Raw genomic sequence first — 117,037 nt, 5'->3', positions numbered from 1 at the left:
AGGCATATGATTATCTCACCAGCAATACAATAAACCCAAGTGCCCAACTAACTAAAAAAATTAATTAAAAACAGAATCATTATGTCTCCACATGCAGAGACTGAAGGAAGTCTGTAGCGAGGTGAGTTTTCTTCCATCATGCCTCTAGAGGACATACATTTGAATATTCCCAAAATAGAGAAGGCAAATCAGACTGCAAATGCTTTAAATAGATGCAGCTCTTGTATATGAAGGAAAACAGCATTTCAGCAGTGTCGCAGTTACTTCTCCACTCCTTTCAGCACGTCGAGACGCCATCCTTGTGAGCTCTGCAGTTCCTGAGTCTTTTCTGTCTTCTTTCTTCATCTGGTATTCCACAAAAATACATTCTTTTAAAAATGGAAAAAAAGGCCCAGCTGGGTGTGGCTCAGCGGTTGATTGTCGGCCTAGGATCCAGGAGATCACGGTTCGATTCCTGATCAGGGCACATGCCAGGTTGATGGGCTCGATCCCCAGTGCAGGAGGCAGCCAATCAATGACTCTCATCATTGATGTTTCTATCTCTCTCTCTCCCTCTTCCTTCCTCTCTCTGAAATCAATATATATATATTTTTAAAGTATGTATTATAAGTGAAAGGACTCAGTCTTGAATGGGTACAGACTGTAATATACCATTTGTGTGACATTTTGGAAAAGGCAAGAATATAGGAGCAGAGGACAGATAAATGGTTGCCAGGGGTTGGGGTAGAGGGAGGGCCTGAATACAAAGGGTAGCTTGAAGGTATCTCTCAGGACATTAAAACCATTCTGCCTCTTGTCTAAGGTGGTTATGAGAACCACACATGCTAAAAATGTATAAAACTGTACACCAAAAAAGAAAAATTTTTTAAAAATGCATCTTTATTTTTGAAAGTATTATAGATGTCCCCCTTTTCCCCCCACTCAACTCCCGCCTCCCCCACACACACACACCCTCAGGCCTTCACCAAATTTTGCTGTATAGAAATGTTTCAGTGCGTTTGGAAATCGAGCGCCTATTTTGTAGCAATATGACAATGAGATTCTCCTTGCCATCATGATGCTGGATTCTCAGCCTCTCACCTACAGTCTTTTTTTTTTTTTTTTTTTTTAATATATCTTTGTTGATTTCAGAGAGAGGAAGGGAGAGGGAGAGAGAGAAACATCAATGATGAAAGACTGTCATTGATCGGCTGCCTCCTGCACGCCCCCGACTGGGGATCGATCTCACAGCCCAGGCATGTACCCCGACCGGGAATAGAACCACGATATCCTAGATCCTAGGTTAATGCTCAACCGCTGAGCCACGCCTAGCCGGGCTCCCACAGCCTTAATCAGCATCACTACAGCATTATTACTCCAGCATCTTTAGAACCTGTTACAGCATTATTGGTTCCAGCATCATTACAACACTGTTACTTCAGTGTCATCTAAGCCTCCTAAGCCTCTTAAGTATTTAACACAAACTAAAGTAATTAATGGTTGGTGTGAATCACCCACTTTTCCCATTTCCCTGACTCTCCATTTGTTTCTCTAGCTTTGGGGCCATTATTTTAAAATACACAGCTAGTAAGATACATAACTAGCAAAACACATAAATAACAGGATTTTTTGTTATCATATACCAAAAAGGTATGTCTCACCACAAATTCCCTTCATCGTTCCTCCACTCTTCCTTCTTTAAAACAACAACCAGTAAGTTCATATATTATCAAACTTTTAAATCTTAACTTAAATCCATATTCTCTGATAGGTTAAAAAAAAGTATCTCATTATTGTTTTAACTTGTTTAATTTAATTATTGGTGAGGTTTGTATCTTTGTCTATGATATATGATTTTGGCCAATTTATATGTTTTTTGCCCATTCTGGGATTAAGATCTTTTCTCACGGCACTCGGAGTGCTCAGAAAACTCGTCAGGCAGTAGGGCGTGGGCCCTCTGCTCCTCTCTCAAACCCAGACGAGCCCATCACCATTTCTACTCTTGCAGGTGGCCTCCAGGACAGCAGCAAAGGGTAACTTCTGACCTAGACTGAACACCTCTCTGGAACTTCCACTATCAGATTCTCCAGACTTAAAGGGGTGAGGAGTCCTAGCATCACCCCAACCAGAGCAAGACAGAGGAGGCAGGGAGGACACAGTCCTGCCCACACCCCTCCTCAGTACCCAACTCTCTTTCTTCCCCTCCCCATGCCAGGGTTTGAGGCTCTTATCTGGCCTGGGCAAGGCAATGGGAGCCTAATTCAGTCAGTCACGATGCTTCGACCAATTTGTTGGACAAACAGGACTGGTGACATTACCCAAATACAGCTCTGTTTTTGTTTGCCCACCTCTGTAAACACTGTTCCGTGGGGGCAATCTTCTCCTTCACCAGAATAATTTAAGAGACTCTCATGAGGACCTCTAGGCACCTTCCATAATTGACGCTTAGTGTTCAATTTTTACATCTCTGCCCTTGAGAAGAGTGTATTCCTACCTCTCCCCAGTTTGGCCTCCATGCCCTGCTGTCTTGTCCATCACAGTGACTCCAGTCATCCCCTATGTCAGATTCTGAACTATTCCTGTATAAATCCTTCACAACCTATAATTAGTGTGATGTACTCATTTTCCTCTATTTATTGCATTCCTCTGTACTTTCATGTGTCATTTAACTCAGGGAGCTACCTCTATTCAGGTTTCAGTTGGGCCTTAAAGGAACCGCTCTTTCCCATTTCTATAGCTGAAATCTTTCTACATGCCTCTTAGGGAAAATTAGTATTGTGTGTCTATTAAGACATTTCTGTTTCTAGTGTATCTCTAATATTTCTTATATTAAAATATAAAATCCCTATGTCTGTTTATTATAAACTTTTCCCTTAAGCACATGATATAAAATATTTAACTTATCTTTTTATGAAATGAATAGCCCTGTTATTATATTACCTAATAATCATATGTTAATATGTCATGTTGTTTTTTAATTTGGAGGTGATCTTTTTTTTTTTTTTAGTCTCTAAGTCTGCCTTAAGAATTCTATAAACAGAGGGGGAGAAACAAGGTGGCAGAGTAGGTAATAGCTGCACCCGCTGCCTCCCGCAGCCACATCAAAATTACAACTAAACTACAGAACCACCATCACTCAGAACCACCTGAGACCTGGCTGAACAGAAGCCCTACAGCCAGGGAGCTGAAGCAGCACCGAGACCGGGAGGAGGGGCGGAGACGCGGGTGGATAGGGGCTGAATCCCGCAGACACGGCCGAGGGCCCACACCTGTTGCAGCGGGTTAAACCCGGGAGGGAATCTCGGCAGTGGGGGTTTCCTGGAGGAGGGAGGGGCCCCAGCCTCACAGCAGGCCCCAGCCCAGGGCTACAGGGCCGGGAAGAAACGTCCCCACAGCTTCAGGCTGTGAAACCAGCGGGGACTGTAGCTAAGGGTCACGTAGGTTGCAGGAGCCCCAGGCTTTCCTCTTACAGGGCCCGAGCACGGACTCACCCGGACACACTCCGTCTGAGCCCAGCGCCGGGCAGCAGCCGGAAAGGACCCGGGACACTCGGGGAGGAACTAACCTGCCTGAGATCCGGGCGAGAGGCGGAGGGGCGGCTTCCTCCAGGCAGAAGGGCTGGCGGAGGCCATGGCTCCTTTGGCGAGTCCTCGCTGCACACAGCCGGCAGGCAGGCGCCATGTTTGAGTCGCCAGCACCTGACTCACCTTTGGCCCCGCCCCGTGATTCCCGGAGGCCCCGCCCTCCCCACCCACAGCTCATCCAGGCCATTTCCAGGGGCTTTTCTGTGCAAGGGGCCTCTCGAGCCTCATGCTTAGGGCTTTCCTAAAATCCCTCAAACAAGCAGCAGCGGGCCCCATAGGGCTTGATAAGGGGCCCCAGGCCTGGCACTAGCGGCAGCTGCATTGGCTCATAGCTTGGCCTCTCCCGGGCACCTCCAAGCCCAGCACAAGCAGCAGCCAACTACGGTTTGCTGAGTAGCTCATGCTGGGTGGCCCTGGGCAAGGCATTGGCACAGGCTGACTTTGCACCTCCCAGGAGGCCCCAGAGACAGTGTGCCCAGTGGTGAGACTAGACCACGCTGGATTACAACCCTACCACATCCACGAGTGACACACTCAAGGGGCGCACTTGGTGAACACCAAAGCTCCACTGAAGTAAATCCTGCTCCATAGGGGTGTCTCCAGCACAGCAGCTCTTTGGCTGTAGTTGCAGCTGGTCCTCACAGCCGATTTTCCTGGGGATCAATTCCTCCCAGTGACACCAACAGCAACCAAGTCTCGACTACAACAGGACAGTGCATGCAGCCCACACAGGGAGGCACCTAGAAGGCCCAGCTCAGGTGACTGGGGAGGCTGAGCCACTGGGCCCTACAGGACACCTACCACACAAAGCCACTCTACAAATCCCAGGAGACACAGCAGCTCTACCTAATACATAGAAACAAACACCTGGAAGCAGCCAAAATGTGGAAGCAAAGAAACATGTCACAAAGGAAAGAACAAAAGAAATCTCTAGAAAAGGAACTAAATGAAATAGAACCAAGCAAGCTAACAGATATACAGTTCAGAATTATGGTTATAGGGATGCTCAAGGATATTATTAAGAGTATTACGAAAACAAGTGAGACCATCAATGACATAATAAAGTACCAATCAGAAATGAAGGCTACATGAACTGAAATGAAAAATTATTTACAGGGAATCAACAGTAGAGTAGAGGATGCTGAGAATTAAATCAGCAATTTGGAACATGAGGAAACAAAGAACACCCAACCAGAAGAGCAAAAAGAAAAAAGAATCCAGAAATATGAAGATAGTATAAGGAGCCTCTGGGACAACTTCAAGAGGCCCAACATTTGTACTATTGAGGTCCAGAAGGAGAAGAAAGAGACCAAGAAATTGAAAACCTATTTGAAAAAATAATTACAGAAAACTTCCCCTACCTGGGGAAAGAAATAGATTTACAAGTCCAGGAGGCACAGAGGGTCCCAAACAAGAGGAAACCAAAGAGGCCCACAGCAAGGCACATCATAAATAAAATGCCAAAGGTTAAAGACAGAGAATCTTAAAAGCAGCAAGAGGAAAGCAGTTCCCTACAAGGGAGCACCCATAAGACTGTCAGCTGATTTCTCAACAGAAACCTTGCAGGCCAGAAGGGAGTGGCAAGAATTATTCAAAGTGATGAAAAACATGGAACTACAACCAAGATTGCTCTACCCAGCAAAGCTATCATTTAGAACTGAAGGTCAGATAAAGAGCTTCACAGATACGAAAAAGCTAAAGGAGTTCATTGCCACCAGACCAATACTACATGAAATATTGAAAGATCTTTAAGAAGAAGCTAATGAACAAAAGAATCTGACGAACTAAATAGATCCAGAGACATTGACACATGCAACAGACAATTATACTTCAGAGGAAAGAGGGAAGGGGGGTGGAGGATGGGAAGAGATTAACCAATGAAGTTACATGCATATATGCATAACCCATGGACACAGACAATAATGGGGTGAGGGGGTGGGAGCAAGGTCGGGGGGGTCAATTGGGGGGGGGGAAATGGGACACCTGTAATACTTTCAACAATAAAGATAAATTTAAAAAAGAATCCTATAAATAACATTTTTCAACGATGACATCACTACCAACACAATGGACCCTTTCAGCCATTTTCCACATGCACTAACTAGGTGTTTGACCCACACACATACGTATGCAGGTGCTTCCATTTTCCTGTTTCTATCAGGGCACCTGAGAGAGTGTGTCCAGAGCCCCAGTGAGCATGTCCTCTTTAAGACCTCAATTATTTCTTCATACAATGGGCATGAGAAGGAGCATTTTTAACTCTCCTATGTGCTAGGAGAGCCCTATTTAATAATGCGCTCCCCACCTGGGGTTATGTTGCCCCCATCTGGAAAGTGGGGGGGCATATTTAGTTGTCATAGTAACTGGAGTTTAGTGCCTGGGGATCAGGGATGGTAACATCCCACATTTCACAGAACCATCCCACACTACAGAGAAGTGTCCAATTCAAAATGCCAACCATGCCCTTTGTTAAAACTGATTTAGTAGAGCGTAGCCTCTATTAGTCAGGGTTTTTAGTTGCAAACAACAGAACCAACTTTAGCTAGTTTAAATGAAAAGGGAATTTTAGAGTAAAGAATAGTCAGTAGCTGACAGAATCCCCAGAAGGTCCAGAGAATCAGTCTGGGTGGCCAGGCAGCAAGAAGAATGCCCCATTACACTGCCAGCTGCTCCAGGGAAACCTTGTTGGCTCTACCCTCTGCCAGTGTGAACCACCTACAGAGGATAGGGGATCCCCAGAGAGCACCTTCCCCAGAATGGATTGATTCCATGCAGGGTCTCCCTCTTGCTTGGTGAAGCCCAGATCACATGTCTGAATCCAGTGACACAGAGGTTGAGAATGTGAGTTCCTGGCCTCTACCTCAGGACCTCTACCCTGGGGAAGCAGGGCTCCCAAGGTAGGAAGGGTGTTCAAAAGATGCTGGGCTGTCCCTAAGTGTGACAAATGTCCAGGAAACCATTAAAAGCCCTCATCACATTTTCCTCCATAAAGATACTTTCCAAGTGTGGACCCAATAAAATAGCTTCCAAATTTGTCTTCCAGGATCTTAAAAACAAATACTTAATCTCTCCCCACTTTGCATATCCATTCTATTTTCTCTACCTCAATTACCATATCAGATATTTTGAGGATTGGTGCATATGTGTCACTTGTTTCTTTCCTTCGCATTGTAGTGTCTGTCCAGCTACGAGACTCATTTCTTTGTCATCTCAGCTCCTACAACTTTATTTATCCCACAGGAGCATTTACAAAACAACAAAAAAAGTTTTAAAATTATGGGTAAGATACATGTTATCTTATGGGTAACATATATCTTCCCTATAATTTTTAAAAGATAAGCAAAGAAACTACAGTGCCCTTTGGTTCAAAGACATAATCCTGACAATAGTGTGCCATGTGGTTTTGGCAGGAAGCGTGGGGAGTAATCTGAAGTGTTGTACCAATTTGCTCTACAGTTACTTAGGAACAAGAGCTCCATAGACCATATAGCTGCTTAAGCTCACAGGGCTCCAAGCAGATGGGTCAAACAATATAACAGAAATGTACAGGATAGTGTCACAGGATAGTCTTTTCAAACATAACCTGAACCACTAAAGGAAGAGAAACAGGGTACTGGGAACGATGAATTGGTTCCTGTGTTACTGTTCCTGTCTTTGGTGCTGTAACACAACTTTGTGGCCTTCCAACAGCCACGAACCATGGGATATGCAGGGGAATAAATATTGCAGTTTACATCTTAAAATGATCCTAAATTTCCTGAACTTATCAGTTCCATTTAATGATGCAAATAAATTTTGAGCATATTACTCTAGAGATGATATTAGCATCTTCCTTCAGCTCTCAAATACCCTATTATCCCCAAAACAGTGATCCAGGCAATAAGTGCTGTAGTGTCAGAATATTAAATTCACTGACTCAGAGTGAATTGCTCTAATACTCATTTTTACTATGAATGAAATAATCCATGTGCACTGCTATCAAATCCATATAGGGACTTAGAAACTATTATTTTTTAAGTACACTGGGTTTATTTCTTTTTTTATATGAACTCTCTCTACCTGAAAAACAGGAATTCAGGAATGCATCTACAATTTGTTCAAGATAAAATCATTAAGAGATGAGATTTGAAAGGGATGAAAACCATGGATGATGATAGATTGATTATCCATTCATCAATTTATGTTTGAAGAGACTGTAAGTTTGTTGTCTTTAATTATAAAATGAGATAAATTCTTAATTGTACATAATGTAGTAGCTGGTTTATGCATCTGGAATGGAGTGCAGAGGTGCAAACGTACCTTATCTGTCCTATGTCTGAAATGACATCTAGAACATGAAGTCAATCTGCTTTGGTTGCCTCCTAGTGGAACATCTTGCTGCTGGAGTGACTGGCACACTGGGAGCTTTGGACTGAATAGTTTGAATCTTAAGTATGCTCTAGATATAAATCTAATATACCTCAAAGGCCTATATTTATTTTAGACCAAAGAGTATAAATACATTAATACTCTAAGACTCCATAAAGTAGGACCAAGTTCAACACTGACACAATCTTATTCTGTTGAAAATACTTTTTGATATCCCTTTAAATATTCATATAGGACCTACTATTTTTCCAGTGACTAAAAATGTTGGAATCTGGCTATAAATGTGAATGAATATGTGCCACTGGCATTGCCCTACATGAAGGTGACAACCAACACAAGTGAAACAATGTAAAGTCTTCTAGAATTCCCACCCTGTCATTGACAACAGATGCCCTTAGAGTGGCCCAATCAAGAAGGCCTCACACCTGAGTAGCTAGCTGAGATGGTGGCATCAGCACAAGGAGCACCCTGGCACAGTCACAAAGAGTCTAGAATCCTTGGAAATCACCTGGCCAAACTGTTTCAAATAATAGATTGGGAACTGAGGCTCAACAAAGTAAATTGGTTTGCTCAAGATCATTGTCAGAGGTAAGACTCAGGCCTAGAAGCCACAGTCTGCCTTCTGGGCCAAACCAATGCTCTTTCCCCAAACATGCATTATCCCTGTCACAAGACTAGGCTGCATAGCATGCAGTGCCAATTCAGGAAAACATATTCTATGTGACTCAATAAGCAATTATTCTATGACTCTGATTAATGGGGAAAGGTAATTTTGGTTATTTCAGATCCCAAACTTAGATTTTGGGAAGTTAATGTTTTCTTAGTGTGTTGTTGTTTTTAATGGAACCATGAACAAAATTTGTTTCATTGTGTATTTTCCATTGTCCATGTAAGGCTGCTTAAATTAAGATTTCATTGATAAGGATTAGAATCTTTAAAGCCTAAATTAGGTATCTGGGGGGTTTTTTGTGGGTGTTATTTTCCAGTTCTATCATATCAACTGACTGCTCTCAAATATGTTCATAGAACTTCAGGTTTACCGGGGAGCTGGCTTAGTCAAAAGAAAGTGACTTTCCCTTTGTTACACATCCTAAAGTTGTGGGATGTATTGTACCTGGTACAGAAAGGAAGTGCATTGTGGAAAGGTTGTGACTTTGAAGTAGAACAGATCCCAGTTTAAATTTAGACCTACCTTTATAAATAGCCATTTAGCTTTACAGCCATTTAACCATTTAGAGGCCCAATTTCTTAGTTTCCTATCTGTAAAGCAGTACAGTAACTTGTTAACATGGTCACTAAAAGGAAGGAATGTAGTAATATGCCTAACTCACCTGGCACACCTGGAAAAGTAACAGTAAGACATGTAACCCTGGATTGCAAAAAAACAAAACAAAAAATAACCCTTAGCCTTTCAAATTGCTTTGGGATAGCTCCTTGAGGATAAAGATATTTATAGATATATGCTGAGATGTGCTCTCTGTGAAATATTGTTAACTTAGATTATGGAACTCTGAGATGGAGTCCAGGGTTGAAGTTCAGGTCCAGTTCCCTCATAGCAGTGTGGCTTGGATAAGGTACTCAACCTCCCTGAGCCTGTTTCCTCACCTGAAAGACCAGCCAAGGCCCCAAATCTCTCTCCTTACAAACAGTAAAGCCCTATACCACTGAAGGGGTGTCATGGTAAGCGGCTCCCAGTCTCTGCATTGGGATGGACCTGCTCCTTTCATCTTTGCTAATATCACTTCAGTGACATGTTATTAGCAGTTTATCAGAAGCTATTTAGATTATCTTTGCACTTAACGTTGTATTGTTAATTCTCTGTGAGCTGACTGACTTGAAGTGACCGACAGTCTAAAGTGGACGGTGCTCGCTGAGCCTGAAGGCCAAGAACATGAAGCAGAGGCACACGGAGACTATCGGAGCTCCTGTTTGTGACTTCATGATACCGACACACACCCAACACCTTCTGAGAGCGAGAGAAAACAAGGAAAGGCAGCAAGGGAAAACAATACGTTTATTAGGAAGCATGAAAATGCAAAAACTCATTTATAATTTACCCAGTGAAAAAATAGCTAAAATCCAGGAGTCAACTGGATTTTATATTTGAAATGATTACATATTTGATCTCCAATAATTCCCCCCTCCGTCATGATCTCTTAGTAGCAGCAATTTTACAATGGCCATAGAAAAGCTGTTACCAATGATTATTATCATAAAAGGAAAATTTTTTCAAGAATTTTCTGTAAAAATAAACCAGTGCAAACAAATTCAGATTCTAAGGGATACAGTAAGACCTGGGCTTATCTTCAAAAAAGAAGTAAATAAAAATCCCAAACATATATTCATTAAGAAATGAAAAGGCAAACTACATTTTGATCATTGAAAAATAATACATATGGATATTATAACACATTCTTAACCAGTGATTATAATAATTACATTTATAAATGTTAATTCAAGTACTAGTGTCAATAAACATTCAAATTCCTATTAAAAGTAACACTGGATATAGTCACGTATGGACAATACTTTTGATTTACTACTACAACAAAAATCATGTCAACAGGAAGCAAGTGACCCTTAAAATACTGTATCTTTTTGTCTATAAATGAAGTTTCACATCTGCATATTTTATCTGTGAGGGCCTCAGGAACATTTTACAACAGCTAATTAAGAAGTCCTTTTTTTTTTTTTTTTTTTTTTTTTATAAAATAACTCTCAATATTATAGAAACAAACATTCCCAAACACAAGTTTAACTTTAAAAATAAAAATAAAAACAGGGCAGAATCAGTTTTCTTTGGCAAGAAGTTGTTAATTCCTTACCATATGTTGGTGTGTGCTATAGTGAAAACACTATCAGAACACTTCTTTGGTATTGACCAAAGAGCCATTTAATCAGCTGAAAAGGTTTCATGAACTATGGTACCATGATAGTAATGTAGAGCTATGTGAAAGTTGCACTGAAATCAACACCATTTTCTTGATTACTGTTGTTAATGGATCTTCCTTCAAAAAGCTCCCTTCTAATTTTGGCCTGAGTCTCAGGCTGGTATAAAAGTTCTTTTATCTCTTTCACTTTGGACTTCAGAACCATCCTTTCTTGCTGCAAAGCTTCATTAATTAAGTCTTGGATTCCAATAGGTCTCTTGCCTACAGAAAGAAAATTTATAATACATTTTACATACAAATGCAAATGAAAAACATTAAATATGGCACACTGACTTATCAAAAGAGGGCTAAAAAGAATCCTTTAAAATGTTGCCCACATTTTATAGAAAAGGTTGCATTTTGCCAAAAAATATATTATTTACCTGAAACAAATGTAGTGTAAATAAAGATCACTGCATAGCAACAGCATATGTAGGACAAACATAAAACATTATGGACTAACTATATGGGTAATTTCAACAGTGATTATTTTAAACTTAGCACTCGTTAGCTGTGTGTGTGTTTTGGCCTCAGATAAAGTAGTCAAATGCCCTGCTAAGCAATATAAATGGCAGTATTCCAATTATGGTAAGGCCCCTTCCACGGCCTTTGAGTCCATGAGGCATAACCCAAAGTCCCCTCTCCCTTGGCCATGGCTGAGGGCAAGTGAAACTTGGGCCATTCTTCTTTCATAAATTAATGTCCTCTGCGAGTCCCAGCTTTCGGTTTTTCTTCTGTTGTGTTTCAGAAATGCACACACACTGATCATGAAAGTATTAGGCAACCTCCACAGACTGGACAAGAGACACTTAAACAGCACATTGCAAATCAGTCCATTGACTCAGCAGAGGGAAGCAGGGATGCTTCTCACAGAGCAACGGGGCCTGCCTGCATTGGGTCTCATTTCCTGTTGTCATTGTCAGTGCCATTCCTATCAGCCTCTTCAGTTTTCACAGAGCTCCCATCCCCTGGCTTGTTTTTGTTCTGTGTTTCTTCCAGATACTGCTGGACAGCCTTGAGCACTGCGTTCTCCACCAGCCTCTTACTGAGCTTTACCAGTTCAGCATCATCAGGCTCACTTCCATTCTTATCACCTACATTCCACAATAGAGAAGAGAGATCACTGAGATCACATTGCCATAGAAACTCAGCATGCAGGGGCCAGCTAGTTCAGTTAGTTAAAAAGAGCAAGTGTCCTTCAATCTGCTAAACTAAATCTATATATCCAAGAATATTGGCTTGGCTTTTCATTTGGTGTTTGCAGAAGCAGAAGATTGCCTTCAGGTTGAAAAGTAGTTCATAAGCCCCAATCTAAATATTACTCTACTATAATGCTAGAATTTTCCCATTTTTGCATGGAATTTTTGTTTTTCTCTTATCCAAGGCCAGTTCATGTGCTCACCTGGAGCCTCAGATATGAATTCATCAACTAGATCTGTGTCTGCTACCAAATGCCAGGCAATCAAGATTTGCCTATCGACTAACTACTTAAGAGCACTAATTTTAAAATGTTTGTCCTATAGGTTGGTTGTTAATAAACTCTTAGCACTCCCATGAAGACAAAGGCAGTTACTACTGCTAGAAGCTGGTATAAAATAAGCTTGTAAAAATAATATTCTTTTTAATTTCAGTGCTATCACTGGAATTTAAAAACTGGAAAACTCTTCAAGGAAGAATTAGGCTTATGACAGTAAACTACAAGATGTTAATATTTTACGGCCATTTTGCTTTGCTGCTAGTGGTGATCGAGGTTTAATTATTCTTTCATTTTATTGTAAAAGGGCTGGTTCTCATCTATTCTCATGCTACATATTTCCCAGTCTCTGCCTGTCTCTCTTAACTGGGAAAAGCACAAAGGAGTTCAATCACTCATGTCCATTCAGTCCCTCATCTCCTTCCAATGAGCTGTGAACTCAGGAAGGTAGATGATTGGAAGCAAAGATATTTGAGCACATAAATATATTAAGCGAATACTAACAGATCTCAAGGGAGTATAGAAAGCAATACAATAATAGTAGGGGACTTTAATACTCCACTTTCAACAACGGATAGATCAACCAAACAGAAAACCAATAAGGAAACATTGGACTTGAACTATACTTTAGACCAAATGGACCTAGCACACATACACAGAACATTCCATCCAATGGCACCAGAATACACATTCTTTTCAAGTGCATATGGAATATTCTCCAGGAAAGATCATATGTTAGGTCACAAAACAAGTCTCAGCAAATTTAAAATATTGAAATCCATCCCAAGTATCTATTCTGACCACAATGGTATGAAACTAGACATCACTAAGATGAAAACTGGAAAATTAACAAACATGTAAAAATTAAACAACACACTCCGAAACAACTAATGAGTCAAAAATGAAATCAAAAGGGAAATCAAAAATATCTTGAAACAAACAAAAATGGAAACACAACATACTAAAACTTATGGAATACAGCAAAAGCAGTGCTAAAAGGGTAGTTAAAGCAATAAATACCTACATTAAGAAAAAAGAGGAATACAGTCAATAATATTATAATAACTTTGCATTACAGATAGTTACTAGACTTACTGTGATGATCACATCATAAGGTATATAAATGTCAAATCACTATGTTGTACAAATGAAACTAATATAATATTATATATTAACTATACTTGAATAAAAAAAAAAATTAAAGAAAAAGATCTCAAGTTAACAACCTAACTTTATATCTCAATGAACCAGAAAAACAAGAGCCAAGCCCAAAGTTAGCAGAAGGAAAAAGGTAACAAAGAGAGCAAAGATCAGAGCAGAAACAAATGAAACAGAGAGAAAAGAGACAAACCTTTAGCTAGACTTACCAAGAAAAAAAGAGCAAAGACTAAAATAATAAAATTATAAATGAAAGAGGAGACATTACAACTGATATCATGGAAATACAAAGGATCATAAGAGACTACTATGAGCAATTATATGCCAATAAATTAGACAACCTAGAAGAAATGGATAAATTCCTAGAACATACAACCTTCTAAATCTGAATCATGAAGAAATAAAAAATCTGAACAGACCAATAACAAGTAAGATTGAATCAGTAATCAAAAACCTTCCAACAAAGAAAAGCCAAGGACAAGGTGGCTTCATAGGTGAATTTTACCAAACATCTAAAGAATTCTTTTCAAACTCTGCCAAATTCTTTTCAAACTCTGCCAAAAAAATGAAAAGAAGAGAACACTCCCAAATTCATTTTATGAAGTCAACATTATCTTGATACCAAAGCCAGATAGAGATACTACAAGAAAGCTCCAGACCAATGCCCTCCTGAATTTAGATGTAAAAATTTTCAACAAAATATTAGCAAAACAAATTCAACAGCACATTAAAGGGGTCATACACCAAGATCAGATCAAAACTATCCCTGGTATGTGAGGATGGTTTACATGTACAGATCAATCAATGTGATACACCACATGAACTCTAGTAAGATAACAGGATTATATTTGAGTCTAATCCTACTCAGTCTCCAAAATGCTTCTCCAGTCAAATAATCAGTGCTTCTGTGATTTCTCTTGGTCCACAATGTGGCGTCCCTGTTACTTCAAACATTAAAAAATTGAAAATACAAAAATCTTCCCACAAAAAGTTAATATTCCCTCCGACTTTCCTATTTCAGTTTATGCTTTTACTTATAATCCAAGTCAACCAAGCTCAAAACAAGACTGTAACCATCTTTGACACCTTCCTTTCCCTCATCAACCCACTTAATCATCAAGTCTTATCTGTGTGCCCTTCATAATTTCTCCTTTCTTCAATGCATCTGGTATAACCCCTAAAAATAAATAGTTCTAAAACATCCCTTTTAAGTCTTCATTGTCTCCACAGGAAAATTTAAACTTGTCTTCCAAGGCTTTCCAAAATTTACCTCTGGTTATCACCCACCACTGCCACACTTCCACTGTCAGCTTCCAACATCTCCTCAGGAGCCTCCACACCATTCCTTATTTCAAGATGGCCCTCCCTCTCTCTCACCAATTAAAATCCCACCTAGCCCAGGAAACTTTCCCTGACTAACCAGCTAAAAGTGATGAGCTTCCCCTTGATTCCAATAGTCTGACTGCATGTATAGTACATGCTCATTTGGTCATTCACTCAGGTATGCACTGAGGACCTACTATCTAGGTGGTTATTCTAGCCTATAGGGATACTGCAGAGGGAGAAAAAAAAGCCCCACTAGTTTTCCTTTCTTAATTTCTTTACAAATTATAAGCATTATTTATTAATGCATTTATTCAACAACTACTAATTCAGTATCTGCTCTTACAAAGACACATATCCAAGGCTTCTCAATTATCTCCCACTCTGCTACTGCATGGCAGTTTACTGAACACAGTAAGGGCTCAACAAATATTAGTCAAGTGAATTGTTGATTAAAGTCACTTTTTTTTAAAATATATCTTTATTGATTTCAGAGAGAGGAAAGGAGAGAGAGAAAGAAACATCAATGATGAGAGAGTCATTGATCGACCGCCTCCTGCATGCCCCCTACTGGGGATTGAGCCTGCAACCTGGGCATGTGCCCTGATGGGATTGGAACCGTGATCCCCTGGATCACAGGTCAGTGTTCAACTGCTGAGCCACATTGGCTGGGCAAGGACAACATTTTTTAAATGTCCTTATCTTCCTATAAGGATAGCACACCATGGCCAGAAATTTAGATTTAATATTAAATCAAGAGCAAAGGATTCTAGAATAATACAAATATCCATGTGAAAAATCTCCATCTACTTTGCCTAATAAATCCAGTCAGTATGCCAAAATATCCAGCCTGTGGGATAAAAATTAACCATCTACGGTAACAAACTAATTAACTAATCAACAAAATAATAAAGAAATTTATATATGAATCTTCCAGATTTGTACTAATTTCTCACCTCGCCTTATGATTTCCACAAAACGTCCTCAGATTATCAATGCTAGAGAGCCTAGGGAAGAGCCTATGAGAAGGCTCACCACAGAGCCCTGCAAGAAGATAGCAGTTCAAGAAATGTGCGTCTTCATTCCAGTGTGTTCCCACTTTTAGCAAACTTAATTCAATTTAATTAAAAGGAGGCATCTTAAACACCTTGCTGACCGGTCACGAGATAACTTGTGTCTGCACTTACATTTATTTAAGTAATTTTAAACACCTTGCTGACCAAAGTAGCTAGTCGCTTGGGCCAGTCCTGGCTCGAAATAACTGGCCAGTAAGGTGTTTAAGTTAAAGTTGTACTGTTTTTTTCTCCTGCTCACTATTTGAATAATGGTATCTGTCTCCCACAGTGACCTCTAAGATAAATGACTACATTCATTTTTCCTGAAGTCTAGTTAACAAGGGGAGTTCAATATGCCATTGCAAGGTACACAAACTACCTTTTAATATTCCAACAAAAGTACACATGAAAATATTCCCAAGGTATGCAGCAAACTCTTGATAAAAAACATTCTTTTGGGGGGCATGGGACCAGGAGGCCATCTTGCAACTCAGAGTACTCTTCCTTGGAGGGAAGTCGAACTCGATTACTAGGACATTTCAGATGCTAGAGCGAAAGAATTATCTCCATGTATTTACTTAGCCTGTTGGGATTGGGCTTCTCATAACTTGCAACCCAGAGAGTCATGGGTAAGTGACAGGGTGATGACCCTCAACCTTTGACCTGCAGGCCCACATAGGCCCTTGTCTATAAGGTAAGTAAATGTACACCTGGGGGTGCCAGGTGGAGTCATTGGCTCCATTCCCTGGAATCTCAGCTTCCCCCAGCAACACTCCTCAAGGCAAGGCAAAAAAACACACACACACAAAAAGCATGATAGCTATACCAACATTAAAAAAGAACAAAGCTGGAAGACTGGCACAAGCTGAATTCAAGATTAATTATAATGCTATTGCAATTAAGACAGTGTGATACTGGCCAAAGAATAGGAAAATAGAAGGCCCAAAAATAGGCCTACACAAATATAGTCAACCTATATTTGGAAAAGAAGTAAAATCAATTCAATGGAGTAAAGACAGTCTCTTCAACAAATGGTGTTGGAACAAATGGACATCCTCATGCAAAAAAAATACAATGTCTTTCGTCCTAGGATATTTAAAATATTTGTGATGCTCTTGATTACACTGTAGTCATGCTAATATTTTAGTGTCTCTCACTAAGCTTTATGACTGGTTATTTGCATTGAACCTAAAAGGAAGCAAAATCACTGGTTAGTGGCATAGCTGATGTTTTCCTAAAAAATATAGCAATGTTCTGAAACCCAAGCTTACATTTTAAAATATTCACTGTCAGTGGGCACTACTTGGCCAACAGCATGGATGGACTTAGAGGGTATTATGCTAACTGAAAGGAACCAATCTGAAAAGCCTACATACTGTATGATTCCCACTTTATGGAATTCTAGAAAAAGCAAAATTATGGAGACAATAAAAAGATCAGTGGTTGCCAGGGGTTGAAGGGAGGACACATATGAACTTGAAATCCAATTCTATTTTCTATCTGCACAACCTTGTTCACAGTCTCTCCAAACCTAAATATCCCTTCAATGGGCCACTAATGAGAATAATATATCCTGCATTGCTATTGTACGCATTAGAGATGTTATAAAAAGTGTCTAAAAAGTGTCTAACATTGTGCTTGGAACACGGTAGGCTTTCAAAATATGGTAGTTATCTTATTAGTAGATTTTATACATGTGTTATGATTAAGAAGTATGTGCTCAATACCTACTAAATGCCAATCATTAATTTACTCACTTTATTAGGTGTCACTCTGTTGTTGAAATCTATTTCCAAGGGAAACTGTACTCACTGTGGTTGCTTTGTTCACTTGTTTTGCCTTGTGTTGTTTATAGATTCTTATCTGCTATTCCACACCGAAAACTATCTATATAAACAATGATTGTTTCCTCCATGAATTTTGATTCCTATATTTGTTCAGGTTGGAATGTAAGGAGTTCTCAATATCCCTGACTATTTGCTCAGGACCACTAGTGTCATTTTGTGCAAAACTGATTGAGAGGTGCAATTTGAACAGTGATAAAAGAAGCAGACATTCCAAATGCAAGTCCTGGTACAAAAGAGTAGCAAAAGAAGTACAGCTATCATTGGAAAAGTATTCTTATGACAAAGAAGAAATATAGTTTCAAACATGTGGAAAGTATAAATTTTCAAACAATCAGGCTGGAAAAGGAGCATTGCTTTGAATCTTAAAATTATTTGTTCATGTAATTTATTATCATCTATTAAGAGAATGTTACATAAAACTTAAAAGCGTTACTAGCTGGAATTAGTTTTCACTTGTTTGGCCAACACTCCACTTCATGATAATATATACTTTTCTTTCTAGGCTGATATTCCAGGGTAGGAGCTGATTCAAGCAGAAATAAAGGTCACTTTTCTGTTCTGAAGGCAATGTTTACCAAGACAGAATAGCAGCATAAAGGTTGCCAGCAATCTAATCTGGTTAAATAAATCATAACTGTAGATATCACTCTACCTCTTTCATAAGCATAAGGACACATCACCCAGATCAGAAGGTTCCGTGGGCTCAGAAAATCCCCATGGTTCTAGGTCACTAATAGCAGTAGAAATACTTCCTTCCACTCACATAACACTTCACACTTTTCAAAGGGCTTTCAGAAACATTATCTCATTTGATCCTCAAAGAAACTTTATGAGGTAAAATGTTATTCTTCCCATACTACAAGTGAAAATACTGAAACACAAGAGGTTACATAAATTGTCTAAGATCCTACAGTAAAGTGATGGGAATTGGTAGCTCTCACTCAAAATCAGGAAAATTAGTTCATCCAGGACACCCATCCCCAAGCAGATACTCCACAGCTCTCTGGTGCACTCCCATCCTAAGGAAATGAGGTATACACGTGAGAAATACCACACATTTTAATGCTTCATTAATCAGAAAGCAGAAAAATTTGGGTTTCATTCTCAGATAGAAATTTTTATATTAGAAGGATATTGATTAATGCAGTACAGTCCTTTTCTTCCATCTTCCTTCCTTCTGTCCATCTCTCCTCCCATGCGCATTCACCGAGTACCCTCCACTTGTGATAAGCATTGTGCAATAAATACAGAAATGAACCCCACATGGGCCCAGCCTTCAGGACACCTGCAATTTAGTAGTGGCTTATTTGGGTAACTGCAGAATTCAGTCTAGTATAAAGTGACTGATGAGGTGAGAGGGAAGGAAAGTGATGAGGTTGGAAATGTACACAGGGAGGAGACTGTAACGGTTCCTGTGGGCCGGACACACTGAGGAGTCTGCACATCATTTATGTATCTAGAGCACCTATTATGATCAAAGCACATGTCTAGATTCTGAGGGATACACAAATTATTAAGGCTTGTCTTCAAGGAACTACTTATTTGAACCCATTACGTATAATGTTAAAGAAAATTAGATTTTCAGAACAGAGCGACTATTTCAAAATGTAAGCTTGAGTCTCAGAACATTTCTATTATTTTTTAGGAAAACATCAGATATGCCACTAACCAGTGATTTTGCTTCATTTTATGTTTGATGCAAATAACCAGTCATTAAGCTTGGTGAGAGACACTAAAATACAAGCATAATTACAGTGTAATCAAGAGGATCATAAATACTTTAAATACCATAGGATGGAAGAAATAGTATTTTCAAAAATTATTCAAAACGTAGTTCTCTTTAACTCAACTGCCTAATCCTAAATGAAACCCTTTTTGGATAAGCATGTAGAATGTACTTTATACCACATAAATTTCAGTCTATTTATTCAACTAGCTAACATATAAAATGTGTTAAACTGCCACTGTTCGTTTTCTCTGATGGCTTCCAAAACCTAGTTTTTAAAGTCTGACCATGAAAATCCAGGGGCACGGAACTATTCGGTCAGTGTATTTTCCTCGTGAATACTAAGCAAGCTGTGGGCCAATCTATTGGCTTTTATAAAGAGCCATAATAAAGGGTCAATCAAATAAAGAATGTGGAATGCTAAACAAAACTTGAAGATAATTATTAAAATGAAATAAAGAGAAAACTGAAAACTTAAGGTCATCCATAGCCATGAATGTAAACTGTGACTGAAAAATAAAATGTAAAAAAATAGTAGCCCAGATGGTGCGGCTCAGCAGTTGAGCACTGACCCAGGCTCCAGGAGATCGCGTTCGATCCCCGGTCGGGCACGTGCGGGGCTTCGCCTGGATCCCCAGCAGGGGGCGCGCAGGAGGCGGCCCCGCAGTGGCTCATGGCTGTTTCTCTCCCTCTCCCTTCCTCTCTCTGAAATCAATAATAACAATAATAATAATAATAAAGTAATCCACGCCCATTCTTCCACACACCTAATAAAAATGAATAAAGAAACTCAGCACACTTTTAAAAAACTGAAGCATGGTGAATTCCTAAGTGCGTTGCTTTAACTTCGGGGGGATGACTGAAGAACATAATTCGGTCAATACTTCTCTTTCTTAATGACCTGTTACTGGCGGGGGAAAAGGTTCTTTTGCATTGCCGAGGGAAAAGAATTTCTAACAGGACACTCGTGGAGAAGTTTAAACATGATGACGAGATTTCATCTGGGGCGAAGGGCACGCACACGCCCTCGGGGAGGCGGCGGGCGGGCGGGCGGACTCCAGAAGCGCCGCCCCTGCTGACAGCCCAGCTATGGAGGCTCCCGTCACTGCGCCCTGCAGTTTCTGGGTCCCCGCCGCCCAACCCCGCTCTCCGAACGCCGGGGCCTAGCGAGGCCCGCCCCCAGCCAGGCCTCTCGGGACCTACCCGCGGCCCCGCGCCCCGTCCAATCCGGGCCCTCCAGCTTCTCCCGGCTGGGCTCCGCCCTCCGCGCCGGCCCGACTCACTGCGCATGTGCACAGCGCTGTTACGTCATCGGTTCCCACTGCGCACGTGCCGGCGCAGGCCTTTCCCTCCCTCCGCCCGCGGGGGTCCGCGCTGGGCGCAGCCCCAGGGAGGCTTTCCCGGGCACGCGGGGACCAGGCGTCGTCGCTCCGTCTCCGAGCGCGTGTGAACGCGTCGGGGAGGCTGGGGGGTCCCAGCAAACTCAGGGGAACGCCATCCTGATACCGCTTCAGCCGCCCGGTGTTTTAAGCTTAGTAGTAACTTTGGCTCCCTTCCTTATATTAATAACTAGCTCCCTGTGCTAACGTCTCCCCCTTAGCGCGCATGAGCCCTGTAATCTTACGAGAGTAAAGGGGGCAGAGCGCGGCGTCTGTAACTGCCCTCGGAGCCGTGACTTGGGACTTGCCCCTGTTCCCGCCGCTGGCACGTGCCCCAGCCCCGGGGCTCAGGGGGCGGCTCGGACCTCCCGGGACTTGGGCGCCGTTTGTGCCCTTCACCGAGCACCCTTCGCCCCAAAGCCCGCCTCCCTGCAGACCAGCCTGGGGCTGCGCGCTGCAGAGGGAGGGTGCTGGCTGGGTGCGTCGGGCCGCGCTGCGGGGACCCCTGGCACACTCCTGGGAACCGCGTTGCTGCGGGGCAGGGCCTGCCGCCTCGGACCACAGTCCCAGCTCCGGCCCCCCGCGGGTTTCCCTGGCGACTGGGCGCCTTCTAAGCAGGTGGGAGCCCCGCCCCTGACCAAGATGCCCACGTGGTGCTGGCAGCGGCCGCTGTAATTTCGGCTCATGCAGACGCTGCTGCGCGCTGCTAACTTCCACAGGCACACCAACGAAGTATAAAAAGCCTCAGATGTGCGAAGACTCCCGGAAATGGAAAGTTTGTATTAACTGGCCTATAGACTGACTAAATATTTGTTAATCCTAGAAAAGCCTGTTAACTCTGTCCAGTCAAGTTAACAGGAAATATTCTCTCACCTCCTAGGGGAGCTGACTGACTTTGCCAAGCCTCTTAAAGGATCAAAACTGCTTATTATATACGAAGCAAAGCAACAAATTACTAGCCCAGCTATTAGAGGCCATCAGGATCACTTGCCTGGGGAGGGTAAAATCACTAGCAGGGCTGGTAAAAACTCCACACCTGAAAAAAATTATATCACCACTACTTCAGGAAGAGTCTCTGTCCGCAGTGTGAGAAGGGACTTCAGGCTGGGTGAACCCCGGAGAGGCACAGACAGGACGGGCTATGGGGTGAACCCCCAGCCAGCCATGTCCTTCACCGAAAGAGAATGTGTTAAAACGAACACCCACTATCCTAATTCTGCCCTTTCTGGCCACACAAAATACCTCTTCTTTCCCTTCCACGTTAAAGAACCCTCCAAATATTCTAAGACAACTAATCCACCTGTCTTCTCCTCTCCTAGCCTAGCAGCCAGAGTCCTTCAGCCTTCCTCTTTTACTGTGGTTTCCAAGCTCCTCACCATCCTGCCCTCCCTCTGCAGGCCACACTCACTCTTGTCAGAACTTTAAATAGGACTGACTGCTATAGATCTAGACAGAAAGTCTTAGATTAACAGATCATCTGCTTGCCAGTTTATTAGCTATCGTTACATCAATCAAAACTCTGAAAAAGCTGAGCTTCACAGCTAACTTTAGCCGAATATACATGCTTAGAAAGTGTGAATTTTATTTTTGCTCTAACAGTCAGATGTAAGACATCAAATTGAAATTTGATATAATTTACAGGGCAAATACCAACACCAACCATCTAACCACAAAGTCAGAAGACAGGTGGGGGGAGGGGCTGCTGAGACATGCAGGGAAAAAATGAACCACCCTTTTCTATCAGATTCCTTCTTCTTTCTCCCTTCAGCATTAAACTGGTGGGCTCTTCTCTCTTGGGAACATGAAATTCCCTCTCCATCTATTCTAAGCATCCAGTTTTTATATCACTTTTCCCCTGGCACTATAATTCTTCAGTGTAAATATCTGAGGCTTACAAATGGCCTTGACTATATAAGTTTTGGGGGCAGTTTGTAGAAACAGAAAATTGTATTTTCTCAAATATCTTTGGCTCAGCCTTTAGCAAAATTAACATCATTTATATCCTAGTTAGGGTAGACTTTAAGTTACAGCTATACTTATTCTTGCCCTGGCTGGTGTGGCTCAGTTGATTAGAGCGCCATCCTGTGCACTGAAGGGTCATGGGTTCAATTCCTGGTCAAGGCACATACCAAACAGGTTGCAGGTTTGATGCCCAGTCGGGGCACGTATGGGAGACAACAGATCGATGTTTCTCTCTTCCTCCTTTCCTCTCTCTCTAAAAATCAATGGAAACATATCCTTAGGCGAGGATTTTAAAAAACACACACCTATACTTATTCTTTATATTTTCATCCCATATTTCCATTCCTGCCTATAACTATTCGCTAAGGGCAAAGAACCAAAGAACATTACTATACAACGGAAAGGTGGATTTTAATAGTTCCAAAGTCTGTTAACTTGTACTTTGGCATTATAAATGTTTGTTATAGGAAACTTTATTTGCTACAACGTTTGTTGTAGAAACTGTATTTGCCCACATCAAGCCGTAACTGCTGCCTGTGATAGGAGCTTGAGGTAAGTGGCAATTAACTCCCTTGCACTGGACTTGGCTGGCTCAGCTAAGTCACTTGCCTCATATGGAAGAGGTGTGGCTTTGCTGATTAGATTGAGAGTATCCAGATCTTTTATCTTGGATTTTCCCATTTGGGGCAGAATAAACACTGGGGCGCAATACATCTCTTTTTTAAAAGTCATGTAAACTGAAAAGGATTCTTGCTGACCATGTATCATCGTTGTAGCTTCCATAGCACCTGGCTCAGAATTTTCAACAATATACAGCTCTCACTTAGGGCTAAATTTCATTGCCACTAAAATGGCACATGAAGGTTCAGGAGAAATCAGAGTTTTCACTTCTTCCCTAGGTTTGGAACTATTTGCTCCAGAGTGGATCTACTCTTACATACACTGAATGTCCTCTGAAAGAGTATCTGAGGTCTTTTGGTTGCGGTGACCAAAAAAAAAAAAAAAAAGTATCTCAACCAAGTTTAAGCACAAAAAAATGCTTCATGTAATGGAGAAGGTCTTAGTCGTATCTGAAATCAGAGGCTCAAAAATATCATAAGGACTGTCTTCTCCCCCCCCCCCCCCCCCCCAGCCTCTTCTGTGCTGGCTTCACTCGCTGCCTACAAGCTAGCAATCGTAGGCTGCATCCTTTCCATGCACAACCCAAAAGGAAGACAGACCCTCTATCAAAGCTTAGGGAAGACTCCAGCTGACTCTGCCTGGACCACGTGTCTCTCCTAGGCCAGGGCAGCAAGGCGTCATGATGGACAGAACCCCAAGGAGAAGGGGAAGATGTTGTACAAATAAATGTTGGAAGTCTACTCACCAGCTCAAGGTCTGAAATTCTCAGGCCCCCTTTCCCTTCCTGGGCATGCTAGAAATCAAACTATGGTTTAGCTGACTTCTAAGGTGACTACAGTTATACAATACACTCTCATTTGCTACAGAGAGATTATATTTACTGGATCTATCATATGCCAACCACAATGTCAGGCATTTTATACACATTAGCTTATTTCCTTCTCCCAATAAATAGATATTTAAGATGAGGGTACAGAGGCTTCGAGAAGTTACATAGTAAATATTAGAACCAAAAATGCAAGCTGAGTCCAAGCCCCTTATATCCAAAACCCCTGCTTTCAGCACTGAGAATTTGGGGCTCTTTTTAGTTTCTTTACCAAAAGCATCAGAAGCTTATGGATAAAAGCTATTAGACAGGGCTAACTTCATTACACAGAAGGCAATTATCTATAGGAAGGGATTTATCAGATGCCCTGAAAAAGTTTTACTTGTCTGAAATTCCTCCCTCAGAGACTATTTTGGGATAAGTCATTACCATGGTTTAATTTATTCTGTTATTTTACTACAAATACTTCCTAAGAGCACATGGGATAATTCAGTCTTGTTAAAATGCAAATGCCTCAGAAAGGGGTAGCATACAAAAAATTTTAAATATTAACTAAAACCTTTACACACATGATTTCCAATCCTTTTATTACATGGTCCCCAGAAATAAGGCACAAGGACAGGTCACATCACCTGGCTTGGCAGGGCATCAAAGTAAAGTTCACAGCAACCAGTGACTACACTAGGGGCTGGGAAAAAGCCTTTGACCTGCGTACTCCAATGAAATTTATGCAGCATTTGATCACAGAACCCGGGCAAACTCTAAGAAGGTCTGAGAACAGCAACAAAGGAAAGAGAGTTACCATAAAGCCTACAAATAAATAAAAGGAATCAGGGAGGTAAGATAGAATAGTAACTATGAGCATTTGCTCTAATAGCTCCTATACTTAATTTTAGAAACATAAACCTCTTGGGTGTACATTATTTAATAAAGGGAAAGCCTAATCTTTAGTGACTATGGTTAAATGTTTTATATCGCACATTATTGCTGCTACCGCAATATTACCCACAGAAATCTGATGCGCAGTGCAGTTCTCGGCTTAAATGGCACCACGGCTTCCAAAAGGGGGCAGCACGTAGTGAGCGGCCTGGTCCCAGCCTCCTGCCGGCTCTGAGCCCCGCAACATGCCTGGAGGACTGTAACTGAGAACTGCCCCAAACTACTAGCTTTCAGCCACTTCCTCTCTTAAATGGGGCATTGGGAAGCTATAGTTTTCCAAATGATCCTGGCATTGTACCTGGCACACAGTAAGCAGCCAGTAAATGAAAAAGAAGAGGAGGAGGTCCTCAGAGCATCCTGGAGGAGTAGAGAGGAGAGGAGGGGGAACCACAAAAAGAAGAAAAACCGCATCATATCTGTAATATTTATTTCCTCGACCTTTAACGCTAAGGGAAAAATGGGGGGAAATGTATAAACTTTCAAGATCAGGGTAATTTAACCCCTTCTTAAATATGAGGAACTGAGGCCCAGAGTTGTTAGCAACTTGCACAGTGCCAGACAGCATATTACAGCAGACTTTTTTGTCACCCAGGTCTCTGCACTCCCAGTCCTGTGTCTTCCTACAGTAAAGACTGCATGCCGAGGGACAGACCATATGCTTTCAACAGGCGGCAGCAGAGCTCGGGTCCTGCTGCATCCCCTGTGTACAAACACATTTCTACATACAAGGGAGGCAAATGAATGGCGGTGTCCACTGATGGGAGGTTCCCCATCACACATTTCTTGGGGCCCAAGCTGTGGCGTCTAAGTGAGAACCTGTTAAAATGTTTCTCTGGTACATTCAGTAACCAAAGTTCTTTATAGGTTACAACATTAAACAGAGACATTCCAAATTCTGTCCTCTCCTACGCTGATTTATACTGGAAGTTCTCTCATACTTATAACAGGAAATGGGTATCATTCTCTTCATTAACAAACATTTAGAACATGCCTCCTCTGTGTAAGACACTATGTTAGGGTCTGGTGCTATGAAAGAGATTATACGCCATGGGTCCTGCATATTAGGCGCTTGAAACCTATGTCATAAGACAGAGCACACATATGAAAGATAACTTCAAATTTTTTGTTTGTTGATTTGAGAGAGAGATTTGTTGTTCTACTCATTTATGCATTCACTAGTTGCTTCTTGTGTCCTGACAGTGACTGAACCAACAACCTTGGTGTATCAGGAGGATGCTCTAACCAACCGAGGTACCTAGCCAGGGCCACAAAGTCAGTGTTTTTAAGCACAAAAGAGAAGAGCAAAGTGTAAGGCTATAGGATTTCTAGGACACCTTCTGGAGAACTGGAAAATCTAAATACAGAGTTCCTTGAGTCTAGTAACAACCACCATGGTAATTAAGGTTCAAAAATTTAAGTATTCACCAGACATGAAATTAACACTCCTTACCTCAATTTATATGTTACCGTTAAACTACCAAATTCCAAATCATGAGAAACAAACTGTGTTGAGATTTGACTCATATTATTAAATGAATGCTATAAATAGTCCTGGTGACATCCCAAGCAAAAAGACTATATTGGAACATATTTCATACATTAAAGTAAAATATGTATGTGTTGTTAAAACACAAATGTATAAAATTAGAATGTGTCATTAAAATGTATACTAATACCATTTTTTTCCTTAGCATCACAGATATTAGGGCTAGGAAGTAACTGAGTTGTCAGTGTAGCCATTCATTAGCTGTCCCGTTCTTCCTGCACACATCCCTAGCAGTGACTTCTCACCCTGCGCTTGGATCCGCCCAGTGACTGGAAACTGACTGCCTCACAGGCGGGGTGGGGCACCTTTGGACCCACCTACTTCACCTACTTCATCCTCATAAAAGCAAGGTACTTCAAAACGGGAAAGTTTGCAGCAGGAAGAACAAGTGAAATGTTTTCTAATTAGTTATAGAGGTGTCTCTTTAGTTATTAAGTTTTCTTTGGAGGTGTATTTAATAAGATTGATAAGATCAGAAAGCCTGTGCAACATGCAACAACATTCCTGTTCAGGGACAGTCCCTTCAGGAAGTACACTGTGAGAAATTAGGCAATTTAAAGGAACAGTGCTATATAAGAATTCAGCAAAAACTACACTGGGGATGATCTACAACATTTGTGAATCCTAGGATATACACAGCAATATTTAATGCTAAATATGTTCCTTTGTAGCAGTAAAGAGCTTAATCTTCCAAGAAACATGCATTTATTGTCAGTACATTCAAATTATTGTGGCAAAAAGCATATAGTTTGAGAAAAATGTTCAACTGCTGGATTTAAACAAAAAGGGTCTAGCTGCTTTGTGCTGCATGAATTGAAAAATAAACCATGTATTTGACTATCCACCCCATTATCAAGATTTCTGGCTATGCATACAATTAACTTTCCACATAAATTTAGGCCCCTGCACAACTAGTTGATTAAAAAATCACTTTGTTTGCTATCAATAGATTAAAACAGTAGCAATAAAATGAAAATACTAATGAAGCAATAAAATGAAAATACTTGATATCTACCACCACCACCAAGGGCGACAACCGAATCAAACGGCAGAGGGAAGGGAGCGGGGTCACTTGATCCTTACCACCTGGCCAGCTGGGCACCTCCCTTCTGTAGCTCTGCAGGACTGTAGACGACTCACCTGTGTTTTGAGAATGACATCCACAAATTTAAACTTTCACCACAAACTCATTTAATCCTCTATAATTTGAGGGCCCATCACCCTTTCCGGCGGAATCAGCAGGGCGTAGGCACTGGCACTTGCGTGCTCTGTCCCTAGTAGGTCCTCACTGAGCGTGTGGCTCAGAGCAGGCTAATGAGGCTAGTGGGTGGGGACCCAAAGATGAGTAAGGCCCAGGAGGTTACTGTACATCCAGTAGCAAGATCAGAAAAATGCTGGGCCCTCCCAGATGTTTACTATGGATTCTTATACACGTTATGAACACAACTTACAGGATGGATATCTACCACTGGTGCTAATTAACATGTTTCTTGAGGCATGCTAGCTAATGAATCCTCTGCCACTTTTTTTTCAAATCCCCTTTGTAAGTTCTTTTAGACATATATGATCAGCAATGTAGCAGTGCCTGGCAGAGAAGCCTTTCTTTAGGCCATCCTATTGCACAGAAATTAAACACAGTATCAGAAAACAGCTGATGGTGTGTGTGAATGGAGTGCGGAGTAGATCAGGAGCAAAAAAAAACGGTGAAGCAATGACAAAAATAAAAAACAGATGATGGGGAGAGAGTGAGGAGGAACAGGGGACCAGTGGGGTGAGTGAGAGGAAAGGGCGTGCAAACGCATTGACTGCTAACTGTAATTTGCGCTGCTGGACTGGGACTTCACTTCAGACAGTATCCTGTCTTCATTTTCTTTTTAAATTTTTGGAACTTGAGAAAACAAACCCAAAAAGTAATATATACCACTTCCTGCCCACCAATATTAAGAAGCACTGTGTATAAAATGCAAAACTGCACTGCAAGGATCCCAAAGAAGCCAGAAGAGAGCAAATGCCTCATTGAAGTGACACTTGACTTCCCTGAGAGCCAAGGAGACTGCTTACAGACAGCGAAGAGGAACAATGAAGGAAAGCAGAAGTCCCAGCGAAAACCTGGAGCAGGGGAACAGGAAGTGGAGAAGGGTGGGAAAGAATGCCCTGTCCTGTCTGTCCATGCCAAGGGTTTTCAGATAGGCACAGTCCTTCAGGAAGGAATCAGTCAACCAAAACCCTCTGAACCGTAAATAAATCATTCTGACAAACCTCTGAAAAGTTTCAGGCTGCCAAACGAATGCCAATGCTCGTTGCTAGAAAATGAATGGTTTTCTTGTAAAGTCTTTTCGGGTTTTAAGATCAGCATCATCACATACTGCACAGTATCATTTTCATAAGTAAAATTTAGAGCACAGCCATTGGCTCTTGTTAATAATCAGATGCTCCAAAGACTCCCAAAATTTATTCCAGCACTCACAGAAGATTTCTTGCAAAAACTGGTTTATTTCCCCAGTGAATAGGTATGGGATATGCATTAATTTTTTTAAAACCTATCCCTGGTTAGTTTCCTGAGGAGCAAGCAGCAGGAAATATAAGTCAGATATGGACCTTTGAGCACCTGAACCAGATATCACAAGTTTCTATAGACAGATTTAAGTGTATTTAAATAAAGCACTGACATGATAGAAATGTGGCTGCAGATTTAGTAACTGCAACTATGAATATTTTATTGAAAAAGAAGTAAAAATTCAATATTTTGGGGCAACTAGCATAAGGCTAATTCTATTCAGCACACTAATTAAAATATTAGTACTGTATTTAGCAAAGCTAATATGTAAGGGAATACATATAAGCCAGTAAGGAAAAAAATTTCAATGCAAATGTTATCACTTTAAGTTCTCTTTTCTGGGCCATAAGCAAATGTGGAATCTGCCTGACATTCATTTAAAAATATTTGGTGAGGTTTCTGCTGGAAGCAAAGTGCATCACTTGTTTGGAGCAGCCTTACAGTTACCCATGAACAAAGCAGAAGATACAGGAAAATATCTGCAAATGCATGTCATTTTAGAGCCAGCTTTACTTCTCTATATGCTATCATTGAGCATTGCTCTGAAAACATCCCAATTTCAGACAAGCAAAATGAAGCCTGGCTTATACAATACATCAAATGATAGACAGTGATTTCAAGAAACTCAAAACTAAACTCTGACTCTAGACAGTGTGATAAAAATGAGCTGTAAGGCTACTAACAGACGAATATCAAAGATGAGTTTTCAGTATTTTACATTTAACCCAGCCTATTTATTGAGTTAGTGCACTTTTACAGTTAATTATTCACTACACACCCTCCAAATCTTTTAAGAAAAACACAGGGAAAATCACAGCTGATTATTCTATCTTTTGCACAAGAAAAAAAACCCAAAACCACCTCTAGAAGACGGCCACGCAGAACAGGCAGGCACTCAGGATTCTGCACAGCGCAAGTCACTTACTGATCTTTTCCTCGTCTCTGGAGAAAGGGAAGCAGCAGAGCTGGCCCATGGCACTGGTGCCGTCTTTCCTTCCCGGTGCTCTCCCCGGGCCCCCCGAATGGGAAATGCAGCTGACACCCAGCTCTGTGAGCAGCCCTGCCCGCTGCGCTCCCGGAGCCGTGCAGGAGCCTGCGAGCCAGCGCTCAGCCCACAGCCCACAGCCGGGAGAAGGGGCCGCAGGGAGCAGGAAGGCTCCACCCCGTCCTCCCGCTCCGGGACTGGCATTCACTGCAAGAAGTGGTCACATGCGCGACGAAGCCCACAGAACAGAGCTCTGGCCCCCGGCAAGTGCCACGTGTGCCCTGCGGGTCTCTGTGAGTGCCCACAGGAAAGGTGATGAAGCACAGCCCGCCCCAGCCCTTCTCCTGCAGACGAGCACGGTAAAGACACGGGGAACGCCAAAGGGAAAAACATTTTCTGTCTGCTGCTTGAAGAGGAAGAGCTAGCTTTCTTCCCCAGATTTTAGTTTCTTTGTTTTACGAATGGGGAACCTGACACCGCAGAACGCTGACAACACAACTTGAACGAAGTTCCATAAACTACATAACAAACGGCAGAAATGACAGGGAAAATGGGGGGAAATGGGAATAGGGATTGTTATCTGCACTTGACGGCATACCTTTTAAGTTAAATATCTGCTTTCTGAACCACTGCTTTGTTCCCCTATTACGGCATTAATCAATACTATAAATTTTGAAATAGTAGCATCAACTATGTCAATAGCCCAGAAAATTGAGACCCATTACTGAGAAAAGATCAGGAATAAGAGCATCTTTCTCATTTAAATCACAAGGTGGTTAAGGAAGTCAAGGGCAGCAAAACAACTTCAAGGCATGACATATTTTGAGCTTCATGACACGAGATCAGTGATTTCATGCACTTGTTCAAAATCTGTTATCTTGCAGAGGGAACAGCCTTACTTGATGACACTGTAAGAATGAAAGGCTGTTCTTAGTGCCAGAAGTACCATCCGAATTCTTCCTTTACTCCTCTGATCCTAGGTAGGCACACACACCTACCTACCAGGAGCTGGCAGGAGAGGGCAATGAACAATAATGAAAACTTCCAAAGTTCTGCATGCAGCACGGACTTTCATACTCGGCATGCAGCATGGACTTCATACTCTGAATGCAGTATGTGCAATCATACTCTGCATGCAGCATGTACAATCGTACTCTGCATGCTGCATGTACTTTCATACTCTGCATGCAGCATGTACAATCATACTCTGCGTGCTGCATGTACAATCATACTCTGCGTGCTGCATGTACAATCATACTCTGCGTGCTGCATGTACAATCATACTCTGCGTGCTGCATGTACAATCGTACTCTGAGTGCTGCATGTACAATCGTACTCTGAATGCAGCATGTACAATCGTACTCTGCGTGCTGCATGTACAATCATACTCTGCGTGCTGCATGTACAATCGTACTCTGAGTGCTGCATGTACAATCGTACTCTGAGTGCTGCATGTACAATCATACTCTGAATGCAGCATGTACAATCGTACTCTGCATGCTGCATGTACTTTTCATTCTTTTCAGACACCTAGCCCAGGATTTCCAAGAATGGTCTTCACATTGCATAGTTTGGATTTTTTTTTAAAGATAATTCATTAAATATACAATTAAATGTGATTTCATTTCTATATATTTCATGTAAGTTTTCATATAAATAAATTTCCAACTCAAAAAAAATGAGAAAATTATGTGTCTGTAGCTTTCACTTTAGAAACAAACCATATATATATATTAGGAATACTGGTGAAAAAATTTGATTTTTTTTACTGTCCATCTATGCGCCCCCTCAAATATAAATAGAGACATTCAGGACTTAGAAAGTAGCCATCATTTACCCAATTATTTGGGAATACAACAGTATGTAACTTACTTAAATAGTAAAATAGATAAGCCCCTCCTCACATTTCCCTGTCTCACAAAAACAATCAAGAAGTGAGTCGAATAAGAATAAGTGCTAACGTCTTCCAGGCACATACTGTATGATATGTCAGGCACTTGCTAAGTGCTTTTACATGTACTCATTCATTTAATCACCACTTAGCTTTATGAGCGAGGTACTATTACCATCCCCATTTTACAGATGAATAAATTTGAGCTCAGAAAAGTAACTGCGCTAAAATCTCTCAGAGTATATGACAATAATGGGATTTGAACTCAATTTGGCCACATAAACCCTAAGCATATGATCCCAGAGTTCTGTATTATTAAACACAACTTATGTGTGTCATCAGGTATATACTTTATAAAACAGCATACTACAATTTCAGAAAAATGTGCAGAAAAGTAGTTATTTAACCAAGCTCTACTGTAGTATGTTTTAAATATCTTGGTTTCTCAAATTTGATACCAAATCCCTTTATGAGTGCTCCTAGAGTAATATGTTCCTATTTTAAAACAAAGGACACAAACACAGATCCCTCTTGGAGCTGGGCCAACACTGCTGTCTGATGCATGGAGAGACACTATGTATGGAGCACAGAGATACCAGAATGGCCCCCAGAAAGCATTCACCTTCCAGGGAAACAGCAATGTATACCATTCACAAGTCATCCCCAAGGATGTTGACGGGGTTTTATTAGAGAATTAACAAATGCCTTTCAGTGATACACAGAGATCTACCATAACTTAAAGAAGATTTTTAAAAAAAGGTTAGCCCCAATGAGTAAAAATAGCTGGTATGATATCATGATGTTCATAAATTTAAAAGCCTAACCTTTGCATGCTTCTTTTCTCACAGGCGCTGGCTATGATAAATTATGGTTAGGACAGTTGCCTGTATCTACTATAGTGTTTAAATTTTTATTATAATGGTTAATATGGCAGGAATAAAATTTAAAAGCATGCGGGGGTGGCAGCTGCCTCTTCTCCATATACTCTGAAATAACAACTCTGATTATTGTCTCTAGTGGGAAAAAATAACTCTTACCTATCACCAAATCTCTATTCTGTATGTCACTGGTTGGCATTATTTTCTACCCAAAACTGAATACATATATATTTGGACTTCTGAGCAACCTTGCTGTAAAAGTCTGACTCAGATAAAGAACAAATCTCACTGTAAGATTCTGATTTTATACAACTGTACAGATTACCAACTCTACTGAGACCTCTAATTCATTAATTAAAGGAAATCTGAGTTTGACAACTATGGAAACACATGAGAAAGAAAAGGAAAATTAATTAATGTCCCTTTATTCAAAAGAGTAGGAAGAAAGAGGACTTTAAATCATGAAGTGTAAAGAAAGGGGAAAATATTGCTTTATCCCTCCAGGTTTTGGAGCCAAGCCTCGGGAGAATGCCTTTAAGCACAAAAGAGACACTTTAGGAAGATTTCAAGATACAGCAGGATGCACACTTAATGAAAACTGCAATGCCAAGAAATGTCACAGTTTCAGTGAAAACATACGGAAGTTCAACAAGTGCTTGACAATTTATGGAAACACAACTTATGAAAATTGGGACATTTTAGAATATAGCCCAATTTTTTATGCTGACATCAGTTTACCAACAGACAAACAATGATTCTGGGCCTGAAGAAGGCTGGATGGACATACCCAATACTGTATTCTATTTAAGTATGTTCTTTTAAAACCAAATTTCAAGTCTCAATAGTCAATCCACAATAAGCGTTTATTTATCACCCAGACCCAACAGCTGCCCTTCCATGATTTCGCCACGGCTGCATCTTCACAGCCATTTTGTAACCTAAGGGTAATATTCTAAAACTACCTCATTAAATACTAATATTTGAAAGCTGTTCTTACAAGTGTCTGTAAGGAAAAGAGGCTGAAAAAAATCATAACTGAAAACTTTAAGAATTATCTGTAAATCTCACCATTAAAGTCCTGTTTTTAACTACCAGGGAAAATAATCTTGGTCTATAAAATTTGGGAGCCAAGAATCTTTTTTCTTTTCTTTTTTTTACCATTATTCCTACATTAGTCATATTTTCAACAAAGACTTCTTCTCTTTGCAGTGCTTTAGTTGTTTTCCTCTAAAACTAAAAGTTATAAGTATTTGTATTTGAAATTGCCATATGCTATACAATTTCAGTATGTAATTGGAAAGAGACCTGTGTTTTTTTCCTATAGAACACATGGAGAAAAACCTAACGTGCCCTACACAGTTAAGTGCATTTGGAAAGGGGCAGAAACAAGCAGATAACCCCACCTCCGAAAGAGATCCACAGTGGCAATGCATAAGTCTGCCAATGCATTCCTGCTTACAGCCAATTTTCAATGCCTCCTCCATGCTTATTATTCAGTCAGTTCTTCCCTGTGTGTGGACCAAGCTTAGCCAATGCTGGAGTTGAAGACATTTCCAGAACTGGTGAGAAATAAATTAGGGAAGAGAATGCATGCCCCTGCTTGGGGAACAGAAAGCAGCAGAGCTCTTGAGACAAGGCTGGGAGAAGGGCTGACAAGTTACATTGTCTCTTTGGACACCTCGAATTTATATTATACCATTTTATCAATCCAATTTGATTCAAGGGACAATTTATTAAACACTCAATTTGTGCTTACGTGATAATTAAATCAGCTCCTGGGGTGAAGTGAGCTCTTGGGTCGAGATGTCCAGCCAGAGTAGGTGAGAAAGCCAGGGCCAAAGGAGGGGAGGCGGCGGACACTTGGAGGCAGCCTCTAGGATGCAGGACATTCGCACTGTGGCAAATCCCACAGGGCAGTTTCATTAAGGCAACGCAGAAACGTGAGCGCAAGGGCCAGAACAGTCATCTTTTCCAGGCTGTTCAGTCCTGCTTTTTATAGTCTGTCCTTTTCAAGCATTAGCAATAAAATCACCAAAACTGACATGACTTAGTTACTAAAGGAGAAGTTAAACATTTTGGATGTTAAAACCTATTAAAACACATACACACACACACACACACACACACCCCAAAGAATACACTGATCTGCTGGCCAGTGTTTGTATCACCTGACATGGCTGATTTCTTATTTAAGAGCCTTTCAGAGAGAAAGCAGTATCTTCACAGAAAGAAAAAAATATACTTCAGAAATGCCATAGGACCCAATGAGTATATTTTATTTGTAGTTTGACACTATAAACAACATAAAATTTGGTTCTACAGTCCCTAATGTATTGGGGTTTTTCACAGGTCCTAGTTACTCTTTACGTGCAATATCCTCAATATGTAGTTAGCTCTGAAAGTGGTCCACTATTTGACCTTGGGCAAGACAAAAGTCAGTCACAGTTCCTGCTGTGTAAAGGATTTGAAGATGTCAAATAAAAAGTGCTTTAATAACTCAGTGCATCATTATTAAAGCTTTTTTCCCTCTAATAACACTTAAAGGGATAAGAAAGTAAGAGAGCATCCCCAAGATAATAAAAAGAAAATTCACTTATACTAAATGAAATGCAGTTAAATCAAGATTGGCTTTGGCAGGTCTCAGATTCTGTCATGATCCACCATGTCCTGGGCTGAGATTCTTCTGATACACTATGTCAGTGTTCATTCTGTTTATGGGCACTTCTAACAACATCTGGTAACTATCAGCACTGTTGTTTAAATACCCATAAACCCAAAGTACTGAGTTTGTTTTTTATTAGTAAGTTTCTTATTTCACATCTGAAAAGTCTATCTGACATTAAAAAAATGTCATCACTATAATCTGAGATAGAGTGGTTCCAGGATTGGTTAATTCAGTGGTTTAACGAGATCATCAAGACTCACCTTTTTAGTCTCCCTTACTCAGCATGCGTGCTCACCTGGCGTGCCCCACGGTGGCTACTAAGTCTGGGTACATACGTATATCCAAAAACTTCCTATTAAAAAATGGCATTCTCTTCCCTACAATCTCTGTGTATCAGCAAGAAAGCTGTTCCCTGAGGTCCCAAGCAGACTTCCCCTCACAGATCAGAATGGGGTCACATGCCACTTCCTAAACTAATCACTGGCCAGAAGAATGGACCCAATCACCTGCTGGCTAAAGCGGGTCCCAGATGCCCTAAAGCCCACTGCCTCCAGGGAAGGGAGGGGACTCTGCCAGCAGGGAAGAAAGGAAAGAGAATGGACTCAACAGGCAAAACACTAGTGTCCGCTGGAGTTTTGTATTTACCTTCCTTTTAACAAAAATGTGGTATCTACTGTTTGGTCAATTAAAATGAAGCAAGTGATTGAAAAGGTCTATAAATAATTTCATATAGCGAAAAAAAAGAAAAAGCCCTAAAAAGTAAACCACTGAAAAAGAGTGTCATGCTAATAAATTAAATAAAATAATAAAATAAAATAAAATAAGATAAACGATCATATATGGATAAATGAACGCCACACATAAACACCCTCCTTGCTAACTGCACAGCAGGACAAGCCACAAAACTGCGAGCCACCCTCCCTGAACCTTGTTATGCTGAGGCTGGCTTCCTATACGGGAGCTTTTGCTTTGGTAAGAGCTGTTAAGCGATGAAAATATATTTCGCAGCTGTGGTTCCCTGGTATGGAACATAAAGCCTGTGAAGATCTAATGCAGTTTCCTTTCCTCATGGCCAGAATCAAGACAAAGTATTCACCTGAATATCTTAGCCACTAGAAGAGCAAATAAAGCCACAATTCACGAACTGGCAATACGTCCTTATCTCATCAAAGGATCTTTATGGGTTAATGAAAAAAGACAGAGAACTCAAACTTCATAAAGGGAAATAATGTATACTCTGTGTTTCTTTAACCCTCATGATCCTGTTTTTACCAGAACAAGTTTCTCTGTACATCAAGTAAATTTGGATAGTAAAGGAAAATTTTTATGTCATTGCTGTCCAGATCCCATAGACCAACAAGAAACAATAAATGGACGTCATATTTACTTAAATAATTTCCACAACCTTTTATCTCTATCCTAGTCCCATTGTTTAAGGTCTCCTTCCTTCCTCTACAATGGTTATCTCAGGTAACTAGCTGCAAAACTAGTCTGCAGTCCCAGGTTGCCCAGGTACCCCTCAGCTACCTCATTCACACCCACCCACGGCCTAAAGCCACCGAATCCCATACCTACCTCTTGAATATATCATCTATGCCCCAGACCTCCCTCCTGGACCTCACTTGATTGGGCCACAAGTGCTTTACTGTCTCTAAAATCGAACTCATCATCTTCTTGTCAAAATCTGTTTTCTTCTATCCTCTGCGGGTGTAGGGCACTGCCATCCGCTAGCTGTCTGAAGCCCACACCTGGGAGCCATCCTAGAATTATCCCGTCTTTCATAACCCACCCTACCCCTGAAAACACTGATTCTCCTGCCTCCCCAGATCTGCAGTGCACCCCTGCTTCTCAGCGCCTGCGCATGCTAACCGCAGGCAGCGATCAGGACCTGCCTCGACTAGCGCCCGGCCTTCTCGCTCTTGCTGATTCAGTGTCCCGTTCCCTCTCCACCACCGTGCGTTTATACTACTGGTAGAGTGACCTTTCTAAAGTACAAATCTGATTGTGACATTTTAAACTCCAAAATTTTTTATGGCTCCTATTCCCTACAAAATAAGATCTGAATTAAAAATAAGACCTGAATGACAAGTAATTCATGTGCAGAGTGAATTACTTACACTCCTCTGAGTATCTACACAGCCTGAAAAGCACCTCCCTTTTTCTTGTCTCCCTCCCCACATTCTCCTTTTAGCTCAAACCTTACCTCTTCTGTGCAGCCTTTCCTGACAATCCCAGGCCGAAGTATAACTACCCTCACTTGGTTCCCATCAACTTAATTACAGTCATTATCACTTAAATTGTAATTGTTTGCATGATTTCCCACTAGAAATTAAACTCTTTGAGAGTATGGTCTGTGCTGGCCCATCTTTGATCTTCAATATTCAGACAGCATAACGCTTGGCACTTGGTGACTTCAATAAATATCTGTTCAGTAAATTGCACAAATAAATTATAACAACCATAAAAAGACTAAGGAAGTTTTACAGTGAAGGAGTCTTTATGTGCACAGCTAGCAGCTCTTCAAATGCCCTGAGGGAGTTAGGAATGAACTGATAGCTCAGGCAACACTGATGAATCCCAAGTTGGCTCTGCCAGGGTGTGACAACCAAGAGCCATTTACTCACTATAGTCAGCCTCTCCTTCCAATCCCTATTTTAAGAGTAAATATATAACAAAAGAAGAATACAGTGGAATAGATTTTCAGACAGAGCTAGACAATGAGAATTTTATTACTTCTTTTCCAATTAATCAGCAAGTCTAGCTTTGGCAAAAAACTAAAATACAACAATTTAACACAAAATAGAGAACATGTGAATCATAATGATGGAAGAAACCATGAAGTCACTCAGACCTCCAGGTCAGATGACCTCATAAAGGGCACTCTCTCTTCCTCCTTAAAAATAAAGGCATTTCACAAATCCTTTAACACCTTGTTCCAGGGTTTAACAATCTTTCCGAGTCCAAAGTTTTTCCTCATTCCTAGAATAGTGTACTGCTAGTAAAGATTAAGAAGAAATTTACTTTTTATAAATACTAACCCTTCCTTAAGTCAGTCTTTGGCCTTCTCTGTCCTGGTCCTGAGAATTCTACATACAGTTTGAAATAAAAACAGCAATAAAAATGGGCACTAGTGAGTGAACACTGAGTATGTGTCAGCATGATGCTAAGTGCTTTTCGGGCATTATCTCATTCCGTTCTCACATTTTTATGAGGTAACCACCATTATTAGCCCTACCCTATGGGTATGGGGTCCTTAAGTAATGTGCACAAGGTTGCCTAGTTGAGAAGTGGCAGCGGCCATCAGAACAGGTCTGTCTGTCTGTCTGTTCTGGGTCATGGCTTGTCTCTCTCCAGTACACTCTCTCTCCCCTATTCTGCATCCTGTCCAATTCCTCTGTGCCTCACAAAAATAAAAAGGAATTTAATGAGTTTCAGATGTTTGTCTCTGGTGATTTCGCCACATTATCAAATTAATTCTTTAGATAACACTACGTTAAATAGATTTACCAAATTTATTGTCATCCCCCCCCCCCCGCAAAAGTAGAGCTTTTATCTTCACCACTGTATTTATATACATAGATCATATACAGGGTGGGGCAAAAGTCCGTTTATAGCTGTTTGTATGGCAAATAATACAATAATTAATAAATAATACAAGAATAAACTGTTAGGTGTACTCACAACTGTAAACCAACTTTTGCCCACCCGTATATATATATTATTATATATACATATTTTTATTTTTGAAATGCACCAATGTTGATCACATGCCAATTTACAGAAAACATTAAGAATAATGTAAATCTATATAAAGCTGAAATGGGCATTTTGATGTTAGAGAAGTAAGAATACTGTTCCAATAAGTATTCTAATACAACTAGTACAGCTATTAATATTAATAACTAACATGTTTATAACACTATTTGTCAGGCACTGTGCTTGGTACTTTTAAAAAATTAATAAGCATTTTTAGTGTAGTGAAAACAATGTATTCAGAGCAATTAGGCAATACGATGGGCTAGTTAGCCATAACCGGCAACTGGAAGGGTCTTCTAACACTAATTAGTTATATCTTAATGGGTTTGTTTGACCACAGACTCTGCACTCCAATCATTTCATTCATGTAGTTCATTTTTCTTGTTATTTGGAATTCAATATCGACTGTATAGTCAACAAATAACTATATATGGTGTCAGATGGGTACTAGACTTACTGGGTGATCACTTTGTAAGGTACATAAACATCTAATCACTATGTTGTTCACCTAAAACTAATACAATATTGTATGTCAACTGTAATTGAAAAATAAATTAAAAAAATAAAATAAGCATACATCTGGGGAAAAATTACTTTCATGTTTTCCAAAATAAACTTAAAGTTGAAGGCTCTACAAAAAAATCATAAAATAACAAATTATTACTGCATCATTCTAACAGCAGTGCTTAATTTGTCTGAGAGTTAAAATGACCACATAGCACGGCCCCTTTAATATGCAGGGTTCCTAAGGCATCTAATATAAATCATAAGGTTTGAAACCAGGCCAACAGATGGTTGAATTTTCAAAATAGTCTGAGCCACAGCTGCCACTTTGTATTAGCATCCAGATTAATAGCTGATACACCAGTTAAAACATAGTGAGCCATCACTAAGATTAATTTTCTCACTTACTTAATCTGAAGCTTCCTCTAACTCAAACAGATATCAGAAATAAGCTGAGGGTTCCAATTGTGAATTTCTTTTCATTTATATAGGGGCATATAACAACGAAATTTCAAACACTTTCTTCTTACAAGACCTGATTCATCAAAAAAACATTTAAGAAGAGGACAATTAGATTACAAAAAGGAACAAGACTGGCATTTGAAATATCATATTTTAACATGTCCAAAGCTCTGCTTTTCAAAAAGCATTATGCTTTCCAGGTAGGATGACATACGTCCCAATTAAACCAGGATAGTCTTGGTTTTCTTTCATCCCAGCATAGTACACCTATAAGTATACCATTTGAATGACAAATTATATGGTCACTCGGTTTCTGTGTCATAAAGTAAATAATGAAACACCTTCTACTGAGTTCTTCTTAAATTACTGGATGATTCTGAACTGAGAAAATTTGCAACTGCTAAAGTTTTCAAGTGAAAAAAAGTCCAGTTTCCTCAGATTATAAGCTATTTCCCTCTTTTAACATGCTTGAAATAGATTCATCTTAATTGCTCTAAGTCAGCGATTTTCAACTGGTGCACCGCAAGAATTTTTAAAACATGCAGTACCTGGCTATTTAGTCAGAGGCACCGACCTCTTTTCTCTTACACTGTCAAATAAAAAATGACAACAGCCAACACAACAACAGCCGGCGGGTATGAATGATCAAAATTACACCTATTTTTTTTGTGTGTGTCAGATAGGCCAAAAATATATTTTTTGGCGTGTCACAGAATTTTAGTAATTAGCTTGTGTGCCATGGGATGATCAAGGTTGAAAATCGCTGGTCTAAGTAGAGATGAAATTTTCTGAATCATCTCCCTGACAGCCTATGCAACCACAACAACAAAAGAGAAAATCTTGGCTCTGTCCACCACAAAAAACACATTTGTAAACTATAAAATATCAATTTCATATAATAATTCTTTTACTTTTTTTATGTTTTTATTGATTTCAGGGAGAGGAAGGAAGAGGGAGAGAGAGTTAGAAGCATCAATGATGAGAGAGTCATCAGTCAGCTGCCTCCTGCAAGCCCCCTGCTGGGGATCGAGCCGAAACCTGGGCTTGTGCCCTGATGGGGAATCCAACAGTGACCTCCAGGTCCACTGGTCAATGCTCAACTTCTGCACCATGCCGGCGGGGCAATAATGCTTTTTATTTATTTTTACTTATTTATTTATTTTTTACTCCTACCCAAGGATATACCTTCCATTGCTTTTCAGAGAGGGGGAGGGGGAGCGCCAAACTAGCCAGGGTGCTATAACGCTTTTTAAATAAGTCATTTCATACATACATGCTACTGTCGGTCTGGCGTATTTTTGTACTTGTTACATTTTAACCACAAAATGAATGTTGGATGGAAATTAAAGAGAGATAGAGAAAAAATTAAGGAGAGAGGAATGAAAACAATTTATATTTTATAGAAAGATAGCTGAGTAACCATCAAAATTAATTTGTTGGGGGAAAAAAGGTTGGAAATATTGATCAAAATGAATTTTGGAGAATGTCTGAGGATTAAATTGTTTCATGATCTCCTTGGACCATGAAATAAAGCACCAATTCTTACATGTTTTGGCCTCAGGACTGCTTTACACTCTTAAAAATTACTGAAAATCTCTCCCTCCAATAAGAATTTTTATTTATGTGGGGTTATATTTATCAGTATTACTGCATTAGAAATTAAAACCGAATTTTAAAATTTTTATTTATTAATTCATTTCAAAATATCAATAAGCCCATTATAAGTAAAATATTGTCATAAATAATGTTTGTAATAAAATCTATATTTTTAATTTAAAAATTTTATAGTGAGAAGTATGGCATTAATTTACATTTTCACAATTTTCTTTTATTGTCTGGCTTAAAGACAACCTTATCCTTATATCTGATTCTGCATTCAATCCTGCCTTACATAAACATATACTTCAAAGAAAGAAGAGTAGCCCATTTAGATAATTGTGAATATTCTTTTATGATACTATACCAAAAGTCAACAAATTATAGTTTCTTAAAGTTTAGTTACAGTGTGGAATCTTAAAACCTATTCAATGAACTTTTCATACTCTTTACAGTCAAATCTTTTGGTCTATCCTGAACTTTTCATGGAACTTTTATTCATACATGTCTTTTATAATAACATGTATTAGTCATTTTAAAAATAATGATTCACTGAGTTATGCAGATCTTCCATATTTTGACACATATCATTATACATCATCAAAACAACAACAACCACATTCATTAATATCACTCCATCTATTAGGGAAGTCTTTAAGTATGGGCTGCAAAAGAGCACAAATACGCTTCTAGGGGTAATGAAACTGTTCAGCATCTAGATGGTGATGGCTTCACAGGTGAATACATATGTTAAAAACTCATCAAGCTGTACACTTTAAATATGTGCAGGTTTTTATATGTCATACCTCAAGAAAGTAAAAATAGTAATGAGAGACATAAAAACAAACTGGGAAAACAGAGTTCATTTTTCTATTCTTTGTTCTCTTGTGTAAAATTTTTCTATAATAAAAAGTAAAAAAAGTCATTAAGTTTTAGGAAACTGTCAAACTCATGGTAATAGATTAGAGTTCTCCAAAATTCTTGTTTTGCCTGAAAGCTTGAATTTTATCTTTAGCTGTAACTAATGCCAGTTGTCCTTGATGTGACAGGTTTATTTATTTTTAAGAAAATATCTGTCAGACACAAGTGTGAAAATGATAGTGTGTCCATCAGTCACCCTTCAAAAAAAGAAAATGGCATTCCATAAAAGAAAGTGGCTACTTTATCTTGCAGTTTAACCAATCACACAAATGCTTTTTCCTGAGTCAACTTCCTACGTCAATATGCAGAAGTGTTCATGCTCACTTCCCATTTATTACACAGGATATAAAAGACACATTCTCAAAGGTTGAGATAAAATACAATTAATAATTTACTACTCAGCAAAAACATTCTTATATAAAATTGACTTTAAAAAATTTTTTAATCGCAACTGCCTTGATTCATACTGGCCATGCACAATTTTACTCACCATTGCTTTTGCATCATCCGTGTAAATGTTAACCCAATGGAAAGGCAAATAATGTCTTAATATTATTATAAAAATTGTTTTGCCCTCACAAACCCCTAAAAGTATCTCAGGAATTGTCAGGGATCCATAAACCAAACTTTGAGAACTAGTGAACAAAAACATATTTTAAAAGAATTTAAAACCCAACAAAAGTATAGTCTTATAAATTATTAGAATATTAAATCATTCAGAGAATTATATTTTTCTACAGCAAAAAGTAAATGATTCACATGACAATAACTGACATTCAAGCACATATCTATTGCCAATACTTCTACCTACTAAGTAGGCCTTTACATAAGCATATGGCATTTAAGCAATACAAACATTTTCAAATTAAACATTTTTTAAATGTATTATTTATCAATGATCTAATGCAAGTTAAGATTTAACGATTCTAGAAAGCTCAAAGATTTTTGTCCTAGCTATGCCTCTCATCCAATGAAGAAAAAATGTTGACTTCTTTCTCCCTCCAGCACTTCCTGCCGCATCAACCAGTGGGTCAATTATTCTGACAGTATTCTTTTCCATAAAGAAGACCTCCATGCCTACACAATAAAATTAGGCAAGATCCAGAGCTTTTGGAACTCTGCCATGCCCCTAATGGTAAAGGAGCACTGAAGATTAGGACACCAAAGTCAGACCGAGGTCTCCCCAGATGCAACCCCAAAAGTCCTTTCCTTTTGGATGAACCACCACCTAGATATAACTACTGGAAATCACTGGATGAACCATGAGAAGCATTTTAAGACTGACAGGATTGGTCTAAGGTATCCAGGTCTCTTAAAGATGATTCTCAAAAAGCAGAGACATCTGGATAGTATAAATTCAGACTCAACTCACAATTCTCCAAAGAATTTCAGCCCATAAAGTCTGGTATCTTGGTCTGATCTGTTTGGCTTTGGATACAGACTGAATGGACTATAGCTGTGATGGCTCTAACTTACCTGACTGTGAATGAGCCTTTTCCTCTTCTATCACCATATCTGTGCAGGCCTGTTTGCTTCTATTTGCCTCTGTGCTACAGTCTTGAAGGTCTTACCTTTAGGATCCAATCCTGTCATTATGTTGAGTATTAAACTTCACCCACTTTTTATCTCACATCTATCTACTCAGTCTCCCTTACTACATATTCACTGCCTCAGTATGTGTGACTGTGCCCCTCTCCTTTTCTACCTCCCTCACCAACGCCACAAACACACAAACCAAGCAACCTCCTCTGTGTGGCTTCCTCCACTAACTAGACAGTAGGCTCCATCACTACAGTCTTTGTAGTGCGCCTCCTATCACTAATACTGCTCCTACCCTGCCTCCCAGTCCATTGCTCTCTACCCCTGTAAATCATACCTATTGCTCCCAGAAAGTGTCCTTTCTCTACCATCCATCTTTCTGCTCCTCAATCTCATCCTATTTATCCAAACTCTGGCGCTCACCAACCCCACAGTCTCACAGAAGGTAAAATTATAAGCTTCTTCCACTGTATCCTTTACCAAAGCCCATTATTGTTATGGACAAAGCTCTATTCATCTACTCCTCTTCTGTCTCTATTTCTCAGGTGTAATCTTAGCTGCCCGGTGGCTCTATATCACTCTTAAGGATATATGTCTTACACTTCTCTGTATTTCATGGTACCCAAGAGAGGAGTATACACATTGTATATGCTCAATATATTAAATTAATGATGAATTATTATTAAACAAAAAAAGATTGGTGTTCCCAGAAAACCAATGTTCCCACCTCTGCCTGCAGAAATTATCAAGAAATACACTGGCCTGCAAAAGAAATGCCTTCTAGACCTTTCCAAATTCCCCACTGCCCCCTATAAGATATGACTGACAGCTGAAAGTAAACTTGTCTTTGCAAGCACTGAATTGCTCATCAAGCTTGCAAAGGATGTCATTTAGTCAACGACCTTCCCTAAGGAAATATAAATGGAACATAGCTGCCTGAGAAAAATTAATTCATGCAACTCCAGTAAGTAGCTCACAGAAGACAGCTTTCACCATCCTAGAAGACTTGAACCATATTTCATTCCTGATTTTCCTCCCTTTTTGGGGTTTGGGGAGTGGAGATTTGAATTACAGCTGTTTAATGCAATTAGGTTTGTAAAGAGTTATAGCCCAATATTAAGTAGGCATAACATCACCCAAAGTTTTGATTATGAGAGAACCAGAATGTAGTACCATTCCTTGTGTCTAAAAGTGTGAATGTTACCTCTACATCCTAGCGAACTCCCCTAACACTCCATATAAAGGTACAGATGGCAGAAGAGGAGGAAAATGCCCAGCATGGAAATGTTAAGCAGGCACAGGGACCAGCAACAGCTGGCGGGGGGGACAGTGCCCTCAGGAGTCAAGCAGGTACGGTGAACAGGTAAGCAAATTTTATAAGAAAAACAACAGAGTAAGGGGGAATTATAAAAGGCAGCTACTTTTAAGGTAAATGTGCCTACCACCGCATCCAGGAAATCACTGCCATGCAAGAATGTGGGGCCAGATGGTTCAGAAGGTGGCAGAAACCCAGATTTTTTTACATAAAATTACCCCACTATTGGCAAGTTATTCAAATTAGACAGAAAACACACACACACACACACACACCGGGGGGTAAAAACCAACCCTGTGCAAATCAAATATAACATGAAAGACTCCTAATCTGTGATCTTTGGAAAACAAACTAAATTGGAAGGGTATAAAAAAATTATTAAAATATATTCCGAAAACTAAATCCCTACTTCATACCCACTTTTAGTAACTGGGTTTCTATGTTAATCCTGTGTCTGAGTACTTATATTAATGATCATTAACAGGGAGATTAAAAGCTCAAATGAAAAAAGAATTAGAAAAAAATATAAATATGCATCTGTATCTGTGAACAAGAAAAGAGCCACATACCAAACCTGACAATCTCGGGGAAGGCTTGCATGGCAGGCCTTACAAACTCACAGACTAAAAGTAACCATGTGGGATGGTCTGAACATAAAAACACCTAACTAAAAGCGAGTCATGGCAGAGAGTCACGTCCCAGGCCTGCAGCTTCCTAGACAAAGGTCAACCTTTACCTTAACTAAGCCTGTCCATTGTCTTTTTGCATCTAAAATAACATACCTTTTAAATGTCAGGTAATCTCCTTTTCCAGGCCCCTCAGGGCACAACCATAGCTGAGTAGTGACCACTGAACCTGAACCCCTCATTGTTGCCCACATACCATCTATAAGTGCTATAAATGTTAATTAGTAACTATCCTGAACCCCCAATGTAAAAAAACTATGTCTTTCTGTTTTGCTTTTGATCTAATCCTAGGGATTTTCTTGCTTTGCTTTCTCCCATCTCCTTAATCTACCACCAATGAATTTCATGTAACCCTCCTTACATCTCCTCCTCTAATGTATAAAACAAGCTGCAAAGCTGACATTCTCTGGAGCATTTTCTCAATCTATTGAGATTTTGCTTCCCAGAAATTGTCATCAGTTTGGCTCAGGTAAACTCATAAAAATCTCTACAGGTTTGGACATTTCTTATGGCAACTTATCAAGTCTTTGGTTTGGAGATGACTCGAGTCACAATAATTTAAAAAAATCAAAGTTTAAAACATTGAATATAAAAAATAACTTGTGACCAAAATTAAAAGCAAAATAAAATCTGGAAAATATTGGAAGGAAAAATGGCAAAGCGCTAATTTTCTTTACTCTTTATAGAAAAAACTCACAAATTTGTGAACTTTAACTCTGCAGACAAGGATGGTTTGCTGTTGTTAGCTTCTAACCCAGTTCAGAGCAGCGCACCCTATGGGACCATGGCACACATGTCCAAACCACACATGAGGTTATGAGGTGGAAAGCATGCACATGAGCCCTCGAAAAAACTTAAAAAGCACCAGAGGAAATGGAATGCCAAAAAGACCCAAAATATAGAATAATTCATACTCAAGGAACTAAATATTTTAAAAATACGAAAAGAATGTTAAAAATTAACTACACTGAGCCCAGCTGGTGTTGCTCAGTGGTTGAGAGTCAATCCATAAACCAAAAGGTCACCAGTTCGATTCCCGGTCAGGGCACATGCCCGGGTTGCAGGTTTGATCCCCAGCAGAGGACGTGCAGGAGGCGGCCTATTGATGTTTCTCTCTCTCTATCCCTCTCCCTTCTTCTCTGTCTAAAAGTCAATAAAAACATATTTTTTAAATGAACTATACTGAAATCCAAGAGAAAAATGAAGGAATAGCATCCACGGAGCAAAAACAGAAGAGGAAAACATGAAAAAGAATCAATTGGAAATGAAGCATATAGTTGATGATATTAAAAAAAAAAAAAAAACAACACAAAGAAAACACAAGATGCCCTAAATTACATACAGTTGAAAAGAAAATTGGGTGATTTGGAACCTACCACTCTCCAAGAATGTACCATTAACAAATTAAGAGATAGGAAATTGCAAACCTAATAAATTCTTTCCTCAGAAAAGTCACATATGCACCTACACAGTTTTAAACAATTTCAGAAGGTTCCCAGAGTCATTGAAACCCAACTTCTACCCTAGAATTCTGATTACAAAATATCTTAAGATCATTCTATTAATATATACAATAAATACTGCTTGAAGGTTCTGGAAACAGACATTAAATTTGTTAGGATCAAGTCAAAGAAAAGCCAAACCAATGTAAACTGATTACATATGATCAAAAAATGAAATTCACAAAGAAAGTGTGCCAAATCCTGGTAAGTATTGTTTCAAAACTCAGGTAAGATTGAGAAATCAATAATTATCCATAGCAAATAAAAGAACTCTAGTGTGTATTAAACTTGATTAATTTTAACATAATTATCATTTTAGATGCAGATATTATTCTTAAATATGACTGAAAAAGAATGTTTGTAATGGGCAAAAAATTTTTTTTTAAATAATGTTAAATAATCGGTACTGGGATATAAGATTGGTGGAGTTTGAAAGAAGCTAAATTGCTTTGAATTTGAAGAGTGTGATATAAAGAAACCTAAGGGGGGGGAAAAAAATCTAGAGAAATTGCCTATAATTGGGGGAATTTTAGAAACTAAGCTGGAAAAGAGCAATCGAAGAAAAAATTCAGTGGCTAAACATAGGGATTTGGGGTGAGCTGAGCAGAGTTGTCTAGTGGCGATGTAGGTGAAGCGTGCTATAAACTGTATAATGCAGTCCCACGATATCTTCAGTAAAGTCCACATATTGCTTTTTGTTTGTTTATTTTTTTAAATGACAGTGGGAATAGGAGAGGCAATGAAGTACATAATTCTCCTTAAAGGTTGGCCTAAAGTAATTATAGAGAAGTCATGGAAAGCAAGCCAAAATCTGTACTACACAAGAAGGATTTAAATTTGCCTTTTACAATGAATCTAAACAGGAGGTTTGGTCCTCATCAAAACTTCAGTAGAAGACAGCTCTGAAAACATGAAAGAGATTCTGAAACCAAAAATATATTCCTTAAAATAGGTTTGAAATATTTTAGAACATAAAATTCAAACAATATGCTGAGTATCTTCTGTTTTAAGTAGCTAAAATCTCTGGAAGGTAAAATGATGAATTCTCTGAAGATCTCTAGTGAGAATTTGGAAATAAAATCATGCCTCTTGAACATTTTTTAAAGTGTTTTAATAAACGTCAGCATTAAGATCCTTTCAGGGCATATATCTCCATAGGTTTTCTTCAAACTGAAGCATAGAGAAATTATCTTGGTGGAAGACTTTGAAATATTTAGAGTCATGTATGTATCTTCTTTGAGTATTTTCATGGTAGGCTGTCTTGAAGTTCACAGTTTCATAAGACTCGTGCTTGGTTTCAAATAGTAAATTTGAATCACAACAGATCAGGCTCCTCTGAAATACACTCATGTTGTAAACAATGGGGAAAGATCTGTTCTGGTTTTAAAAAAAATCTTCATTTGATGTACACATTTTCCACTTGGAAACACAAGTGTATCTGAGTCTGTCTCATCACACCCATATCCCTGATAAGATACTAGAGCATTTATGTATGGGTATTTGTTTCCCCTCAAAATATGTTTCCTTTAGAGAAGAAATTGAAGGACGAGTTTTCAGTTTTTGCAGGCCACCTACAAAGGCTTTCCCACAGTGAAACTTTATGTACTAGAACATTCTATTCCTAATTAAAAGCAGCAAACATGAAAATGCCTGGTGTAGAATGGTGTAGTCATGTAGGCCTTCACTGGAGAAAATGCTTTCTTCATGTTCATGAAATAAAATTAAACTGAAATGCAATCTGAATCAACATTTTAAGACTTCATTATAATTATCTTTAGGGCACAAAAGTAGAAAAACTGTGTGTACCAAAATCTTGACTGATATATATGAATACTAAATATGTTCTACAAAATTTTCAATGTCATATTCCCAAAACACATATTTAGAAAAATGTGTCATTGAGAAAAACATACAATTGGTCCTAAATATTTGCCAAAATAAGGCTAAAGAAATCAAAAGTAAAAATGTGAAGAAGAAAAAATTAAAATAATAAATAATTTTCCAAAGGCACTCACCAATCACAATTGAAGACTCACAGTGATAGTAACCATCACTTTGCTTTTTCTTCAGCATGGAGCAAAGATCAATGCGGTGGACCAATTCTTCTCCAAATCTGTGATTGATAAATTTTTCATAGAACTTGGGGTCTATTTTTTTCACTCCCTTGAAATGACAAAACAAAATCACAACAATCAATCATTTCATCTAGGCAGTCAGTTCATATTTACATCACTTTCCTAAAATCTGACATTACCTTTTGGTACACAGTACTGCCTATAGGAATTTGAAAATAGATACCACAAAATTGTTATAAAGCTCTTTTTAAAATCTGTTTGTCTAGGATGAGTTGTATTTAAAAATCATTAAAGAGTGTTGTGTTTAAATCTGGCAACATGCATAACTCCATACACTTTAAGCTTCAGAAATAATGAAGTCTATCAAGTTGAAATTTGAGATATCAAGGACAGAGTAATTATCTCCAACAACAAAGGAGAAATGGATGAATTTTGAAAAGTGATATGGACCATACCATTTTGTAGTATACAACAGTTTTAATAAGATGGATGCAATATTTAAACTCTTTTGTAAGAATCATATGAAAGACGATTTGAGGTTTTTTGAGTTGGGGGAGGGCATCAGTTTTAAGCAATTCCAAGTTCTTCTCTACCTACCCCTCCCTCTTCTCAGTGTCTTTCATAGCAGAAGGAGGGCTGGTTGAAAAATTACAGTGGGATGCCTTAATACTGCTGTAGTTTCCCAAAACAGGAAAGAATATATTCCCCTCTCCTTACAAATGGTCCTGCACCTAGTCTCACGGTCCCAAAACACAGTCTGTAAGATGAAGGTACAATACAGGGCAAGCTTACTGGCTGACCATGTGTGAACTTTTCCTTTTAATTTGTAATATTTTTTTAATATGTCTTTATTGATTTCAGAAAGAGGAAGGGAGAGGGAGAGAGAGAAACATCAATGACGAGCGAGTCATTGATCGGCTGCCTCCTGCATGCCCCCTGCTGGGGATCCAGCCCGCAACCTGGGCATGGGCCCTGACAGGGAATCCAACTGGGATCTCCTGGATCATAGGTCAATGCTCAACCTCTGAGCTAGGCAATTTATAATATTTTTAATATTATCTTGGCAATACCTGTCATGTGTTAAAAGTTAGAAAACATGAAGAAACTAGAAAGAGAGAAAAATCACAACTCTATTTATATAAAATACATTATCAACACTGGAGTGTATATCCTTCAAATCTTTTCTATGCATATATATTGTTTTCAGATTACACTTATACAAATCATTTTCTCAAGTAAGAAATAAGGGAAACATAAGACAGACTCTAGTCTATTAGGCAAATTAATTTAATTTTAGCAAAAGTAGGTACCAACTATTTTGCAAGAATTGTTCACAGATGACTCCCAACATGAACCTTAAGGTGTTAATTTTTACTAGAGAGTAAAATGGAATTAACTCTTTAACTCAATTTAGAGAGAGCACTGTGGTTCAAAGAGGCATGAGTCCTAGCAGGCAATGAAATTACAAGCAATTATCAGAAAACATCTTTAACAACAAAGTATATAAAAACAGACAATCTGCTTTATCTGATATATAATATTAGCATGCTCTTTGTTCTCCAGGGAATTTTTGTTTGGCAATATATTTCTTTTTTTTAGGCTCTTTATCCCATGTCAATACATTTCTTTTCTAATGAAATATATCTGAATTAGTCTCCCCATCCAGCTGTAGCAGGTAGTATTTCTCTTTCATAATAAAAGAAAGGAGTAGCAGTCTAAGAAAATAAATGAGTACATCAAAATTGGATATCATTTAGAATAAGGGTAAAGAAGTCTCCTATTTTCTGACTAGATCACTGGGTTGCCAAAATAGTCCCAAAGACGTCACCCTGCAAAGTTATATTTTAAAGCTCAAAGGGTGGGGTGATAGCATTATTTTCATGTTTTGAACCCCCAAATTATTCTGCTCCCCTTCTTCATAGACCAGATCCTTTCCAAGGTACCTTGTTATTCAAAGATTGTTTGAGGTACATGTTAGGAGAGCTCAAAGAAAACCACAAAAATGGGTAAAGGCAGGAAAATTTGACCTATGCAAAGGCTAAGAGAGTTGGGGCTATTTCAAATTTAGAGAAACAATAGGTAGGGTATCTTCAGTGAAACCATGCTAAGGGTGCTTCAGCCCTGGAATTCTGAACATGCTTGAGTGTCTAGTACTCTGTTTGAAAATTATTTTGCCTTGGACCTAACATGGAAAAGGTATATTTTACACATTTATAGTTGTACCCAATGTAACTGACATATCAATTATACAACATAACATTGAAAGAGAAAATAGGAAGTTAAATACAGGATATCAGACTTTGAAACAATAAATTAGTGGCAAGAAACATCAAACAGAAAAGCTTTTCAAGACTGTCCTAATTAATCAGTAGGAATAACTGAAGGTTTACCTCCCCTTAGCCTAGTTTCAGTCAGAGTTTAGTGAAATTATCAGTGATATTCAAAGCATTTGATAACCTTTGATACAATGTACCATGAACCCCAAGGAACTTCACTCTTGATGATAACCTGGCACCCAAACAGCCAATACAGGAAAAATGCCATGGAGAACATGATGAGTATTTTTAGAATCATCTAATGGCTGCATCTGACAAGTAATGGAAATTATTTACTCAGGAAACACCATATCATTTACATTTAGCTAAGTGATGTGTATAATTAAATATGTACAAAAGAGGGCTCAGACTTATATTACTCTGCAGCCAATTCTATTTTCAACAAAGGATGTAAAGCGCCATGAAATATAAAAATTCACATTAGTGGACAATCTGGATGTGAAAATCATTCATTTAAGGTTCTGAAAGATAAACTACTTATTATTCATCTTTAATTTCTATGAAAAAGTTAATGTGATCAAAGGAAAGATGCAATGTCAGTTTTATTAAGAAGATGAAGGCTTTTTGTATAATGGAAAATAATTTCTTAGTGACCTATAATAACCACAGCTTCCATGATGAAAATACAAACAGGCTGCATATCAGACAAAGAAATTATGAGTCCCACGGATGGTAAGCTTGACATTCCTAGAGCTCTAGTGTGTTTTCCAACAGTTTATTCCTGTCATGAAGGTGCCGTGAAAGAAATGTGTACCTTTCCTGTGATAATGACCTGAAACCAAAATTCAGGAGGTAAATTAAGAGCCAAGCCAAACTGGCTTCTCATTTGGGGCCTCGGCCAGTGAAAGAGGAATGGTAATTTTTTACACTTTTAACAACTTGGTGCAAGGGCCCCGCAGCCAGCTGCAGGGGGAGAAACCTACAGACCCGCAGCGCCCGGAGGGAACCGCCTCGGCTGGGCCCTGGAGAGGCCAGCGCAGGGGCGCTCGGGGCTCAGCGCAGCGCCTGCCGATCGGCGGCAGATTTTCCATCCTTTTAGCCACCGACGCCAATGCCCCGGGGGCAGCTGCACAGCCATCCCGGATGACCTTGAACTCCAGAAGCAGCTCCCCCGGCACACGCGCCTTAGGAGGGCTACCGGGACCCAGGCGGCCCTGCCCAGCGCGCCTGCCCCGTCCGTCCCCGGGTCTCCTGAAGGAGCCGCACACACTGCCCCGGGCAGTGCGACCCCGCGCTTCCCCTTCCTCCCCAGGCGGCGCTCCGCCCCGGCTGCGCGCTCGGTGGGTCCCTAAGGCCGCGCGCCCGGGCCTCCCCCGCGCCTCCCGCGGTCTCTCCCGCCCTCCCGCGCAGACCCGGCCCCGCCCCGCCTGCGGCGCCCTCCGCCCGGCGCTTCCCTCGGGCTCCACTGCACCCAGCCGCCCTCGGCGGCCTGGAGAGGAGAGGAGAGGAGAGGGCCTGCCCCCGCCACCCACGGCCGCGCCCAGCACCCGGCTGGCGGTGCGGTCCAGCCCCGCCACCGCCCCCGGCCCGCGGCCCTGACTCTGCCCACTGCCCGTCACTAGGTGCAGAGAGAAAAGTAAGGGGTGATGAAAACTGACAAGACAATGGCGCTTCACCTACGTTCTAAACCAATCTGGAAAAAGGGAGGCTTTCTGTCATCTGTAGAACAACAATAATAGAAAGTCTGTAGTATTTACTATGTACAGACACTGCCCTAAGAACTTTTATTAACTAATTTAATAATCACAATAAGCCAATGAGACTGGTACCATTATGTTCCCCAGATAAAGAAACTGAATCACAGGGAGAGTAGGTCACTGACTGACGACACACAACTAGGAAGAGGCAGAGCTTGGATTTGGATTCAGGACAAGCGGAGAACACAGATAAACTTAAAAGATTAGAATGACAGTATTCAAGCTCTTCACTATTTACTGTAAATTATTAAAATTAAAGAAAATTAATCATACTTAAGATATAATCATATATATTATCATATTTCTAAAACCAATGTGAAAATTACTTTGGGAATCTCTAGTATTCTAAAACACCTGCCATTAATGTTAATAAATCAAGTGATAATTACATGTCCATGATAAATGAATTTCATAGAGGGAGATGAGAAGGAATTTGTAGATGCTACTTATACATAGGGAAAAATTACCCAAATAATCCATTCTATAAAAAGTAAAATACTGGCAGAGGCTGTCTGCGCTTTCTAAACCAGTTGTTTATTTGAGGAAACAGTATTTCTCAACCCATTATTTTACTTTATGCTGGAGCCTCTATGCAGGTCACCGTGGGCTTTTTTTAGATAAACCATCTCCTTAGTCCCTCTATTTATCAACTTGCTTCAGCCCTACAGCCTTGTTTAATCTTGAGGCTTTGGGGAAAGAAAAAGTAGAAACTCTTTATCCTAGCATCAAATCTAACATTTACAATATTACATCTTTCAGCAAATAATAGGAAGAAACATAACTGCTAGAGCTGTATGTTTTCAATCTTCTGTTGACACCTACTTCTACTATACTAACAAACTGAGAGGGGCCATTGAGTGGAAAGGAAAGCAGTCACAGAGGGCAGAGGATATACAACTTCTAACAACCCAGGCCACTTCACAAAAGCCACCAACAGAACAGGCTGTCTTGCTTCCTGGACCTGGAGTCTTTTTCCATGAGGTGCTGGCCTCAAACAGAACAGAGGAAGAACATGGCTTTGGTTCAAAAACATTTAGTTCATTTATACTGACTAATGACATGTGAACCAGAGAGATAACAGGTCGAGGGTACCCAAGAAGTTCTCAAGGTTGCAGGCTCACTGGAACACACCTTTATTTACAGCACAGTCTGTTCCCACAGAAGCTCACCCTTTGTCTACTTAGCAAAACTCTTCTCAATCCCCCCTCAAGCCTTCTCAGGTGCAGCATGACAGATCACATGCTGTTTGGCCATGTAAGTTATTGTGTTTGTGTGTGGCTTTTCTCATCATAATGAGACAAAAGAGGAGTCTGCTAACAAGGCATGAGAGAATGCTTTCCTACAGGTCAACCTCAGCTGGGCTCTCAACTCCCCTTGATCAAACACCAGCTGTGTGTTCTTGGCTCACCAGTCTTGTGGTCACTCAAATGTAAACAAGCTACAGCCTACTCCTCCCTATCACATCTGTTTTCCTAATATTTTGCTCTTTGGAGCAAATAATGACATATTTTCCTGAACTCCTCAACTTAATCACTTATTTCTATAAACTAAAGAATTTATGTTGTATAAACACAAAATATCCCCCACCAAATATGATCTATACACTCACAACTTAATCTAAAATATTTTCCTCCTTCGATGCAGTAGCTTCCCTCTTAACTCGATACTTCCCAACACTAACTAATGCCAGCAAGCCACTAGTGCAAAAAATTCCTGGGATCTCAAAAATGAAATAGAGGACAATGAAGCTGTTCTGCAGAAGATCATTCAGAAATGAATTCATAGAAAAATCTTAAGAAACAACTTTAACTTGTTCTATGACACTAACCTATATACTGCAACGTACTTATATTGTGGTTCAATGTGTTCTGCTTGTATAGCCTAAAGGTAAAAAAAATATGGAACCATTTACCTAAATTGGTCAAATTACCTATAGACAGAACTTCAGACCTAAAGACTGTTTCAAATACAGCCCAAAAAAGAGTTAAACGCCTAGAGATTGTAGAAGGGACTGTACATTCAAAATATTTCAAATTCATTCATAGACATAACTGCAATCTTGTAATGTTAAGCAAGAAAGACCTAGAGAGTTGTTGTAGCTCATCTGCTCCTATGCCTCTAGTACTTGCTTAATTTTCCACTTTCTTATGAACAAATTCCTCGACTCTCCTCCCACCAGCGCTCTTCCTTCCCCTCCCTCCCAGCCCCCATTTCAGCAGAACACCTTACCTCCCCTAACTCACCCTCTTTGAACTGCCCAGGCACACGCCCTGCAGGCCACTTGGAAAAGACGTCCCTGCCTAACAGAGGAAGGCGTCCCAAGGAGGAACCATCTCAGGAACTGAGTGAGGGAGCAGGAAAGAAATAAGGACACTAAGGTGAATAGTAAGTGTGCTGCGGGTTAGGAAATGCGACCAGCAATAAAAGTGCTCAATTATACAAGCCTCTTCACTTTCTTTGGTTAGAAACATTCCCTGGATAACATACTAGATAAAAGAGGGTTTTGTAGAAAAAAGCCAATAGTTGAATATGGAACAGTCATTACACATATGACCCAATAATCAGGTGTACCTCTTAAACCAGTTTCAAAATAAATGTTTTTCTCTAAGTAGAGAAAAAAAAATGTACCCAAAGATTTTCTTTTTTAATATGATACCCATGGCTATGGAAAAGAACTTTATATATAACATGCAGTTGGAATCTTTCTTTTGTCCACATTTCAAACTTAAACATTTAATTGTGAAATCTCCCTGGTATATTCTCAAAATACAGAATTATAAAGATTGCATAATTTTTCCAATGGATTTAGAATAATATAATAGTATTCACAGTATAATATGTGAATATTAGATTACATACTTCTTCAAAAAAAAAAAAAGTACCATGAAAAAAGATATCAGACCAGCCAGTAACTTTCACACAGTCTTCTTTTTCAGAGATTTTAATAACTTAGGATTTTTGCCAAATTTCAAGAAGCACCTCTAGGCTAATAAAATAAGCAGTGGGTTTGGTAGGCAAAAAAAAAATTAATAAAAAAGTTAACAAGAAACAAGGAATCTGTATATTAGGATGACGTTATATACACTGGCATATTCCTCTTTTGCTGTATCCGATATGTGTTATCACAGTGGGCAGGGCCACAGGAAAGCGAGACCAGCCAAACCTGACACCATCCCCTCATATCCACCCCGTCCACACTCTGGTCAATTCAGGCACATGCCAGTGGGGACATGTGTGACAGAAAGTGATAGCCTGTTGAAAAGTGTGTTTCACATGATTTCCCTACCCATTCAGCTTACTCCCAAGTGACCCACTCCCCTCACTTGAGTCAACTGAATTTCCAGGTTCTAGAGCTATTTAGTCTGGAAGTTCAGGGCACAAAGTACTCTACCATTCTCTGATTATCAGGGAAGGTCAGGGAGGGTGAGGGACAGGTCCCGGCTGAGCAGGGCAGGCATGTGGCTCCAGTGCCGGACCACTAGAGGGAGTCACACAGAGCATCCTCCCAGGCAAGGGCTGGTTAAGGGACCCATGGTAGTGCTGGCAACTGAAAGTATTACAAAAGAAATGTTCTGGTCGAAATAACGTTTTGTAACAAATTATTATCACCAAATCCAGCTACGTTGAAAGCCATAGTCAGAGATGGAAGAGAAGTACTTTCAGACTCTGGCCATAAGCTTGAGGGGAGCGTAAAGATACAATTGTTCTTAGAAAGCCTTCAAGGTGGGTCTCGAAAATACTGTCACAAACTTTGCCAACAATTAAAAATGTTGCCACCAGGCAGGTGTCAGTGAAAGAACACTTACTGTAAGAACCAAGCTGGAGTTCCTGCAGTCAAGGCTGGCTGGCCCTCAGGTGAGGTGAGCAAGTTCTGTTCAGTCTTCAACTACAGAGAATGTAAAGTTTGGCCCTGGCAAAGAGGCCAATATCATCTTTCCTTGAATTTACAGGAGTAAATTGCTCAGTTCTCAGAAAGAGAATTTCAAGAAGCACCTCTAGGCTAGTAAAATAAGCAGTGGGTTTGGTAGGCAAAAAAAAATTAATAGAAAAGTTAACAAGAAACAAGGAATCTGTATATTAGGATGACATTATATACAGAAAGAGAACTGAGCAATTTAGTAATTCAAAGAATTAGTATTACTCTGTTTTTAAGGTATCTCTCCTTGAGAGAATAAAATTCCAATGAACGATCAAAATCAATCAACTCATATTTAGGAATGGAAGTATAATTCCAATGTATACTGGTTTTAGTTCTGGATTGCAGCCTCAGGTTCCCCTCAGATCTAAGTGAGAGTCTCAAGAAAACTACAGTTTTACCTTCTTTTATTATGCAGCTAATTATAATAACAAGAGGTGGTTGGCCATTGAGCCTGGGCATTCTTCCCAGTGGTAGAGAAAATCTTATTGCCACCCAAATAATTTTAGCTGGTTTACTTTTATATGACTATTTGTGTGGGTTGGAAATTAGCCACGATCACTTATGAAACAAGCTAATTCTGTATCAACACTATTTTGGAATCTAGTTTAAGTTTTCTCGATCATATGCTTTATTTTGCCTTTAGCCATAATCAATCCACTGTGGGGCTTGCCAGTTTCCTACAAGATCATAATGCTCCATTCTGTCCTTGACTAGGAAAATAAATTAATGAAATCTAAAACTTGTTGAGAGAGAAAAATGTCCCATCACTAATAGTAATAGTGGAGATAAATTGAACACTTGTCTGACTCTGTGGAAAGCTGCTACAAGGAAGTGCCAATTCATAAACTACAACTTTGACCGTTTAAGTGCTAGGTTAGTAATTTGAAAGACTCCTAAATCAGAAAAGACATCTAAGAAGCCCAGAAAATAATTTATGCTTAAAAACAACTGACCTATCCTTGAAAAGATCACATTTATGTCTTGAGGAATCTAGATCTGCATTAAGACGCTCATTTCATTTGAAACTGGTCTTCTCCTGCCACCAAGTGTTAGTAATCAGTTTCTGCAATGTTTAAATCACAGAAGTACAAGGTCACTCAATGAGAGAAATAAGTTCAAAAGAATGCACTATAAAAAGCCTAGGGTTGAACAAGTAGCAGACTAGCCATGTGAAAAAAATATATTCTAAGGACACTATACAAATAACTTGAATTTTAGTTATTATGTCAGAGACAATGTGATTTAATAAGATTTTCTGAGGCTTCATTCATTTGATGAAAAAACTATAACTTTGAAAGCACAGTGATCATCAAAATAGCTTTAAAATACACAACTACTTTCAATACTCTCTTATGTGATATACCCCACTAGCATTTTATGAAACTAACAATATGCAAAACCAGCACATTGACTAAATGCCTCCTGATGTCCAAAAAATACAAGATTGCCAAGGAAAGTATTATGTTTCCCAGAATCTGAGTTAGAACTCAGTACTCTAGCTTGGGAGCCAGAATATCATGTGTAACAGTGGAAGTTTCCTATCAGGAAATCTAAAGTAGAGTTTCTACATTTTCAAAATTGTGAACACAATCTATAGAACTTTTGATTAGCCCACTGGGCTTTTGATTGCTTCTACTGAATGGTATCATTACCTGAAAACAGGTGCCTACAAGTGGGAGGTACCCCAGATGCCCAGGGGCTTCTGCAGTCAACACTGAACACCACTGGGAAATTCTCACAGTAATCTTTATGGCCATCCCCTGCACCAGACATCTGTTCACATCTTCTATGTCAATGAGATGTTTCAGCTTCAGGAACAAACCAATTATGGCCCCAACTTTGAATCCTTTTTTTTACGTCAGCATGGATACCAGATTCTTAAGTCATTAAAAAAATGACACATTATATGGTGAAAAAAATTAATTGAAGTACTACTACAGAATAATTGATTATACCTCCTGTAAATAATAATGAATGGATCATCTGTCTTACTATCTCAAAATCTGCCTGTAATGACCTAGAGCACTGCTGTACCCAGAACAGCCCTTTCTACCATGTCTACCCTGACAGTAGTGCCACCAGTATCTTAGGAGTGCACTAGTATCTACTTGGTATACGAAATGATTTCCACACAACCTTCTAGCAGGTCAAATAGAAATATAAGGAGTATACCAACTGGCACCAACCTTCGAAACAAAGTATCTTAGTGGCAGACATCATTAGCTCTTTTCTGACACTCTCACTATACACCACCCATCCATCCCACAAACTGAAGGACCACTCCTCAAAGATACTGGGAAACCTTCGGATTTCCTGTATCTAAGCTCCCCTCACCCTGAATTGTCACGAGACATCTAACTTGCCCACCATCACTTCCTTCCATGCTCAGCCCACCACGGCTCCACTCCTCCTCAGAGCCCTAGCAAACCCCCACCCAAGCAAAACAGAAATCCTGAGTATGTGAAGGGGACTTACTATATGTATTCCAGTGACATTAAGGTCATCTCTAGTCACTGATCTACCAGAAAATTCATGAGCTAAAAAAGTAATTGTGGGAACCCACTTTGTACCTCTGAAATACATGGAAGCACATTAGGTGTGTTCAAAGCAAAGCCAAGAAAACTATTTTTATACAACTTTAAATATAGTATCATTCTACATTTTATGTACCTCTTTATGCTATTATACAGTTCTTAAAAGTATTATAATAGTTTCTTAATCATTGATATGGTTTACCATAATTGACTTAAACATTCTCCTATTGTTATGGAAGTTATCAAATTTTTCCCTATTGCAGATAATGTTTCAGTAAACATATTTATACTTAAAGAATTTCTTATTTTAAATTATTTCTCAGTGATAAAATAAGTCCTGGAGATGTAATATACAGCATAATTACTATAGTTAATAATACTGTACTATATATTTGAAATTTGCTGAGAGTTGTTCTCAAAATTTCTCACCATTAAAAAAATGGTAATTATGAGAAGTAATAGACATGTTAAACTACCTTTATTGAGGTAATCATTTTACAATATATACATATATTGAACTATTACATTGTATACCTTAAACTTATACAATGTTATATATCAATCATATCTCATTTAAAAATGTATTTCATTAGGATAATCTTAGTAGCATGGACTTCTTAGTTAAAAAATATAAGTATTTTAGTGTTTTCTGATGGAAATTGTTTGATTACAGCTTAAAGGGCCATATCAATTTATAAGCCACCATCACAATCTTTGATGGTCTTTCTACCTCAAGTTTATCCTCACAAATGTTCCTCCCATACACTGTGGTTGAAAGTATAACCTGGCACCATTGTTTTAAAAGGAAATTTGTCGGGCCAGTCAGGTGTAGCTCAGTGGTTGAGCATCGACCTATGATCCAGGAGATCTCGGTTCGATTCCCGGTCAGGGCACATGCCCAGGTTGTGGGCTCGATGCCCAGCAGGGGGCGTGCCAGAGGCAGCTGATCAGTGATGACTCTCATCATTGATGTTTCTTTCTCCCTCTCCCTTCCTCTCTCTGAAATCAATAAAGATATATTAAAAATAATAATAATAAAAGGAAATTTGTTGTATTTTGAAAAGTTAAAATGTATACTACCCTTTGACCTTGGAATGCCTCTTCAAGGAATTGCTTCTTTGAAATATTGGCATATCTACCCAAAGAAAATCTGACAAGGATGTTCACTTCAGTATTTTTTGTGGTAGCAAAGAAACAGAAATTAACATAATAATTCATCAAAGGGAAAATAAAATATGATATATCAAAATAATGAACAGTTGATCCTTGAACAACGCAGAAGTTAGAACAACCCCACTCACACAGTCAAAATCTGCATATAACTTTGGAATCCCCAAAAGTTAACTACTACTAATAGCCTACTCTTGACCAGAAGCCTTATTGATAACATAAACAGTTAATTAACACCCATTTTGTATATTATATGTATTATATACAGTATTTTTACAATAAAGTAAACTAGAGAAAAAATGTTATTAAGAAAATCATAAGGAAAAGAAAAATACATTTACAGTATTTATTGGAAAAAATATCTGTGCGTAAATGAACCCACACAGTTCAAACCCATGTTGTTCAGAGGTCAACGGCATATTTATTTCTGTTTTAAAGAAACGGCATATGCACCTGTGTATATCTGCAGTGTACAGGAAAAGGTCAGGAGGACAGACTAGTAGCGGTAACCTACGGAGAGAGAGATTATATTGGGAGAAAGGGGATGGCAGGGCGGTGATGAAAAAAATTGTATCTTTCACTCCGTAGGTTTGTATGTATTTGGACTGTTTACAGTGAGCATATATTCACCTAATATTTTATAACTAAAATAACTTGTAATGTAAAAAGAGTACTTGAAATGAGACAAACTTCCTAATATTTGAGTGAAAATAAACCTATTATTTCCCACAGTTCCTCTCTCTCTTATTTCATTATAAATCTAAACAACACTGAATGCTAGCAATACATTCCATTACTGACTTCATCAATGGCCACTCACTTGTAAATGAGTGCACCAGAATGAAAACCCAGGAGAGACTTGGTGCTGAGGGAACAGCCAGTGGGAAATGTAAAAAAGTTAAGAAGGAAGACCAAACAGTCCCTTTTTCAGATAATCTGCATTCCAAACGACAAAGCATAATAGAAGTCCACTCTAATGTACGCCACTTTTCACACTGCCTTTAACTTTTACAGTGGAGCCAATGATGTGCATAAAGAAAATGCTGGATATTTATTTAAGCCTGCAGGTCTCGGAGTATCCAGCAGGTCCTCAAATAACATCATTTCGTTATAATGTTGATGAGATGCCACAGAAACTTAACTCTTGCTTACAGCATTTAGGGTAAAATTGGTTTCATTACACCTAGTTTCGCTGAAGTCCCAAGAACCTATTGCTGACATTAAGTGGGGACTTACTGTACTACGCACAGATCACCTGGGTCAGAATCACCCATGGCACTTACTAAACGTCAAAAGTCCAGATCTTTAGGTCTATCTAACTCCAGATCTGTAGCTTCACCAAGCACCCCAAGTGACTTGTGAATCCCAAAGTTGACGATACACTCTCATCAGCATTCAGAAACACTGAACATCATAGCAGTAAATGGAAACAGAATCATTCCACAGATTTAAAGAAAAAATTCTTATTTGGCTTTCTGAAAAACAGTAAGCCAGTATTTATTTTCTAAAGATTAAGCATTCTAACCTACACAAAATCCCATCTGATTTACAGTTTATATACCACACAAGCAGGGACTGCTGCTATTTTTATCGTAACTCTAGGCTGGCACCCAGTGCCTGGTGCATAGTAGGCACTCAGTAAAGATCTGTTAACTTAATGTGATTTGGACCACATTGCTCCTCACATAGGGAAATTAATTTGGATAAACTGGGCGTGGCCAGTGGGAGGGAAGAAAATGAGACTGAGAATGAGGTAAGACGGATTCCACACAGGGCTCTGCAACATCCCTTTCTGTAAAGTAAGGGAGCAGATTCTGTGAAATTAACTGCCAAGGAATCATTTCAATTCAGTCTGAAACACTGAAATTGAGATTCTAGTCTAAATATTCTTTTGATAAATATCTTTGTGTGCTATCATTTCAAAGTTAATATCGATAAGACAAAAAAACACTTTGAAGTGGGTCATTACCTTTGCCACTGTCTGCCATTCAGTGATTAAGTTTGAAAGCACTGGGAAGAGGACAGTCCATTTGAAGGCAAAATAAGAAAGATAGGGAATAAAAGTAAACTGTCGGTCTACAAGCTGTCAGCTGTTAGCATTCCAAATTTCAAAATCTATTATTTACACAAATTATTTTTACCAAAATACTCTAGAACGGCACCTAATATAGTTATTACTGAATGTGGGGCATAGTTAGCAAAATCAAAAACAGAAACAAAAACAAGAAATCATGCAGGATCTCTTTTTGAGAAGAATTTTACAACAGTTTGTAGAAAACTGATAACCACGGGATGGTAAATCAATTAAATATGTGTTTTAAAGGACAAAAAAGACTTTGAGCACAAAGACAATAAATGCAAAATGTGCCAAATTTAGAAAAAAGATCTACTTAGTAATAAACATGACCTTCATTTATAGAGCTGCAAATCAGTCTTAACTGCAGCCCAGGGTCATGGAGAGCAGGTGCGAATACTAACCTGCAGGGCCACCTCCACAACGCTGCTATATCAGAGCAGGTCAGCAGGTGTCTTAATGTGCCTGAGAAACTCTCTAGGCTGAAACGGGAAAAACAGTGAAGGGTGCCCTTAACAATCCAGGAGAAATGCTCATGAATCCAGAAGAGAGTCAAAAGTTAGCCCAACCTCTGAAAGAGAGGGGGTGGCCTGGGAAGGTGGAAAGTTACCCTGAGATCAGGAAAGTCAAGACACATGTCCCTTGGCTTGTGTCACTGTTGACCATCCTCAGGGAGAAGTACTTTCAAGTATGGGGTTTCCCACAGTTACCCTCTTGCCCAGTCCCAGGAACACCTGCTCCACGCCCTCAATAGAGACAACTACTGGAAGAGCAAGGTGGACTTCTGGAAACCTTGAAAGAGCTCCGTAAAGAGGTTAAAAACTGTCCCACCTTGAAGAACCCAGTTAGCAGCGCCAGTGTATGCAGGTCAGTGGAGGAAGCTTTCATAGCAGCAGGCTGCAAACAACCATCAGCAAAGAAAGCAGAAAACAAAACCCTAGCACTACCTCAAGGCTCTTTGTGGGATGAAGCAGGCGTGGGAACAGACGAAGCAGCAGTGAGTGTTGGTCAGAGTACGCAGCTAATAGCCGCAGTGGCAAAGGAGGGAACAGGTGGAACAGGCTCCACGGAGGCTCATGAGCCAACCCAGCATCCCCGGGAATTAGACCCCGGAGCAATAGGACGTACGGTGTCAAAAACCACTACAAGTGTCACTCGTGCCCCCGATCATGCTTAAGGCTGGTATGGCCAATAAAACAAGGCTTGCAATAAAAATGTCCACTCACCTTCTTCCGGAGCCATGGTGCTTGGGACAATTTCATGAAGGTCAAATGAGGCTTAAAACTTCTGCTGTCTCCTGCCAAGATGCCTTTTTCTTGAAATGTCATTTTTGCAGCCTCTGAAGTAAATAAAAAGAAACACGAAAATGTTACTGCGACATATGACTTTCTTTAAAAAAACAGCAATTCAAAAAAATAACAAAATATCTTATAATGAAGATGACTTTAGTATCTGTTTGAGATAGTTTTTTAAAAGAGAGAAAGAAAAACAGTGTGCATGATAAATATATTTATGACCGTTAAATCTGCAATGCTTTCAAACTTTGAGTAGAGTGCACAAAAGCAACAATTTGAAAGAGAAACATTTAATAACATAACTGTTTGGCTGATAAAGATGCTGACTTTCACCCATTAAACCGGTGGTGTCCATATGTATAAAAAAGGACTAGCTGATCTGTGCTCTTCATATCTAAAACTTCTGCTTCTGACCAAGATGGAATAACAGAAATCAGATTTGCCCTCCCATCTGAAACAACCAATAAAAGGACAAAGTGTATGAAATAATGGTTTGCAAGACACTGTACACATCAAGCAACGAAGGCCAGTGATCTCCGAGAGATGAGATGCAAACAAGATGAGTCCTTCAACTGACCGGCTTACATCCTTGAGTGTGTAGGCCCCTGTGCAAGGAGGAGTAACCCAGATGGAGCCCAGTCACCTCACTGGGTTCAGGAAAAGAGCTGCGAGTAGGAGAGACCAAGGTAGAGCTCACAAGGCACAGTATTGGAGAAGTGAGACCTGCACAGATTGAAAACTCCAGAGATCTGCAAAGGGTCCATCCCTCTTGAGTGTTCAGCTGAGCACAGACCTGCACATACGTCTAAACAAACTATGTGGGGCATGTTCTAAAAAACCCTTCACTGCAAGTCGCTGCCACCAAACGATTTTTCTTTCTCCTATGGCAATAAAGAAGGCTAAGCAATGGACCATTAAAATGCCAAGAAAACACTGGTTCTGAGTTGCAGACAATGGGTGACAACTTTGCCTGAGTTAAGCAGGAAGTGAATCCATAGAAGAACGTGAGAGGACTACCAGGCTGGAAGGCTATGAAGTCAAGATGCCCACAGTTGTGAAGGAGAACAGGTCCACTGACACCACGAGGTGTCCAGCTGGCACCACTGAAACCATGCACAGCAAAGGGCTGGAAATGCTGCCATCAGCCTGAGAGAATGGATTCTGCAAACTTATTTTTTCTTCAAGTTACTTGCTTCTAATTCAAAGTCTGGGCCAAAGCAAGATCACGCTCCTAGAACCAAAGGAACCTGTGAAAGAATGTACCTGACAGGGAGATGACGGGGAAGAGTTTAGATAATGGGCAGCCAAAAAAGAGACAATAATCCAGCATTCCTGTGTTTTAAAACAGTAAGAGTGTATTCATAACAAGTAACATTATAATTAACTTATCAACTTTTAGCTCATAGAAGTTACATACATCATTTCTCAGTTTCCCTGCCACAACCCAGCTTTCACCCTCTCTGTTTTGGCATACTCTCAACTGTTTTAAATAGACCTGGGATTAAAATATTAGGCTGATTCATACGAAACTGTCACTTTTATGAGTAAAAAGCAGTCAAACATTGGCAGTGTCCTATAATTTAACATATACCACGGTAACCTAACTTATTAAGTTCCTAATATCTGAGTGAAGGAATCGGGGCATATTTTCTAAGTCTTCAAGTATTTGAGGAATTATCACATAGGCCAGCTTCTGACAGAAATTTACCAATATTTTCAAATCAACCCAGAAAACAGCAATAGCATGAAGGTTAAAAGCAAAAATTCATTTGTTCAGTTATGTTCTGAGCACTTCCCATACATGCCAGGCACATCTGCTAAAGTCAGCAAACACGTCCCTGCTTTCATGGAGCTTGTGGTCTCATGGGTCAGATTCCAGCCCAAGGAAGAAGAGGGCTTAACAACGTCCAGAATTATCAGAACGTGCAGGAGATATAATGGAAGGAGCTTTGTTAACAGAAACTACACAGCAGACATCTGTTTTGTCTGCTACTATCTACGTTAGTTTTTACATATTATTTGATTCTAAAGAAACAACATTTTTCAACTACCTGGTCAAATGTTGATCCAAGAGTTTCCACTATTTACTGAAATCACGCATGATAGGTATCTATTCACAGTACTGTTTTAAATAATATTTGTCACAGAGTACATTTAATTTTTATTAATGTGTTTTTCCAGTACAGTATATGCTCTAGGAACAAAGGAATAGGGAAAAAGAAAATGCCACCTACTTTTTTAAAGTATTTCTTAGTACTGATTTTATATTCCTAATAACAGTATAATCTATTGCTTAGCCAGAGTACTGGGTAACAGTCATAAAAATAACCTTCTTGAGATAAGAAGAGTTTTTGCTAGTGTGAAAACCACATGTCATTCTTCATCTATGTTAATTTATATTCTGGAAGAGAAGCTTATGAATAATTTAAGAGATTGTTCAATTCTTTCCAGTACCACAGGCATTCCTTCAAGCACTAAATAGAAAATCACACAGCAAATACATCAGATATCCTTCATAAGTCAGCTAAGAATGCTTCCTAAATAATATAATTTACCTGATAGCTAAAGATAAAAATTGTCTGAAGAACAGTTTCTTAAAATATATTTTAACAGTAATAGACTTGGCTATGTAAATGAACACTGAAATGAATAATTTAATAAAGAAACGATGCTTTTGTTATCCTAACAAATACAGTTTTATCTGGGGTTATTTTGTGGGTTTGTATTTTTTTTTTCATCTATTAAAGAAACATTTATTGAGCATGCTAGGTACTGGAAGTTTTACCTGTTTTTTAAGTTATATATATTTTGATCTTTATATAGGAAATTTCTTCAGGTAAACTCTTAAATATTTAGCAACAATAATGTATACCTAAAATATTTAAAAATTGCTAAAAGTTGTCTCAAAATAAACCGTAACATATCAAAACAAAATCATGGACTTTTAATTATATACACTTTCTTGCAAAACAAATATTTTTCTCCTTTTTTCCCCTTTTGCCATTTGCTCCTCCCCCTTTTTAAAACTGTGGGGGTGTTTATATGATAGCATGATGCATAATTTGAGAATAATGACAAAGAGGTTTATGTTTTTTATTGTGGTACACAGAGATTTATTAATAAGGACAGTCTAAAGTACTAATAAAAATTAGGTAGGCCTAATATATTCTTAACTATATATATTGTATTTCAGTATGTGGATGCAACAGAAGTAATAAGTTAGATTATAGTTTTAAAAAGACTGATTTGTGATTAAATCACACAATAGAAGACGGTGAGTTCTTTCCATGTTTTCCAATTGGGAGATGCTTTCTAATACCATAGAAAAATATAGTAAAATTATGCCACATATAATGTTAAAAATCTCAATAAAATTTTAGAGTCACCTTTTGGCCATTTAAAACTTTTAAGAAATAAAAACCATACAACTGTTCTTGTCATTCCTATTTTATTACTACCTGAATGATTCTTATTTCCATATGCTGCTTAAACTGTTTCATTTTAAGTGATTTTAGTAAGTCATTTGAACTGTATGCTTCAACTTAAAGGCTGGCATAATGTTGAAACCAATTTCAATTTAAAATTTTTATACTCATCATTTTAAATAGATATTTCCAACCAATGGCTGTACAGAACTGTCAAATAGAACTTTAAAACATTACACCTTGATGCCAGAGGAATCACATTCATTCCACTGCCATTGACCAAAAAAAAAGAGACCCAGATTGAGCATTTTAATAACACTGGCCCAGTTCTCCTATTTTTTAATGTGCATTCTTGGACACGTCATTTAATATTCAGAGTAGAAGTGTTGCAGTCCCTTCTCTCAGGTCCCTTCTTATCCTAACAACCAGCTAATCCAAGTGAACTGTCAGAAAGCACCAAGTACAACGTTTCTAGGGGAGTCTAGATAACAGGACTGGATTTTATTCTCATGCAAAGATTTAGACATGAATGTCAACGAGGGAAGAGAGACTATCCAAGGTTAAATGTTCTTTCAATTAGACTTTTATGTTTATATCTAAATTTTTTTCGTTGGTTTATATATCTGTTAAAAATAAATATTTATTGAACCTCTATTATGTAGCATGCTCTAGGGACACAAAAATGAAATATTCTCTTAAAGAGCTTTTACTCTAGTTAAGAAAGATAGATTTCCAAATAACCAAATGTCATGTGGTATTAATAGTTTCTACAGTAGATATCCATCTATTGTTGGGGGGGTCTGGAAGAGAAAATGGTCATTTCTATTTTGAAGAACCAAAAAAGGCTTTATTTTAGAAGTAATACTTCACATGAGTCTTATAAAAGATCAATAATACAATCCAAAAAAAAATTAAGAAAACAATTCCATTTAAAATATTACCAAAAATAATAAAATACTTAGAACTAAACTTGAAAGTCTAAACTAAAGTTGAAGGTCTAACATTTCCTGGTTTCAAAATTTGCTAGAAAGCTAAGTAATCAAAAGATATGGGACTGCCATGAAGGTGAACATTTAGGCCAATGAAATAAAGAAGTGCCAAGACCATTCAATGGAGAAAGTTAGTCTTTTCAACAAATAGTGTTGGGAAAACTGGATATTCACATGCAAAATAATGAAGTTAGACCCTTACTTTATACCATATACAAAAGTTAACTAAAAATGGATCAAAGGACTAAATTAAACATAAGAGCTAAAACTATAAAACTCAAAGAAGAAAACAATTTCATTATACTGGATTTAACAATGATTTCTTGTATACGACACCAAAATCACAGGCATCAAAAGTAAAAACAGATAAATCGGACTAAATTTTTAAACTTCTGGAAAAGTGAAAAATTAAAGAGTTTTAAAAAATTAAAAAGTTAAAAATGAAAGTTGGAAAAGAAGAAATACGTTATGTTTAAATACATAATAAGTTCTGAATGTTTTCAAATGCACCATTTGCCATAAGATCGATAACTATTAAGCTAATAAACTGCATTCAAATATTTTTAAATTTAACTTAATATAAAAAAAAATAAAATTGTAAGAGCAGCCTAGAAAGGCCCAAAGATACCAGCAACAGAACAGATTCTTCACAAAGAGCAGAAAATACAGGGCATATTCTCTCCATCTTTTGGAGGAAAATGACAGTCAAAATAAGAGGAAGTGTAATGTTCAAATGAATATCCTAAAACCTTTCCATTTTCCTTTTACCAGGTAAAGTGCACTTGGAATCTTTTATCATTCTAACCAAGCACACTTTTTTCATTTAAAAAAAAAAAATTGCAAGGACTATTAGAATTCCAGTAAGCTAAATTTTCAGCACTCTCTCAATGTAATATAGTTGTTAACAAAATTATGGTTCACTGAAAAAAATAAATGAAATCACATATTCATTTCTATGCAAAAAGCTGATTTTCAGAGCAACTTCATCATTGTAAAATGTGGAGAAATGCCATATAAATGCAAAATTTTCAAAATCCTCTTAGCTCTATGAGCTACTGTGTAATGCTAGGAAAGAAGGTATTGTTTTGTTTTGGTTTAACTTTATTTTTATTGTTGACACTATTACAGAGATCCCCATTCCCCGCCTCCTTTACCCACCTCCACCCAGCCCCCACTCCCCTTCCCTGGAAAAACAAGATCAAAGTGTCATCAATCGACAGGGATTAGCAGCATATCTGGATGCATAATTCAAGTACTGATGTAAAAGTTCATCAATTCAGACTCTATTAGTTCAAAATGTATAATAATTTTCTTCAATTTTACACATTAAAATTTCTAAATTACTCATTAGCCTGCAAATTTTCAGTAATGGCTTCAAATATTAGTGTCTAAAATGCAGTCCTTTTTTTCAAAAACAACTATGTCCTATTTTAAGAATCTACTTCTTCTAACTTGTAAATTTTAAAACTCTATGAAAATTAGGCAAATGAGACTATTCATGAATTATAATTTTCAACTATTCAAGTTAGCTACACTTCATAATATGTACTTAAACTTAAGTTCTTTATCAATACTTTAATAATTAAATTTATTTTCTTTAGAAACTATCTTGCTTTTCCATTAAGTCAAACTAGCTCTGCCTCCATGATTTTGAACAAACAAGATTTTAATATTCTTATACAGGCATATACATATACATAGTTTATTACAAAGTTTTGTACCATAGTCAATGGATATATTCTTCTAAAAGTTGGACTATATCATTTGAATAGTTTATAAAATATGACACAAAAACAAAATTACATTATTTTACTGATACTGCTAAACTAAAGCAATATAAAAACCTGAAGTATTCTTTTAAAAATACATCTAATGAGGTAAAATATTGACAAAAACTCTGTGTATTGAACATTCTGACTGAATATTGTACAAATGGAGGCTCCAACCAGACTTCAATGGAAACTTTGTATATACATATTCAAATAGTAATATTTCTTATAAAAGTCCATAAAAGCAATAATCAAAAGCAACAGTACAATAAAAGATTAAACAAGTATAACAAACAGTGATTACATGAAGGGACAGAGTGCTGTGCTCCCTCTGTTTTCCATTTTTGGTAATGCTTCATTTAAATTTATGAAAAGGTATATATATATATTTTAAGCAGAAGTCTCTGGTATCAAGAAAGGAATTACAGGGGCAGTGACCTTCCCTAAAATGATAAACCAACACTCTCCTAAAGCTGGAGAGATTTCACATTCCTCGGCACAGGATGGGTCTTTTATCAATAATGGAAACTGCCTTTGTGAGAATATTTTATAAGAATGGAATTCTCAATGTTGTAAGCACTCATTTAATTATTTAAAAGAACAATAAATGAATGACTAATTTAAAATGTTTCTTGAGTTCAGAGATATTTAAATTACAAAAGAAAAGACCTAAATCTAGCATTTTTTCCAGAATAGTCAGGAAGAAGAGATTGAGTTTAACTGTGGGAATGGGTGCCCAAATGCTCTGCCATCAGAACTGTTAGAGTTGGGGTGAACACACAATACAGTGTACAGATGATGTGTTGTAGAACTGTGCACCTGAAACCTGTCTAATTTTGTTAACCAGTGTCACCTCAATAAATTCAATAAAAAGGGGGGGGGAAACTATTAAGAGTTGCCTTCTCCTTGGCTAACTAATTCTTTTAAGTCTTACTTGACTAATAAATATTATTTAATTGTTTGCATCTTTGTGTGTGTGTGTGTGTGTGTGTGTGTGTGTGTATCTACAAAAGAACTTAACCAACAATGAAATGAAACCTGATCTTCATGCTCACCCCACCTCAAAAAGAGGTGCACTTTTGAATGGGCAACTATAAAACTGCATAAAGACAATATAATATTAAATTTTAAAAAGCATGTCTCAAAAGATCACATACAACATGACACCCTTTTATAAGATTAAAATCAATTAAAACTACATATACTTTGGGAAAATACAAGGAAATAAACATTGACCTCAGCGCAACAGTGTGCTTAAATGAGAGAAGGCAAAGAGATGAATTAATGAAAACAACAATGAGGTTAGATTACTAGCAAGGACAATACTGTAGATTACTACACAGCTTTCATTTTGGGTTGGGGACTCCCAGGTGATTATGATATTAATTTAAGGTAGGTAGGTAGGTAGGTAGATAGACAGATGAAAGTAGACCAATGATGAGAGTGTGTTATGAAACAAGGATTAATGAACCTGAAATGAGATGACATGAAATGACTTGATATATATAAGGAAATGAAAATAAAATTGGTTTATAGTTTGTAGACTAACATATAACCTATGCTCTCTGGATCAACTCAAAAGTCACTCATCCAGGTTGTATAATTTCCTGCTTCTACTTCCCTAACAATTTTCAATTGTGCTGCACAAAGTAACATGTTCTCTAATGGATGTGAGATCTTGCACCATCACCAATGGACCTTCTGCTCAGAAAGTAGTGTCTACACAGGAGGGAGGAACAGTAGCACAGAGGAAAATGCTGCTGAGTTATCTACTGACTCTGGATTAGGGCTGGCAATCGCCAAAAGCCTCTGAATGGGCAACTAGTGATTCTTATTCATTCATTCAATGCCACGTGTCACGCTAACCCTGAGATCCTTCAGATTTAGGATTAGGACACTCTTAACAAATACCCGAATCCAGCCATCACCTTCCAGACAGCCTCAGAATCGACATATTCCTCAGGTGAAAGAATCAAGATGACTTTTCAGGCATTTTACTTAACTTCTTACCCACACATGAAAATGCTGAAGCAGCTCACATATCAAGTAAGGTTATACTGGCTTCCCAACATTAAAAGATATCAAATCTCTATCACCAGAATTGGGCGGCAAAGGGGAACTACATATTCAACAGTTGACATTTCATATTAGTGTGTTGCTGTTTGTTATACCTGCAATTTCCAAAAGTGGGTTCATGTGGTCTCCTTCTGCCAGCTTCACAAATCCAACCTGATTGTTAAAAGTGTCAATGCCTTCAAAGGACAAAATCAGGCGTTTTCCTTGAAGGATTTCTTCTATGGACGGTTTTAATTCCAAAAGAGCATCAATACCCCTGGCAAGAGATAATATATTTTTCATAACATACTAAGTGATAAAATATACCAAACCAAACAAGAAACAAAGTAATCAGTTTTAGAAAGATAAATTAATTTTTATGTTTGTACTAGTTATTTTAAAGCACAAAATACCTTCAAAATCTAATCTATATGATTAAAATAAAACTAAGATTAATTTTTAAACAAAAACTATGAAAGAAGTAAATTAAATCTTTACCTAATTATAATTTTTATTACATTAAAGACATAAAAGAAAATATTATTTTATAGTTCACCAAGAAATTTTTAACCAAGGAAATAGTGCATGCACATTTGGGGAAAAAATTACTGATAATATATTGTAAGAAACCTAATACCTATGAGAGCTTAAAAGTACTAATATGTATACAGTATTTACTATTTGCAAGGCACTCTACTCAAACTTAATATACATGATCTTTTAAAATATGTCTCCATAATAAAATCATTTACTGTACTTGGATTTAACAAAAATATAAGTTCATATTCGCTAAATGCAACTACATAAGTTTGTTATTATCTGTTTCACCTATGTCATTACAGGGCTATTCTATTTCAAGTCCTTGATTTTTCCTTATAAAAAAAATATTTACTATATTAATGAATTAGACATTATTAGGTTTAGAGTATTTTATAAATTAAGATCAATTATTTCCATCTTGAAGAGGATTTTGGTATAGGTACTTTATCATGAGAAAAAAATTAAAATCTCACTAGAGGGCAGCAATCACTCAAAAAAGAAGTAGGTACATTCTTACACTATGGAGAGGGCTTTAAAACACCCTCTGGTGAACCACCATTAATTTAAATTATTTTGATCAGCGATTTGTTCGCCAATAATTATATGTTAAATGCATGCAAAGAAATTTAGGTATTTTTCTAGATCTTTCATATCTCTAAATTAGTTTTCATATAAAGTTTTTAACTGTTTGTCATCTATAGCTTCCATACTGAGACCCATTTCTGTCATAACATAATGTACAATACTAAAAATAGCTCTGGAAATGTCAACATTATAGTACCTCCAAATCCGCATCCTAAATCCAATCTTTCCAAACTATTTATGTTCATCCAAAAAGACACAGTGCAAACACTTCTACTGTAATACTGTCCTTCACTGTGTGCTATGAGTTAAAGCATGCAAAAGCAGAACAGCCACTTCTGGCTCATCCATCATAAATCGAGGGAATTCAAGATACTCATTTTAAATGTAACTATATACTAAAGCAAGCCATGCTAAAAGTTAGGGCTTTTCAGAGACTGAATTCTATATCTCATTTTTCTTTAAAGAAATATAGATGATCTAAACTTAGTCCAATTTTTCAGTTCTCTAGTCGCATAAATCAATAAATGTGTCCTAATGAGATATCATCAATCACAGGGTAAAAAGTAGTCATAGTGTCTATGGTAAGTATCACTAACTTTCAAATTCTTTTAAATAGAACATCTTTACAAGAGCAGTTTATGAAAAGACTTATGTATGGTAAAATTAGTAAAAAGTATACACATATAGGAAACAGAATTCTGAAACTGGAGTTCAGCCAAAAGATTATATTTGAAGTTAAAACAGGACAGTCATTGTCCAAGGAAGAAGGAATTCTGCCTCCAGACTGCCACTGAACTTGAGGCTACAACATCAACTCTTCCCTGGGTCTCTAGCCTGCCAAACTGCCCTGTAGATATTGGACTTGCCAGTGAGCTAATTATGTGAGCTAATTCCTTAAAATAAATCTAGATATAGGAATATAGATATAGATAGATATACATATATAGATAGATATCAATATATCTAGATATCCGTATAAATGTGCATCCCATTGGTTCTGTTTCTTTGGAGAACGCTGACTTATACACCATTCTAACACACACAGGGCAGTATTCTTTCTCTAGGGCTTTCATCTTGTTGTGTCACATCTTCTTTGACTTCTTTTCTTTTAAGAGCATCAGAGTTTTGTTTTGTTCTTCAGTCTGGCAAAGTGAACAGGTAAAGTTGGTCAAGTAAAATCTTCTAGTCCTCTCTGCCATTGCAGCATGCTCAAGACTTGCTCTTGGGTAGATCAGGTTGGGGTAGGTCGTAAGACGGATCGCTAAAGACACGAGGTTCTGCTGTTTAAGATATTACTACAAGAATCATAATGTAGCTGTATATTTTCAGTTACTAATTTATTGTTTTCTCCCTTTTACTTTCCCTTTCTCCCACTCCCTTCCTAATTCAAGCTTTGTTCTTCATTCTCTTAGGAGACTCTGTCGGGATAGAAAAAAGAAGTAACCTTTCATCCATTCTGGCTTTGGTTTTCCACAGAACTTAAGCCTGAGCTTATTCCAGAGAGCATTACAGGAGGTAGCGGGAAAGGGGCGAGCATACATATAGACAGAGTATCCCAGAGAATCCAGGGGGAAGACAAGGCTTCTCCACTCCAGGGTGGAAAGCAACAGTCAATGACTTATACTCGGCCTCCATGCACAACGCTGGAACCGGAGGTGCTCTAAGAATGAGTGAGCTAAAACTGAAATTGTACACTGACCGAGCGCAATGACAGCTCTAATAGATAACAATATCGGGTGCCTACTATGTGCCAGGCCTTATACTAAGAACTCTTACATGTATTGATACTATTATTTTCTCCATTTACTTAAAAATTAAATAATTTTTCTAAAATCAGGCATCTATTAAGAGAAGGAGGTATGTTCCAGAGTCTTTACCTAGAATCCCAACCTAAATGGTCAGTTCCAGAGGGTTTACATAATTAACACAGGCAAAACAATTGCATCATCAAGGGCTGCCATTTGACAACAAAAACAGAGCTTAAAAATCTAGATTAGAAAGGATATTTACACATCTAATTCTGTGCACTGACTACTAACTGGAATAAATTATAATAAAGAAAACTTCTTTAGAATTTAATTGCTTTTTGGTTTCTGCTATGTTTATTTATACTGAAGTAATAATCTGAAAAACAATCTTCAAAAAAGACATATTACTCACTTGTTTACTTCATGTTCGTTTAACTTCATCACCAGAAGGGTAATATGAAAGGAACCATCACTGCACATTGCCTTGGCCAGGCGCTCATCTTGTTTTATTACTGCACTTTGCAGAATCTTAATTCCTCTTGTTATCTAATCCACATGCATACGCAGAAAACAGAGATAGGTAAGCAAAATTTCCTTATGACGAAATGTAAATCAAGAAGAAAAGCAACAACCAAAATTAGAAATGTTAAGATTCTTCAACCAAACAATACTTAATTGTCTACCTGTTCTCAAATATCCTAACAGATGACTTGGAAAGCATAACAGGATGTAAGTTTTTAAAAATCATACACTGTTTGACCACCTTAAGAACATCGAGCCTAATATCCTTATTTTACAGATTGGGTCACTAGTTGAGCAGAAAAACTTTCAATGGCCATGCATCTCTTCAGAAACCTGTCCTTGAATATATAGTATGACTTACTATAATCTTTCCTAAAAAAAGTTTTATTCTTGCACAGAAAGATCAAACCATCAGAGACAACAGTCCATCTCTATTGGAAGTCACATTTATTTGTCCCCTAGTGAATTTTTTAAAACAGCAAGAATTTCAACAGGAATGACTACTGTCATTTATCCAGGCATGTGAGGAGGGAGAGTGAGAAAGAAGTCCAAATGTGTATGTTAGAAAAGCCATTACAATTTGCATCCGGGAGAAATCCCAGGTCCCTTATAAGTCTTCTCCTCTCACTACCTACTTGAAAACAGGAAGAGGAGTGATACCTCTTCCCTCCTCATTTCCAGTTAGATCCAATTCTAGTCAACTTCTAAATATGAGTGCACTGGAAAATAGTTCAAATATGAAATGGCAAACTGAACATACCCTGAGAAAAGAGAGCACGTAGAAGCACTGAGACAGCAGAATTAGAGAGAAAAGAAGGGGAGAAAGGGGCTGGCAAAAGAAGCAGAGTCAGTAAAAAGACAGCAGAGATAAGAAAACACTGAATCATGAGCACAGCAGGCTTTTCTGATACCAGAGTAGCTGTTTTATCCAGAACAATGCTCCCATTATCTGAGGAAAGTGATTGGGCAAATCATGGGATGTGTCCGGGGATCTGACCACTCATGCATCTTTACAAGAGACCCACATCACCCAAAACAACTTCAGCGTTTCTCTATTCCTTGCAATCTGGAAGACACTAACACAGGAAACAGCATTTTCCTGGTAGGAATTTATACAATAACACCTAACATAACATTTTCCTACGTAAGATGTCGCTTCTATGATACCCAATAAAAGAATATTGATGGCCTGATAAATAAAACGCTTATAGCATAACAGTACACAAGGATCTTGTAGAGCCGCAGTTTCCTCTACTCTGTATTCACCAAACTAAATTATAAACTCCTCAAGGGCAATATCTATTTCTTCCACCCCGCCACCTTACCACAGTGCCTGGTAATAATAATAAAAACAATATTTCACCGAGGACAGCAGTAACTGGCCTTTATTGTGCGGCCACTGGGCTCTAGGCACTAAAGCAAGCTCTTTACATACATTAGGTTACTGAAGCCTCTCCACAATCCTATGAGGTAGATACTGGTATTGTCTCCATTAAAATGAAAGAAGATTAAAAAGCCCCTTTAAGATCATATGCCCCAAACACACAGAAACTGGAGGATAAACTGCAGAGCCTGAGAAAAGATGAGGGAGGCGCCCAGAGGAAAGACCCAGGAGGGGTGAGGCGGCCGGCAGAGGCGGCTGGACAGAAAGGGAGGAAGACTTACAAGGAATCTACTGTCAGGGACACAAGGAGAAGGTCAGAGCCGTAGGGAACGACTTAAGAAATGAAACATCGAGGGGGAAAAAGACATTCAAAGCAGAGTTTTAGGAAATCTTACGGATAGTGTAATGAAACAACACACTGCTCCTCTCAAAAAAGAAAAAGCCTTTAGTGTAAGTCTATTGAATTTGAATTTTGAGAGTTTCTTCCCTGGTGCAATGAATTGCTGAAATTGGCTCTTAGGAATAATGAAGAGGTCAATAAGGTCAGGTTCACAGGGAAAGGGCCTAACTAGGTGCTCAAAAATGTCAGGCTCAAGACAACAGAACTGCATCTTCTAATCTTAGCTGATACAAACCGTAATTTCTGGTTTAACTGATCATGCAAAAGTGGCTTAGGATGAGAACTTTGCTATATAGTACAGAGAGATGCAAATGAAAGGTGCTGGACCTGCCCTAGAAATCCTGGATTTAACCCCAGGTCTGCCACAGGTGTGACCTCATACAAGTCCCCTAGTTTCACTGAGTCTTGGTTTCTCCCATTACAAAACAGGAATAATAAAATGTTCATTGCCAAACTTACAAAGTTGTGTTCAAGATTACAGTAGATAAGCTACATAGTAAATGACCTACTTTGTAAACTTTATACCACTTGCCTAACATAAGGTATGAAACACTGCCAATATTATTAAAATCAATGGTTCTCTACCTTGGACAATTTTGCCTCCCAGGGGACATTTAGCAATGCCTGACCACATTTTGATTGTCACAATGGAAGGTTTGCTACTTGCATTTCGTGGGTACAGTATTTGCATTTTCTTGGTTTTAAAAACTTAGTTTTCATTCTAAACTCAAATGCTAATTATACATAAATTCAGGACAACCCTCAAATTTCATTCACTGGTATATTCTACATTTTAGGGCAATGTCCTACATGGTAAAATTGTGTTAGACCATTCATATCTTTGAATTATCCAGTAGCTTGTAAAGTCACTAATTAAAAACTGTAAAACTCTTTGAAGACTATTTCTCTGAAGTCACACAGTTCTTATAATGCAGGATTAACCTCAAACCTATGAAAATTCTAAAGTTAATCTAATCAAGCAATATATGTCTAATTATTCTTTGATGGGCCAGATTAATTTATATATTCCTTGATATCACCTTAAAAGTTTTTTAAATGCATTTTATTTCTAATTAGATATTCTTAAAAGATAAAAAGGAAAGATATTCAGAGTCTTGTCTGTATGCCATGAAAGAAAGTACCAATGCCATTAAAGGTCAAAGGAAACTAATTGTTACAGCTACTGTTAAAATTCATAAATTCATTAAAGCTTATCTTTCATCATAACCTACAACCATTGGCCATATTGCACAATACACATATTAAAAATCTAATATTATAGAGGCATATTTAAATATGACATTGAAAGAAACTTTTTTAAAAAGAAAGCTTTATTAAATTCTTAACTATTTCATTCACTGAGTAATTTCTTTGTGTTTAGAGAATAAATCAAACACCCATCTGCTAAACCTCACCACTAAGCCATATTCCACATGCCCGAAAATAATGCAATGAGAAATTTCATTTTTACATATTTTAAGCTTTCTAATTGTCAAAACATACATGAGTTCAAAGAAAATGCCTTAAAGTTAGTGTGCAAGAGGGAGTGTGTGCATGTCACATTCTACTACACAGTGGAAGGTCTTTGACCTCATCTTTTGACATTTTGCTACCTAACTTTTCTTCCAAGCTGAATACTCTCATTTTTCTTGCTTTTCTACAACTATGAAAAGAACTCAAAAATTTGATGATACAGTAATAACTGAAGTAAAACTAAAAATTATCCTCAAATAGGAGAATTTTCTATATCTACCAAGTGTTTAACATACATGATGATGTCAAATACTTTCACAATTACATTTCATCAAATACTTTCACAATTAACATTGTAATTACATTACAATGTTATAAATGCTGAATGAAAAAAATAAATAAATAAAATAAAAAATAAAATAATTTTTTAGAAAGAAACTGAATATACAAATCTACTTTCATATTTTCCTAAGGCCAGCAATTTCATATTACAGAATGATGAAATACAGAATTAAATGTAACAAATGCCTTTGAAAACCTCTAAAAAAATCATATTTTTCTATTAGTATAGAAAAAAAATCTCACAAAAAAATTAATACACTTCTAATTTCAATCCGCTTCTGATTGTTCCCTTGCATTTTTCAATGTTGATTTACCTTATATTATTCCTTCCCGTAAGAAAGAATATAAAATCTAGTCAGTTAAGAAACTGAAGATTTATTATAACTCCATTAAATTTTTTTCTTCTTTATTTTTATATTTGAACTAATGTATAACTGCAGCTAATGGAAAAACATACTTTCATATACTTGAAATTAGTATATTTTTATGAATCATTCTAATTCATTTTCCAATTCCATTTTTTAAAACTATGAAATCATGATTTTTCCATTAATAAAGAATCTGAAACGTCTAAGAACATGTTTAAAAATCAAAGATCCATGTAAGTCTGAAAACTTTTTTCTTTAAAACTAGATGCCAACAAGTAGAGGCCAAAAGTAGAGCAACTCATTGTGAGTGTGCTAGCTTCCCAAAGCTTGTTTGCAGGTCACTTAATTGAAATTTGGAATACAGTCTCCCATTGACACAATGTTATAAATGCTGCTTCTTTTCCCAGGCCTTCCCACAAAAGCTCATGAGTAGTTTAGAAAGAAAATTAACATTAGATACTTGAAAACAAACAAACAAAAAAGATGCTCATACAAAAGACAGAGAATGTACCTCCTACAGTCCCATTCTTACCTCTTAACCCCATATTTACATGTAAGCTTTCTGTTACCTACAAATAAGTCTCTTGAGAGGGAAACACACTAAATTATTTGGTTTCGAGGTCACTTGAAACCTGTATTCCCCACTGTCACAAGTTACCCTAGCCCCTTGAAGACAGAGGACTACTGTTGAACCTATATTATAAAACTGACGCTTGTAACATTATTTGTAAAGTCCTGGTTGTAACTTAGTATGCCAGAAACACACCTTTTGCCCCTGAAATGACATTATTTTGTGTTTACTCTTGGCTAAGCAGTGTTCTAGGTAATGGGAATGAGCTGAAAAACTCCGTAAGGAAGACTAACAAGTGTCCAAGTGCAAGGATGGCAAATGACAAAAGGAAAGACTTTCAAGTCTTTGGGGGGAAGGGGAAGATTGACCCAGTCAGGGTGATCACAGCTGAGAGGCTTGAGCTGAGATTTTGGCATTCACAAAACCCAGAGAGGAAAGAAAACTGGCCGCCAGAGAAGGCGTTCCCTGGGGCAGAGGGAGCCTGGCAAGTTCAAGAAAGGCCAGAGGGGGCTCCAGCAGAAGGAAGGAGGGCTGAAGAGGCGGGCAGACCATGCAGAATCTCACAGAATGTGGTAAAGACTTTGTCTTTATCCTAATGTCAGTGGGGAAACACTGACATGTATAGGCAGGGAGGTGGCATGTCCAGATTTGGGTTTAGAAAATCTTCATCATCACCTCCATTTACACCTGAAGAAACTGAAACTACGGAAAGTCGCTAACTTGATCTACGTCCACAGGAGAGTTTGTGACCGAGCTGGTATTCAAACAAGGCCCGTCAGACTCCAAAGCTTGTAGTCCTGCCACTTTCTATCCAGCATCCCAGAAGCTGAGAAGCAGAAACACAGGCTGCGCAGTGAAAACTAAGACTTGAAGACAGTTCTCCCATCCCACTTCCTCCAGTAGTCACCTTGGTGGCCCAGATCCTGAGCTGAGAGGTAGAAGGAAAGAATTTCTCTACCTGCTTTCCTCTCAGCTCCCTTCCCTACCTGCCTTTCCTCTCCACATCGCCCACCAATCTTGACTGGCAGAGGTGAGAAACCAGCACCAGGCTGGGGGCCTCGGGGGTGGGGGGCGTGAAGGGTGACGCACAGCTGCTGTCCAGACCACCATGGAAGTCAAGAGTAGAGGGGTGAAGAAAAGATAAAAAGAAGGGCCTAGAGAAAGTCATTTATAGAAGTTTTTTTAACAACTTTTATGCTGATTGACTCTGCAGTGGAACACTCTGTAAGCAACAAATCAGAATGAGGAAACTGGAGTCTCTTCTAATCATAAAGCACACGTCCTTGGGGAAGTCACTTCTATTTCAGTTTTCTGAGAGCCTGGCTCTGACGGCTCTGTTAAGCAGCACTACCTTTGACTTCCTACTTTCTTCTAATTCCCACATGGACACATGATCCTTTAGTTCAAAGAAAACCTTTCCAAATAACTCATAAGTATTTTAAAAGAATATATAATTGCTGGTTACACTAAATTAAACACTTTTAAGAATGATTTTATTGTTAACTCACCAGTATGCACCAGTAAACTCAGAATATGACTCTAAAATCTTCTATTGTTAGGAATACAATTTATCTCTATTTGTCTTCTCTCCCTGCTAAACCTTATCTCAAAGACTAGATATATTGCAGAATTTTTTTCTTTTGATAGTTATTTCGTTGATTTCGGTTTTGTTTATTTTTTTTTAATTCATCAGCATTCCCTAGAAACATTTTAGTTAAATAAGAGAAGCAATCTGAAAACGTGCCTAGTCAAACAATAATATATATAACCCACAATCAAACAGAAATTCAGTTCTGGCTCTTAAACTGGGCCAAATGGAAAAGCAGTCAGTCTTCCAAGTGAGGCGTTCTTTTGTACGGCATTTCAATTCCTACCTCACTGCTCTAGCAGTTTTAATTAGTTACGGTAGTTTTCTTTCTCAGCTACATATAAGGGTTACTTAGTGTAGGCTAATTGGCTGATCTGACCTCCTATTATTCATGCTACATTAATTTTTCAGATTTTTAATAGATTTCTACCAAGTCTGTCATGTAATATTAAGTTGATATGACAATGAGTAATTTTTAAAGAAATTATGTTGCAATCACCATCACCATTACCATACACAGGACTAAGCAGCGAGAAATCCTGGCTGACTTTCCCAGCAAGGGTTTGAAACCCTTGCTCTACCTGGTCACTGCTCTCAGCTTCCGAACATTTCCTCTGTTGTGGTGAACAAATGCTTAGAAAGGACCCTCACATGCCATCTGGCAATACTTTTTCAAGTGGCTTTTGCAAAATTGTTTAAATATGGATTGTTTGAATAATATTTTTCAAAATTATTTTTAAAATATATAAATAGAATTATTCCCTGTGTGGCCCAGATAAAATGTCACCAAAGACTCTTACAAGCTGAGAACAAATGGGCTTACAAGTAAGTATTTAGTGCACTTTAAATATAATTCAGAACTTTACAGTAAAAATCGTTTTTAAAAATATAGCACCTCTTTGTTGGTGATCGGAATGGATAGGAAATAGTTCGGTTGATAGTCTTTGTTCTTTTTTTTCTTCTTCCTTATTTGATCTTCACGTTCATTTTCTTCACTCTTCTCCAAATTTATTTGAGGTACATCAGTGACTAGAAGATAAAAGTCAAACAATAATATATCTAATGTATTAAAACAAAGATAATACAGTCAGAAAAAAAGGAAACAGGCACTATATAAGTAGCAGCATTCAAATCTAAAGCAGGAGTTGGCAAACTCTTCTGCAGAGGACCTCATAGTAAATACTTTAGGCTTTGTATACATATGGTCTCAGTCAAAACTACCCAAGCCTGTTGCAGGCAATACACAGATGAGTAGGTATAGCTGTGTTCCAGTAAAACTTTTACAGAGCAGATAGCCACTGGGCCACAGCGTACCAACCTCTGAACTAAGGCATGACAAACAGCCATTCTCACTCCATGCCACAATTTTTACAACACTAGGAAACATTATTTTTTCATCCATCCTGTGTATGTATACTTGTGACTCCTACAATATAACCAGCAGTGCCACTCAAAGTTTGGTTTGTGGCCAATGTCACACTATTTGTAAAAATTAAGAGACTGTTTTAGAAACTTGCATAGCATTTAGGCAATATAGTTTTGTCTATTGAATTTTGGTTTCTATTCTGTTGGTCATTTTAAAAACATTTTTCTAACAATTCATTTTTTTTATTGCCTTTTACAAAAGTATCAGTTGGCAACAAATAGGATATTTTTTAAAAGCAAAACTGGTCCTTGACCATAGATAATTTGAGAAGCATTTAGCACACTTCCTTTTGAAGTTGTCTTCGAAAAACTCATTCACAACACCCAACAATTCTAACTATGAAGCCATGCCCCAGAAATAATCACCAAACCAGTGTGAAATTGTCTCCTTTTTTACAGAGTCCACCCGGGCTTCCACATGCATGCAAAACTACCGTTAATTGAGTTTTCAGGCTGTGTCTTTCTGAACAGTAGTTTACTGTTCAAAATGGAGTGCCTCATAGAGACTTTGTAAAAATACTAATATAATTATACTTTCTAAGGGATGATTTTAGAAAGGGGTGGGAGGGAGGAACCACCTTACTTTACATTTAATCCCATATGTTGATTTCGTCTTTGGATCGATTCTAATCGACCACAATGACCACCTGCACCCAATGCTTTGCCACCTGGGCTGTGGCAGAAGTCTGAGCTGTACCAATAGCATAATGCCTACGCAACCCTGGCCTTACCAAGCCTCTTGTTTCACATATGAGGAAGCAGAAGAGCAGAAAACCTTTTAAAAACTGCTCAATATCACACAGTTGAGTCTGGTATCCAAATCTCAACTCTCCTAGAATACTTTCTACTGGATCAGAGTACTTCTCCATTGCAGTTCTGCCTAACTAGTTACTATTATACACAAAACCAAAAATAAATAATTGTCCTTATTTTGTTTTCTTTGAAATAATAGTAAACAATTTTAAATGAGTGTCGCAAATAGTATTTTAATGCTAACTTCTAAGAAAAATAGTAGAGTATGTTTAAAATTTTTAAACTAAGGGTTTGTAGAAATAGACATGCTATCTTCCTAGAACTAATATATATTTGTGAGACCTAGAAGACAGGGGTACATAAGAACAAGGTGACCTGGGTAATAAGCCTGACTGTATCATTGTGAATTAAGGAAAATTGTCTGGCATGTTTGCATATCCATTTCACCACTATATTTCTCAGCAATATGCCTAGTGATTAATATGGTTAAAATTATGTATCTTCACAAACAGAGACTATGTATTGACAATATAAATTATTATTAGCTTCTTTTACACGTGAGCTTGTCACAACTTTAAAATTCAGTTGCTAAGAAATAGTTTGCAACACTCTCATCTGTATTATGAGCATGATCTAAATTGCCTCATATGATGCCACTGGGTTTTATTTCCCAGACAAGTTTTTTAATATGGAAAATCAAATCAATATGTTGATGAGCTATGTATAATTTTAGGCCTCTAAGAAAAGGTCCCATATCTGATTGGAGTAACCCAAACTAAACATACTAATTTTAAACAGAAGCCACAATATATGCTAATGAAAGACCACATATATTATTAATGCACTTCTAAATACATTTCTAGCCCAACTCCATCTGCTCTTAGTAAACTGGTATTCTGAAAATGGAAACCAATCTTAATATAGTCTGGAACCTGAGTGTCTGGGTGGGAATCCTGGCTCCCCCACTTACTAGTGTGATCTTAGATAAATCACATGAAGTCTCTTTACCTCAGTTTCCTACCCTATAGTCTGAGGATAATAATACTGGGGTCATTTTGAGGAGTAAGTTAATACAGAAAGCCCTTAGACTACTTCCTGGTACAAAATAAGCATTATTATTAGTTATGATAATATTAGATATTGCCCAGAACAAAACATAGTTAGGGAGATAAATCTGTATCTGCTAAGAACCTTTAAGACCCCAAATGGAGACTGAGATGATTTATAAACTACCCATTGTTTTTCATCATCCACACCATGTGGAAAACAAAAGGCGGTCTTGAACAGTATTTTAAAAATTAAATATAATATTTTAAAAATTTCAAAGGCAAAATACCCATTTTTAAAGTAAAATTACAAACCAATTCTGAGTAAGTTCCCAGCATCCTTCCCCTTAGATCTCATTGTCCAGATCGGGACACAAGGCTAATGCGAAGCAGCACAGGAAGCTGGGGCAGCGAGCACATGGCATTACCAACCTATGCCTATGTGGAGAGCGCAATCTACAGAAGGAAAAAGGGAAGGGCTGCTGGCAAGGCAGCGAGCAGCAGTAGACAGCGAAAAGGGCACTCACCCCAAAACTAGTCTTCCAACAAGCATCTTTCCATCAAGTCACTTAATTCCTTTATCTGAGAGCTTAAAAGTCTGGCTGATCCTTGGAGATATAGCTGATTCTAGGTCAGGGGCACAAAATGTACTAGAGGGGCTTGGAAATCAAAGACTCCTGGGATCCTGTCAGAAGGTCTCTAGAGCCATTTTGAAAGCCCCCCATATCAGCCAAAGATGAAACAATCTGAGCATCAAACAGAATAATAACTTCAATGATGTGAAGTATATCAAATAGGTTTAAATCCATCAGTTCAAGATAATAAACAAAAGAAAAATTAAAACCAAAAACTCACAAGTCACCTTTGGAGGAGTCTAAAGAACTGTTATTCTAAAAATCTGATGATAAAAGGGGAAAATAAATCACATTTATCCTGTCTTTCCTTATGACCAAATAGTCATAGGAAAAATCAGTTAACTAAGGTAAAGTCCTTCTTTATAGAAATTTTCAGCTAATATATACAAAAGGAGTAGAGTTAAAATATTACCATTTTGAAATAGAGTAATGGATCAACCCAAAGTTCATCAGTGAATAATCCATTAGGTAGAAAGCTGATGGGAATTTTCATAACGGAAACATCAGACGACAAGATGGAGATCAATCCTGACATCACAAAAAGGCAAGACAACCAAACATTATGTGCGTCCTGATGTCACACAATAGGAAATTCAAAACACTTTTGCAGCATTGTTGTCAATATCCCAAAACTTAATCAAGCCTCCTAACATTGCTACCAGTTTACTGGAGATATCACGGACAGAGGAATATGTTAAATGAGCAGAATAGGGTACTTCTACACAACCTGAGTTCTTCAACAATAAAATACACACAGTCACATACATAAACACACACACACAAACATCTATAGATGAAAAGAGATAAAAGGGATGTATCAACCAAATATAATGCATAGACTTTGGTTCCTAATTCAAACCAGTTTTTAAAAAATTATGACACAGAGAAATGTGAATACTGACAGGATATTTGATGACAGTAGGAATTACCGTTATTTATTAGTGTGATAAAGAAATTTGGGTGTTTTTCTTTAAAAGATTCTCTATCTTTTAAAGATGCACACTACAGCTTTTACAAATAAAAATGATATATCTGCAATTTACTTCAAAATAACCCATGAAAACGAAGTAATGAATATATGAGGCTCATTATAATATTCTACTTTGGAATATGCCTTAAAGTTTCTATAGCAAAACTTAAACACACACATACACCAGAGGCAGGAGAGTGATATAATCCCTATCTAGGGTTAGTTCTAGTGTTCTGTGATCTGTGATAAAGGTACTAACTGTTAACGACAGTACCAATTAGGACATTTGGTGGTGAAATCAAATAAAGAATGGTGTCCAAACTAAAATTAACACGGTAGAAAGAGAATCTTAAACCTATAGCCTAGTTTTTCTTTTTTCAAATTGCAAGTATCAACCTACTTGTGGGTTATGAAATCATCTTAGAAAAAAATAAGAAAAAAGCACTTATTAAAAGCTGAAATGGAATGAAAAGGAATGGAATGGATTAGTGTAGACAGTACATTGCTTAAGGTAAGTTTCAGTATTGCTTCATGAAATTTGAGTTTTTTCCATACACATGTGTATTGGGTAAAAATGTAAAATATATTTATTTCTTACTGTGAACATAAGACACAGAAACATTTTTGCTATATTTCACTCAATATGAACAATACTAAGAAGGATATTTAAAGGGCCACTGAAGCTTTCAGCATTTTAAGTAATACCTTATCTGTTTAAAACTAAACTGTCCTCCTGTCTGTAACAACTATCTTGCCATTTCAAACATTCCATAAGACCATTTTACAGACATCAGAGAAGAAAAATCATAATTTCTGAAGGTAATACTCATAGCTGTAATGAATCACAACTCTAACAATTCTGGCATCATGAGAATGACATAGCATAAAAACTCCAATTCAGAATACAACCTCCTGGAAAAAATAAGTACACTATTTCTCTAAATTCTCTTAGCTTTCTATAATCTTACCAATTAAGTATTTAACTTTCATTTGAACTAGATTAGCTAAAATTTTCTTTTGGTAGGCATCACAGCCAGGGCAAAATTTAAAATTATCTGATGACATCTGGGTAAAAAAAGAAATGAATCCTATGAGTATTTATTGCTATAGTGGTTTTATTTAACCTTGTAATATATCCGTGCTTATTTTTAATTCAGTGAGTCCTGCTGATTTATGGTCAACTTGTTACCTACCAAACCCATTATCTCTTTTTTCCTTTTTGTACATCTTTGTCTTTTTTTTGTAAAGTTTATTTGTATGGCCAGAGTATTAAATCCCTTTTTTCCTTACTGAACTTCATTTTATTTCTAACTGTGAAATCATAAGCTAAGTTCCAAAATACAACTTGCTACTACTCTTTTTATTTAGTTCATATGAAAATATAATGAACAAAATACTCATATAACACTAAAGATCAGTGACCACAGAAGCTAAATGTAGAAACCTTTGGCCATGTGCCCTCCCCTTTCCGTGGATTATTTAGAATAACCTTCTCATTTAACAAAAGTATTATTATGAGTTACAGTATAGCTTTATAAACCCATGTCATAAATTTAATTTATTACACTTGTTAATTTTCATAATGATTTCAGTAGCTATTTAATGTGCTCCAATGAATCGGGCCTTGTTGACAAAGGCTGTAACTCCCTAATCCATGCATTTGTTTTTGGTTTTTACCTAAAGCACTACATGTCATTTTACATAAATTATGGAAATCTCCCTAAAGTTTTATTTATTTCCTCAAAAAACTCCAAGGGAATAAATTATGGAAGAAATTAATTTAATTAGGTAGTCCATCTGTTATTGTTGGTTGATTGTTTTCACACCTGCTCTTAGCCAGAAAGGCTGAGAATGAACTAGATTTTGTTTTGACTTCTTTTTTGCCTTGTTATTATTTAAGCAGCCAAAGTCTTTGAAGTAACCATTCTTAAAACTCCTTAACTGTATGACTTAATATATTACATTCTGTATTTGATAGAATTATTCTCCCTTCCTAACTGAAAATCTTTGGCAGATCACACAAAAAATAATTTTATCCCCATCAATGAGTCTCTGTAAGGATTAAGTTGGAAACAGAAAGCATTTAGCATTGTGCTGGAAGCACTCGATAATATTCTCATAAAGTATTGCTCAAGGGGCGAAATTTTTAAAATATTTAATTTAGCAAATACATTTAGGCAAAACATTTTGGTGAGAGTGAATTAATAGAAATTTACAAAAGCTAGTTCTGTACCCTACACTATTCTAAGAACTTCCCATATATTAATGAGTTGAATCCTCCCAACGATGGAATGAGGTAACATTAGGCCAATTTTATAGATAATGAAATTGCACCTAGACACTTGCTCAAAGTACACAATAAGAAAGTGCAGAAGCAAATTGGAACCTTGACAGTCTGACTCCACTGCCCTCACTTTTAACCACAGCAATTTAACACTGCTGGTAACACCTTAAGGACAACATCAAAGAGGAATGAGTTTATGCAGCGCTCCGTTGACTAAGTCAATGAAGCTTACGTCTTTAAAAGTAAGTTTTTAACCACAATCAAAATGTTTAATTGTATTGTTTCATTAAAAAAATCAAGAACATTCATAAAATTTGAAGATTAGAGAAAGGAACAAAAGATTTGCTCATAAACCTACTATCTTAACACAACCACTATGAATTTTGGAGACAGGTCACACAAAGTGTTCACACAATTATAAAGAACACATACATTTTCCTCCTATTTTTTCACTTTGCATTTTATATAGCAAATGTTCCCTGTAACACACTTTTTAGAAATATTATTTTCATAATATATAATTGTATAATGTTATTTAAGGCACAAGCATAGTTTACTCAACCATTGCATAATCTTGGACATTTGTTTTTTCCCCAACACTTTTACTATTTAAAAGACACTGTGACACATATATTTATGAGTAAAACTTTTTCCCCAAGTAAAACTATGTTCTTATATTTGGAATCTCATGAGTGGCTCTATCCCATGTATGAACAATGACAGAGATCTCAACAAACTCCATTCTAAAACAAGTGCAATGTCAGAAGCAATGTAGATATGACATTAAAATCATTGCATATTATTTTTTAAAGATATTGCCAATCTGGTAGGTTATAATCATATTTTAAAGCACACCCTTTGATACTTTTAAAGTTGAATAACTCTCCATATATTTGTCTACTAACTGAATTTTATCTTCAACCTTTGCCCAGCATCAATAACAGTACCCGGTACGTAGCAGGCATTTGATAATCATGTGTTGAATGAATTAATGTATCTATTAGGCTTTTCTAATTTTTATTTGTTTTACTATGTTTTTTTTAAAAAACACAAACAAACAAAAAGCGGGGGGAGGGGAGTATCAACCCTTTGTATTATCTGGGCCAAATATTTGCCTTAAGCCTTTCATAATAAAATTTGGACTATGCTTCCCCAATCAATTATTGAGAGGAAACAGAACGTAATTTACCTTTTTAAAAAATTGATTCAGGATAATCACTATTAACAAGGAGAGAGATTCAATCTTTATTTGATATAGCATTTTTCTAAAAAAAGTTTTTTCAAGTAAAGGTAAGTTTCAATTGATATATTACAAAATTTAAGAGTTGAAGTATTTTTTAAAATACAACTTAACAGTATTAGATAATAAGTAATAAAATGATAGTTTCCCACATCTCTGAAATCTCCAGTAACTACAAGGTTAGAATTCTGTGTAAGGTAAAATAAGGATTGTAATAATTCCAATATCAGGAGAACTGAATTCCACAATGAGGAAAAACATGTTGCTAAAAACAAAAACAAAAAAAATCACTTAAAAACATTTTATTTTGAATCTTGATTAAATGTGGCTTGATAGTTAAAGGCTGCTGTGATTCTCTTAAGAGAATGAAGTTCAATAAACTAAAGCCCTCCACAAATTTATGCTTTATGGGAAGCATACTAAGCTAGTCCTGTCAGCAGTAAAATGACTCTCCCTTTCACACCCCCATTAAACTTTCAGAGGCAGGACTTACAGCAACCCCGTTTTCTGGGTGCTCTACTGGTGTCTAACCTATTGACCAATGACACTTCCCTCAGTAAAGCGAACAGACCCATCCAGGCCCAGGCCAACAACTCACTAACACTGCATTTTCTCCCAGAACATGTGCAACCTGTAAAGCCAGAGGTATGGTGCAGGTTTTATGGCTTCTTACATATTTCTAAACGATTTTCTTTGTATATACATCTTAATATTTTTTTTCTAATATCTATTTACATCCTAATAAATATATCTAATATATTTTACATTTAATTCTAACACAATATTCTAATACATTTTATATTCTAACATATACTTCTAGTAAAATAGTCTCTTCTCCAAAACAAAAGCAAAAAATGTAAAGATTAATTCCTGCCAACTAGACTGCATGGTACCTAATGACACTGCACCTAATAACACAGTTGACAACCCAGACACTCAGACCAAACATTTGGGGAGGAGTTTTCTTACTGGCAGGGATTCCCCTTCCCACGGTGTTCTTCTTGTTAGCACTACTTTCCCCATCGCTCTGCCAGGGTTTCAATCAGCAAGAATTTCTTGGCAGTTAACTCACAATTTCCACCCACCAGAGGAAACTGAAAGACCCAAGGCAACAACCAGCTATTTGAGAATGTTAAGGTTGTTGTCTGCCATGGAGCCATTCAACTGATTAAATTTCCATGTTACTAAATGTAAGAGAAAGCCCCAAATCCATCCAAGCTACCAGCTAATTGTCCTGTGTTCTAGACACACACACTGTATCTATCTTAAGGTTTATGGGTTGACAACAAAAATCCCATTTTTTTGATATTTCTATAAAAATCTCTCTTCAGAAAAACTAGTTGGTAGTTTCTGGTTTGCAAACAATTTTACTATTTGTTCCTTAGTGTTTTAATAAACGCTGTTATAAAAATGAGACAACAAGTTGTCCCCAAATAATTAAGGGATGTGTTTCAAAGGTTTACTAAATAGTATTTGTATATTATTTTACATTTTTAATTGCCTTCTTCCACACATTACCTCTTTTGGTCTGTACAGCAACCCCATATGAGGTAAAAAAGAAGAAATTATCCACATTTCACAGTTGAAGCAGCCTAGCTCACACAATTTAAGTGTGCAAGGTCACACAAGTAAAAAATGAAATAACCAAAACATAAAACACAAGTTTTCTGTTTCTCTCATTATACCACACTGACTGTGTGTAAGTTGGAGCTTGGAATTTGAAATCAATCTTCCCACAAAGGTAATATTATACACGGTGGTTTGGAGTCTAGACTAACCCACAGACTTAACTCGTAAAATCTGAGCTATCAAAAAGTGGTATAATACTCTATGCCAAAAATTGGACTTCTGTGGGGTGACCTGAGCAAGCCCCTAACTTACATGGATAAGATCATTTTTTCGGTAAGAAGTGCACCATATACGAGAGGAAAGATCCCTATTCGGATGAAGGGATGGCTGTCCCTTCCTTCTTTCTGGTCCCAGTGGCCCGTTTCTCCTCACCAGTAGAGAGATAAGAATACAGTAGCTACAGAAATACTACTTGCTTTCTGGGATTCTGCCGGTACCACTCTCAATCTCTAGTAGAAGCAGTTTGTTTCATATATCTTAGGTATGTACTGATAGCTGGAACAGTGAACAAGTTTCACCTCTTATTCCAGTCTAACTTATGAGCCCCTGGATGGGAGTGATTCAGGGACTTCAACAGGGATGAGGGGAGAAGAGTGGATGGCAGATGCCCACCACGGGCAAGACACAAAGGTATGACTATTCAGGAGCTTTCTTCTTTATTTTGTACCCAAATTAGAGAGAGTAATGAAATCAGGAAAAAGTGACTGTATCTTTTGGATACAATCCTAATTGTATCTAATTCTTCAAATGAACATTTCTCTGACAGCCATGAAAACCACAAAGGCTGTTCCCTACAACCAGCTGTAAAGGAAAAGATGGGAAACCCATGCCCTGACTGAGCAAACACCTCTTCTGCCTTCCTTTTCCTCCTGGGTTATGGAACAGGAAAAACTAAGAAGATACCAGAGATTTCATACATTCTAAGCATCCCCCCTCTCCTCACATCCCCCAAAATATTAACCAGGTTTCCTGTATCGGAAGACAGTGTGATAGTAGAACTATGTGGTTTCTGTGACAAGCTGAGCATGAGAATAGCATGGGATGTTTAAAAAGTAAAACAAAAAGGTTCCACCTGACACGGAAGTGGAAAAGTGGAATCTGTAGTTCTGAATCACCACAGGCAATCCTGGTGATCAGTGAAGTTCATGAGAGCACAGAGGCAAGAATCCTAGAGTTCATATTATGGGCCAGGCCTCCTCTCCTGGGAAGCCGTCTAAGACCACCTTTTCAAACCCTGCATCCAGGTTATACGCCTCCCCACACACACCCTCTCCCCATGGATTCCCCGGCCATCCTGTACGGCATGCATCTTATGGAATTAGAGCAGTTAATGTATTGGCTCCCCACTGAAGCTATGAGCTTCTTGATGGTCACGCATTTCAATATTATGTGTTTCAATATTCCCAACATCTAGCGCCACTACTCGGCATTTGTCAGACATCCAATGAATGTTCATCAAAGAAATGACCAGTGAATCAGAAATCACAGAGTCCATAACTAGTTCCTTTCAATTGTGTGACTTATAATTTACTTAATGTCTCTGAGTCTTGTTTTCTCTTCTCAAAAATGAATAGACTGAACTAGATAATTTCTTATGGAGCCTCCAGTTACAGGCCCCCAGTCAAGCTAGAACTATATCAAGTCACAGCAAGGTTCTAGGTAAGGCTGCCAGCAATGGGTAGCCCAGAGCATGCAGTCAGTGGATATTTGTGGACTGCACCGGTGCTTTTCCTTATTTTCTCTTCACAAGTAACCTGGATAACAAGCAAAGCTGTCACATTTTCAGTGGGGGTAGCCCCAAATATTATGTACAGTACTGTTTTTACAATGCTGGGAAATTCCGATTCAGACAGTTGTGTAGTTCCAGCAGTATTTTAATCACGTAAGCACTGGCTCTCTGAAGTCTGTGGACAGAGCTCTCAGGACCTAATCAATCTAATACATGAATAATGAATTGGAAGTTGAACTATTCTCAACACTAGCCTGTTAAACTCCTTGAGAGCAGGGCTATGTCTGTCTTGTTCCCTGGTGACCCTCCCAATCCCTTGCAAAGTGCCTGGCTCTTATCAAAGGGCCAGGAAATATTGGTTAGATGAATATGCACTGCTGAAATTAGCACTGGCTCCAGAACAACTGAAGCAGGAGGTTGTAAACCATGAAAGGTCCTGTCTCATTATTTCCTAAAGTTCCTTAGAAACTACAGAATGATCTGGCTCAAAATTCTATGAGATGTGTCTTAATATTATCTGTGATAGTTTTGACTACAGAATATCAACAGATAACCATTAATTAACAACCCAAACTCAAGAACATGACAAGTACTTCAGATGAATTTATTAAGAAAAAATATATATATCACAAAATTTCATTGCTTCTAAATATATATTTATTTTAAAAATACTTACGTTCACAATCATCTTTAATATCTATAGCAGCAAGTGACAAATCTACCAGAGAATCCATAGTACTGGCTTCACATTCTTCTGACATTTTCTTTTTTCTCGACGTATTTTCACACTCACTGGAATGTACATCTTTAATATATCACAAAAAAAGAAAAATTAATTCTTTAACTTAATTAACTTATATCCTAAGCTAAAACAACTCAACTAACTGAATTCAATGTAAATTAACATGTTAAGAAGTTATACCATGTGTATCCAAATATATTGTAAAGCTACTTGTATTAATATTATGTATACCACAGTCTACATTTTTATAAATGCATTTTCATGCTAAACAGCTTTAATAATTTTCTGAAGCACTGTACTCAAATGAGGGTTAGATGAAGACTCAGTTAATCAATAATCCTCAAGATCATTTATAGTTATATTTTCTTAATTTTAAATCTTATTTTTTTTCACATACCTTTTGAAAACAAACCAATAAGGTTTTGTTGGTCTTTTTTCATGTTTATTTTTTAACAATATCACTATGCTTTCTCATCTGTATAAGTTCTGACTTTCGTTTTTTCTTCAATAAAGACTTTTAAATCTTCCCCCTCCATTATTATATTAACATTAGAAATTCAGTCAAAAATACATGGCTCCGATCCAAGACTGCAGCAGACTGATTGGAAGCTACACTGACACTCTCCAGGGACCAATCTAGATTTACAACTAAAACACAGAAAAACCATCCTGAAAACCAACTGAAGATGAGCTGGAGAGCACCCTCATAACCAAGGACGAAAAGTGGAGACCGTACAGAGACTGGTAAGAAGTACAGATGTGAGAGGGCTGGTTGAGCTCCCACAGGCAGCAGCTGAAGGGCCGGAGAGATAGCTCAGCTGTGGGGGTTCCCACTGAGGACTCTGGGGCCTAAACCCAAGGCTGGGCTCCCCAGCCCAGAGCACAGAACTGAGAAAGGTGCCCACACAACATCTGGCTGTGAAAAGCAGCCAGGTTTGTCTGCCAGAGAGAGGCGGCTGGAACTGCAGGCACCCTCTTAAAGAGCCAACGCACAGAGTTTTGTGTACAGCCACTCACCTTGGGCTCCAGCGGAGGGGGAGTGGAGTGGACTGGAGCTGTGTGGGGAGAGTCTGGAGATATGGGCTCTGGAGATATCAGAGGGTGCCCCTCTGTATTCCTGTGCTGAGTCATTCCCCCAAACTGTAGAGGGTATCTTTCTCAGGCAGACAGTTTTCAGCTTTTGCCTGAGGGGGGAAACAATTGCCCCACCCTGCTGCAGGAACTCTCACCCTGCCCAGAGGAGCTTCTACAGCCTGAGGCTCAGTAAGAGAATCAGATTAATCAGTCTGCAGGCAGAGGCAGACTTCAGAGTGGTGTAAGTCTGCCTGATCTGCTTCTGGACCCAGGCAGTGGAAAAGCAGACTTTGGTGTGCATCTTGGTACTGTCCAAACGCACCCATCCCAGCAGAGGAGACCTCAAGCCAAGAGTTGTTGATAGCTCCAAACACAGTACTCAGGGCCAGTCACAAACTGCATCTGACACTGGCTTGCACCAGGGACCCTCCAAAAAGACTGAGAGTACTAACAGACCTTCCTAATACTTAGAAACAAACCCAAAAAGGCCATCAAAATGGGAAGACCAAAAAACAAGCCCCAAATGAAAGAACAAGAGAAGTCTCTAGAAAAAGAGCTAAATGAAATGAAGATAAGAAATCTACCAGATACAGAGTTCAGAATACTGATTGTAAGGATGCTCAACAGCATGAAAAAAGATATGGGAACTATGAAGGAAATTAAGAATGACAGAGCAGAAATAAAGGATACATTGGAAGGAATAAACAGCAGATTAGAGGAAGCTGAGGATCAGATTAGTGAATTAGAAGACAGGGTAGAAAAGATCACTCACTCAGAGACCCAAAAAGAAAAAACAATTAAGAACCAGGAGGACAGTCTAAGGGAACTGTGAGACAGCATGAAACATAACAATATTCACATTATAGGAGTGACAGAGGAGGTCAAAAGTAAGCAAGGGTTAGAGAACCAGTTTGAAGAAATAATGGCAGAAAACTTCCCTAACCTAGTCAAGGAAAAGGTGATACAAGTTCAGGAGGCACAGAGAGTCCCAAGCAAGAAGAATCCAAAGAGGCCCATGTCCAGACACATCATAATTAAAATCCCAAGAATTTAAGACAAACAGATAATCTTAAAGGAAGCTAGAGAAAAGCAATCTTTTACCTACCAAGGAGCCTCCACAGGATGTCAGCTAACTTCTCATCAGAAACTCTACAGGCCAGAAGGGAATGGCATGAAGTATTAAAGGTAATGCAGAACAAGGATCTGAAACCAAGACTACTCTATCCAGCAAGATTATCATTCAAGATAGATGGTGAAATAAGGAGCTTCCCAGACAAAAAAAGGCTAAAGGAATTTATCACCATCAAACCAGCATTACAGGAAATGTTAAAGGAACTGCTGTAATTAGAAGTGGAAATAGAGAGAACGAGAAATATAGGCATAAAGAAATAAAATGGCAGTAGGTAAGTATCTTTCAATAATAACCTTAAATGTAAATGGATTAAATGTCCCAATAAATAGATATAGGGTGGCTAAATGGATAAGAAAACAAGACCAAATATATGCTGTCTACCACATATATTGTAGACCTCAGAACAAAAGACCCACACAAGATGAGAGTGAAGGAATGGAAAAAAATTTTCCATGCAAATGGAAATGAAAAAAAAGCTGGGGTAGCAATATTCATATCAGACAAAATAGACTTCAAAATGAAGACCATAACAAGAGACAAGAAAAGTCATTACATAATACTAAAGGGATCAATCCAACAGAAGGATATAACCCTGATAAACATATATGCACCCAATATAGGAGTGCCAAAATTTATAAAAAAAACTTCTAGAGGACTTTAAGGGAGAGATCTACAGCAATACAGTCATACTAGGGGACTTTAACACCCCACTGACTTCATTGGATAGGTCTTCCAGACAAAAAATCAAGGAAACAGTGAACCTAAATGACACACTGGATCAGATGGATTTAACTGACATTTACAGAATATTCTACCCCAAACCTGCAGAATATACATTCTTCTCAAATGCACACAGGACATTCTCAAAGATAGACCACATGTTAGGACACAAAACAAGTCTCTACAAGTTCGAGAAGACTGAAATCATATCAAGCATCTTCTCTGACCACAATGGCATGAAATTCGAAATCAACCAAAATAAAAACACTAAAAAACATTTAAACAAATGGAGGCTGAAAAGCATGTTTTTAAGCAATGAATGGGTTACCAAAGAGATCAAGAAAGAAATAAAAAACTTCCTGGAAACAAATGAAAATGAACACACAACAACTCCAAATCTATGGGACACAATGAAAGCAGTCCTGAGGGAGAAGTTCATAGCACTACAAGCCTACCTCAAAAACAAGAAAAACTTTACTAATAGACTCTCGAACCCTACAACTTAAAAACTTAGAAAGAGAACAACAAGAAAAGCCCAGAGTAAGTAGAAGGGAGGAAATAATAAAGATCAGAACAGAAATAAATGACATAGAGACTACAAAAACAATACAAAAGATTAATGAAACCAAGTGCTGGTCCTCTGAAAAGATAAACAAGATTGATGAGCCTTTAGCCAGGCTCATCAAGAAACAAAGACAGAGGACTCAAACAAAATCAGAAACAAAAGAGGAGAAATAACAACTAACCCAACAGAAATACAAAGAATTGTAAGAAAATACTATGAACAACTATATGCCACCAAGCTGGACAACCTGGATGAAATGGATAAATTCCTAGAAAAATACAACCTTCCAAAATACAATCAGGAAGAGTCAGAAAATCTGAATAGGCTGATAACTGCTGATGAAGGTGAAGCACTAATCAAAGGGTTCCCAGCACACAAAAGCCCTGGCCCGGATGGCTTCACAGAGGAGTTTTACCAAACATTCAAAGAAGAATTAACACCTACCCTCCTCAAACTATTTCAAAAAATCCAAGAGGAAGGAACACTTCCAAGGTCTTTTTACAAGGCCAGCATTAGCCTAATTCCAAACCAGATAAAGACACTACAAAGAGAATTACAAGCGAATATCCCTGATGAACATAAGATGCTAAAATCTTCAACAAAATATTAGCAAATCAGATCCAGCAATATATTAAAAGGATCATACACCATGACCAAATGGGATTTATTCCAGGGATGCAAGGCTGATACAATATTCACAAATCAATAAACGTGATATAGGACATAAACAAACTGAAAGACAAAAATCACATGATCTTATCAATAGATGCAGAAAAAGCATTCGATAAAATCCAACACCCATTTTTGATAAAAACTCTCAGCAAAGTGGGAATAGAGGGATCATAACTCAACATAATAAAGGCCATATATGACAAACCTATAGCCAACATCATACTCAATGGGTAAAAACTAAAACCATTTCCCCTAAGAACAGTAACAAGACGGGGTGTCCACTTTCACCACTCTTATTCAACATAGTACTGGAAGTCCTAGCCACAGCAATCAGACAAGAAGAAAACATAAAAGGCATCCAAATTGGGAAGGAGGAAACAAAACTGTCATTATTTGCAGATGACAAGATATTGTGCATAGAAAATCCTAAAGAATCCACCAAAAAACTACTAAATATAATAAATGAATTCAGCAAGGTGGCAGGATATAAAATTAACACCCAGAAATCGATGGCATTTTTATACACCAACAATGAACTCTCAGAAAGAGAACCTGAAAAAACAATCCCATTTACCATTGCAACTAAAAAATAAGATACCTAGGAATAAACTTAACCAAAGATGTAAAAGACCTTTACTCGGAAAATTACAGGATACTGAGAAAAGAAATAGAGAAAGATATAAACAAACAGAAAAATATACTATGTTCATGGAATGGAAGAATTAACATCATTAATATGTCCATACTACTCAAAGCAATCTATAATTTCAACACAATCCTTATTAAAATACCAACACCATATTTCACAGATCTAGAACACACACTTTGAAAATTTATATGAAACCCAAAAAGACCCCAAATAGCCACAGCAATCTTGATAAAGAAGAACAAAGTTGGAGGGATCACAATACCAGATATCAAGTTATACTACAAAGCCACTGTAATCAAAACAGCCTGGAACTGGCACAAGAACAGACATATAGATCAGTGGAACAGAACAGAGAACCCAGAAATTGACCGAAGCCATTATAGACAATTAATATTTGACAAAGGAAGCAAGAACATACAATGGAGTAAAGACAGTCTCTTCAATAAATGTTGTTGGAAAAATTGGACAGGTACATGCAAAAAAGATGAAACTAGACCAACAACTTACACCATACACAAAAGTAAACTTAAAATGGATAAAAGACTTAAATATAAGACCATAAAAATCCTAGAGGAAAACATAGGCAGCAAAATTTCAGACATCTCTTTTAGCAATATGTTTGCTGATACATCTCCTAGGGCAAGAGAAACGTAGGAGAAAATAAACAAATGGCACTACATCAAAATAAAAAGCTTCTGCACAGCAAAAGAAACCATCAACAAAACGAAAAGGGAGCCCACTGTATGGGAGAACATGCTTGCCAACGACACCTCAAGATAAAGGGTTAACACCAAAATATATAAAGAACTCATACAACTTAACAAATAGAAGACAAAATCCAATTAAAAAATGGGCAAAGGACCTAAACAGACACTTCTCCAAAGAGGACATACAGATGGCCAAGAGACATATGAAAAAATGTTGAACATCACTAATCAGAGAGATGCAAATTAAAACCAAGATGAGATATCATTTCACACCTGTCAGAATGGCTATCATCAACAAATCAACAAACGACAAGTGCTGGCAAGGGTGTGAAGAAAAGGGAATCCTAGTACACTGCTGGTGGGAATGCAGACTGGTGCAGCCACTATGGAAAGCAGTACGGAGTTTCCTCAAAAGATTAAAAATTGACCTGCCATTTGATCCAGTGAACCCACTTCTAGGAATATATCCTAAGAAACCCAAAACACCAATCACAAAGAACTTATGCACCCCTATGTTCATAGCAGCACAATTTACAATAGCTAAGATCTGGAAACAACCCAAGTGCCCATCAGTAGATGAGTGGATAAAAAGCTGAGGGACATTCACACCATGGAATACTATGCAGCTGTAAAAAGAAGGATCTCTTATCCTTTGGGACAGCATGGAAAGAACTGGAGAGTATTATGCTAAATGGAATAAGCCAGTCAGAGAAAGATAAGTACCACATGATCTCACCTGTATATGAAATGTAATAAACAAAATAAACTGATGAACAAAATGGATCCAAAGCATGGAACAGACTGAAGGATCTCAGAGGGAAGATAGGGATGGGGGAGTGGGCGGGGAGAGATTAATCAAAGAATTTATATGTTTATAAGCATAACCCATGGACACAGACTTTGGTATGGGGGAAGGTCTGGGAGTGGGGTGGATGCGGGTGGAGGGGATCAATGGGGGTAAAAAGGGGACATCTGTAATTTTTTCAACAATAAAGATAAAGAAACTTTTTAAAAACAAAATGGCTCCCCCTAGCCAGTTTGGCTCAGTGGTAAGAACATCGGCCCAGGGACTGAAGGGTCCTGGGTTCATTCCAGCCAAGGGCATATATCTCAGTTGAGGCTCAATCCCGAGCCCTGGTTGGGGTACGTGTGGGAGGCCACCAATTAATATGTCTCTCTCGCATTGATGTTTCTCTCCCTCTCTCTCCTTTCCACTCTCTCTGAAAAGCAATGGAAAAAATATCCTCAGGTGAGGATTAAAAAAAAGAAAGAAAAAAAAATACATGGCCCTAAATATTCTTTTCTGGAAATTCAATGATTAAAAACCAAAAGATCTAGCCCTGGCAGGTAGCTCAGCTGGTTAGAGTGTTGTTCCAACACTCCAAGGTTGCAGGTTCCATCCCTATCAGGGCACATACAACAATCAATCAGTGAATTCATAAATAAGTGGAACAACAAATTGATATTTCTCTCTCCCCCCCTTCTCTTTCTCTCCCTCTCTCTAAATTCAATAATTTTTTTTAAGAAAGGCAAAAGATCTTACAGTTTACTATGAGTCTAATCATAAACTCACAACTATTTGAAATATGTAAGAACAAGTAACCATTTCCTTTCTATTTTTATGCTTGCATTGAAAACTATAGTTTGTACTTAAACTAAAGTTTTCATAGATGAATACAAAAATTCTAATAGATAAATATAATATCTTTTACCTTTGGGTACATGTAGCTACACATAAAGGATCACCACTGATCATGTAGCTTACAGCTGAAAAGCTAGCAACAAAGAGTAGTAATTATGCAATTGAATATGACGAGGTTGTCCTAGTCGAAAAATTCTAAATCCTGGCTACCCATTAGAATGACCTGAGAAGGTTTTTTAATTTACCAGTGTCTGGTCCCACCCCAGGCCAACTAAATCACAATCTCTGGGGATCAGGCCGGCCTCCAGTATTTTTTTTAAAGCCTCGCAGGGTGATTCTAATATGCAATCAAGTTTGAAAAACTGTGGCCCAGAAAATCTCTCTCACCTCTTCCACATTTTGTTTCTACACCAGACCAAGAGATTGTGTTAACAGTTGAGAACAATCAATTTAAAGGTAAAAACTCAAATCAGATGTTTGCTATTGGTAAAAATTTTCCTGGTCCCCAACTCAGGACTGAGTTAGGTAAGCCAGTCTCCTTCCAGGTACCTAATGCTTCCTCCCATCACAGCACAAATACATCACGTTATAGATGTCCACATGTCCGGCTTCCCCATTACACTCCAAGCTAAAGGGACCATATAGTTTACTGCCCAAGCCCACTTTTAAAAGTGAAAGGGGGAGCTTTTCAGAATTATTCCCCAATCAGTAAGTATGGTTACCTTACTCTAAATTCCTTAAGCTCCGTCTTATTCTCCTCAATGCCTAGAACAGTGTTCAGTTCACAGTAGGTGATCAATACATTTGTACTGAATGACTGAATAAAGGTAAGTAAACATTTGGGCATGGTTAATAAATTAGTCAAGCTACACTGCAATATAGCTATCTCAATGCCCATGAAAAAATAATTCCTGGTGTTTAAAGGCAACTTCAGCATATCACAGGTTCTCATTTTCATAGGATGAATGAATGGTACTACTATTCCATATGACATAAAAATAAATATTAAAGCATAATATGACTTTGCTCAACATCATTCTCCACTTTTTTAAAATATCTTTTTATTGATTTTTAAAAATAATATGTTGTTATTGATTTCAGAGAAAGGGAGAGAGAGAAACATCGATGGGCTGCCTCCTGTACGCCCTCTACTGGGGATCGAGCTAAAACCTAGTTATGTGCCCTGACAGAAAATCAACCAGTGACCTCCTGGTGTGCAGGACAAGTTCAACCAACCAAGCCACACCGCTCAGGCCATTCTCCATCTTTTTAAATAATTCTCCATCTTTTTAAATAAAACATACATAAACTCTTGAATGCAACGTAATGTCAAAATCAGCAAGAGTCCAGAACTTGAAATATAAACTTTGTTCCATTAAATGCCCAATACTTAAACCGTTTTGTAGATGTGAATTATTAACTCAGGAAAAAGAGAATACCACTTCCAAGTAACTCTTGAAAGAACTGCTGGTCTTTCTGTAGAGCGATGTTTCTTAACAGGGTTCAAATCTAGAAGACTTCCTTCAGTTCTCTAAGCTTTAGTGTTAGGCAAAGGATGGAAGAAATACATTAAACACATCCATCATAACTACACTTTCTTTTACAAACGGTATAAATATTTTGCTTTTGGAAAACTGCCTTAAAATAACTGACCCGTAAGTAAAGCACTTAAACTATCAATTGATTGTTTTGCGTACTTAAAATTTGGTCTAGCCATAGTTAAAATAAAATTCTATCTTTTGTACAAATCCAAATAAAAGCAATGCTTCTAAGTGCACTAATAATATAAAGATGAGGTCAAACTGGCAAACTACTACTACTGCTACTACTAACAGCAGCTAACACTGAGCTTGTACAACATGCCAAGTACAGCCAGAAGCACTTTACAGATAGCAGCTCCTTTCATCCACACAACCATGCTATCAGGGAGGTGCTATTACTTACTGATTTTATAGACTAGCCAATTAAGTATCTTGCCCAAGGTTACAGCTAGGCCTGGGACTAGAATTTAAGTCCAGTCATTCTGCTGCCAAACCTGCTCCTTCCAGAAACATGTCCTGCTGCCTCTTAATATACACAGTTTATAGTGCTGTAAATTGAAATAATCCTTCAGAAAGCAGTCTGGCAACAGATCAGGAGCCATGAAAATGTTCTTCTTACTGATATATCTGGGTATCTATCACATACAGTATGCTGACATAGGTTTACCGCAGCTTTGTTTAAACAAAAAAGAAAAAGTGGAACTGCTTAAATGCCTAATAGGGATATGGTTACACCATGCATACTCACGCTAATGACAACTAAGAATAAAGGCTATGAAGACTGCAACAACCGAAAGAAAGTTTATACCAAATATTGACTTTTTAAAAACCAAAATAATACTATAATTACAATTTTGTAGGAAAAAGCTAAAGGATATAAATATCTAAATGCTGACATAGGTATCTTCAATATATTTGTATTTTCCCACTTTCTGCTATTCATATGTTTTAAATAGAATATCACTTTTGTAAGAAAACAATGTATACATTTAAAATACATTTTAAAACCATTAAGTATTAGGTATATATATTTGGTGTATTCCCTAAGAACCAATGGGAAGGGTCCATGCCATCCATGCTAGTCCTGGCTAGCTAGTAAAAATAGTGTTGCCAGGGAGACGATGAGGAGACCTTGGTTCTTGTCTTCTTGGGGAAAAGATTGCAATCAAGAGACAAAGTGTAGAAAAGAAAGCAAAAATTTACTGTCTATAGCAAAAATATACTTAGGACTATGAAACAAGGAAGGCATAGAAGAAACTACAGGAGAGCCTCAGCTGGGCTGCTTTGGCTCACTGGGAAGTCAGAGAAAAGGGGAGCTTTGGAGTTAGCCAAGGGAGGAGATGCCTCTGGCCATTGTTCCCCTGGTTGCAAGTCCCATGGGGTCCCTTAGAGGTTATGGGACAGGTGCCTGTGAGGGAAGGGAATGGCACTGGCGTACTCCCTGGAGGGGGTGTCCTGGGACTGAGTGCTTCTGCCCATTGCTACCCTGGTTGCCAGTCTCCGTGGTGTTCCCGCCGGAGCAAAGAAGGCGGGAGGAGGCGATGCTGGCATGTTCCCATAAGTCTCTGAATGGGGAATGTTATAGCATGGTATGAAGCTAGGAAAATTCTAGGACAAGTGGAATAGGGAAACTAAGATAGTTAAACAGCAGTTTGCAGCCATCTTCCCTCAACCAATGACACTTAGGAGTAAATGATTCGAACTTCTCCCAGGCCAGAGGCTAAATAGCTTAAATCACCCTACTCAGGGAGGCCAACAACAGAAATCCAATTAGTGCCACTTGCTAACCACGCCCAAGGACCGACAAATTGAGACTAAATCTCATTTTGGTACATCCCCAAAAAGCTGATGACCATTCTATTGATCCTCTCCTAACTGCCCAGCCTTTAAAACCCCAGAAAATGAAGGTCCCAATGCCTTTCCCCCAACCCAGGTGAGCATGCCTCCCTGGTAACAATAGTGGTGTCTTTCATCTGGATAAATGCTGAGTGCAGTGTGACCTCCATGCTTTGATTTCCTCATCATAAAAATAAAAGTACAATCCAACTGCTAGAGAGAAATGGACGAAATAAGACAATAATATTTGAAGAGAAATGTAAGGAAACAGTAACCTCCAAAAATATCTTAAACTTTGTTAATATGCGTAGGGAAAAGACCCAGATCCGCTTTCAAAAACTCAGACCCTCCTAACCCATCCACAAGGCCTACATTATTTCATTCCCATGACCGTTGTAAACACGTTTGCACCAGTTAACAGCTATTATATAATACAATTAACATTTTAATGCTTTTTAAATATCTTTTTATCCGTTTACACTACACAGAGCTCACAGAAGAGCATGTTTTCCCTAATTGGTCCCTTTCACCTAAAGCCCAACCCCTAACTCTCTACGCACAAAGTTCAATTCACAGTGCATGCTGACTTAAATTGGAAATTAATTCTGGGCCCTACTACAGATTTGGCGCCAATTTAAAAAGGTCCCTTTCAAACACCTAGAATAAAACCCTCCAGGACACACTGCGGTGGGTCGGGTCTTTCGTGTTTGTGATACAGGATAAAGGTCGCGATTATCTGGGTTTCCCTGACCACACGCGGTCGGAGGGAGTGTGTTGGCATGAAGTCCGTACAAAGGTCACAAGGTCGGAGCGGGGGAAACAAAACTGAAACTTGGGGTGGGTTCACACGCGTGCCCCGCGACAGTCTGCGCACTGAAATGGGTAGCTACCAGCAGCCCCGGTCACCCCCGCGGCACCCCGCTCCTCCGCGCGGCCCCGCGTCCTGCTCCGCGGGAGCGAGCGGAGAACCCGCGCAGGGGACCGGGCGCCGAGGCGCGGCCGGGCCTCCCCGAGGCCGAGCGCTACGCGGGGCCCACGCCCCAGGCCCCGGCTCACCCGCTTCGGGGTGCTCCACGGTGGCGGCGCTAGCGGGCCGCGCGTCTCGGCAGGCGGCAGCGGCGGCGGCCCGGCCGAGCGGCCCCGGGCGGAGGCGGAGGCCGAGGCCGGGGCCGGGGCGGGGCGGGGCCGGGGCCCGGTGGGCGGCGCGCGGGAGCCGGGCCCGGGGCGGGCGGCTGGGGCTCGGGCCCCGGCGATCTGGCCGGCGCGGGCGCCGAGGCCCCCGAGCCGCAGTGCCCGCAGGAGCTGCATGCCGGGCCGGGCGCCGGAAGGGGCGGACGGGGCCGCGCCGGCGCGCGGGTGGGGCCCGGATTCGGGGGCGCGCGGCGTGGGAGGGGCTGCGGGGCCGCGATCCCCGCGCGCGGAGAGCCGCGCCCCCGCTCTGCCCCGCGAGGCTCAGTCCCCGCCTTCGCGCCCCGCGGCGCAGCGGGCGGCCCCCCGAAGCCTTTGGCTGCCCTCTGTCGTTTCCCGTGGCCCGGCCTTTCCGTCCCACGCCCCGAGGGGTGATATTGGGACCCGGCTGAAAGCGTTTCCTGGCCTAGTGTCTCCTGACGATCCTTTTGTTTAGATTTGCAAAGAGCTTTCAAAACATAGATCTCTGATTACAGAATATTTGGGAAGAGCAAGCTGTATGGGAATGACACCTTGATCATCTGTATAATTAGATATTTTATTTTGCATTTCTTAAAAGCCAAATTGTGACAAAGTCTCAGATTTTTAGCAGTGGTTTATGCCTACAAATTAAATGGTAACTGCTACAGGTTATTGCAAGTTAAAGCACTGGTATGAGTGAAATGGGGGGGGAAGCAATTTAATTATTATTTTTTTAAAGCCAGGAAACTTTTGACCTTGTTACAAAATTAGGAATTTTTCTTTTAAGTGCAAAGAAAGCATGCATTGAAAAAGCTTGGTGCATCTCTCAAATTAATCCAACCTCTTTTTCTAATAATACTTGGCTTATTTTGAATGTATCCTAGAATGGGGATGGCAGCCAAGACCTCGGTACAATAGATCATACAAAATAAGTGATGAAGCTTGTTACCCTGATATGAAAATAATTCTAGCAAGTTGAGTATTTGGTTTGCACACCCATAGCAGTTATGAGCTGATTAGAGAGGTACACTAGGTTCCCCTAATATTTAATGCCTGAGCTCCCTCCTGAGGTTGAGCAGGTGAATAGGACAGGTCTTTTTCTTAAGGAGTCGATCCCCTACCTAATAGAGAAAGAAACATGAGTAACTGCAGTAGGAAATAAACTAAAAGGTAATCCACGTTAATATCGAAGGAGGTCAGAATATGCCACCTCCAAATATGCTACTTCTGGGGTTCCAAACGGTGCCTGACATCACTGCTTAATCATTCCAGGCTGCCCGTAGCCCCGGTCTTTGCCTCACTGAGCTCCCCTGGTCCAGTCTCCATTCCAGGAAGTCCTCTGCCCTCTCGAGACATCAGCTGCCTGGTGGCTTACCTAGTAGTTTACATGCCATGGTGGATCCTCTCAGTCCTCCGAGTGACAATCTCTTGCAAATTAGAAGACCAATTCCTCTCCTATAAATGACACTCTGCTTCAGAGATGGGGCAGGGTGGGTGATGTCACCCGTTCTTTGGACTTCTGAGAGTGATAGGGTTCACTGAGATAGCAGGTTCCTTTACACACCACAGCACTTTTTCTCCCAAGAGGACAGTGTATACTGCCAAGGCCACGGGGTTGAAAGTTTTAATAAACAAAATTCAGCTGAGGAAATTTTAAAGATCTTATCAAAAGGAGCTCCAAGGGGCTGAACAAAATAGGCAGATGGGAGCAGGAACAAAGAAGTTACGCTAGGCAAAAAAGCAGATTGGCTATGGCAAGTCATTTTTCATTAGGAGATGGTAGGAGTCTAGCAGGCAGACTACCTAATAGCGTTGATTAGGTGATTCCTGAGTGACTGATTTAAGATTCCATGTCTGGGAGCAACTTCATTTTGGGCCTGTTGTCTTGTTTTTAACAGAAGGGATCAGGTTCAAGCAACCACACTGCTTCACATCCATGACCCCTCTCTTGACCTGATTCAGGGCCTGTTGCTAAATTGGCTCATTCCTCCTGCCAGACTTTCTTCTCTGTGGGGCGTTCTCACAAGTCCCTCCTTTCTCGCTTGCAATATCCTTCTGTCTCCATGCGTTCCTACCAAACAGTTGGTGCTCTTTTCATTCTTGTGCTAGGAAGTGTCAAATGACAAAGCTAAACCAATTTAGTAAGAGTTTGATGTTCTTTATTTAAGAGAACACAATCCATAGACTGGGGGTGTGCTTCAAAAACGGTGGAGAATGCTTCCTGAGGAATTTTGAGCAAGAGTGAGTTTTATAGAACTTTAGAAGAGGCAACACATAAATAGGCCATGATTTGTTAGAGGTCAAGGATTTCCTTATAAGGCTAATAGGTCCTGTTTTCTATGGTAAAGTAAATTATCTAAAACTGAGTTGGAGGATTGTGATTGGTATTAGTTTCCTCGACAGTGAGGCATTTCCTGTAAATGCAAGCTGACTTAGCTTTAGATTTGTGACTTGGGCTGGGTCACTGGAGCGGCCTCCATTTTGACATATGAATTCACCGTATCGGAGGTTCTTTGGTTCTCCCTATGAAGTACTGCCTTAAGCAGTTGTTAAGGAAGACGAAGTCATGCAGTTCTGTAGGACACTGTCAAATATCAGTAGAAAGCCAAGTGGGACCCTTGGTGACTCAAGGTGGCTCGGGATGTTACAGATTTCTAACACAAGCCTGGCCTGCACGGCTCGATGGTTGATAATTTAACTATGAATCAGGAGGTCACGGTTGGATTCCGGGTCAGGGCACATGCTGGGGTTGGTGGCTCGATCTGCAGTAGAGGGCCTGCAGAAGGCAGCCGATCAATGACTCTCTCTCATCATTGATGTTTCTATTTCTCTCCCTCTCCCTGAAATCAATAAAACATATATATATATACATATATATATATATGTTTTTTAAAAAAAGACAAATCTCTAATACAATTCTCTGCTTTGTCTGCTGCCATGTTACCAAACCTTTATGATTCATCTTGGATTTCAACTTAGCATCAGAAAGCCTCCAGAAAGTTTGACCTTAACTTGTGGGTTTCATTTAATTCCCCTAGTAGCAAATAGCTCTGATTCTGATTGTTTCCAAGGTAACAATAAAAGGAAAATGTTGTTTACCTATCTAGATTGAACTCTTGGTTCCAAGACTTGTACTTTTCCCACCCACTTAGCTCCTTATTAAAAGTACTTTACTTGAAATGTATTTTTTTATTCCCCTTGCTTTTCTTAATTCCTTGAAAAAAAAATAATAGGAAAATGTAGGAAACTGCAGAAGTGAGCTCCCTTTAGCTATATGCTCATCTGAAGGTCTCAGCCCAAGGCTTACCCTTAGGTCCGACATGTGTCCTCGCTCACCTTTCTTTCCCCTCCATGGAGTTTTTTGTGGCCATCTGAATTTCCACAGTGGACATCCAAAAAAGTATTGCCTTCTTTTCCTACCCTAGGACCATCACCACATATATTACAGGTAAAGTGACAAACTGTCCTAGTTTGCCTGGGACCGTTAAGTTTTAGTATTGAAAGTTCCTTGGCCCTGGAAACCCCCTCAGTCCCTGGCAAGCAGACTAATATGGATCGAGAGAAATGAGATCATGTGTCCAAAAGGTGAAGATTTCTGTGGACTTAGAGAGCCAGGAAAGCTTGAAAGATTAGGTAATTTTTAAAACCAGATGTGAAAATGAGTGGATTAAGAGAGCTGGAGCATGGGAGTAACACATTCCAGGCTTGGGGAGGCAGAACCATGCAAGTAGGTGCAAAGGAAAGTGGGTCTGCAAGTCTGACTGGTTCCAGTGGCAGAGAACTGGAAGATAAGGCTGGAAAATTAGTTTGGGACTAGATTATAGGAGGTCTTAAATGCCAAGATAAGCATAAGGACTTTATTACATGAGAACTGGGACTCATTAAAGACTTCTGACCTTGGAACGGACATGGTGAAGGAAGGCTTTAGAAAGATACATCTTTCAGGCCTGTATTGGGTTTATCGGAGACAGCAGAGAGTCGGAGCCCGGGGTCTAGTTAGTTCATGGCACGGCAGTAATCCAAGTGTGAGGGGCAGAAAGCTGAACTAATGTGTTGGCCTAGAAGTAAAATAAAAGTGATATATTTAAGTGATTGCAAGACAGCAGTTGGTGGGACTTAGCAATTGATAATGGGTAGAAAAAGAAAATGGGTTGGCTGGCACTAAGACATTAGAAGTGAAGCGAATGGGTGTTCCTAGAGCAATCCAGAATGAAGAGAATGAGAAGTGAGAGGGTGGAGAAACAGACGAGTTGAGTGAGCAAGATGGCAGAAATTGTGTGCTGGGCAACAGGGCCCTTTCCCTGATCTCTCAGACTAGTCAATAATAAAGTTCAACAGCCTTAAGTGTGAGTGATTTTGTTGTGGAAACCAAAGACAGGGCTGAGCACACAAGGACTGGGAGGGGGCCTAGGATTATAAGCACCTAAGGATTTGCAGAAATCTTAGGCAGCTAGACTTTCACATGAGCCAGTTTTGCTAGATATTGAAGGGCAGGAGCAGCATTCAACTGAATTTCATTTAAATGTCCAGGGACAGAAACTAGTAAAGAGAGACATACAGTGAAAGAGAAAAACTGATTGAGTAATATTGGAGGCCAGAACAAGATGAAGGCATTGAACTTAGGAGAGACAGCAGGGAAACAAGTTAGAATAGATGAATCCTGATAAGTGTTTGCATGGGGTCTTGGTTAAGGGAGCTACTTTCTAAAGGTGTCCGTTTTCTTGATGAAAATAAGAGGTGAAGTCATAATCTTGGTAATTTTGAAGTTTTATAGATGAACAAGTGGTCATTGAAATTATGTGTTTGGATGAGGTCATCCAGGGAGAGTGTGATGAGTTAGAAAACTAGGCAACTGTGAATGGAACACTTTCACCATCTTTGTGATAACAATCTGAATTTTATTTTTGTGCATTTCATCAGCTGCCTGAACTAATACATACTTATTATGTTTCTTCCATTCTGGGTAAGACTGAAATAATTACTATAAGAACATTTTCATCAAGAACATGATTCTGTTTCTTCAAACAAAAAGGGATCATTAACTTCTTATGAGGTATATGCTAGTTTGTATCATTACAAAGAAGATAATGATGTTCTTAAATTGGTTTTGGGTAATCTCTGTTTTTACACACTAAAGTAGTTAGTGCTCCTGACCACATTTTGGGCAAATGCCAAATTAGGAGATTAGGTTTAACAGTTCTAATTAAGCATCCTGAATTTGATTAGTACTGGGGATTAGTTTCTCATTTGAGAGTTTATCTGACAAGATTTCTAAGCCTGAAACCGTATGTTTTCATGGTCATTTTTTGCATCATATATATCATGTAAACCATCATTATATTTTCCAATAGACCATTCCACATTAATGATTTGTTGTTGTTGTATTGTTGTTACACTCTAGTAAGATTTTTCTGAATACTGAGAGTTCTAAGAGCTATGTCAAATTCCACTTTCTGGGTCATCAGGAAGCTGTATATAATTATCTGTTGGTTTCATTGTCCTCTTGTTGTGCTAGAGTAGAGAGTATTGATGTAGGTTAGCTTTAAACTTCTCATTTTATATTTTAAATGTGTGTAATAATTCTTTCAGGGAGATATTAACATAGATTATGTTAATAAGATTAATAGTAGATTAATTATTAGATTAATTATTGTTAGTAGATTTCACATCTTTTCAAATTTAGTCATTTTATTACATATTTGGCTTAAGCATTCCTTGTTTTTTAGTTGTGTAATTGATATTTCAAACAATCTCACGTAAGACTTTACAGGCAAGACTAACCTTATTTGCATGCCAATCAGAATATAATTGACAATTACTATATTACAAGGTTTTCTTTGGCAATAAAAGAAATGGAAAAAAGCAGAACAAGTTTAAAAGTTCTGGAAATAAATAGAATCAGAATTGAAGGAAACTTGAGTCTATTCTCTTCTACACAGTAAAGGATTTCCTTACAGATAGTCATCTATTTGAATACATTCACTACCTAACAGCTCTTTGCCTAAATATTGTGTAGTTTCAATTCAAAGAATATTTTCCTTGTCTATTGATCTAGCTATATAATGAAAAAGTCCAAAATAATTATAATCAACAAAACAGCTAAAGTTCCATCACCATAAGATATCAACTATCCAAGATCCTCTCTTTCAATCTTTATCACTTTTAGAAACCAAATACGTTTTATAGGCATAATTTCTATATATAAGTAAACAATATATAATAGTTTATGCCACTTTTCATTTAATATGTTTTCAAATAGCTATTTCAAATAGGTATTTTTCTATATGGTATAATTTATACTACATTATCATGTTTTGTTTTATTATACCATCATTATTTAAGCAGTCACTAAATCCTGATCATTTAGGTTATGTATGGCTTTTCAATCAAATAAATCAACAAATATCCTTGGATTTTTTCCCCTTTCTTTTGTATTATTTTCTTGACGCAAACATCGAAAGCAAATTTACCAGGGTAAGAGAAACTGGTTTGATATTATGACTTTTTTAGTGGTATATCAGATTGATCTACAGGAAAAAGAAAAGTATAGTGTGAAATGTATCTGCTCCCAAAAAGCCCTCACTACATTGGATTTATTATTCACCTGGTACTTCCTAATTGTTTATGGGTGTACTTGTCTCTTTTTCTCTCTTTTTTTTTGACATTTGAAATACAGCTTTATTCTGATTCTAAACAAAAAAGAATGGGGATAACAGTAACAAACAAGGCTTCCCATTGAATATTGCGATGAAGCAGTTTCTTATATAGGAAACTCACTTAAGAAACAACTGTGTTCCAAAACAGCTGAACATGGAGGTCCAAAAAATGAAGTTATTTTTTTAACTGCTACATTTACACCAAAGCCCATTCATCCCCTCCGCATCCCAAAGATCAAGCTTAGCTATATAATAAAGTGGCAAACACACTGCACCACTGACATCAGATCACAGTTGCCTGTAAAACTAGACTTCTGATGCTGGGCCCCAGCTTCCCTTTCTCGCAGGTCGTCATCCTCATCTGGGAAAGTGGTGGCCTGAGCAACCTCTAGATCATGCTCTTATTCTGCTGCCAAAGCTGGGTCCGTGATGACCTCAGGTGAGGCAAGAGCAGGCGTGGCGACAAACTCCAAGTTAGGGTCTCCAATTAGTTTTCTAGCAAGCCAGAGGAAGGGTTTTTCAAAGTTGTAATTACTTTGGGGAGAAATGTTACAGTACTGAAGATTCTTCTTTCAGTGGAAGACTGATTTTGCCTGATTTTCTTGTCCTTAATATCAACTTTGTTGCTACACAACACGGCCGGGATGTTTTCACACATTCATACCAGATCTCTATGCCAGTTAGGCACATTCTTGTAACTCTCACAGTTACATAAAACATTATAATGGCACACTGGGCTTGATTGTAATAACTATTTCTCAGTCTATCAAATTTCTCCTGACTAGCTGTATCCCATACATTGAACTGAATAGGTCCTGTGTTGGTGTGGAACACAGGGGATGGAACTCAACAGCCAAGGTAGCTACATACTTCTCGAATTCACCAGTCAGATAAAGTTTCACAAAGGTAGTTTTTGCAGTCCCACCATCACCAATCAATAGAAATTTGAACTGAATTTGGGGTTCTCCTTGGGCAGCCATCATGATATTACTTCCAGCAGTGTCTCTGGGTTTGTCTGACTAAGAGCTCTATGCTATTCTTAAATCATCAGCAATGTGCTTAATATACTATTAATCATATGCATCAAGTGCTTAATATATTACCAAAAATTCACTGGGTCTTATAAATAAACATCATTGTCCATAGGCAGCATAGCAGAGTGTTTAAGAGCAGGGACTCTGGAAGCCACATTCCTGTCTGTAATGGGCTTTTGAGATCTTCCCAGACAATTACAATTGCCTACCAAATTAAGTATGAGTTCTTCAGCTGTGAATTCAAGGCCTCCCAAATTCATCTCTATACACTCTTTGCCAGGGGGCGGGGATTGTTATTATTCCCTAACACTTTTCAAATACATTAACCAAATTAATAATTTGCTACTCCCTAAGCATCCTTGAAGACTTCCAACAATTATATTCTAATATATGATGTTTTCTTCACTTAAAATGTCTTCTTCATTACCAGTAGAAAAAAATTCCAGTTCTTTCATTAATATTCATCTCATATGCCCCCTTTATCTGATTTTCCCAACTAAATGGGAATATTCTCTACTCTGAAATTTTCCTGTTCTTTATTTTTACCTCTGTTGGGGTATTTAAAATATTCTACCTTTTATTATAGATAATCCTCTTGTAAGATTATGCATCAAGGGAGCCTAGTGCCCTGCTTAGTACTTAGGATAGACTTGATTTTTTTTCTTCTGAAATAAATGGTGAATTGACTGATTTATGCCTACGAACCAAGGTCTCATCTCATCTAGGTTATATAAGTAAAATGGGAAATCTAGGAATTTTCCAAATACTTTTATTTTGTTTTTTATTTATCTTTATTGTTGAGAGCATCACAGGTATACCATTTTCCCCCGCAACTGACCCCCTCCCCAGGCCCCCACCCTGTTACTGATTGTGTCCATGGGTCATACATATATGCATATAACCTCCCTGGCCAATCTCCTCCCACCCTCCACCGTACCTCCCTGCCCCCTCCGAAACATGACCTTCTGCAGCATGCGTCAATGTCCCTGGATCCATTCAGTTCATCAGATTCTTTTGTTCATTAGCTTCTTCCCAAAGAAGGCCCTTCAACATTTCCTGTAGTGCTGGTCTGGTGGTGATGAACTCCTTTAGCTTTTTCTTATCTGTGAAGCTCTTTATTTGACTTTCAATTCTAAATGATAGCTTTGCTGGGTAGAGCAATCTTGGTTGTAGTTCCATGTTTTTCATCACTTTGAATATTTCTTGCCACTCCCTTCTGGCCTGCAAAGTTTCTGTTGAGAAATCAGCTGACAGTCATCTGGGTGCTCCCTTGTAGGGAACTAATTGCTTTTCTCTTGCTGCTTTTAAGATTCTCTTTGTCTTAACCTTTGGCATTTTAATTATGATGTGTCTTTCTGTGGGCCTCTTTGGGTTCCTCTTGTTTGGGACCCTCTGTGCTTCCTGGACTTGAAAGTCGATTTCTTTCCTGAGGTAGGGGAAGTTTTCCGTAATTGTTTTTTCAAATAGGTTTTCAATTCCTTGGTCTCTTTCTGCCTCTTCTGGCACCCCAATAATATAAATGTGGGGCCTCTTGAAGTTGTCCCAGAGGCTCCTTATACTATTTTTATATTTCTGGATTCTTTTTTCTTTTTGCTCATCTGGTTGGGTGTTTTTTGTTTCTTCATGTTCCAAGTTGCTCATTTGATTCTCAGCGTCCTCTACTCTACTGTTGATTCCATGTAAATTATTCTTCATTTCAGTTCCTGTAGCCTTCATTTCAAATTGGTACTTTATTATGTTATCGATTTTCTCAGTTATTTCCCTAACCATCTGCTTAAACATCCTTATAACCAAAATTCTGAACTCTGTATCTGTTAGCTTGATTGGATCTATTTCATTTAGTTCCTCTTCTAAAGGTTTCTTCTGTTCTTTCCTTTGTGACATGTTTCTTTGCCTCCACATTTTGGCTGCTTCCAGGTGTTTGTTTCTATGTATTAGGTAGAGCTACTATGTCTCCTGGAATATGTAGAGTGGCTTTGTGTAGTAGGTGCCCTGTAGGGTCCAGTGGCTCAGCCTCCCCAGTCACCTGAGCTGGGCCTTCTAGGTGCTCCCCTGTGTGGGCTGTGTGCACTGTCCTGTTGTAGTTGAGACTTGGTTGCTGTTGGCATCACTGGGAGGAACTGACCCCCAGGCCAAGCAGTTGTGTGGACCAGCTGCAACTAGAGCCAAAATGCTGCTATGTTGGAGACACCCCTATGGAGCAGGATTTACTTCAGTGGAGCTTTGGTTCACCAAGTGCGCCCTGTGTGTCACTCGTGGATGTGGAAGGGTTGTAATCCAGCGTGGTCGAGTCTGACCACCAGGTGCACTGTCTCTGGGGCCTCCAGGGACGTGCAAAGTCAGCCTCTGCCAGTGCCTTGCCCAGGGCCACCCA

The 117,037-nt window shown here is 38.5% G+C and overlaps 1 protein-coding gene and 1 pseudogene across 4 annotated transcripts; both read right to left on the bottom strand.

Moving 5' to 3' along the window:
- Window positions 1-9,928: 9,928 nt before the first annotated feature.
- Window positions 9,929-106,968, bottom strand: AKAP7 (A-kinase anchoring protein 7). 4 transcript variants are annotated; one of them, XM_087817623.1, is made up of 9 exons: window positions 106,881-106,967; window positions 95,221-95,349; window positions 83,729-83,862; window positions 76,598-76,731; window positions 73,429-73,589; window positions 65,006-65,118; window positions 49,990-50,137; window positions 27,801-27,857; window positions 9,929-11,083 (listed from the first exon to the last, which is right to left on the bottom strand). In XM_087817623.1, the coding sequence occupies exons 2-9, from the start codon at window positions 95,303-95,305 to the stop codon at window positions 10,878-10,880; spliced, it is 1,038 nt and encodes a 345-aa protein (XP_087673749.1). In that variant the 5' UTR covers window positions 95,306-95,349; window positions 106,881-106,967; the 3' UTR covers window positions 9,929-10,877. The 4 variants fall into 4 exon arrangements, with proteins under 4 accessions (XP_087673749.1, XP_087673747.1, XP_087673750.1 ...); XM_087817624.1 differs by having other exon boundaries at window positions 10,993-11,955; window positions 106,881-106,968; XM_087817621.1 differs by lacking the exon at window positions 27,801-27,857 and having other exon boundaries at window positions 106,881-106,966.
- A 6,906-nt stretch (window positions 106,969-113,874) lies between these two features.
- Window positions 113,875-114,609, bottom strand: LOC107530967 (GTP-binding nuclear protein Ran-like; annotated as a pseudogene).
- Between the last annotated feature and the right edge of the window lie 2,428 nt (window positions 114,610-117,037).

The sequence above is a fragment of the Miniopterus natalensis genome, chromosome 5 (genome assembly GCF_054644295.1).
Source record: "Miniopterus natalensis isolate mMinNat1 chromosome 5, mMinNat1.hap1, whole genome shotgun sequence".
NCBI classification, from domain to species: Eukaryota; Metazoa; Chordata; class Mammalia; order Chiroptera; family Miniopteridae; genus Miniopterus; species Miniopterus natalensis.
The sequence above is the reverse complement of the archived record's forward strand: the minus strand, read 5'-3'. Positions and strand labels throughout refer to the sequence as shown.

Coding starts and splice junctions, on each gene's coding strand:
- AKAP7 (XM_087817623.1), bottom strand. CDS start 95,305: ATGTCAGAAGAATGTGAAGCCAGTACTATGGATTCTCTGGTAGATTTG. Junction 83,863..95,220: donor TATTAAAGATGATTGTGAAC/GTAAGTATTTTT, acceptor TTTATCTTCTAG/TCACTGATGTACCTCAAATA. Junction 65,119..73,428: donor CCCACTTTTGGAAATTGCAG/GTATAACAAACA, acceptor TATTTACTTCAG/AGGCTGCAAAAATGACATTT.